This window comes from Talpa occidentalis, unplaced genomic scaffold, assembly GCF_014898055.3.
Source record: "Talpa occidentalis isolate TD23 unplaced genomic scaffold, MPIMG_talOcc4v2.1 talOcc4.11, whole genome shotgun sequence".
Lineage (NCBI taxonomy): Eukaryota > Metazoa > Chordata > Mammalia > Eulipotyphla > Talpidae > Talpa > Talpa occidentalis.
This window is the reverse complement of record NW_023601104.1, coordinates 98,772,919-98,880,686: the sequence shown is the minus strand read 5'-3', so window position 1 is coordinate 98,880,686 and position 107,768 is coordinate 98,772,919. Positions and strand designations below refer to the sequence as shown.

Below are 107,768 nucleotides of genomic sequence, written 5' to 3'. Positions count from 1 at the left end.
TGGGAGACCCGCGTTGTTAGCAAGGGGCCGGAACCTAAAAAGTTGGCTGTTTGGTTAGAAAATAACATTTCGTCCTTTCACGCCGCGCACTGCTGTGAGAGAGGCGGGGTGCTGTGGGAGAGGCGGGGTGCTGTGGGAGAGGCGGGGTGCTGTGGGAGAGGCGGGGTGCTGTGGGAGAGGCGGGGTGCTGTGGGAGAGGCGCGGGCGAGTGTCGCCAGGAGGCCCTCGGGGCCCTGCCCAAACTCTTGGGCCCCGCTGGCCTTCACCGCGTGGCCTCCGCGAGCAGGAGGCCAAGGGAGGCGCGTGCGCCGGCATGTGCATGTGCGTGTGCGCGAGCGTCGGCGTGTGCAGACACGCAAGGGACACGCGGCCGGGCACGTTCGTGCACACGTGGAGGTCTGCGCGTCGTGGTCTAGTCACGGTAAGCGGGGAGAGGACCGCGGCCCCGGGAGGGGGGCTGAGGGTGGCGAGGTGGCAGGATGTGGATGTGTGTCCATGGGGTTCGCTGACGGGGAGGCGGGATGCGGGGGGCTCAAGTTTTCTTCTCGTGGCGAGGGCAGGGTAGCCCATCATTCTAAAAAATTTCAAAAAGGTGATGTAAGACCTTTGTACACCTTGAATTTTACCTCCAAGCTTCCTTAGGATGGGGCGGGGGAGGGGCTCCCCTTGGTTACTCCCTCACCTCCGTGGTCACCTCCAAAGTCAGGGGACAGTGAGCGCAGGCCCCGGTCCTCAGGCCTGAGGGGAGCTGAACGTCTTTGCACACTGACGTTTCATCTGCAAGTTTCATGTAAGCGAATTCTCGGTGCATTTCACAAAACCACTTTGTTCTTGCACAAAGAAATCACGTCTCCCCACTGTGCACTTCTCTGAGTGAGCCTGAGGATCCAGGGGCAGCTCAGCTGGGTGGCCCCGGGCCTGGGGGGACCGGCGCTCACCCCACTCAGCCTCCCTCATCTGTAAACACTGGCTCGAGTTGCAAGCAGCTTTCAGCAGCCCCTCCAGGGCCAGCAAGTTGCCAGGAATCCCAGAGCTTCTCGTGTCCCGGGAGAGGGCGCTGGGGGTTCATGCGGCCCCCTCCCTCCTGCAGCCCCACCTCCTCCGCCTCCCATACCCACATCCCGCCCTCCGCAGGTCCTGTCCGCAGGACCCTGGGCCCAGGGTGCTGCCCACTTGTCCCGTCTCCCGCCCCTGGGTGCGCGCATCTCCCCACAACTCAGTCCCCTCTTCTGGACTGCTCCTCCCACGCGCCTCCCAGGCCCACGCTCCTCACAGCCGCCGCAGCAAGCGCTGAAGAGGCACGTCTGGCCACGTCCACCCTCCCTCCTGCTTCTCCCAAGGCTCCCCACTGCCCCCAAGACAAGCCCCGTCCTGGGCTCCAGGCCTGCGGGACCTGCACCCCACACACACTGGGTGCCTCTCCAGCCTCTCCCCAACTTTATTGCTCCAGCCAGACTGGCCCACGCAGCTCTGGGAACTCACCAGCAACTCCCCCAGATTGATCCTGCGCTCCCCCTTCTCTACCGTTTGTCCCCCCGGCGTTTGCACCTGCTCATCCCCTCAGTGCACGGCTCTCCAGCGAGCTCAGGGCCGCCCGCCCGGGGCAGACACTCGGCAGAGCCAGAACCGTGACAAATGCCAGGGAGGGACGTGGCCACGCCTCCTGCACTTACCGAAGTTGGCGACTAGTTGGTTGATCTGTGCGATGGAAGCGGGGACTCTGCGGGACACCCCGTCTGTCCCAGTGGGGGCTTGAGGACGTCACCCCCAGGGCTGGCTTCAGCCACACAATTACCCGGAGGGCGTCATTTGCCCCGCTTCACAGAGGGACAGACAGGCTGTGCCAGTCACCCCATGCTGCTCTACCCACCCCCCACCCCCCTTACCCCTCCCCCATGCAGCTGTCTAAACAGTGAGCTCCCAGGACCAGCCTCGCCCCAGGTCAGCAGCCTGGGCATGGCTTAGTGGGGCCCCTGGCCCCGGGTCTCTCCACAAAGCTTCTGTCCAGCCACCAGGCGGGCTGAGGCTTCCGCTTAGGCCTCCCCCAGCGGAGAGTCACAGGTGAGCTTCACACTCCCAGCTGTTGGCAGATGAAGCTGGTCACAGCCTGTTGGACTTTGGGGCTTGACCTTGACCCATGGGCCTCTCCACAGGGCGGATGACAATGTGGCCCAGGTGAGAGAGGAGAGAGCAAGGCAGAGCCCTGGTCTGTGGGTCCCCCAGATCGAACCTGCCCCTCACCCAAGCTCAGACATGACACCCCGTCGTCCCCGTGCTGTTCAGCCACAAGCAAGTCACTAGGTAGAAACCAAGCCTAGGAAGGGGCCCCCTAAGTGTGTGGCCACGGGGGGGTTCCTTGGAGGCTGCTTATTACAGAGGCGAGGTCACCAGCCCCCCAGGGTTGCGGCCTCTGCTCGTCCCCATTTGGAGAGCCGTCCCCATTTGGAGAGCCCCCCCCTGGCTTTACCCCTGTTGGGACCCTGTGGCCTGGGGGGACAGACTGGTGCAGAGAAGGGGGTTCCTTCCCCAGGGGGAGCAGAGAGAGCAGCAAGTTGGGTCCTTTCGTGCCCAGATGTGCGGAGCGAGCGCCTCAGATGTGGCGGAGACCTGCGTGGAATGTGGAGTGGACGGGCCCTGGCCTGGTTGCCCAAGCGCACACAGTACCTGGAGGGGACAGACTTGAGGGTCCCGGCCACCAGGCTGGGTGCCGCGCGCCCTTGGGCCGACGGCCTTTCCTCTCGGCGACCGGCAGGGGGCAGTGCCGGTTCTGGGACACCTGCTTGGATTTCCGAGAAAGTTCTCCCTGGTTAGCCAGATCCACCACCTTGATCTCCAACTCCCAGCACCCATTGTTCTTTCCGGAAAGATCTTTTCTCAAACATAAAGCCTCTTCAACTCTGCCCCGGGGACGGGGGCCGGGCAGCCCAGTGACTCCAGGCCCACAGACTGGTTCCTGGGGAAGATCAAGGTGTGCCTGCAGCTCTTAGTCTTTCCCGAACCTTCCCAGTCGTGAAACAACACGGGATTGGTATCTCGACAAGGCTGCGGCTCAAGTTGTGGGCTCTCAACTTGGGCTCTCAACATGGCCAGAGGTGAGCAGCCGTCAGGGGGCTGCTGACAACCGCATGGAGGTGACCTCTTTGCAACCGGGGCCCTGGTCCTGACGCAGAGCACCCCGCCTGCAGTCCGCCAGGCGGAGAAAGCTAAGTGTAGGAAGCAGCACAGCGGAAAGGGCCCCTGGAAATGGCTCCGGCCAGCGTGAGTGTGGCTGCCTGAGGTCCCGCAGCCACGGCAGGTTCAGTGATCAAGGGAGAGGGCGGACCACCCCCTTCAGGCATCCACGCACCAGCCTCCTTGCCGCATGCACAGCCCTGTCTGTTCCCCCTAGGCTTAGTCACGCGTGCATGAGCCAGGCGTGGGCCCCAACGACCACCAGGTGGAGCCTACACATCTCCGACACTTACAGCCTGCAAGGGCACGCTCGGTGCTCTTCACCACCATCTCACCCTGGAGATCGGTCATGAAGATGCTTCCTTTCCAGATGAGGAAATAAAACACGGAGAGGCACGGCTTGCATGGGAATCAGGACACAGGCTCCATACCAGTGCCCACACTTGTTATGACCACATCTGACCACCCCCCACATCACAGTCCCAAGGGACCAGCACCCAGGAAGGACAGGTATAGTGCGGTGGACCTCCACAGGCATTCACGACCAGCCTGGCGATCTGCGAAGGCTTCCTGGAGAAGGAGTCAGAAGTCGAAGGATAGGTGGAATTTGACAAGTGGAGTCTATGAAATGGGGATTCCAAGAGGAACAAGGACTTAGAAGTGGGAAAGCCTGGAGAAGGTTCTGGGCACTTGAAGTTATTCTCTTCTGTATGTGTTAAGAACATGGGATGAAATGAGGAAGGTGGGTGGGGTCACATGGTAGAGAGTGGGTCAACCAGGGTCTAACCAGTCTAAGAAAGGCAGATCATGAGCACATGGGTCACAGAGCTCAGAGCCCAGGGCTGGGGGTGTCCGCACCCAGGTGTCCACGTCCTGTGCTGGCAGACAAGACACTCTTCTCTGATCCTGTGAGGGCACATCAGTCCCTCCCTCAGACGCCTGGACACCAGGTAGACGCTGCAGGAAGAGAACGCACTGCTTCCCGAGGGAGCACGCTTACCAGGCCTGGGGCTGCCCTGAACGGACTGTGCTTATTCTTTTAAAACTTGGACCAGCTGGAAAACCAGCTGGAGTCCTTGTAAACTTTTTTCATTTTCTTTTCTGATCAGGCTTTAGAGAACTCGGAAAGCCTGATTAGTTACAGGCAAAGGAGATTACACTGCTTATGCTAGTGGAGGAAAGATTCTAGTACACATAGACTAAGATTCTGGGTAAGAATGTGTTTTGGGGGGCCTCCCTGGCCGTGCAAGGGGTTAAGACGCAACCTATGAAGCTGTCCGCAGCCATTGCAGCACGAGTTCGAGCCCCGGCCAGGGAGCTACCCACATGGCGCAGCAGACCTGTCCTATCTCCCCGCTGCTCCCCTCAGCAGTGTATTTCGTCAGTCTGCCTGTTCTGTTCCCCGCTCTGTCTCTGGTGAATCCTCTCACTCCCCATACCTTGGCCTGTGCCCCAGTTCTGTATACATAAATAAATCTTAAAAAAAAAAAAAAAAGATTGTGTTTTTGTTTAAAAGCTTCACTACTGAAAATATTTTTAAAATATCCTTTTCAAAAAATTCCCACACTATCAACCCTTTATTTTATCGTGAGAAGTCAGAGCCCAGAGAGGGCCTGGAGGTTACTGAGGCCACAGAGCACAGAGTGACAGGGTCCAGATTCAACCCAGGCCCCAGGGTTCCTTGCCAGTTCCAGTTAGAGCTTCTTCCACATGCCTCTGCCGGCTGGGTTTGGAGCTGCTGTGCCCCGGGAGGGGTGGGGAGCAGGCCAAGGGTTCCAGGTTTAGTGCAACCCTGCACTGAGACTTCTAGAAGCCTTAGCTCCCTCATAGTCCTAGGCCCTTCCCTCCTGTCCTCACTGCATGGAGCACACCTAACTCAGTCCACAGAGCAAAGCTTCATGCTGCCTAGAGCGAGCAATAAATGGAGAGTCAGGGGTCCAGGGGTCCAGCCCAGACAGGCCACCCCTACCGGAGCAGCACTAGGTGGTGGCTCCTGTCACCTCCCCGGCATCCGACTGTAAAAAACAAAGAGCAGAAACTTAATTAAGCTTAATTCTCTCTGCCTCATTTTCCTGATCTGTAAAATACAGGTAATAGGTCTACTCCCATAAACTGGTGGGGAGAAAATGAAGTAAGATCATAGTGTCTGATACACAGCAAGCGTGTAATCAAAATGAGCTGCATTTGGTGTTGCTCCTCTGTTGACCCCGAATGACACCCCCGTCCCCCAATTTGTCTGCCCCAAAGTCCGCCTGCTGCCAGGGTGGGAGAGTGCCAGCGGGGCGGGAAGGGGTCATGGCCTGGGGCTCTCCTCCCTACTCACCCACCCGCCCCAGCACCTCCTCGAGGGCTCAGCGCTGGGCCCTGCGCCCCAATCTTCAAAGGATGCACCCCTCCTGTTTGATGTCCAGGGGTAACGAGCGTGGATGCAGGTGAGTCACCCACGGAGCCATCCACTGCCAGAGCCCCAGCGTCAACAACCCGGCAGGCGGCTTCTTCCATTGCACAAACATTCACTGGGCGCCCAGCACCTCCCGGGGTGCCGGAGCTGGGGTGGGACCGCGAAGCCCCCTGGGGGTGGGGGGTGCAGGGGAGGCGAGTGGGGAGCTCAGCGCTGGGGACACGTGTGTGCTCAGGGCCTGTCCGCTGGTCTGCAGCAGACCAGCCTCACGTGACTCTGGGTGTGAGGGAGTGACGGCCGGGTCACCCCGCAGGAGACCTTCACCTGCACTTTGGGTCCGAAGCCCTCGGCCGTCAGGAACCAGGACCCGCCCCCGGGCTGGGCGAACTCCTCGCGAGTTACGCGGTTTCTGTGTCTTTAAAAGGGGGCGTGGCCCTGTCAAAGAGGCCCGACCGCATAGGCGAAAGGCGCGTGAAGTCCCGCCCACTTTCTGTGACGTCCCGGGCGCCGGCTGCTGATTGCCCGCTGCGGACGTCAATCGCGGGGCGCGCGTCTCGCCGGGACCGGAGGCTGCCCCGGAGCGAGCGGTCGGGTCTGGTCTCCGCCTCGCCCGCGCCCGCCCGCAGCCCGCCGGCCCGTCCCGCGCCCGCGCCGATCGCCCTCGCCGGGCGCAGCTGCCCGCCAGCGCCGGTCACGATGGTCAGTGGTCCCGGGGCGCGGGGCGGGGCGGGGGCGTGGCGGGCGGGCCCCCGCGGCACCCCCAGCCCGTGCGCCCCCCGGCTGAGCTGGGCGGGGGCGGGAGACCCTGGTCCCTCCCGAGGGGCCCGGCCGCCTGCGGTGCACCCCGCGGGCCCCGAGGGCGCCGCCCCGCAGAGCCAGGCCCCGGGGCTGCGGGTCCCCCCGCTTTGCCGAGCCGCCCCCCGCCCCTCCAGCGGGCAGCCGCGACCCCAGCCTCCGCGGGGTCAGCCGGCGGGGACCCCCAAGCCCACCGCGGACTAGAGGTGCCCGTTGGGGGTGGCGACGCGCAGGGGTGCCCGCGCAGGGCGTCGGGTGAGCACCCCCCGGAGAGCCGCGCAAGTTGGGGGGCCCCTGGAGCAAAGCCGGGAGCAGCTCGGGCCCGGCCTTGCCCGAGGAGACGGGCCCAGAGACGCTCCCTCCCAGGCGGGCCAAGCCTGGGCTGGGGCTGGTGGGGAAACTGAGGCAGACGTGGGAGGGGCTGAAACTGTGATGGTCCCGGGACGTGGCTCCCAGCGCCCCCGGCCGGGGCTGTGCGGGGCATCAACCTCCGGGGCGGGGGAGGGTGTCACAATCTGGGGGGCGGGGGAGGCTGAAACCCTGCGCCCGTGAACATCTTCTCTGGTGGGCCGTAAAGGGGACATAAGGACTCGCACCCGCCCTGAGTTCGAATCTTGCCTCCACCCCTGGAGAGCCCAGAGGGTTTGGTCCGTTCCCCTCCCCTGACCTCTTCTGCACATCTCTAGGGGGTGGTGCGGGGTGGGGTGGGGACCTTGGAGCATCTGCTCCTCGCCAGGAGGTGGGGGTGTGCAGGGGCTGCTGCTTCCCCCTCAGCCTCCTGCCGCCCATGTCTGGCAGGGATAAATGGGTCACCGTGGCAGGACGCTGCCGGCCTGGGGCAGAGGTCAAATCCTGGTCATGGCCTGGCACAGACCGAGGGTGGCGTGGGCAACCAGTCAGCTGAGCCAGGCTGTCCTGGAAGAACCAGCCTGCTGCTGGGGTGTGGCTGAGGTTCTGGGGGCATCGGAAGCCTCAGCTTCCTGGGCCCAAGGGTTCCCCTGGCTCTGCTGTTTCTGGAAGAAGGCCCAGGTATTTCTGCATCACCCACTAGGGAGTGGCAGGAGCTGGGGTAATAATGGACTTAATTACCCTGGAGCTGGAGGCTGGCATGCCTTCTGGCTGAGGGGATGCAGAAGGGGTGGCGGGGTGGGGGGGATGTGGTGTACCTCAGCCTCTGTCTTTGGCTGCACAGTGAGGGGGTGAGGGGTGAGGATTCTGACTCCACCCTCCCGTCTGACCTGAACTCAAGACCTGAAGTTAGAGGGCAGAGGGGCTGAAAATCCCAGGCCCGCACTCCTCAGGGGAGTCTGGGTGCCTTGGAGTGGGGAGAAGTGGTCGGCCTGTGACTAGGACAGCGGCCGCCAGGGGTTGTGGGGAAGAGGAGGAGAGTCTGTGCAGGGTCTGCTCTCTCTTCGCCCAGCGCTCACCGAGCACCCTCTGTTGTCAGGACCGCGCTGGGCCCCGGATCCTGGTGCTTTTTATGCTTTTTATGCGCCTACACGGTGCAGGTGGTGACGTGAGGTGGTGACAGAGGAGACTGGCCTTGGAAAATACCTCTCTTGTCTCCGAGTCACTGGGCTGGGCTTGAGGAAGGCTCCAGGGTAGACGTCGTAACCCCTTGGGGGGGCGGCCAGGATGAGGCGGCCTGGGGCAGCCGGGGAGGGGGCTCCTGCGTTTGACAGCAGCTGACCAAGTGAGCACCAGAGTGAGCAGTAAAACCGTAGGATCCTTCTGTGCTTTGTTCTGTTGCTTGTCAGACACCCCAGTGGCCCCTGCTTGGGCCGGATGAGATGGGCACAGCCGCCCTTGCGAGGGAGCTCATGCGTGCGTCAGTCTAGACGGAGCTCACACAAGCCATTCCTGAGCTATGGGTCATGGCCTCAGAGGCCTGACCTACGGCTTGGGGTGCAGCTAGGGAGCAGGAGTGTCAGGGGAGGCTTTGCGGAGGTCCTGTGAGCGGGGCGCTGAGGTGGCCAGGAGTGTTCAGGAGAGATTTGGGGAATAGTCCACCCCAGGCAGGGGAGGACAGTGTGCTGAAAGGCCTGGAAATGTGCATAAGGCTGCGGATTCTGGCAAAGATGAGCAGTCTGGGGTGGGGTTGGGGGGTGCAGTGGGGTGCAGGCAGTTAGAGGGAGGGAGAAGAGCTAAGTGTAGAAAGGTCGGTGGGGTCAGAGGGTGCTGTGAAGGGCTGCACCTGCTGGGCTGTGGGGCTTGGGTCTGTTCTGCGGAGAGGAGAAAAAGAACATATTTTTGACGATTTGTGCTTGACCTGCGCGGCCTCTTTGGCAGTGGAGCGGGCACAGGGTTGGAAGTGGCAGGCTCGCCGTTAGCCCGCTCACCCACTCCGTCTGCGCGGCTGCGCATTACTGAATGCCAGGCGCTGGATCTGGTAGTGACAGATGTGGAGCTGGCACTCGTGGAGGGAGACGGTGGGCAAGGAAGCCAGAGAACCTGCATCGATGATGCTCAGAAGAAATAAAACAAGTAAAGACCCTGGGGGGAGGGGAGGGGCAGCTGCAGACTAGTAATCAGGGAAGGCTTCTCTGAGGAGGTGATGTCACCTGAGTCAGGTAAACAGGCAGGGGAACATTCCAGGCAGCGTGAACAGCATGTGCAAAGGCCCTGAGGTGGACATGGGTATGTCTGGGGGAACACAAAGAGGGCTATTGTGACTCGAGTTTAGCAAGTGAGGTAGGCCAGGGCTGGGACGGGAGGGTGTCATCAAAGAGTCACCTGAGGGGAGCCCCTGGAGGGAATGAGGAAGCCACGTCTGGTCTGGTTTACTTGTTAAGCCGCTTGCACTGGCTGCTCGGAGGTGGTTCCTGATGGGGGCAGGCCTGGAAGCCAGGAGCTCAGTTGGACTGTTGTAGTCTGGGAGGGGATGGCGGCGCCTCACACAGGGCCCAGGAGCAGAGCCCACAGTGAGGAGAGCGGGGGGAGAGGAGCCCTGGGTCTTTGGGGTCACTCTGGCTGGGTGGAGAGCTGGGAGGCAGGGTGGAGCGAGAGAGCAGTTAGAGGCGCAGTGACGTGGAGGTGCTGGTCAGACATCGGGGCAGGGACACATCCGACCCCAGGGTGAAGGTCACCAGGTTTCACGTTCTCGGCTGTGTGGGGCTGAGCTCCAGGGCAGGCCAGGTCGCGGGTGGAGATCTGAGGGTCGCTGCGGAGGGCATCTAATGAGGGGGCCAGCACCTGAGGCACCCGTCTCTGCAAGGCGAGCCGGTGACTGGGACCCAAAGGGGGGACAGCAGGAAGCAGCACGTGCCAGGCTGAGCGTAGCCTGGAAGAAGTCCATGCCCTGATGCCCGGAACCCGTCTGTGGGGTGCCTCACGTGGCCCCAGGGCTGAGCAGGTGTGACGAAGTTACGCGTGATGACCGGCGTTACCCAGGTGGGCCCTGTGGAGGCCCTCGCGTGGCGGGGCGGAAGCAGGAGGGGCGGCCGAGGAGCGAGACGGGAAGGGAGGGCTGGCTGGCGGGGATTGTAGACGCCTCTGCAGACCCATCCAGGTGAGGCGGCGGGTTTTCCTCTAGAACCTCCCGAAATGCAGGCGAATCAGCCTGTTGTTCTACGGGCTGTGCTGGCCTGTTGTGGCAGCCGCAGGAAGCGAATTCAGGCCTCTCGGTCTCCCCTCACGCTTTGGTCTCCATTTTGCTCACTCGCCTCAGCAATAACCAAGTTTTTATTGGCCCCCGTACCTGTGTATTACACATGCTGCCCTGAAGTAGACTCCGAGAAGGCAATTCCTTTCCATCCCTCTGGGACGGGCTGGGGAGGCCTCAGCCCCAGGCAGGTGAGGCCAGGCAGGGCTGGAGCCCCGCAGGTGTCGGGGACCTTCTGGGAGGGGAGGTGGGCCGGGATCTGAAGGACTTGGCAGCTTGAGCTCAGGCCTGGTGGCGGCTGGGCCTGCGGGTGAGGCTGACTTGGAGCCAGGGTCTGCCCTGTACCAAAGCAGCCTTGAGGGAGGTCCAGCTGGCCAAGGGCCAGCACAGCCACCGGGGCCCAGGTGGGCATGTCGTGTCCCCTGGCTCCACTTGGGGCATCCTTACGGGAGGCTTTCCAGCACCAGAGCCGACGGGGCTGCGTCCACGGCGTGGGCTGTGTGGAGGGCAGGTGACCTGACTTGCCACTGTCAGACTGGTGGAGGGATTCTTGGCTTCTCTGCACTTGGGGGTGGGTGTGCGGGAGGACGGGACCCGGCAGGCTCACAGCCTTAGTGGTCGCTGCCGGCTCTTTGATCTCAGCCCTGGCTCCGAGACTGCGGGCGGAATGGAGCCCACGGAGCCCGGAGTCCCGACGAGGGCGCAGCTTGGTCTGCATGTTGTAGTCCAGTGGGCGAGTTCCCGGGAAGAAATGTCCTTTGCTCACTTTGCAATGTCTTCCTTGACTCGACTGCTGACAGCTGTTTGCAGCAGGAGCGCCGTCCCCCTGGCTCGCCGCGCGGGCGTCCGTCTGCAGGCCGGCAGTTAGGGGCTGCGCTCCTCGCGGGCAGCTTGGCTAGGCTTGCCAGGACTTTGTCAGATGTGGGTCTGTTCTTTCTCCATCACATCCTGGAGGTTGGCAGCCAAGATTTAAACAACAAACCACCAATTAGAGGCAGCGGGTGCGAACCCAGAGCCTTACGCCCGAGTGTGGCCAGGAAATTGAGGCTGGGCCTGAGTTTTCCTTGGCGCTTGAGACTCGTGTTTCCCGGGGTGTGACCAGGGCTGTGCTGGTGGGGCAGGGTCACTCTGGAGGCGTGCCAGGCAGGCCCTCAGGGCACCGGGACCCAAACCCACTGGGATGCCCAGTAAACACACGAGGGACCACGAGGGGGCGCTGGCGCGAACCCAAGGCCCCGTCACCTGGGGATGCGCGCAGCCGACCTGGGGGCTGTTGCCAGGAGCCGTGATCTTACCCTGCGGTCAGCACAGGGTGAAGGCGCCACGGTACCTACAGAGTAACGTGCACACGTGCTTCAAACACAGGCGTGCTTCAGACGACTGTATTTAAAAAGACCGATACGTCCCACGGGCACGTAGTGTCCAGGACAGGCCAGTTCATGGGGGCAGAGAGAATGGTGGTTGTGGGGGGCCGTAGCAGGAGGGAGAAGGGGGGCTAGCTTTTAACGGGTGGAGTTTCATTTGGGACAAAGAAAAGGTTCTGGGGATGGATGTGTGGATGGGTTCGCTTCACGCCTCTCGGCTCACGCAGTGGTAAAGGCAGTAAATTTTGTCATGAATATTTTAGTTCCAATGGAAAAAAACAGGGCAAGACACCCCACAGGGAGCGCCTGCAGGAGGTGGGGGCTGGGGGGGCGGGAGGGGTCGGGCACAAGGGGAAGGTGCCTGCACCTTGCAGAGACACTGGGTCCTGCCAGCCGCTCTCAGCACCCAGGCCCCGAATGTGAGTGAGTCTTTTGCCTGTAAATTGACTGTTTAGATAAACAGCCGGGTAGGAATTCTGGAGGAACCCGGGGCTAGGCCCTGGCAGCCCTGGCTCCTGGCGCCTCCCGTTCCTGATCCACCCCGGACAGCCCCGTGACTGTTGACTTTCTCTGCGTCCAAGCACTTATGGCTGCGGATTTCAGACCCATTCCCTCATCTCCTTCCACTGCTGACATCTTCCCAGAAGCTGCTCATGAAACCCAGGAGACGGCGGGCCTTTCTCTTGCCCGCTCCACCCGCCCTGTTCTTGTTTTGTGCTACTTTTTGATCCATTGTTTTTCAAGCTGGGGCTCTATAAAGCAGGCTGGGGTGGGGGTGTGGGGGCAGCAGGGCAAGCACCTGCTGCTTCTGGGTTACCTGCTTGTCCCGCCTGCCCCCTGGGCAGCAAGGAGGGTTTAAATTCCGAAACTTACAGGGTCCCATGGGTGTTGACTGTCAGTCACCGCGTAAGTGCAGAACTAACTCGACACAGCGGTTGTTATTAATCACGCCAACAACCTGAACCTCCCATGACCCGGATCAGCGCACGTTAGCTGTGTGTGACGACGCCAGAGGCCAGTGACGTTCATCAATCAGCTTGTTTTAAGCTAAATTATATTGCAAATGAAAGTGGAGCCCTTTGAGGCTCCCACAGAGGCGTGCTCAGTCTTCAAAAGAGAGACTAGCAACATGGAAGACTTCGGGGCCCCCTTCTCCTTGGGGCCTCCACACATTTGAAGCTGTTGAAGAGAGGCCAGCTCCCAGCTCCCCTCTGGATGCTGCCAGTCTCTCCTTGCTGTAGTGTCTTGTGTTCCCGGGGAGAGCAGCTCGGGCTGTGGGGTGCCCTGAGGGTTCTGACTCAGAGCTGGGGGTCGTGCTGGGACGTCTGCCCCCTGGGGGGACACTGCAGGGGTGGGAGGTTGGAACCCAGCCTGCTGGGGAGAAGCTCCGAGCTGCCCCTCACAGAATGTTCCATTGTGGTCTAGAGGCTGGGGCCCCTCAAGAGCTCCTGGACTCGGCGCTCTGTCCGCCCCGCAGTAACTTGGTAGAATTTCCAGGGACCTCAGAGTCAAATGTGCCTCAGGGCACTTCCTGGCACACGGGCCTGGTGTCGTCGGTAGCACAGGTGTGATCATTGGCAGCAGGTGCTGAACCAGGGAGTGGGGCCGTGCCAGCCTGACCAGGAGCTGCACGTTACAGCAGCTGTTTTTGTTTCACTCGTCTTGGGCTCAGGCTGCTGCATTGGAGGCAGGATGAAGGTTTTACCCCAAGCCAGCACCTCCCCAGGGCCCCCAGCAGGCTCTTCATAGGTCGGGTTGGCCCTGCCTGCCGGGGGGAGGAAGAGCACTGAGGAGGGGAGGGCACCCCTGGCCAGGTGCCTCTCATCGGGGTGCAGGAGTAGGAGAGGGGTCTCTTCCAGCGCGGGAGAGACGGGAAGTGGCTGGTGGGGAAGCAGCTCACAGCATCGCCGCAGAGCGGGGGTCTGGTTTTGCCTGGCGGTTCCTGCTGCTCCGCCAGCTGCCGCTGGAATAGAGCAGAAGCGAGGAAGGGGCTTGCCTGTGAAAAAGGGTGAGTGCAGAATGGAAGTCACCAGAAGCAGAACCCAGGACGCCCTCCCCCGCCCCCGAGTGTGTGTGGCGGGCATGCTCTGTGCCCTCTTTCTCCTGCTCTTCTTCTTTTTATCCTTCTCAGTTCTCTCAGGCCTTCCTCGTGGAAGGTGCCCTGTTCCTCACACGCAGGGAGGACGTGCTTGGGGCTACTGGAGATGGAGAAAAGGAATAAGGTGTGACAGGAGGGGACAGCCCAGGCCTGACTCTGGTGGGGTGGGGAAAGCAGGGAGGCTTCTTGGAGGACATGGATTTAGTCACTCATTTATTCGTTCAACAAACATCTCAGCCCCAGCCCTGCTCTGCCCTGTGAAGGGCCCTGGGGAACTGGACAGGAGAACAGAATGTTTCCGTTGGGCTGACAAGCCGTCCAGGGCCAAGGAGGGTCCATGTGGCTTTGGAGACTTTGGCGAGTGGGGCATCCAGGTCCCCCAGAAGTGACCCTTTGCGGTCACGGTGCCGCTCATCTGCCCAGGATGCCGGAGAGGGGCGCCGGGTCAGAGCGCTCCTCAGCAGACGGAAGTTAGAGTCTGAGTGGTGTGGAGACGGGGACCCTCGATGTCACCCACACCTCACCGTAGGGCCTCACGGCCTGGCTCTGCCTCCAGGGCTGCGCTTCGGAGCCATCGTGTCAGAGACCGGACGCCTGTCCCCGCGGCGAGGGCCTGGGGCATCAGCGATGCTGGGAGCAGGCGGCCCGGGGTTCAGATGTCGGTGAGGCCCTGAGAGGCCACGGCCAGGCGAGGGGCGCGCGGGGGCTCGGCGCTGTCGGGGTGACGCCGTGACTGGCGGGGACCCCAGGGCGCGCACTCACGGGAACCTCGCTCGTGCGCGTTTGCCTGAGTGTGCACGCGGGCTCCGGGGGCTCCGGGGGCCCTGAGCTCGCTGTAAACGGCGAAGGGTCTTAAGACACCATTTCCTCTCAGCCCCATCCCGGGCGAGCTGAAGGTTGGGGCGCAGCTCCCCTGTTCTGAATCCTGAATCCGGCAGGAAGGGCAGGGGGAGGCCGTGGGGAGCCGGCTGTCAGGACAGCGTGTTCCCTGCCGGGAGCTGCGGGTGCCGCCGTCTCCCCGTGCTGCCCGAGCGTCTCTTCCAGCCCGAGACACGGGCGCGCCCAGGGCCTCTGCACCGGCCTCCTCGGCACAGGGCGCGCTGCAGTGGGGGCCCGGCCGGGAGGGGGGCGCCACTGCAGCCCCGCCGCCGTCCAGGGCCCCCCACCTGCTCCCGCGTGCAGTGCGGCCTCTTCCCACGCCCCTTAGTCTGTGAGCCCTGCTGGGGGCCGGACGCGCCCCCCTGTCTGCAGCGCGTAGAGGGGCTCAGGGCTCGGTGCAGGCTGGGCTGGGGGCTGGACTCAGGGCCTGGGCTGGGGGCCGGGCTGGGGGCCGGGCTCGGTGCAGGCTGGGCTCCGGGGCCTGCGGGCAGGAGGAGCAGCAGTGAGGCCGGGAGGCGACCCGGGGACGAGTCCTACCCGGGCAGGGTCCGGGCTCACGTCCTCTGTCGTCAGGCCGCCCGGACGCCGCGCGCTGCAGCACCCACCCGGGTCCGGGAGCGGGTCCGGGCCCACCCGCGGGGGCTCTGCCTGGGCTGGGCACCCCCCCACCACCACCGTGCTGTCCCCGCGGGGCCGCCGCGCGAGCCTGATGCAGCGCCGCTGCTGTCCGTGTCTTTCAGACGGAAACATCCTTCAACCTCATATCAGAAAAGTGTGACATTCTGTCCATTCTCCGGGACCATCCTGAGAACAGGATTTACCAGAGGAAGATCCAGGTGAGGAGGGGGACCCCGCACTGGATTTCATTTTCCGAAAATAATTTTTTCCCCAAAGCACCGCGCTGTCTGCTGGGGTGGCTGCAGGGTCGCAGCGCGGGCGCCTTTAGGAAGCTCCCCCTGTCGCAGCCCAGGAGGCTGAGCACGGCGGTGAAAGGAGGGGCAGGCGCACCTCGCGGGCTGGTGTGTGCGGGGAGGGGGCCGGGAGCCCCATCTCCTGAGTGGCCCCTGGCACCCCCTACCAGGGCGGGGGGGGGGGGCAGAGAGGCGCCCCGGGCTCTGAAGAAGGGCGTCTGTGCCGGAGGGCGCAGCTTGCAGCGCAGGGCGGCAGGCGGGGCCCGGGGTCCCGGGGTGGCGCCTCTGCGTCCCTGCCGGGCCGGCTGCCCTCCCTGCAGGGGGGGCTTTCTCTGGCCGCCCGCAGGACCGTCCGGCTGTTCCCCACGCAGCGCAGCGGTCGCTGGGCCGTTGGTTACCCGGTGACCGCTGTGGGCCCCGCATCCGCCAGGGGCTAAGGCTGGCGGATCCCGTGACCCGCACGCCTCTGGGAGCACCTCCGGGGGCAGGAGCAAGGTCGGGCCACACCCCAGCAGTTGCACACCCTTCCCTGCCGGCCTCGCGAGCCCCATCCGCTCTGCGCCCTGGCAAACCACATCTGCTGTCAACGTCCTGGCTGGCCCCGGGGTGGGGCAGCGAAGGGGACCCCAGGCCATTCCCGAGGGGAAGCAGGAGCTGGGCCAGAGCCGGAGGGAGCTGACACACTGGCAGAAGGGGCCAGATTGCCTGTGTGTCTGAGGGCGGCGCCTCCTCCCGCCCAGCAGGCAGCCCCTCACCAGGCACTGGCTTCTGCTCAGCACCCTCCCTGCCCGGAGCCCCGCGCGACCCTGAGGGGGGTGCAGACTCCGGCCCCCAGCGTCCCCTGCCGCCCTGTTCCATCACCCCGTGGCCCATCTTTCCTCAGACTGTGGGTGGCTCAGGGCAGGGACCGTGGGGGCCTGAGCCCCTCTAATCTCAGCACCTGACCCAAGGACACGGCGTTTACATTTGTATCACTGAGGGGCTGGGGGCTGGGAGGGGGCTGTGGCTCTGAGAGGAAAGACAGGAATTGGGGGTCGGTGGGTGCTGGCCGGACACCACACGAGGGCCCTTCTGTCCAGAATCCCACAATTCCTTCTCTCCCCACAGGAACTCAGCAAAAGATTCACTGCAATCCGCAAGACCAAGGGGGATGGGAACTGCTTCTACCGGGCCTTGGGCTATTCCTACCTGGAATCTCTGCTAGGGAAGAGCAGAGAGATCCTCAAGTGAGTAGGGGCGAGGGGCCAGGGGCAGGGGGAGACGCTGAGGCTTTGTTCTCTGCGCTACAGGTAGCCCTGGCTCTCTGGAGGGTTCCCCCTCTGTGCTGCTGGAGAGCTGCCAGGCCCCAGTGTTGATGTTGGGGGACACTAACTGGCACTGTGGTGGAGGTGGGGACAACCAAGAGGCTGGGGATGGAGCCAGGGACCTTCCAGACACTTCCCAGCCCTCTGGTCTGAGTTGGCCTAGGTGGGCCTTAGTGGGTGCATTCTTGAAGGCTCACCTCAAAAAGAAAACCGAGAAAGCAGCTCTGCCCAATTGCCCTGAATAATTTCAGAGGACCTTGGTTTTGAGCGTGAGCAACCCAGGTCCCAACCTGGTGGCCTGAGTCTCGGGTAAAGCCGTCAAGGGCCTCTAGCAGCTGCTCCCCATGGTGACCCCGTTAGGCCCTTGGGCTTGGGCTTAGTACCAGGACTTCTCAGACTTCTTCTGTGCAGAGCACCTGGGGGCTGGGTAAGGGGCGCATTCCCTTCAGCAGATCCAGGTGCGGCCTGAGAGTCTGTATTTCTCACAACTTCCTGGGAGAGGCTCTGCTGCTGGGCCTCAAGACCACGGCTTGAGTAGCAGGGAGCTACAGGAATGTCTCCAGACATTGCTGAGTGCAGACATAGTGCATGACTGCACTTCACAGACATTGCATGTTTTACAAAAGGAAGATTTGAGGCCACCCTTGTCCTGCAAATCTGTTGCACCATTTTCCCAACAGTGTGTGCTCACTTCCCGCCGCCGTGTCCTGTTTGGTAATCCTTGCTTATTTCACTCTTTGTCAAAATTATTCTATCAGTTGTGATGATCTTTGATGTTGCTGTCGTAATTGTTTCGGGGAACCTCAAACTGCACCCACATAGGACAGCGAACGGAAACAGTAAAGGTGGTGTCTGCTCTGACCAAGCAGCCATTCCTGGTCTCTCTCGCTCTCCGTGGGTCTCCCTCTTCCCTCAGACACAGCAACACTGAAATTAGGCCAGTCCGTAACCCCACCATGGCCTCGAAGTGTTTCAAATGAAAGTTCCAGTTTCTCACTTTCAATCAGAAGTTAGAAATGGCTGAGCTTAGTGAGGAAGGAATGTCAGAAGCAGAGAGAGACTGAAAGTTAGGCCGCTTATACCAGAGTTAGCCATCCTGTGACTGCAAAGGAAAAGTTCTTGAAACAACTGAAAACAACTTTCTTGCTGACATGGCGCTTTAGCGGTCTGGACAGAGGCTCCACCAGCCATAACCTTCTCTTAAGCCACAGCCTAATCCAGAGCAAGGCCCTAACTCTCTTCAGTACTATGAAGGCTGAGAGAGGTGAGGAACTTGCAGGAGAGACGTCTGAAGCTAGCAGAGCTGGATGATGAGGTTGATGAAAGGCGCCATCTTGGCATCTATTTTGACCTGCCTTTTTTTTTTTTTTTGTGGGCCCCTCGCCGGCAGCCGGGGAACGAACCGGTGCTGCAGAGGCTGTGAGCAGCCTCGCAGCCCACTGCTCAACTGCTGCGCCACCAGGGGAGGCCCTGACCTGCCTTTAATAAGTGGAATCACTAGGGCTTATCTTTTTGTGGCTGATTTATTCCATAGAGCATTGTCTTCAGGATTCATCTATAAGTACATTGTGTAAAGAATTCCTTTCTTTTTTAAGATGGAGTAATATTCCATTGTGTTCATACCACATTTTATTTGTCCATCGATCTGCCCATAAAATGGACATTCTATTGGGAGATGTTGTTATCCAGAACATTCACAGCTAGTGAGAAGTCAGTGCCTGGCTTCAAAGCTTCAGAGGACAAGCTGGTTCTTTTGGGAGAGGCTAATGGAGACTTCAAGGTGAAGCCCATAATCCTTTACTATTCTAAAAACTCTGGGGCCCGAAGAATTATGCTAAATAGAAATCTAGGCTGCTTGTGCTCCGTACATGGGACATCTGTTTTGCTACACGGTTTATGGAATATTTTAAGCACACTGTTGAAAGCTACTGCTCAAAAAACAAGATTCCCTATAAGATATTAGGGCTCGCTGACAAGCACCCGGTCCCCCTGTTCTGCTGCGCGAGGAGTGGCTGCATCTTCATGCTGCCGACACAGGCCCGTCTGCAGCCCGCGGGCCCGCCGTCATTGCCACTGCCAAGTCTTCTTATTTAAGAAGGACATCTCCCTAAACCACAGCTGCCTGCCACAGACCGTGATTCCTCTGATGAATCAGGGCAGCCCATGGAAAACTTCCTGGAAAGGATCCCCCATTTGACTTTATGATTCATGGGAGCAGGTCAAAAAATAGCACTGAGGCATTTGGAAGTCACCCTCCTGGATGATGTTGAGGGGTTCAAGACGTCAGTGGAGGAAGTCACCGTGGATGAGGTGGAACCAGCAAGAGAACGGGCACTAGAAGGGGAGCTGGAAGCTGTGACTGAATCTCCTGACACAACTTTAATGGGCGAGAAGCAGCTGTTGCTTATGGATGAGCAAAGACAGCGGTTTCTGAGCCGGATGTTGTCCTGGCGAAGAGGCTGTGAACACCGTGGAAGTGACAACGGAGGATTTGGAATGTTCTGTATACTCTGTTGATAAAGCAGGGGCGCAGCCCCAGGGCTGGAGAAGGCTGACTCACTGTGAAAGAAGTTCTGGGAATGAAATGCTACCAAGCAGCTCGTGCGGCGGAGAAAACTTTCATGAGAGAAGAGTGAATCAAGGCCGCAAACTTCTGCTGAATTAGTTGAGTTTATACATACGTGACCCTGCACGGCCACCCCGCCCTTCAGCCGCCACCTCCCTCGTCACTCAGCAGCCAACGACATGGGCCAAGACCCTCTACCAGCAAAGAGATGAGGACTCCCTTTAGGCTCACATTTTTAGTAAAAGTGAAATTAAGGTCGGTACCTAGTTTGCTAGACATTGCTGTTGTTGCACACTCAGCAGGCTACACTGTGGTGTAAACCTAACTTTTATATACACTCTGAACCAAAACATTTGTGCAACTCACTTTATTGATACTGGCTTTTTTATTTATAAATAAATTTATGAGTAAATAAATTTATTTATAAAATAAAATTGATAACAACATTGTGGCGGTTTGGAACCGAACCTACAGTCTCTCTGAAGCGTGCCAGTCTCTCCTTGAGGAAAACAGCCAACCCTAGTGAGAACCACCAGGAGAACCATCATCTCTGGCTCCAAACACACTCACGCAAGGGTATAGAAGTCACGCCCTCCTTTCCTTATTGTGAGTGGGTCAGTCACATCCTCTCCTGAGACAACCTGGCCGAGCCCCTCAGGTGTGTCTGTCAGGCGTGCAGCAGTACAGTGCAGGGGTCTTCCCGCACCCTGTGCTCCCCGAGCTGTGCCGTGGGTGCTGGCTGAGGTCTCTCACTGGACGTGTGGCCTTGGCAAGTGACCCGAGCTGCAGTTACTGTGTCTGCGGAGGGCGGATGGTATGGTTTAGGGGGCTGTCCCGAGGGTGCGGCAGTGTTGCTTGCAAAGCCTGTCCCCATGTGTCTCTGGGCCGGACCTGCACCCTCTGGGGACACCTCCCCGCCTGCCAGGGCACCTTTCCTCCCTGAGGTCACCAACAGCAGGGCGCCCCATGCAGATGCCCACGCTGGTCTTGGTGACGCAGTATTGGACAGTATTCGTATGGTAATGAGTGTTGTGGGGGACAAAACAGGCCAGGAGGGAGGTAGGGTTGCCTGGGGGGCAGGGGCCATAGTTTTAATAGGGTTGGAGGAGGCAGGGAGGGCAGGTCACATAGGACGACGTGGTCCTTTATAAAGTCACTGAATTTCAGCCTGAATGAGATGGAGCACGAAGGCCTTGAGCAGAGCGTGGGGCCTGACCTGCTGTGTGGAGGGTAGACTGGCGGTGCAGCCAGGGCGCTGCAGAGGACATGGTCAGGGAGTGACCTGTGGAGAGGTGGTAATCGGGTTCCAGATACCTTGAAGATGGTGACAGGGCTCGCTTCCGGCTGGGGTGTAGGGTACAGGGTGTGGTATGTGGTGGGCGGAGAGAAGAATCAAGGGGCCCTGCCAGGTGCTTGGGGTGAGTTACCAGGATGGAGACGCCACTTGCTACAAAGGGAGGATGGGCAGATGGAGAGCTCCGTTTTGGCCTTGCTAAGTCAACTGGCCACCCCAGCAGGGACGTGCATGGGCAGTGGACGTATAAGGCTAGTGCTACCCCCATTTTACAGATGTAAAATGCATCACCACCTCTCCACAGGTCACTCCCTGACCATGTCCTCTGCAGCGCCCTGGCTGCACCCCCAGTCTACCCTCCACACAGCAGGTCAGGCCCTCCGCTCTGCTCAAGGCCTCTGTGGCTCCATCTCGTTCAGAGAGGTTAAATGACCTTGGAGAGGTTGAATGACCTGCCCAAGGTCACACTCAGGCTGATGTGCAGCTGAAACACTGCAAGCTTGAGCTGAGTCCGCACTCTCGGCCCAACGCCAGCCTCCTTCCTCCTGTCACCTCCTACACGTGCCTTAGGCATGAGCTGAGGCCTGGGTGCTCGCCAGGCCCACACTCAACAGTTTATCTGTGTGCCCAGTGCCTGCAACAGCAGGGTCAGCAGCCCTGGTGAGGAGTGAATGCGGGAATGTGGCGGAGTTCAGGGCTGAGGGATGAGGAGGGGCCAGGGGCCCCAGAGCAGAGCACAGCAGGGGCACAGGGACCAGAGCGGCCCTCGGGGCACCCCCAGTGGAGGCAGGCCGCCGTCACCCACACTGCGCTGAAGGGGCCCAGAGCCGGAGAGCCGCTTCACTGTGGAGCTGTGACTCCCAGTCCTCCTGCACCTGCTCTGGACTTAGGTATGGCGGGGCCCAGCGAGGGGGCAGTTTCCCTTTAGGGAACAGCAGCCCCTTCTGTTGCAGGAGCTCAGGTCCTGCTCATGCACACCACCCCCCTCCAGCAGCTCGGTGCCTCAGCCTCCCAAGGCCTTTCGCATGTGGCTCTACTCCCCTGCGAGTGCCCTGCTGAACCCTCTGCAGCCTGGTCTCCCTCCCAGGGCTTGGTATCTGCACATGCCAGCTGGTCCCCAACCCCTCCACTTGGCCTTTCTGGTGCTGGCTGCAGCCTTTCCTCCGTGGGCCAGTCACTTGGTCTGGATCTTTGTGCCACTGGACTCTGGGCCAGAGACCAGGGGCCCGGTGGGGCTCCTTGTGCCCCCAAGGGTACCAGGACAGGTCCCAGGAGGGGCTCACTAGCGGCCTGCAGTGGGAGCAGAAAGGGACAATTTAGCAATTACAAAGCAAGGCCCACTGGGCCGGGTCCTGACGTCGGTGCTGGTGAAAGGCCATGGTGCAGAGGGCCTGGCGTGGGGGCGTGGTGCTCGCCGAGGGCTGCGGGGAACACCGTGAAGCGACCAGACAGGGCCAGTGAGTGGGGAGCTGGGGAGAGGCGCGCAGCAACCCACGCCAGGCCCAGCTGTATTTCCACCATCCGCAGCGGACAGTGAGAACCCCAAGAGCATAGGTATTAGGAAGTGATGAATGTTATCATTTTTAGTTAATTTAAATGTAAATTTACATAACTTGATTTTTAATGTCTGCTTAACACCTGGCTGGCAGAATTCTTGGGCATTTAACAATGAGTTCTTGAGCAGCACTTGGCTGAGGGAGCAGGAGCTGGCCCACGGGAATGGCCTGGGTGGGCTGGAGGCGGTGGGGCTGTGCTGGAGATGAGGTTGGTGAGGTAGGCGGGGCGCTCCCTGCTGAGCTGCATGTGTCCTGAGGGAGAGGGCTGGGCAGGTCGCCTCACAGGTGGCTCTGGAGGTCCCTGTAGAGGGAGGCAGGGGCCATGGCCTGGAACCAAGGAGCAGGAAAGAGGGAGAGCTGAGATCCGTGAAGAGGAGCATCAGCAGGCCTGGGAGGGGGTGTGATGACCTGTTTCCGCATCTGGCACTGGCCGTACCACTTGCCAGGGCTACACACGACAGGGAGGGCAGCAGAAGTCTGCGTGTGGTCCGCGTGGAAGTGCTTTTGCGAGGCAGACAAGCCCTCCACCTGCCAGTCATACCCTCCTCTTTCAGGTGTGCGTGGGGGGGGGGGCCTGCAGGCGAGGGTGGGGTCCAGAGCTGACAGTCAAGCACCAGTCTACTCCCTTTAGGTTCAAAGAGCGTGTACTGCAGACCCCAAACGACCTTCTGGCTGCTGGCTTTGAGGAGCACAAGTTCCGAAACTTCTTTAATGCTGTGAGTTAACCTGGGCGCTGCCAGAGTCCCTGTCCACAGCCCTGTGGTTGTGCCCCTTGCTCCTCCAGTTGGGGAAGGACGAGGCTTGTTCCTGCGCTCCTGCTTGTGAGGATGCAGGGACACCAGGAGCCCAGGGCCCTGCCTCCTCTGGGAGGAGGCACCTCCTTGAGCGCAGTTCTCAGGCTAGAAACTCCCCCAAGCCTCTTTTACCCCAGACCCCTCGATCCCCGCTTCCTGGATTGCTCCTGAGGAGGTGGGGCTGGACCCTTTTGGGTCTGAATGAGTCCCAACCACGGGAGGCCCCAAGTGAGTTCCCCAGACATGACTCAGGTGAAGATACCTGCTACCAAGTAGCCTCTTGCTTAGCTTTGGTGGGATCTGAGTGACTTCAGTTATCTAAGACTGAAACGCTTGAGGGAGTCCGTGAAGGGAAGGCGGACCTAGCCTGGGAGGCTCCTGGTGACGCCCACGGGGTGCAGTTCTACAGCGTGGTGGAGCTGGTGGAGAAGGACGGCTCGGTGTCCAGCCTGCTGAAGGTGTTCAACGACCAGAGCTGCTCGGACCGGATCGTGCAGTTCTTGCGCCTGCTCACCTCGGCCTTCATCAGGAACCGCGCAGATTTCTTCCGACACTTCATCGACGAAGAGATGGACATCAAAGACTTCTGCACTCACGTAGGTCTTCAGTGTCTCAAGCTCGGGGGCTCAGCACCAGCCCTGGGCTCTCCTCCTGCCCCTCTCCTGTGGACTTCAGCACCAGCATCTCTAGCAAAGGGTCATGGGTGTCACCTCTGCGTTTGTAACTCAGGGTGCTAGAAACAGCTTCTACTTGAGCTGCCTAAACTGTGGCTTGGGCAAGTCACCTTCCCTCTCTGGGCCTCAGATTTCCAACCTGAGAAATAAGGTTTGTCTTATTTGACCGGACTGTTTACACAATTGCTGAGGCGCAGTCCTGGAGCCACATTTGCCCTAAGACATGTTTCATTTATGATGTATGGCTTTTATCTGAGAGCTGCCAACATGTAAGCACTGGGCAATTTTCCTGAGTATCTTGATTTTTCGAAAGAATCAGAAGATCCAGCTCCCCAGGCCTTATTTTTGCATGGCCACAATCAGCAGGAGCTAAGGGGCAGCTGCCCTAGTAATGAGGGCCACACCGCCAGCTTCACCACCTCTGCCTCTGCCCTCTTCAGCACCCTGACTCACTCCCCTGCCTGGCCTGTTAACTGGAAATCCCTTCACCAGCTGAGATTGTGATTCTGTGCCCCACCTGAAAACTTCCTGTCTCTCTGTCCAGACGCCTCACGGTACCTTCCTCTGGTCAGTCAAAACAGACCTTGCAATTTTAGTGATTTCTAGTTGTTGTCCTCACTGACAGGTTGTGTGAAGATTATTTCCCAGCACAGAGGCTTTGGCCCACGACCATGAAAGCCAGGCCTCCCTCCTGAACTGGGTTTTCCCATTTTGGTCTTTGCAGGAAGTGGAGCCCATGGCCATGGAGTGTGACCACATCCAGATCACGGCCCTGTCTCAGGCGCTGAACATCGCCCTGCAGGTGGAGTATGTGGACGAGATGGACACGGCCCTGAACCACCACGTGTTCCCTGAGGCGGCCATCCCTTCCGTTTACCTGCTCTATAAAACATCCCACTACAACATCCTCTATGCAGCCGATAAACGTTGATTAATTTTAGGCCATGCAGTGGAGCCTGTCACCTAATGGGACTGCATTCTGAATGGAACATTTTGACTTTTCAATTTTTTAAGCGATTAAGACTGTAGTTAGAAAACGTACAGCTTTTTGGACAAAGTCACTGGGAATGAGGTCAGCCCACTATGGACTGTGGTAACTTGGGTGATACGTGTAGTATTTATTTTCATGGAGGATCGTAATTTCTAGCTCTGGGCTAGGCCGCCAGGACCTCTGGCTCTGCTCCCAGTTCTCCGAGGCCTTGGGCAGGCCACCTCCGCTCTCTGACCTGTTCGTCTGGAGGAGGTTCCTGTCGGTGTTAACATTCTATGTAAAAATGGGTTTTCTGGGTTCCTTTCACCAGAGGCACTGCCTCTCTGCAGGGGAGGAAAGGATGGACGTCACTGTCTTGAGTGACTTACCAGCTGTATAAAAAGCAAGTCCAACGAGCTATTGGACAGGCTTCGGTGGATGGCTGGTAAGTTGAGGCAGACTTGAAAATGAGGGTTCAGTGTGGTTCCAAACACTCACAACGGCAGTGATTTCTTACCCCTAACTCAGGAGGAAAAACATCTTTATGACAAAGTCTCAAAAAGGCCTTCAGTCTTCAGCATGAAGCTTAAGCTGTGGGGTCCCCTCTACCTCTCTCAGGGCCAGGCCTACCTGCCTTTGAGGTGCTGCTGTCAGCCACATCTGGACAGAGGGCTTGAAAAAGACTAGGTTCTGGGCCCGAATCTGTGTGTGTGTGTCCGGGACCAGGAAGCCGCAGCTGTGCCACCATCCCCACCAAATCCTGGCAGGAGAGTCGAGATCCTCGGCTGGGGAGGAAACCAACATAGACAGCTGGAGACCACGTGAGCAGAGTGGCGGCTCTGCAAGGCTGTCTTTGGCTCCTTCCCCCTTCTAACTAGCTGATGGGCTGATGAGAGGTCAGGTGGGGAAAGACGGGGACAAGCTAAGGAAACTGGCAGTTGGGGAGAGTTCTGTTGTAGAAAACTGCCCGCTAGCCAGAAGTCCTAGCCAGCAGCCTCCTCATTCATCCTCCTGGATGTGCTTCTTGATAATGACCTCTTCACGAATTAACCTCCGTGCTGCCCGGGCCCTCCCGGAGCCTCGGCTGGAGCAAGCTCTCTTCCTCTTCAGGAAGCAATGAAGAAAGCAAGAGTGGACTCGTCCGTTGAGGTACTTCTGCAGGCTTCATTCTGCAGGCGCTATGAGCCGACAGCCAGACCGCGCATGAAGACTGGGTGGCTGACTCTGCATCGCTGTCCGCTCTCACGAAGGCGGATGTCAGCGTGCTTGCACTCCAGCCAGGGGCCCTTTCTCATTCTGCCCTTGGCTGGAATTTGGACCCAAGGGGTCAAGCCAAGTAATTAGGTATTTTTTGCACAGGAAGGTAAACTTGACGCTGATCTCTGAATCAGTGTCTGATCATTGTCCCACCCAGCTCTGGGTAGGAGTGCTGGGGTCTGTGAAAAGCACACCAGAAGAGCGGGAGGAACATGTGACCTGAGAGTATCAGTACCATTCTCCCAACTCTAGGGCCTGAGCACTACGCCAGGCTGAAAGCCCCTGGCACTCTGAGGGGTTACATGGGTCCTGGGCCCTTGAGAGCTGAAGGCCTCAAGCACAGCACTGCTGCCACTTCTCTGCAAGTGTGGCTTGTGTGGCACTCATAAACGAGTTTTCTTTCTGGCAGGTCTGCTGGAGGGAAATCCCTCCCTGGAGACTTGCCTATACTATGCCAGTGCTCGCAGGGTCCTTCCCTACCCTTTTGTTATCAGCAGGCCCAAGAGAAGTAAGCCAAGTAATTTTCATGGTCTTACCCTTTGCTTTCCTCTTTTCACAAAATTACTGCCCTCTTCCCTTCACCTCTGCCCTCAGATCTTGCCTGTGAGGGAAAGCACCATGGGGGAAAGGAGGGCAGAAGTTAGTGAAGCTTTACATCATCCATGAAGTTACCCCGCGAGCTCACAGCAGCCAACCTTGCTGGGGATCACACCTGCTGCATAATTCTGCCCCCCACCCCAAGAAGCCATCTGATGTTTTCCAGACCAGCAGTGAGAAGGAAAGTGGTTCTTGGTTTTTACTGCCACGTATTTATTCCTTTCTTTCTAAAGGAAACTTTATAATCAACGGGAATATTTAACAACAAAAAGCGCGAACTGTCCTTGCTTCTGACCAGGTTCCCACTCTAAGCAGAAAAGGACTCTCGAGCCAGACTGTCCAGGTTGAAACCTCAACCTCGTCACTTACTGGCCACGTCACCTCGGGCAAGTGATTTCACCTGGACCCAAGTCCCGTGTTTGTAAAATAAAAGCGGAACCCACACACGACAGTATTACTGGCTAAAGCAGAATGAGACTGTGTGAAAAGAAACGTAAGACCCGACACACAACTAAGAGTGCCACAGGTGGGATGTTCCCAATGGGCACGACACTGCAAGCGGGGAACACGCCATCTTGGCGGTGCTGTGGTGTCCCAATCAGGAAATCTGGGCACCGTCAGACAGATCTAGGAACCACACACGTTCCCACAGAGAGCAGAAATGGGGGCGGGGGCTGTGACCCAGTAAGCGGCTGCCTTGGGATCTGAGACCCTGTGGCAAACGGGCCAGGTCCTTCAGCTTCCCTGGGCTGCTGGAAAAGCTTCCTAAGCATTAAATTGGTTTCCATGACAACTTCTGTCTTGCTGCTTTGGCACCTGGCGGTGAGGCTACCACCACCCTCCCCTGAGGCTTGTGTGTGAATGAGCGCCCCGGGTTGTGGGGAAGGAGCCTTCTTATAAGGCATGGTCCCCCGATTAGTGGAAGACCCAGACACAGGATAGTCTGTCCTTGGGCTGGAGGCACCAGAGGCACCACCAGTTTCACCAAGGCTTTGCCCCATCAAGTCAGAGCAGAACTGCCTGTGTGACTGGCCTCATCTTTTAAAGCCTATCCCCAGTTATCAAAAGATTTGCTGTCAGAGAACAAGGGCAGACGGCTAAGGCCAGATCCCACGCGGTGCTAGGCCAGCATAGTGTTACTGACTTCCCCCAACTAACTCCACCATGTTAGGGAAGCCTATTCTCGTAGAACCTGAGGATAGCAATCGCTTCCCTGCCCAATTCCCAAGAGACTCAGACAAGCTAACAGCTGTGAGCACTAGAAAATGAACAGGTTCTGCAGTAGGAATAAGCAGGAACTCATGCTGAGGACCCAAAATGTTACATGATGACTGGTGAACCTCCCCAGCTTTTTGCTCCACCCGTGCTGTCCAGCAGGGGGAGATGTCCCCACATGCATCCTGCAGCCAGGGGACTATGATACTGTCCTGCCTTATCTAGAGGGCCCACTGCTGGCCCAGGGAAACCACTCAGTGAGTTAATGTTGAAATAAATTATACCACCACCCTCATATTCTGGCTAAAAACGCAGGATGACAGCTGGTTCTGACAACTAGTTTTAATTTAGGAAACCAAGTTGAAGGTACAGGAAGCCTATAAACACTGGAATACAGAAATACTTACGCTCCTCAAAGAATTCTTACTCCAAAACAACACAGAACTGCACAAGATCTCCCCCTATGGGTAGTGGAAGAGGAGATTGGGGCTGACAGTGGAGTGAGAACAAGAGGGGAGGGAGGGAAGGAGGCTTTCCACGTAACCAGGAAACAGACACTGTGTGGTCACCAACAGACTCTGACCTGGGGGCAGTTAATCTGCACTTGTACTTGACTGTGACTGCTGCTGTTTCGGCTTCTTCTTCTTCTTCTTCTTCTGTTTGGAAAGGCAGCTCAAAGCAGACTCACTTCTTGGGGCAGACATGAGCACAGGCAGTTTGCCAGACTGAGTTGGATACTTGGTTTTTAGGTCATCTTTAAAGAGTGGTTGGGAGAGTAAATGGCGCAGCTCCTTCTTAAGGAGCTTCATTTGCTTTTGTCTCCGTCGCTCTTCGTGCTGCTCAGCTTTTCCTCCTTGAAACACAATACACAACTGATCAGGTTACTATGTGATTTCTAAGACATACCTTTGTTTCTTGTGACAGATGATATTTATGATGAAAAATGTCTTGGAACTCTGAGAGGCAGGAATCAAAAATTCTCTGCAGAAGCCAGCGTATCAGGCTTAAACAGTCTAAGAGGGACTGTTTAGGAATCTTTGGACCACTCTGTCCTTCATTCACAAAACCCCATGAGGACGGGAATCATCTTCATTTCAGACAAGGAAACTTAGGCGTGGAGAGGTCACTGGTAGGAGCTCACAGAGCTAAATGTCAAACCCAGTCTTTTGATTTAAAGATCAGTTTTCTTCCTCCAATGTACCCACTTTCTGACTGGGGTTTAGAGACTGAACAGCTGCAGACTCCTGGGAGAAGTACCATTTATGCAGCCCAGGACTCCAGCACCTCAACCTCAGCACTCAGACTGCACCCGCGGAGGTGGGAGATGGGCACACCCAAAAGGTCCATGCTCGTCATGATCTAGGGAATGGAAGCCATGGCCTCTCGAATACAGCACAAGCCTGGCTCCCAGAAGGACCAGCTCCCCATTATTAAGCCCACAGGTTTGGCTCCTGGCTTCTCTGTGAGCAGATGGTAATAAATCTCTGCATTTGGTAGCCTTGTCACCAACTTGCCAACACCTCCACTGAGCTGCCCACTTGTAGGATGGAAAGAGCACAGGGCCTAACTCTGGTGTGTCAGTTCTAGATGCAGTTCTACCACTTCCGAGATGTGGGCGCTTTCCTACAGCAGGTTCACCCCTGAGTCCTTAGCCTCAGAGTAGGAGCTCAGGCAACCCCGGTGATAGAGCTGTCTCCCAACAAAATCACTTCTCAGAGTCTTCAGTTCCCATGTGAAAAGGGGTAATTCCTGCTCTGTCACAAGGCCACAGGGAAGATCAAATGAGATGACTGAAGTGCTTTGCCAGCTTGGAAGACATTGAGTAGTAACAATAATAAATAGTAACTTCAAAGATACCAAATGCTTTCTATTGACCAGGCATTGTTTCAAGTACTTTATATGCTTTAACTCAAGCTGTCTTCATAAGAACCTCATAAAGTAGGTACTTTGACTTACATTTTACAAATGAGGACAATCTAGGTACAAAGGTTAAGAACTTTGACCTGATCCTCATAACCAGTTAAGGGACTGGGCCAGCACTTAAACACAGGCCGTCTGTCTGCCACGACCATTCTGACATTATAATACCTCGCTACCTCTTTGTAAGAGGGAGGCAGCTGAGGGTTCCAGAAAAGACAGAGGAAACCAAGATGGAGGGTCCTCGGCTCAGCTGGAATAAAGGCCTATTACAAAGGAGGAAAAGGCTCTTGTTGATTTTGAAAGAACCCACTGTGACAGAGAGTCCCAAAGAAAAGGCGACTGCATCCTTCCCCAAGTCCCAGCCAGTCCACTCACCCTTGTACATGTCTTCCTCCAGCTCAATCTCCAGGGCGGCTGCTGCCTGCTCAATCCAAGAGTTGTGAAGACAAGCCTGGAAGTTCCGATACTCGGCTTTCTCAATCTGTCTCGCTAAACGGATTCGCTCCTAGGGAAAGGAAGAGAAAGTGTTCATCTGACAGAGGGTTCAGTCTCTGAGAAAGTCTTTTTTTGTGTTTTTAAGAAGGCTCTTGAGATCAGTGCTCAGTGAGATGCAACTCAGCTCCCATCGAAGTGCATTTCTGCTTCCCGATAAAAAGCAGTCATCGCTCGGGTGTACACAATTACAAGAACCAGCTTTGCAAACAATGAAGCCAAACAGCCCCACCCCTTGGAAGCCCACCAGGCTCTACCCAACTACAGGTGTCCAAAAGGAACCCCATCCCCCAGAAGGCTTCCACGACCGAGACACTGAATCACTTCAACAGCCCTGAGTTAGGGCCCAGCTCTCAACCACAGAAACAAATAATTCAGAGGCCTTTGCCTAAAAAATTTAATTATTCTTATCATAGGTGTGGGGGTGGGAATGCAGTGACAGGATACACTGACAAAATGGGAGATCTTCTGATGGATGGGGGACAAGATCCACAGGAAGTTAGGGTGGCTCCTAATCCTCCTTACTAAGGAAAATTCTCTGTAACCCCCTATTTTCATCCTCATCTCCCACCGTATTTCCCCACGAGGCTAATGGTCCTTTTGAGTCCCAGAAGTCAATAATCTTTGAGTTGTTCTGTTTTTGTTCCCTCAATTCCTGGAATTCCATCTCCTCTTCACATCTCTACCCGACAGGCTCAGAGGAAACCTTATCTCCTACCAACATTAACTATATGCCCACTTATCCCATTTGTACCTTAACTTTAGTGTGGGCTTGGCCTGCCTTGTGAGGCTGTGAACCTTCGAGAATCCACTCTGCTTTGGTACCAAATACAGTGGGGCCCACAATAAGCAGCACTCGGTGAATGCCTACTGGATTAAATTAAAAGCCCAATTTTATTACTGGTGTCGGGCAGTGACTGGCATGTGCTTCAGGAAGTTGACCAACCTTTAGTATCTGCTTTAACAAAACATGCTGACCCCACTTTCCTACAATCACCTGCAGGGCTGTCCTGGCAGCATGCTCACTGCCCTTGTCCATCTGGTAGTAGTTCAGATTTCAGGAGCAGATAGTGAACACTCTTTGCACTTTTTGGTCATTCACCCTCTCTCCCTTCTGCAGGTACAGTGAACCCAATTCTTTTTTTATTTCTTTTTTAGGATCTCCATGTAAGCTGTTGGCAGAACCATCACTCAGTCTGCAAGGGTTACACTGCCCCAGTCTCACAGCAAGGGGAGGGAGCAGGCCGTCCCCTCCCTCTACAAGCACTGGGCTTTCAGCTTCTCTTTTTACCTTGACTGCATCCATGTACTTTGTCTGCACGGGGAACAATGGGATATCCTCATCTTTCTTGAGGGTTTTATAAATCTTCTTAAAGTTGATCATGTCCTCAGGCCCAATCAACATCAGGCTGAGGCCTTCATTGGTGGCACGAGCAGTTCTACCACTTCGGTGGACATAAATCTCTGAGGTTCGAGGGACCTGCCAAAGGAGGAACAAGTAGTCAATATGTGGTTATCACCAAACACTGCTCTTCTGCCTCGGGGCCAGAAAGCCAATACTAGCCCCCCCACCCCACCCCCCCAGCCCAGCCCGCAGCTAGAAACCTCACCAGCATCACGGACAGATTTGGCCCTTCTCCATTAGTCCCACATTCAAATGATGCCCAGGGTTAGTCAGCTCCTCAGGTAGGCTCTACCCTCCCATAATCCCTACCCTGGTTCAAGCCCCCACATCACTCAACTGGATAATGACAGTCAATTGTCAGGTGGTCTCTAGTACTCCCCATCCCCCAGACCAGCCCAAAGTGCCAGCGTCAAAGCTCAGACCATAAGGCCCTTTTAACTAAAGAAACGCTGATTCATCATAAACTCTGAATGGATGACTGAGGATGGTAATCACAACCAATGTTTACTGAGTGACTACAATGTGCCAGGCAATTTTAAACATTCTGCAGGTATTACCCCTTTTATTTCTTCTAATAATAACAGGAAACAGATGCTTTTGGGATCATCCACACAGAACAGGACTCTGAAGCAGATGTTAAACTGGTCCTTCTAGGTTACCCTATTAAATGGTGAAACCAGAATTCAAATCGAAACAGTCCAGCTCCAAACACCATGCTAGGCCCCTGGGCTATGCTGCCTCTACTGCTGCCTGACATCAACCACAGGGGTTGTGGCATGGTGGTGACAGGCCACCCCTTCCCCAATTCCCGTGGCACACATAGCAATAACCAAGCCTAACAGCCTTTAAGCCACTGAGCCCAACCACACTCAGTATCTTTTTCAAAGCAGTGCTCTAAGCAAAGCCTTGACCTGTTCATAATGGTACCGGCAATGAGATCTATGTGACACTCAAGGCCTTTAGTGACTTTTTCCCTCATTTCCCTCTCGGCCAGCTTCCCACCCCCGCACGCTCTTTTCGCCTTACTTTCCTGGCTCCACACCCAAATCCTCTCAAATTTTTTGAAAAGCGCTCCCCAACCTCTCAGACTAGAAGCTACCTATCTCGTCCCTATTTCGCAACTTCCTAATACCGTCTACCTTAAGTTATTGTTGTGGTCATCGCCATCTCCTTTACTGGGCTTAACACTTAAGGGCCGGGGCTTTATTTCATTCATCCAGATATTGCCAACAAAGACTGACCCAGTCTCTTTCCCAAAAAAGATGAATAAAATTAGCTAAAAATGAACTGGCACCCTATAAGATTTTGAAAAGCAAGAGGAAAGATTCAAGAAGAAAAACAATCTTGTCATAGTAACTACCATTTATCGAGCACTTACACGTGCTAGGTGCTTCATCAGCATGAGCACCTTTCATTCTCATAAATGGATTCCCGCTCCCGGCTTCACGGACGACGGCACAGGCACTGACGTGCTCAAAGCTGACCAACCATGAAGCGGCAGAGCAGCATTCACATGCCAGCAGTTCGGCTCCGAAGCCCACACTCTATAGTAGTGTTTGTCAGGCACATGCACTAAAATTCATGTTACTAGCAACAGCAGCCAACATTAAATACTTACCGTGCATATGCATTAACTTACCGTACCTAACAAGAACCTAAGAAGCAGGTGCAGTGATAGTTGGGATTTAAGTCTAAGTAGGTCCTGATTCCCATACCCTTCTGTGTCTCTACATCAGGGTAACACTTTACCAGATTATTACGTCTACTTCATGGAAGACACTAATACTCTTAACTTGCCAACACCAAGTAGACTGCCCAAGCAAAAAAGAAAGAAGTTATGTGACATCAGACAAAGCTGAGAGGTTTTCCCTGACAATCTTACCAGTGTTCCAAAGCAGCAGGAGCTAGTTACGAGATGCCCGCAGTACTCTCTATGGCATGAGCCCTTGGGACCAATAATTTCTCCCCCTCACTGCCAACACCTGTGCTTTAAAAATTCCCTCATTCAGTGCAAGGAGAGGCTTACAAATGCCCAGATGCCCCTACCTGGTAATGGATGACATGCTGGACCTTAGGAATATCCAGGCCCCGAGCTGCCACATCTGTTGCCAGGAGAACACAGCTGTGGTGGAGAAAAAGTTCATTAATAACAACTAATTGCTATCATTAATCAAATTCTGACCACTTGCTAAGTGCTTTAAACACTATAATTCTTACAAACACCCTTGAGGTTAATACTGTAATCTACTTTCACAGATGACGAAACCGAGGTTCCGGAAGAGTAACTACCCCCAGGTACATGCACAGCTCTTTAGCTGTGGAACCAGGATCCAAACCCAGGTCTCACTGACCACAATGAACAAGCCAAACCCTGCAACACCAAACGACCACCTCGAGTGAATTGAGGGCACACATTCTAATTCCTGTCACCCTGTCACTTCTCTCCAACTGCACAGATGGCCTTGCTCTCCTTGCTGTCCCGTACACATGCCAAACATGTTCTCGCCTCCAAGACTTTGTATTTGCTGTACCAAGGGCTCTAAAAGTCTTTCTCAGATATTCACATTTTGCTGTTTTTATCATTCACTCTTCAAATCTCCCCTAGCAGAGCAGCCTCCCTGACCACACCCACCTCCCCTCCTGCTCCATGCACACTGCATGCTCGCGTTGGAACATATTCCCTCCCACCGCTGGAAAGCAAGCTGCACGAGAGCAAACACTCTGCATTACACACTGTTCTACTGCCAGCCTCTAAAAAGGTGTCTGGTTCATAAAACACAGTCATTTGTGTTGGGTTAAGTTTCTTAATATGCACTTGTTACAGAACGCACCTCAGTAAAGGGGGACAAGCATACCACAGTGAAGAGATGTCATTTGCCCTGCTCCCGCTTACATGCAGCTTCCAGGGCCTACAATTCCCAGCTGGTCACTAACGGCACCTCCTGAATGCGGGGGCGGGGGGCAACTGGTAAGAAGCAAAGTGGAAGCAAGGAGGGAGAGGAGTCACTTGGAGAAGAGCAATGTGGGTGAGACTCTTGGGGGGGGGGGTGCTCCTGGTTCTTGGCAGAGACCACGGTAGTTGCTGTCATGCTCTTGTGGTGGATTAGATGGTGCATTTTCAAAGGTCTCTCCTGTCCCAACTTCCTGGGACCTGCCTAACCCCCTTTTTCTTGTGGCTCCTCACCCGAAGATGCCTTAAACTTTTGGTAAGCTTGATTCATATCTCAGCTACCTCACTCTGGGCCAAGGCTATTGGGCTGGGTATTTAACAAGCAGATGGGTAATTTTCAGTTTGCTATTATTTGAATCCCTTCTCTTCTCTTCTCTCTCTATGAACCAATTAACGATAGCACATACTAAAACCTGCAGCGGGACAGCAAGGGTTCTGAGGTCTGACAGGCTCGCCTGAGACCCAGTTTTGTCACTTTTAGGCTTGGGCAAGCTGACCAACTTTTTTAGATCCTACTTTTTTCATATATAACATGAAAATAAAAAGTGATTAGTAAGCATTAAAGATAACATTTAGCAGGCACATAGTATATTGCCAGGTTTGTTCCAAATATGTTATGTAACTAGGTCTATTTAATCCTCTTTTAACTACACCGCAATAGCTTCTATTACCATGCTAACCGAGAGAAAGTTGAAACACAGAGTAGTAGTATCTGATCAGCCAGGGAGTGCCACAGTCAGGATTTGACCTCAGGTAGTCTGGCTCCAGTCCATGATTTTAATCATGATCTACTCTGCCTCATCTCAACCATGTTAGAAGTGACTGCGACAATCCAGCTAAAATGCCAGCATAATATTTACTATTAAATATCAATAACACAAGTACTACTGTTACCATCACTCATTATTATGGAATGATACTGGACATTACCAACATGCACTCGATTACCAAATGCACTAAATGTGGGTGAGTCTGTCTCCTGCTGTGCAAAATAAAAATCTACCTTCTATTGATAAGGCCCCCATGACAAAAGATAAGTTTCCCACTCCCCACCATCCTGGCGATCTTGGTCCAGTGACTAGAGGCTGGGCTCTTGGGATACGCTTAACTTACTCTTCCAGACGGGCAAACTGCTCCAAGTTTCTGAGTCTTTGCTTCTGGTGCATGCAGGCATGCAGGGTCAGTGGCATGATATCCAGAACTTTGAGCAGCCCAGAGAGGCGTTTGATGCAGGAGATACTATTGGCAAACACTAAGGTGCGGCCTGGGTGCTGCATTAAGAAGTAGTACAGGTATAAGTCTTTCTCATCAGTCTCGCAATGGATTTTGGTCTCTGTCAGTGTCTCCACAGTGGCCTCATTCCTTGTGAGGTCAATGATCTTAGGCTTGCCTCTCATGCCAATCTTTTGCATGAGAAGGTCAAGTTTGGCAGTTTTGTCGATTTTCTTAGTATGCTTCTTGTGAAGGATTCGAGCAGGAGCTTGATGTATCAGGGTCAGTGTGGCAGAAAAAACAAGAGTCTGTCTCTTTGGGTTGTACTGGGAGTCACTGAGCATCTCTAGCAGCTGTGAGAGCTCAGCAAAGTGACCTTTCTCAACCATCCGATCAGCCTCATCAATGACCAGGCACCTGCAGACCCATATAACCTGGTTAGTGACAGGTAAGAGAAGTCATGTATAGCACACGTTATCAACTCTACCACCCCTCCCCTTCCCCCATACCACCAGGACCAATTACTTCTACCAGGGCTTCAATGTTCTTTGTGCATGTTTGGCTTTTTTTTTTTTTTTTTTTTAAGATTTTTATTTATTTATGCATACAAAACTGGGGTACAGGTCAGAGGTGCGGCAGGGGGTGAGAGGATTCACCAGAGACAGAGTGGGGAGCAGAACAGGTGGATTGACTGAAATACACTGCTGAGGGGAGCAGCGGGCAAGACAGGAGAGGTCTGCTGCTCCACGTGGGTCAGGTCCCTGGCCGGGATCAAACTCATGCTGCAGTAGCTGTGGATATATTGATAGCATTGAGACTTCAACCCCTGCACCACCAGGGAGGCCCTGTGTTTGGCTTTTCAAAGGCCAATGTCTGCCAGTACTAACAGTTAACACTTCTGATGAGAAGGCACACACACTCATGTCACCTCAGAATGGGAGGTGAGGAGGAAGGGGGATGCACTGTCTCACCTGAGCTGCCGAAGGTTGCTCAAATGAGGGTGCTTTTCTTTAACTAGTTCCCATAGTCGGCCTGGTGTGGCAACTACAATCTCAGGCTGGCGGTTCAGCATCCTTTGCTGTTTCTGTGCGGACATTCCACCAACCAAAATAGCAGTTTTAATTCCTATAGTACACAAAACATAAGGGACACTGTTACTCAGTTTGTCTATTTTCTTCCATGGCTGACGAAGGCACCCCGGATTAGCAGAGATAGTCACCTCCCCTTCTACAGGGAGGTGCTAAAAGACTGGCTGGCCTAACTTTTGATGGCACTCCTACAAGGTCTGTCATGTCTTCTAGGATCTGGGCCCCTCCTAGTTTCCCAACCTCGTTTCTTTCAATATCCTCTCCTTTATCAACAACGGGAGGGCTGGATTTGAGTCAAACACGCTTACATCCAAGGCTCAAAAAAACACTGAGCAGTGGAACAGCACAGTGTTGCTGACAGTGACACCTGCAGGGCCAACACATCTTCCCTGGGAAGCTCCGCCCAGTCCCCAAAATTACTACGATTGAATCACCTCCAAAGCCGCTTGCTCTGTTCTCTCATGGAGGGCTCCTCAGGTAGCCAGGTGGAAGGAACACACAGGACCACACTGGGAAAGCAGTGAGCCATGTGCCTCACACACAGTAAAGCTATTGTGGTAAATAACTTGGTTTTATTATAAAATTCCAAAAGGAATTATCTGAGGGAACTGCATTCTAATGTCCTAAGGCAAATATAAGTAAACGTTTTTGGCCTTGGGGGCTAGCTAAATGGTCTCTGTCAAAAACACTAACTTAACTTCACTTGGCCTTAGTAGTGCAAAACACAGAAGATACATGATCCCTAGAGGGAAACACCATACACAATATAGTGCATTCCAGAAAAACTTTATTTATAAAAATAGGTAACCAACCCCTAAAAACAGCTGCCAACCCCCACCCTAAGCATCCACAGTAGCCATTAATTTCCTGTGCATCTAGAATGCATTAACTATGTATCATCTTTGGGAAATTTGGAAGGTGTCACTCAGTTTTCTTTAGGACTTAATTCTCTGGGAGACAAAAGGTATCCCATCCCTGAGAGGAGACACCCCTCATTCACCAACTCAGCATCAAGGATCCTCTCAGGAAGTATTGAATTCTTGAAAAATTAAGAAAATTTTCATTTATTCTCTTCTTTTTAACCAAAGAACCTCACCTGTAAACTTTGCCACAGCATCAATGTGTTGTTTGACCTGAACAGCCAGCTCTCGAGTGGGAGTCAGAACCAGGCCAAGCAGAGGATGTTGTGAATGTGCTTTACAGGAGGCAATTTTGCCACTCAACCCTTGTCTTAACTCTCCATTACTCTCTTCTTCAAGCTCTTCCTCGCCGCCTTCATCCTGACAGGGCGCCGGCCTCTCCTGGATTAGGGAAGAAGGTCCTTCACCAGCGTCGTCATCACAGAAGGGCAGCATCTGGTCAGAGACCGGAGCTCTGGTCTTGATTGCCTTCGTTCCAGCCTCCCTAGGCAGTGCTTCGTTTGCCATCCCAGGGGCATCAGGCAAAGCTCCAGAATCAGTTTCAATTTTGTCTGGCGGTCCAGACTTGGTTCCTGTCTCCATTTTGGTTTCTTCAGGTGATTCTTCAGTGTTACTTGGAGGTAGGGTAGGTTTCTTCTTCACCTGCCACTGCAGCACTGCATGAATCATTGGAATGGCAAAAGCCAGCGTTTTCCCGCTTCCTTAGAAGTAAACAAAAAACAAGACAAGGCAGTGTGCAAGAACTATTAGCAAAAAAGAACACAAAACAGACCTGTAAAACTTCAGACAAAACAAACTTTTCAATGAAAAACAATGAAAGCTAGTAGACAGCCTAACATCTTTATTTGAAGACCTGGGGGGAAAAAAAAAAAAAAAACAACTAGCAATCTATAACTACCCTCAGCAAAAATGTTTCAAAACAAATGCAGATTCAAGACTTTAAGAATTAAAAAAACTGACACAATTCAGCAGCAGCAAATCTGGAACACAAGAAAAGAAATATTAAAGAAAGTCTTACATGCAGAAGATCAGATAAAATTACACGCAGAAGATCAGATAAAAAATCTGGCTTTTCACGAAGGAAGTGAGAGCACCAGAAAAGATAACAAGAGCAAATGTAAAAGAATTCTTTTCATAATTAAACTTTAAAAAACTAATTGACTCCTTAAGCAATGGGATTTCTAACACATAAAAGGTATAAAACAAAAAGCACAACTAAAAGGAGAAACAGACCCTAACAAGGTTCTTGCACTGTATGTGTAGCAGTAAATTATCACTTGATGGTAACATGATATAGTAAAGCTCTTATTGTCAACCCACAAGCGACCACTAAAAGGACATTACAAAGAATTATAACTAATAGCTATAAGGAAAATGTTATCACAAAAAAAATTCACCCTAAAAAAAGGTACACGAAGAGGAAAAAGGGAACAAGGACTAACTGGGAGAGAAAACAAATAGTGAAATAACAGATTTAAACACAATGTGATTATCAGTAATCACATTAAATGTAAATGACCTTGACATCCTAATTAAAAGTCAGCTTATACAGCAAATCCTACTCACATGTTGCCTGCAAGAAACCAAGTTCAAATATAAAGACACAAATAGGTCCTAAGTAAAAGTAAGGAAAAAGACACACTGTTAATGTTAATCAAAATAAAGCTGGAATAGCTACATTAACAACAGACAAGGAGATTTTAGAACAAAGACTACTGACAGGGAACAAGGGCCACTTGATAATGAAAGGAGCTAATTCGTTTAGAGGTTACAGTAGCTCCAAACATTTATGCACTTAGTAACAAGCGTTTCAAAATACAGGGGGGGAAAACTAAACTGCAAGTGAAAACTATCACTCGAAAAAATATAAGATAAATATTTCTTATATTAAATTTGTCATTAAAAATCATCCCACAAAGAAAAGTACAGGTCCAAGTACATGTCTATCAAATGTTTAAGATTAAAAAAAAAAAAATACTAACTCTACACAAACTCTTTCAGAAAACAGAACAGAGTACTCCAAACCATTGGGAGGTCTGCATTGTTTTTATTCCAAAAACTGAAGACATTACAAGAAAACTCCAGATCAAAATCCCATGAACAGAAATTTTAAAATTCTCCACAAAATATGAGCAAATCAAATTCAGTAATGTATAAACAGAATAATGTATTGTGACCAAGTCTGATTTATCCCTGGAATGAAAGTTTACTTTAATAATGAAATAAATTAATTCCTATTATAAACAATCTAAAATGGAAAAATCACATAAATTTAGAGTAAGCATTTGAAAAATACCCAACAACTATCCTTAACAAAAATGTCCAGCAAACTAGAAACAGGAAATTTTATCAACTTTATCAAGGGCATCTACAAAAAGCCTACAGCTAAAGTCACACTGAACAATCCAAGGCTAAATGTTTTCCCTCAAATGATGCCCCAAATGGTGCCCACTGTACCACTCCAATTAAAAATTGTACTGGAGGTTTTAGCCAGTGCAATAGGACCAAAAAAGAAAGGGGGGGGGGGCATGATATAATCATCTTTGTAGAAAATCCTCTGGAATCTTTAAGAAACTACTTGTAGGCACTAAACTGCAGGATACAATAAACATACACATCAATCTTATTTCCATTCATCAGCAATAATCAGAGATACAAAACACATTACGTAAAACATCAAAACATTGCTGAGAAAAATGAAAAATGAAACGCCTAACAAAAATGAGTAAATACATTAAATTTGTGGATTGGAAATTTATAGTGGAATTTAGTGTTCTACAATCAACAGAATCCCAATGCAAATACCAGCTGTTCTGCAGAAATTGACAAACTGATTTTAAAATTTGTATGGGAATACAAAGGGCCTGTAGTAGTCAGAATAACGTAACAAGAGCAAAGCTGGAGGACTCACACTACCTCATTTTAAGACTTACTCTAAAGCGACTGTATATATATCCAAGGTTAAGTACTGGGGTAAAGACAGACCCAAGCAGATCAATGGAAAGACAAGACTCCAGATAGTACCACATGGTTATTGATTTTTCAAAAGAAATACAAAGACAATTCAGCAGAGAAAGAATTGTTTTTCAACAAAATGATTCATTTTCAACAAACGGTGCAGGGATAGCCATATGCCAAAAATGAAAGAACAAGTTTGATCCTATTTCTCACCATAAGCAAAATCTAACGCAACAGGAATCAAAGGCCCAGCGCTAACATTTTCAGTTTAAAATAAAGACATGAGGGCCTCCCCGGTGGCGCAGTGGTGGAGCGCTGGGTTGCGAAGCTGCCCGCAGCCTCTGCGGCACCGGTTGGATACCCGGCTGCTCCCCGGCCACCGGAGGAGGGTCCCGCATGGCGCGCAGACCTCTCCTGCCGCCCGCTGCTCCCCTCAGCAGTGTACTTCGTCAGTCTGCCTGCTCTGCTCCCCGCTCTGGCTCTGTTGTGTTCTCTCACCCTCCCGCGCTTTCTGACTGTACCCAGTGCTTGTATAAATAAACAAATCTTTAAAAAAATAAATAAATAAATTAAAATAAAGACATGATACTAAGAATCCAGAAGCAACCTACTCTGGGCAGACAAGGGATGCTATTACCTGTCTCGGCAGCCCCAAGGATGTCCAATTTATCACGGATGGCAGGTGCCAACGTGAGAGCTTGGACTGGTGTGGGTGCAGAGAAGCCCAGAAAGCTGAGCGCTCGGAGAACCGGCTTGGGGACAAACAGGTCCTTCCACGCTGATACGTCTGCCTTCTGGTCACACATTTCAGGCATCCATGTCTTTGCTTTTTTAGGCACCTTTGTAGGAGTGCCCTGGGAAGGTTCCATTTTTTTTTTCCCTTTCTTTTTCTTCTTTTTTGGAAGAGACTGGACAGCGGCCCCTGACACCATCTCCCCAACCATGGGACCAGGACAAGCGGCGCCATCTCCCTGGGGCTCTGGCTCAGCATCTTTGGTCTTAACCTCCTTTGGGGCTCTGCTTCCTTCAGTTTCCTCATCTTTACTCTTCTTTAACTTCATCTTTTTCTTTGAGGAGCCAGACTCTCCTTCCTCCTCTCCTTCTGAAACAGCCTGTGCCTTTCTCTTCTTGGGTTTCTCCTTAGAGAAGAGACTGGAGGAAGTCTTGGCAGAGGAGACCAACTGGTAATCTGTCAGTTCCTCAAAACACACCAGGTCATCCATCTGTCCGTTTGCAAACATATTTGGGTCAATCTTCACCTGCTTCCATTTTCCCACAACTTTGATTCCCTTTGTCTTAAATTTGCCAAAGTTTGGTGGGTTTGGCCTTGAGTTTGTCTCCTTTAGCTTCATGGTTGCTGGCTGAAGAGAGAAATGTTCCATTAGGCTGGCAAACAAGAAACACCGTGTCTGAGGCAACTAACATGTTCTAAGCTGCCTATACACTGTTAGGCCCTGCACAGATGAAGGCAGAGGGCTTTAGCGCTGACGCTCCCAGCTACAGAAGGCAGCAAGGGAAAGTGATGACCCGGAGAGGAGAGCGGGCAGTCTGGCTCAGAGCAGACAGGCTACAGGAGACCCCGGAGGTCAAATGAGCCAGATGTGGTTTGGATGCCAAACCCAACACCGACAGTCCTGTTTAATCCTCTGACCCTGTGTTCTCACCATTTTCAAAAGTGGAAGGGGCCTGGTAATATCTAAATTGAAAAATGTTTTATGTAAAGCACCGAGGATGGAGCCACCACACCGAAGTCCTTTTTTTTTACTTTGTGAGATATTTAAAAAATTTTGTTAGTATTTATATAATTTTTACATCATTTTTCATTTTTGCACAATGTATGCCTTTTCATTTTGGTTATAGTCCCCTTACAACTGCACCCTCCTTATTTTGACCCTAATCCTTCCTCTCCCCGTCCCCCACCCTGCTGTAATGTGTCTCTGGTTTATAGCGGCTTGTTGATTTTGATGTTTACTTTGTGTTAATTACTTTTTTCCTGGTCCCTTACTTAGGTTTTCTATATTCCTGCTACGAGTGAGACCATCCACACCGAAGTCATTCTGAAGGTAAGGTAAGAAGCCGAGCCTTCTCTAAGGCCCGAGGCGCCGGGGGAGAGCGAAGCCTAGGGCAGAGGCATTTCTCAGAAAAACCCCAGCGACAGCTGGGGACCGGAAAACCTAGCCACACAAGGACAGGGGGCAGGAAGCCCCCGATATTCAGCGACGGCTGCGCAAACAACTCCTGCAGCGGGACTCCCCCCTAAAAAAAAACTTCCCACTCCCGCGAACAGGCATAAAACCCCACGCGCCCTACTTTGGGGCGCCACTTCTTGGCCTCCCCTCCCTGAGTCCCCGAACATCGCCCGAGCGCTTAAAATAAACCTCCTTCCCTTTCCTCTCCCGCCCCTCGCCTCGCCCCTCACTGGCTTTCCGCGCGCCGCCAGCCTCTCAGCTTTTTCCCCCCGCGGGGGTCGGGGAGCCCCGGGCGGGCCAGCCGGCAGGAAGCGCCGCTTTCTCCCCTCGCGGGCCCCGCTGGAGAGGACCGCGTCGGTCGGTCTGCGGCTCCGCGCTCCGCCTCACCCTCGCCCCGGCTTCTACTCCCAGGGCTCGCGGACCCGGCCCCCGCGGGCGCGCGCTCACCCAGCCGCCCCTCGAGAGGCCGGGAGCCGCGGCGGGGGCTGCGCAAGGTAAGCCTGGGGGGGACGCGCCGGCCCCGGGGCCTCCCCGCGTCGCAGGGGCGCCGACGCGCCGTGACGCGGTTCCGAGCCGCCCGGCCGGCGTCGCGCGACACGCACGTCAGCGCCCGGCCGCGGCTCTCCCACCGGCCCGACTCACCCGAGAGCGGGGGTGGCCCCGCGCGGCCGCGGCGCGCCGCCGGCTGAGCGAGCGAGGGTCCGGCCTCCCGGCCCCCCGGCCCCGCCAGCGCTCGCGCCGCAGCTTCCAAGCCGCCCGCGGTGGGAGCCCGAGGCCCGAGCCTGGAGCCCGCAGGAGGGGCCTGGCGCGCGGTCGGGCGCGCGATTTGGCGGGTGGCCCCGGCCGGTGGTCGCCCTCCCTGAGCCCGAGACCCCACAGGCCCGGAGGGGCCCAGTCCCGCGCGGGTACGCACCGTGGGGCGACGCCGCCGCTCCCCTCAGCCGCCTCAGAAACCGCAGCCCGTGGCCCCAGCTGCGGCTCCCACCGCAGTTCCGGGGCGGGGCCGGCACGCGTGCGCGGGGCGGCAGGAAGTCCCGCCCCCTTCTGGACGCCGCAAACTGATTGGCTGCCGCGAGATCTCGCGGATTGCCGCGAGATCGTGGGCGTGAGGGCGGGCGGCTGTGGAGGACGCGTGTGGGTGGCGCCACAGGTTCCGCGCGGCCGCGCCCCCTGCGGGGTTGGGGCGCGGGGGTGGGGGCGCGAGCGGTCGGCTCGGCGGCCTCCGGCGGGATCCAGCGCAGGAGCAGGATTCCCTGATTTGGTGTTAGGGCAAGTGAAAGGGGGCAGAGAAAGACGGGGCGACAGGATACGTGTAAAGGGGCGCCACTGCGTCCCCGCGCGAGCTCGCGGGCCCGGGGCGGGGGGCGGGCCGGGGTGTCCAGGTGGGGGGACGCCCGCTTTGGGGGGGCTGGTTTGACGAGGAGCAGAGTCGTTCTCTGGCGGGATCCGCAGGCCGCGCTCCCGCCCCGGGGGGCTCCCCTCGTGCTGCCGGGACGGCCGGGGGCCCCAGCAGGCGCCGCAGGGAGCGGCCCGGGGCCGGGGAGCCCGACGCCAGGTGCCTTCGCCTGGAGACTCTGGCTCCCGCCTCACCCTGCAGCAGCGGCGACCCGGCCCGGAACTGCGCGCCTCTGCGCAGCCAACTCAGCCCCAGGGGGTCTGTGCCGGGATCCCCCCCAGCCCTTCCGTGACTCGCCCCTACACACTGATGGTTAGAGCAGGTCGGCCGACCCCGAAGCCCGGGGTTTACTCACCAGCTGAATTGCCTCCTGTGTTCAGTGCAGAGAAAGCTGCCTCGCAGTAGTTAAAGCACCTTCTCAGCGTGGGTGGCACAGACTGTTGTGGGGAGCATGTCCTGAGCACGCGCCTCACAGGCTTTGTGGACGCCACCCCCAGGCCCTCAAGACACTGGGAGCTACAAATCCCGGATCATCACTTCACAATATATTCGTGTATTAAATCATAGTAAACTTACACATTACGCAGTAAGTTCTCACCATTGTCTTTAGATTCTTGGAAGAAACGGTCTTTAAGGGAGGTGACATATAATGAAACACATTTGACCATGAACTATTTGATAGCAACAAGAGTTCCGACAGCATGTTTCCGGTCACAAAAGCATCACCAAACTTATAAATAAAGATCCAAAACACTTGTAATATTCGGTGATCATTTGTATTCATTCATTCATTTTTCCAACCCATTTATTCCATTTCTGGGTCAGCAGGTGGCCAGAGTCTGTGCCTGCAACTCAGGGCCCAAGACAGGACACCACCCTGGACTAGATGCTCTTCCCTTGCAAGTTGCACTCACACCCCCCCCCACACTCATTCTGACTGGGACCGCTGAGACATGCCAATGAATCTCCTGTGCAGACCTGTGGAATCTGGGAGGAAACTGAAATCCCTGGGGAAAACCCAGGCAGCAGCCATGAGGAGAACGGGCATATTGCACAGACAGTGTTCCTGGCCAGGTGTCAATTTGCTTTCATCATCAATGTTACAGTAAAAGGAAGTGAACAAAATGATGTTATTTGAGGACCTTCTTTATTTTAATTATGTCTCAGTATATAATTGCGATATAGGGTGCATCTATACTGTGGAATACTACTCAACAATAGAAGGGAACAAACTGTTGATATACACAACTTGGATGGATCTAATGAGCACTGTTTGAGTTGAAAAAAGCCTACTTCCAAGGCCAAGTAACATTCTAAAAATGACAAAAGAAAGAGAAGAGATTAGTGGTTTCCAGGCTCAGGAGGCAGGAGTGGGGAGTTGGGTTCGAGGGTGGGAGTGACTATAGAGGAGTAGCATCAGGAGATCCTGGTGGTGATGGAAGAATTCTGTATCTTGATTATAATAGTGGTTATTGTGGAATAAGATAATAGAGACACACACTTTGCTTACTGTCAATTTCCTGTTTTTTTTTTTTTAATTCTATCATTACGTAAGAGGTAGTCTGTGGGTGAAAGGCACACAGAACCTCTGTGTATATAACCTCTTTGCAACTTCCTATAAAGCTATAATTACTTCAAAATGTTGAAGGGAAAAATGACATCACCCCTGTTGTGTTCTTATCAAAAAATATTTAACCTGAATCTGCTGGCAAGAAACCATCAGGTACCTTCAGACTCTGGAATATTCTACAAGATGAATAACCTGGACTCCTCAACAACGTCAAAGACCTGACATGAAACCTAGTTCTGAAAATCCCTCCCCTGCCTGTCCAAGAAAAATGGTTTCATAGCATCCCAGTGAGAGTTGGAGCCATTTTTTACTGAACGGTTTGGGGTGTGATTCCAAAGCTAAACTGGGCATGAGGTTGGGCAAAGCCTCATTTACCAACGTGTTCAAGGACACCTCAAGCCCAGGTCTCACCAGCTCCTGAAGCAACCACTTCTTTCCTTCCTGGTCCCACTGCCTCCCCTAACTTCACCTTCAGATCCTCACTTTCCCTTTATTCTTTATTCTTTTGCTGAAAAACATTCCCTGAGTATTGAACAGGAGGGAAAAAATGGACAAATCTCTCTTTTATGAGACATTTCTTTGGGGAAAAAGGGCAGAAAGGAATGAATGAAACAATTGGTGTATATTTTCTGAGCGTCTACGTGTGACCAAACTAAGGCATATCAGTGAACCTGCTCACTGTCACAACTCGTGCAGGTTCCCACCAAGACCGCTGGCCAGAGATCACGGTGCCGCCCACCCGCCCAGGCTTCCCACCAGGTCACTACAGGTGTGGGTTAGGGCTCTAGGTCATTTGTCAGGGATGTAAACTCTTATGCAGTATTAATTTGTCGGTGAGGCGGGGCCAGGAGAGAGGATCTCTGATGAAACAAAGTTCATAAGAAATATAATGTTATATAAAAGGAGGATTGTGCTTTCTCCTTTATCCGCAAAGGGGCTTTTGAGAGCGAGTTAATGCTCTTGTATTGGGATGTGATGGGATTAGAACCTCCTGAAACACCAGCTCACCTCCTCTCTCCCCTCCGCCCTCCCACAGCAAAGGTGAAACCTCACTGGCAGCACACCTGCATCCAGAGTGACTCACCTGCTCTGTGTGACGTTGGGGGTTAAACGTCACCCAGACTGACTATTTAGCCATCTGGACTTTGGCATAGCCTCATCACACATAGGATGTTAACCGCTCTGTGTTCTCCCCAGGTATGTAGGGGCCTGGGAGATGGGGACTTGGGGGGAGCAAAGGGTGCTCTGCTCGCAGCAGCCCCTGTGCCTATATCCAGGGCCGTTGTCACTGTGATGCGAGGTGAGTGTCCTGGGAAGGCCTGAGCCTGCCTTTACCTAAGACTTTGGGAACAGCCGGTCTTTTCCCAACCCCCATGACTCTGAAGACCTCAGACTGAGGCTTTGGGGAGGGACAGTCTGGAGGGGACAGAGAGGAACATTTGAGAAGAACAGAATCCCGGGATCAGGTTGCCAAGGAGAGTCACCAGCTTCCTAAGCCGTGGTCTGTGCAGATGTGGGGGCATGATGGCCTGCAGAGAACAGAAAGCAGGACTCTGGGGAGAGGTGTCCGTCCCTGCCCTTGTCCCTCACAGCCCCACAGAGCACTGCTGGTTATCATGCGTTGTTTCTGGGGAGACAGAGGTGGTTCTGGGCTCTATAGCCACGTTCCTACTCTGCCACCAAGATGTCATACTAGCCATAAAAAATGGGGCAGGCATTGCCACTGATGCCCACCTGGAGGAGTTTCAGTGCCTTCAGTCCCCAGGGAAGCCTCAGAGGGTAAGGTGGCCCAGGATTTGGGGTGCTTGTCTCAGGACAGAGGGGTTCCGGCCTGGAGTTGACACCAGGGTGCAGTGTCCAGCAGGTCTCTTCCCTCCTGGACTTTAGCCTCTCCCCCTCTGGGAGGGTAGGGCCCTGCCAGCTCTCAGCGGGTGAGCGGGTCTCGCTATGCCTTCTCCTTGGGCTCATCCCCACGCTCTCCTGCCATCTCTCAGCCCAGATACCCCTGAGGTCCTCTGCCCACATCAGAGTCCTTGCAGCTTTAGGAAATGAAGGACACTGTGGGGTCCCTGGGGCTCATGTCCTCCTCAGGGCCCTGGGCTCTCTGGGCACACAGCTGACCATCCTTGTGCTCCCCCTCTGCTTCTTTTCCAGTTACCCTCCGCAGGCAAGCCCCCTGATGATCCTACTTCCGGGGAGCCACCACAGACCCACCCAAAGAAAAATAGACTAGGTAACTGGCTCCTGGGTGCTAAGCCACAAGCCTCACCCACCCCTACTGCCTTCTCAACCCTCTGAGTTGTTGGTATTGAGGACTCATCCTTGATGGAATCTCTAGGCACCCACCTGCAGAAAAGGGGTATGGTGCACCCAGAAGATGAATGAACGGTGCTCTAGGACAGGGCAGGTCCCAGCTCTGCCCCGGATGGGCTGCCCTTTCTGAGTCTTGGTTGCTTTGTTTCTAAGGGCAGCAGCGGGCGGCCCAGGACCAGGGCACATCTGAGTATGTTCTCAGGCCCTTCACCCCTCCTGGCCTCTTCCCTAAGCCCTGCAGGCTCAGCTCCCGGTCAGGTAGTAGCACAGGCTGGGCTGCCTGGTTGCCAGTGAAAGTCCAGTGCCCACACCCTGAGCTGCAGCACTCAGGCCTAGGTAAGTTTCGATTCTTGGCTTGTGCCCCTCCCCTGGCATCCAGAAGCCTCCTGGCCAGGGTCCTCCTCGCAGGACTCAGGTTGCACAGTGTTTGCTCTGAGGCGGGGCTACCTGGGGTCAGGCAGCAGGGTGAGCTCATTTCTTTTCAATGTAGACCACATTTTGCTTAAAATCCATGCATTGATGGCCTCGGGGGCTGCTTCCTCCTCCTGGCTCTTGTGCCTCATGCTACTACGGACATGGGCCTGAAAAATCTCTTCAGGGCCCTGCTTTCAATCCCTTTGGGTCTCTACCTTGGAGTGGGCTGCTGGGTCCGTGGCCTTCCCTTCTGATTTTCCTAAGGAGCCGCCATCGTGTTTCCCAGAGTGGCCCCTGGGAAGCTCCTCGGTTTATATTCCCAGCAAGAGTGCACAGGATCCTAACTGCCCATGTCCTCGCCGACGCTGCTTCTGTTGGTTTCTTTTATACGGTGTCTTAATGGTTGTGCCTGGATGTATCCATGCATTTTTCTTTTTTTTATTGAGACAACATTGGTTTCCGGCACTTTATATTCGAGATGGCATTTTCTCACCACACCTCCCCGATAAGCGGTCACCCCCCACCCAACAATGACTCCCTGTACCCACTCCTCACCCTCCTGCCCCGGGGTCACCGCCATTCTGGTGTCAGAGCCTAAGGGTTTGTTTTGTTTTTGTTTTTTGTTTTGTTTTCTTTATATTCTACAAATGAGTGAAATCACATACTTTTATCAAATCTTGCATGTCGAGTACAGCAGATTACACCATTGATACCTTTATAGCGGCTTTTTATTTTGATTTTTCAATAAGTACCAGTAAGTCAACTTTTTTATTGAGAGCTCCCCCAAAATGTCCAATCTTGAAATGTTTCCGGTTCAAACAACAACTCAACCAATAAGCCTCTTTACAGTTTAGCCGTGATGTAAGAGGTGCCCCAAGAGATCACAGGCACAGCCATCACGAAGTGGGGGGTCTAGGAGAGAAAAGACCAAGGCTAGCAATAACTAGTCACTGACCCGGGAAGCTGCTCCCGGGAAGGTTTTCTGCTGCTGACCCAAATTTAGCGGAAGAAAAAGAAGACTTCTCACCACTTGGCTTCCTTGTGACTCTGTGGAGAGAAAGCAGGGCGGCTGGCTCCTGTCCTCTTGGCCATCCTGGGAACAGGCAGCGTCCACCTTTGATGGACCCTCCTGGCTGCTTCCCCAAAACAGCTGGGAGAAAACCAATCTTCTCGTGCCCTGGTAGGCCCTTCTCAATGGAAAATAATTAATTCGACATAAGACCCAAGAAGAAAAAGAGGCCCTTATGGACAAGGGACTCAACACCTAGTTGATATAGTTCTAGATGCGGAGCCGTTCCTCTGGGAAGAACAGATGTGACCAAGAAATTGTTGAATTATTTACTTTGGCAACTTATTTAATGAGAGAAACAAGCCCCAGAGGTCTTGTGGCTACATGACGTTTCCTTCCCTCCTGGGAGAGGAGGTGGGAGCTTGTCACAGAGATTTATTTCCTGATTTCAGAGGAAACAGGAGGCTCAGAGGAAATCTTTGCCTTTTGGAGAAAGGAAGGTTTGGAGCATCCTTCATTCATCAGTTGTTTCCTTCCTTCAAAAAAATCAATATGCCACTTGGGCACACTTTGGGGCAGCCTGGTCCATGGGCAATTGACTTGTATTTCCAGCCCCCCGAACTGTGGGGAACAGACTCCCAGCCGTGGTGGTGGTGACAGCAGCCCCGGGAACTAACACGGAGACGGAGGACACAGCGGATGGGGCGCGTCAGGCTGAGTTAGAGGCAGAATCTGCAACGGGAGGCAGCGGGGGCTCTAGAGGCCTGGATGTCATCATAAGGGGAGCAGGTCTTGTTAACAACAAGGTCTAGGGCAGCTCTGTCCAAAGAACTTTCTGGATGATGAGCCTGTTCTCTGTGCTGTCCAGTGTGGGAGCCACATGTGACTATTGAACACGAAGCAGGGTCCAGACCGACCAAGGACGGAGCTCTAGTTTTTTTGTTTTTTTTTTTTTAACATTTTAATTAGTTAACATTTAAATAGTCACGCATGGTTAGTGGTTGCCCTACTGGACAGCAGGTGCCTCAGGTGTGGCCACGAAGGGAATAGAGTCCAAGAGTGTTGGAAAGAGGTGGCAAGACCAGCTGGTTGACAGTATCCTCTCTGCAGAAATGGAATCATCAGGACGGGTCAGGAGGGGTGACGGAGGGAGGAGACGATGCCATGGGCATGGGATGCTGGGGAGTGAGCAGGGGCCTGCGCTGACCTTGCACCTTCTCCTCCCCTGACAGGGCTGAGGCCCCTCTTCTTGGAGAGGGGGCGGGGAGGCTGAGAAGGACCGGCCGGGCCTTTCACTGGGATCTGTGTCCTGGGATGGGGCCACCGGTTCTGGAAGGGGGAGAGAACAGAAAAGTTTAATTTTCTGCCTTGCAAATAGAACAGCATGCTTGTCTTGCTTCTTGTTTTTGGTGTTTGAAGAGAATGAAACCACATGTATTTGGATGAGCGTGTGGAGCCCATCGGGGCTGGCGCCCTTGTGGGAGTCACACAGCTCTGGATCATTCACCACCCACTCTGCATTCTTAACATATTAGGCTGCATTGGAGGAGGTCAGGCTGGCACCTTCGCTCCTCTGATTCCATCCACGGTGGCGGGAGCAGGGGCCCAAGGGGAGCCACTCGAGTGCTCATGTATGTTTTTTGTCTCCAGGCGTGGCCATAGCAGCTGTGGCCGGAGGAGGTAAGTCTCTTGAGAAGGAACTCAGGTTCCATCTGCCCTTGACCCTGGGTCTCTGGGTAAAATGGTCTTGACCAAGAGTCTCCAGCCCCAAGACACAGCTGGGTCAGCTGGGCAGGGTACAAAGGAGCAAGACCTGGGGTGAGCAGAGCCTTGGCACACAGGATCCAAAGCACAGCCGGGGGCAGTCAGGTGCAGGTGCAAAGCCTGCCCTCCTGGACGGGACATTGAGCTCTCTCAGGCCAGGAGCCAACCCTGGGAGGGAGGCCAGGATTTCCTCTGGAGGTTGGAGAAAATGAGCTGCCCGTTCTCAGAACTGCTTTGCAAACCCTGGAAACTCATCCACTGAGCTCGGAGGTTCCCAGCTGGAGTGTAGACGAGGGTCCCCAATTCAGCGCCCAGAATTCCAGGGAAGAACTCACTGCTGTCACCTGGCCACATGCCAAGTGCTCACAGCCCACGTGGCCGCCACGCTGGACCGTGCAAGGACGGAACCTTCCATGGCGCCATGGAGCGAGACTGCCCTGCTCCAGAGAGGGAGGGCGCCCTGGGGACCCCACCTGCTGCAGCAGGGCCTTGGGGGAAGAGGGTGGCTCCACCCACCACCTGCATGGGGAGGTGCTCTGGGGTTCTCTGCTGTCCCCCTGGTGTTTGGGGCAGGACGCTTCTGCCATGTAAAGGGTGCTTGGGGGGCCTCTGCTTCCTCAACTGCATTTATTTGTCACTGGAGGGCCTGAGGCCCAGGGAGGAGAGGGGAGCTCTCTGGTGTCCCAGGAAAATAGGGGCAGGGAAGAAGGATTGGGGTCTAGCTTCTCGTGGTGCCCACCTAGTGGAGGTTCCCAGGTCCACAGGCATCCTGTGCCCGGGCTCTGCCCTCCCCTTGATCTCACAGAGCCCGCAGAACCCCACCCTGTTCCCTCAGAAGGGGTATTGGTGAGTGTCTCCCATGGAGCTAATCCAAAGTTCCTCTCTTGGACAGCTGTGGCAGTGGTGGGTGCACCCATGGTGCTGGGCGCCGCGGGCTTCACGGGGGCAGGAATTGCCGCCGGCTCTGTGGCGGCCAAGATGATGTCAGCCGCGGCCATCATGAACGGGGGCGGCGTGGCGGCCGGCAGCCTGGTGGCCACTCTGCAGTCCGCAGGTCAGTGTCCTGGCAGGAGAGGAGAGGGGAGAGGCCAGGATGGGTGGATTCAACCCAGAAGCTCCGCCTGAGGGATGACCTGTCCTCCCTCCAGTTCTGGGACCTCAGCATCCCTGGTCCTCTGTCTCTCCCTCACTGTCCCCTCTTCAGGTTAGGGTGGCAGCGGTGGGGCTGGGGTACATCTTAAGTCTGCATTCTTGGTCAACCTGAAAACTCGTGGGCAGGTCCTGCCCGCTCCGAACCCAGCCTCTCCAGGGCAGGTGAGGCACCTGCCATACCCCAGAGGCGTGTCTGTCCCAGGGGGATTCCCCGCCAGGTGGATGCCTCCTCTCAGGACAGCTGCCTATCCCCTCAGTAGATCCTGGGGTGCAGGGAACAGAGGAGAGAAAGGGGGTGGGCACATGTCTAGGCCTTGGGGGCCTGAAGGGCATAGTGATAGGGGCACCTGTGATAGGAGGTGCCAGGATTTCCTTTCTCCTTGGTCTCACCCTGTCCTCTCTCTCAGGGGCAGCTGGACTGTCCATGTCATCCAATGTCATCCTGGGCTCTGTTGGGTCAGCTCTTGGGGGCTGGCTGTGGAGGGAAAAAAAGCCATCCCATGAGCCAACGACTGAAGAGGATGATGGAGATGACCGTGATGGAGCTGGATCCCCTCAGGATCCCGGGGCGGTGGTCCCTAGATGACAGCTGCAGGGCTTGTCAACATTGTTCAGTTAAAGAACTGGTTCATTCTGTAAGTTAAACTACATGAGAATAAAAGGAGACACTGACCCGCCGCTAGTGTCTGTGCTGTGTCTGTGGGTGCCTAAGGTGGGGGCGCCTTGCAGTGGTGCTGGGACAGGAACTCCAGAGGAAGGAGCACTGGGCAGAAGCCTGGACTGTTCCCAGACCTGCCACTCACCCGCTGACCCGTGTCCTCTTTCGGCTTCAGTGTGCCCTCTTCCCACGGGCACTTGGACCAAGTGTCTTCAGAGTTCACAAGAGAGCTGGACGTGTGGCTGACAGGCCAGCTCACCCGGAGCCCTCTGCTGCAGCTTTCTGGGCTCTAGACAATAAGCGAGTTCACCCAACCTGCTCTAGCTGCTCTATTTGTAAATGGGTTATATCCTAACATTAGTGGATTTATAAGAAGGTGGTAAATTGGATGGAAATCCACCAGCTTGACCGGTGTGGTACCGTAGCTGAACCCTATGAAAGTACGTTGGAACAGGATCGTAAAGTCGCCGGGCGGTGATGCTCACAGCCATGCCAGCTCTGAGGCTAGGCACCTAAAATCACAGCCAGGCCTCCCATGTGGCCTCCTCCCTGGGCTCCATCATGGAGAGGTGGCACAGGGACACGAATGGCGATGTCCTCAAGCGCAGCACCGAAAGGCAGGCTGGCCTCAAAGGTCCTGTGCAAACTCCTCGCCACCCGCTCAGATGCCCCATCAGGGCCCCAGAGGAGGGCCCCATAGAGCTCCCTCCCCAAGCCCATGGGGCTCCAAGAGGCTCTGATGAACAGTTACCAGTAATCACCTTGAACAGGCAGGAGAACATGGAAATGGAAATGGATGGAAAACCTTGCCAAATTAGGGTAGATGGCACCACACCCACTATAAATTCCAACCTCATAGGACACATGGTGTGTAGAAGAAAGAAGTCTCCATGGGGACATCTAATATATTCCACAGGGAGGTTCTAGCTCAGCCAGCACACTTGACCATGGGAGCTGTACTAAGCACCTGCCTTCTGCCTGTTTCCTGTGTCTGCAGCCCCTGCCAACCCCTTCAGTAGAGCGCTCTCTCCAAGTTCACAGGGTTACTACAGTTTTTGCCTTCAGGGGAAATTTCCTGACCGCTTATGTTTCTTACACTCAACCTGTCCTTGATGGAAGAGGAAGAACTCCAGCAGAGATCCCTAATTTGACCAAAGCCCCTGAAAATCTGTGGGCTATTTCTAATAAGACACAGAATAAAATGCGCAGAACCTATAAAGGTTCAGATAGCTATAACCAAAACTCTTCCTAAATTTCCTTAACCACTAAAGTTGGAGCCCCTTACCAGGCCTCCCACCAACAGCCGAAAATCTAGTCGCCTGGGGCTAACAATTCCCTGGCCCAGTTCTGGACCCCTGGCCTAGAAACCTCATGAGCAGGATGGTGCTGTGTCCAGGACTTGAAAGTTACTAGCAGTTTCCCTGTGGTTCTAAATCTGAGCACCCTTTTCAGAAGTTCGACCAGACACAAAATGGTTTCTGTTGCTGATCTTTCTTGAGTGGATCTCGATCAGCAGCCCCGCAGATCCCCACAGCCAGTATCTGCCTGTACATGGAATTTCGGCCAAGGAGCAGAAGATGGCGGGGCGCCAACAACCCCTGATGGTCCCACGTGACAGTGGCATCTATTCTGAGCCTCAGAACAGCAGCCTGGAAGACGCAGGTGCAAGAAGCAGGTGAGCTGTGTGTTCAAGTTGCCAGGGTTTCATCCAAATCTCTTTGACAGACACAAAAGGTGGGACGGGCCGCACTCAGGTCCCCTTTATGCAAATGGTGGAAATTTCCTCAGGCAGTGATTGGTGGAATTTCAGTCCCAGGAGGTCTGGCTAGAAGCATTTCATGTTGTCCACTATATGCTTTTTTATCCACAAGTTGTTGCTTTATCTCGTGTTATTCTACAAAAGTCCTATTCTTGCTCTATAGGTCTTTTTCTCTCATTTGAATTACTGCCAGTATTCCATGGTAATGATACACCACATTTTATTTACTATTTTACTAACAATTGTTCAGCTGGATGGCAAAGGAGTGTTTCCTATTTTGTGAAAATTTCAACTTAAACTCCAAAACTGAGAACAGTGGGGACAAGGAACCCTACTTCCCAAGAGAGCTGGTGGACATGGGCCTTTGGGATTTGTGGCTGTGACTCTCAGCCCCTAAACCCGGTGTCAGGAAGGGCTTGGGACTCGTGGGACAAAGCCCATGAAGGAATTCACACCTCACTGTTGGTTGATGTCCACTCTTGCTCTGATGCTGTGACACAAGTTAATAAGAAACCCCTGTCCTAAGGGGTCCTGTCATGGGGTGCTATTGAGGGGGTCTGAAGGGTGGTTTGGGTCTAAGCCTCAGGAAGGGGGTTCCATCTGCTGCTGGTCTGGGGACTCCATCTTGGGCTGCTGGTCCACAGAGAGCGGGTGGTGGAGAAGCCGGGACTGCGGGTGCTTGGCCCGGTGAGGAGACTGCATTCTGAGGGTTGCATGAGGGCTTTGAAAGGCAGCTCTTTAAAGGACTCAGGCAAGAGGAGTGTCCTTGGAGAGCCCAGAAGAAAGGGGCAATAGATGCAGCAGGGTCAAATGCAGGGAAAAAACAGGGGACAGAGAACTCAGGTGAAAAAAAGAATGGTGCAGTGGGAGGGTCCCGGGCAGAGATGGCGCAGAAGCCCGTGCACGACTCATCAGCTCCTAAGAATATGGATGAAAGGACCTTTTTGTGGTATTATTGCCAGGACTTAAATAATACAGACAAAGTCCTTTGCAGTTTGACTAGAAGAATCCGTCACCAGGAAGACACCGCTCATGCTGCCGTGATGTCTCTGGCGCCCCCTCGCGGGGAAGGTTCAAGCTGCTTCCTCGGTGGGCTCGCCCGTGGGCCGCTGCTTCCCCTCTCCTGCAGGGCCAGGGCAAGGGGACGGTTCCTGGCTGAACAGAACAGCTCCACTGTGTCCTGGCCACTGCTGTCCAACAACCCCACCCCGCCCCGGGGTGTCCCAGAACCCCAGGCTTGGCCACGTTCTCAAGTCTTCGGCTCACTGGTCTGGTGCCACATCTGGGCCACAGAAAACACAATGTCAGACTCTTTGGGGGCAACTCACCCCCAGAAGGACCCCTTGCCCTTCCCCCCAGGGAGGCTTGCCCATCAAGTGCCTCCTGTCTTGAGAATTTGTAGGTCCAACTCAGACAGCTGTCCTTGCTCCCTCAAATTTTAAGAGATTGAAGGTGGTCAAGCTTTGGAGAGGGTCCCACTGGGTCCGGGAGAGCAGGGCGCCTCCATTCACCCCTGGGCCAGGAGGCAGTGTCCACCAGTGCTCTCTGTCCCTTCTCTGTCCTCCCTCTGCAATCAACGCGCTGTTAATGTCGCTACTTCTTTTAAAACTACTCCACAGTTTCTTAGCATAGGGCTCTGGCAAAGGGTAGGTAATAAAGGTTCTTGGCTCCTCACCATGCTGTTCCCTGTCTTTGGACAGCAGGTGAAGTCCAGTGAGCATTCCGTGAATGTCTTCGAAGTCCAGCATGTGCCATTCACACATGCTAAAAGCATGAAACCGGGCCTCCCCTGGTGGCACAGCGGTTGAGCGCTGGATTGCAAGGCTGCCCGCAGCCTCTGCAGTGCCTGTTCGATCCCTGGCCACCGGTGAGGGTCCCACAAAAAAATTAAATAAATAAATAAATAAATAAATAAATAAATAAATAAATAAATAAATAAATAAAAGCATGAAACCATGTATGGGGAGAATCAATTAAATTCTGGAGAGTGCTCACCCGTGGGGAGAGAGGCAGACAGAGGAGGTGAGGAAGGATTCTGAAGCTGTGCTCATTGCATGTGTAATGCTGGAGCTCTCGAGCTGAGTGGTGAACAAATACAGTGCTTGTTTTATTATTTCTAGCTTTTTGGGCACTTGAAAATACATCACAGGGTGTAGACAGAGGCTGTGAGCGAGGGAGAGGAGGGCAGGTGTGTACAGTAGGTCTTTACTTAATGTTCGTTCTTGTAAACTGCGGCTTTAAGTGAAATGACATAAAATGAACGCAATTTTAACACAGGCCAAGTGATAGAAATGAGAATTTCACAGGGCATAGTTATGGTCACAAAAAATCACCAAACTTCTTAATAAGGACCCCAAACTTCTAATATTAAACAATTATTTGAATTCATTCATTCATTGATTTTCCAACCCACTTATCCCCAGTTTGGGGTCACGGGTGGTCGGTGTCTCTCCCAGCAGCCCAGGCACAAGGCAGGGACCACCTCTGGACAGGATGCCCTTCCACTGAATGGAATCTCTCTCTCTCTCTCTCTCTCTCTCTCTCTCTCTCTCTCTCTCTCTCTGCAACTGGCACCATTAGACCCTCCTGTGAAACCCTCGTGTGCACCTTTGGGAGGTGGCCAGAAAAGAGTCTTCAGAGAAAACCCCACAGGCACGTGAGGATGTGCCAAGTCCACCAGAACGTGACCCTGACCGGGTGCTGATGTTCTCAGCAATGTTATCATGAAATAGTGTTGAATGAAGCTGGCTAAACAAAACGGCATTATTCCAAGACCTGCTGTGCGAGCACATGCCATATGGGGAATAATTTTAACTGTGGTGCTCAGTGACAAGGGAATGATAGGTACTGATTTAAAAAAATGAAAACAACATCAGGTGACAAAGACAGCTGCTGAACAACGTGTGAGGTGAAGCCATGCCAGTAAATAAGCTTACAGTGCACTACATGGAACGTTCTCTAAGGAGATATCTATCAGCCTGCCTATTTACCTCTCTATCTGACTCTGTCTCTCTGTTATCCATCCATCCATCCATCCATCCATCCACCCATCCATCCATCTTTCATGTGCCACTAGAAATCACTTTTTTTAAAAAAAGCAGTGAAAAGTGTCTATTAAGTTGCAGGAGCTCTTACTTTTGGGAAGTGGTTTTGAGGGGCTGATAGTGGGGGAGGACACTTATCAGATCCAAAAGGACTTTGGCCTTATTTGTACTGTTGAAAAACATAACTCATCAGGGTGAGTTTAAAGATTGAAGTGGTCTCATCAAGTATTTATGAATCAGGCGGCTTCCTGTAGAAGAAAAATAAAGTCCTAAAAACCTGTACATAATGGAAGATTTAATACCCGGAAAGGGAGCAGGATAAGACAAGATGGAGCGTACTCGGGCAAGGTCACCTCCTCTGACCCTGGGCTTGTGGGCAGCTGACTCTCCTGCCAGGCTCTAGGTGAGTCCAGATGACTGACCCAGCATCCCCTCCCAACCCTTGTCCAAAGTCAAGGCTTAGGACTGAATAGGTGACTCCAGTTCAGACACAGCCAGGACTGGTCACCAGGGGGATGATGGTTTGGGGAAGCACTGCCCTGCTCTGGAGACTTCTGGTGGAGTGCCCCCACCCTGCGGACACCTAGAGTCCCAGTGCCTCCTCCACCATCCGCTCACTGTGGACCAGCAGCCGTAGACCAAACCCTTCCCTCTCCCCGGCCCGTGCCTGCCTCCTTGCGTGCCAGCCTCCTTGCCTGGTGTGCCTGTCTACCTGGTACCCTGAGAGCATTAAAACCTGGAAAATACACCGGGGGCTCCAGGACTCTCCTTTATCTGCCTGTCTGAATCCATAGTGACCTGCCTGGTGGGGGCTTGCACAACCACCACCCACGGCTGAGATGAAGTGAGAGGCCTGCCTTGGAGAAATACCCCAAACATGGGAGAGGGTGGGAACTTTCAGGCGGGTCCCCTGGTTACTTGGGAGAGAACAGGGCTCCGAGGTTGAGTCAGTCACCACCAGTTAATGAATTCATCCATCATTCCCATGCAGTGGAGCCTCCTAGAATCCCAAAATGAAATGTGGAGGGTTTCTGGGACAACGACCCAAATGCGTCCACGCGCCATCTTCAGGGCCCCAAACCCCGAGAGAGACGCGCCTTTGTCTGGAACCTCATCCTCTGTGTGTCTTCACCCCTTCAGCTGGGGGCAGATTTGTATCCTCGATCATCCTTTGTGATAAATTGATAATCTGGAGAATAAACGGAGTCTCTGTGAGCCGCTCTAGCAAATTAATTGGCCAAGGAGGGTCTCAGAGCCTTGACTCCCAGCCCGTGGGGCAGCAGCCCCGGGGAGAAGCTGGCCACGGGGCGGGCAGGGATGGGGCTGTGGGCTGAGCACTGGGCAGGGATCTCATGCTGCCTCGGGCAGACGGTCCGGAGGGAGCTGAGCTGCTACAGGCACCCATGGGTGACCCACAACTACTTAGGTGGCTGGGGAGAAACCCCTCACGTTGTATTTTGTACCAGAATTTGCCACTTCACAAAATCATGGCGCCAGTAGCAAGTCACTCATGATCTCCAGTCAGCGTTTGTGACTCTCATTCGGTAGAGACAGATCTTTGTCTCCTCAAGCGTTTGCTCCAGAAGGACCCAATGGGTAACAGTGTTGATGATTTTTTTTTTTTTTTTAAATATTAAATTTTATTTTTATATTCCCCCATACAATTGCAAACGCCCCATTCTGACCCCAATCCTTCCCCTCCCGCCCCCCCCCCCCCAAAAAGTGTCTCTGGTTCATAGTTTTTTGTTGATTTTGATTTTCACTTTCTTATATTGATTTTCCTGGTCCCTTATTTAAGTTTTCTAGATTCCTGCTATGAGTGAGACCATCCGGTATTTTTCTTTTTCTTTTTGGCTTATTTCGCTGAGCATGATCCCTTCCAGTGCCATCCATGTTGCTGCAAATTGCATGTGTTTATCTTTTTTGAATGCTGAGTAATATTCCATGGTATATATGTACCACATCTTCTTGATCCAGTCATCTATTTTTGGGCATTTGGGCTGTTTCCAAAGCTTAGCTATTGTAAACAGTGCTGCTATAAACATAGGAGTGCAGGTGCTTTTTGGAATTGATGTTTCTGTGTCCTTTGGGTAAATACCTAGGAGTGGAATTGCTGGATCATATGGAAGCTCTATGTTTAGTAGGTCCAGAAATCTCCACACAGCTCTCCATAGTGGTTGGACCAGTTTGCACTCCCACCAACAGTGCACAAGAGTTCCTGTTTCTCCACATCCTCGCCAACATTTGTTGTTGCTAGTTTTTTTAATATGTGCCATTCTCACTGGTGTGAGATGGTATCTCATGGTAGTTTTGATTTGCATTTCCCTGATGACAAGTGATGTTGAACATTTTTTCATATGTCTGTTGGCCATTTGCATTTCCTCTTCAGAGAAGTTTCTTTTTAGCTCTTCTGCCCATTTTTTGACTGGATTATTTTCTTTGTTGTTGCTGAGTCTCATCAGCTCTTTGCAGATTTTTGTGATCAGTCCTTTATCATTAGTGTTGGGTGCAAAAATGTTCTCCCAGTTGGTGGGGTTTCTCTTTGTTTTTGTTATTGTCTCTTTTGCTGTGCAGAAGCTCTTTAATTTGATGTAGTCCCAGCTGTTTATCTTTCTCTTCACTATCACTGCTTTGGGTGATGTGTCTGTAAAGATGTCTTTGATATGCAAATCCCGTAGTGTTTCGCCTATATTTCCTTCTATGTATTTTATGGTTTCAGGTCTTATGTCTAGTTCTTTAATCCATTTTGAGTTGATTTTTGTGTATGGTGTGAGGTAGTGGTCAAGCTTCATTCTTTTGCATGTAGCGACCCAGTTTTCCCAGCACCATTTATTGAACAAACTTTCTTTGCTCCAATGCATAGTCTTTGCTCCTTTGTCAAAGATTAGTTGACCATAAATCTGTGGGTTTATTTCTGGATTTTCTATTCGATTCCATTGGTCTGTATGTCTGTTCTTGTTCCAATACCATGCAGTTTTGATGATTATGGCTTTGTAGTATAGTTTGAAGTCTGGGAGTGTGATGCCTCCATTTCCTTCTTTTTTTTTCAGTAGAGCTTTGGCTATTCGGGGTTTTTGGTGATTCCATATGAATTTCATCAATAATTGTTCTATTTCTTTGAAGAATGCCATTGAGATTTTGATTGGAATAGCATTGAATCTGTATATTGCTTTTGGTAGGATGGCCATTTTAATAATGTTTATTCTTCCAATCCATGAGCAGGGGATGTCTTTCCATTTCTTTGTGTCTTCTTCTATTTCTTTTAACAGTGTTTTATAGTTTTCTTTGTATAGGTCCTTTACCTCTTTTGTTAGATTTATTCCCAAATATTTGATTTTTTTTGTTTCGATAATAAAAGGGGTGGTTTTTTTGATTTCTTCTTCTTCAGATTTATTGTTTGTGTATAGGAAGGCTACTGACTTTTGCGTGTTGATTTTGTATCCTGCCACTTTACTGAATTGATTGATGAGTTGAATTAGTTTTTCTGTGGAGATTTTGGGGTTCTCTATGTATATTATCATATCATCTGCAAATAGTGATAGTTTGACTTCTTCTTTTCCTATTTGGATTCCTTGGATGTCTTTCTCTTGTCTTATTGCTCTGGCTAGGACTTCCAGTATTATATTGAAAAGCAGTGGTGAGAGTGGACATCCTTGTCTTGTTCCAGATCTTAATGGAATTGCTTTCAGCTTTTCACCATTGAGAATGATACTGGCTGTTGGCTTGTCATAGATGGCCTTTATGATGTTGAGGTATGTTCCTTGTATCCCAAGAATTTCAAGGGCTTTTATCATGAATGGGTGTTGCACTTTGTCGAAAGCTTTCTCAGCATCTATTGATATTATCATATGGTTTTTATATTTCTTTTTGTTGATGTGTTGGATAACGTTGATTGATTTTCGGATGTTAAACCATCCTTGTGCCCCTGGAATGAATCCAACTTGGTCGTGGTGAATTATCTTATGGATACATTGTTGGATTCTGATAGCTAAAATTTTATTGAGGATTTTTGCATCAGTGTTCATTAGGGAGATTGGCCTATAGTTTTCCTTTTTTGTGTTGTCCTTATTCGGTTTTGGTATTAGTGTAATATTGGCTTCATAGAACGTGTTTGGTATTGTCCCTTCCTTCTCAATTTTTTGGAAGAGTTTGTAAAGGATAGGCACTAATTCGTCTCTGAATGTTTGGTAGAATTCATTTGTAAATCCATCAGGTCCTGGGCTTTTGTTTTTGGGGAGGTTTTTAATTACCATTTCAATTTCGCTGCTTGTAATTGGTCTGTTTAGGTGTTCTATTTCTTCTTTATCTAGCTTTGGGTGATTGTAGAGTTGTAGGAATTTGTCCATCTCCTCTAGATTGTTGAACTTGTTTCCATATAACTGTTCATAGTAGTTACTGATTATTCTTTTGATTTCTGCTGTGTCCGTTGTGATTTCTCCTCTTTCATTTATGATTCTGTGTATTTGTGCTTTCTCCCTTTTTTCCTTTGTGAGCCTGGCTAGGGGTTTGTCTATTTTATTTATTTTTTCAAAGAACCAGCTCTTGGTTTCATTGATCTTTTGGATTGTTTTTTTAGTTTCAATTTCATTTATTTCTGCTTTGGTTTTTATTATTTCTTTTCTTCTACTGGTTCTGGGGTTTTTTTGTTGTTCTTTTTCTAGATCTTTGAGCTTCGAGATTAGGTTGTTTCTTTGATGTTGATGATTTTCAATGACTATTGCCTCAAAGAGAAAAGCAAACGGGCACAGGGTTTTCTGGTAGAATCTGGTATAACCATCGGGGGCACATCCTTAGCAAAATACACACTATTCTATGTTCAAGTAACTTCCTGTACCTCTGTTTTGTACTGCAGTTTGGGCAGTATCTTGTGTTAACTGGGTGACATGATCTGCCAGTTTCATTCTGGGAGAGTAGAGGTCACTGCCAAGGTCACGCCACAGAGAACACGCGGCCTGGAGGCGGCTCTGCTGCTCCCGAGTGTGTCCTGCGAGGGGAGGACACAGACCTGCTTCCTTGCTCTCTACCCGAGAGGGGCCAGAGGTGAGGAGACCCCAGTAACAACAACACCCCTCCCTGGCGGGGTCTAATCCCAAGCTGCCATAGAAGGACCCCGGGCCCCACCCCAAGACTGGAACATGAAACACACAAAATGCCTGGGCGGCAGCTTACGGCGCCAGAAAGGAGTGTTAAACACACACTCCCACGGCGTCCGAGACACTGCAGGGTCTAAGGAACTTTCCCTGCTGGCCTTGAGGACAAACAGCCAGGGCGGGCAGTGAACTTCACCTTGCGGTGGGGCAGTGATGGCTCAGGCCTGGGCTTTCTTAGCCTGAGCCAGGCCACTGAGGGACCACGCTGGGCGCTGGTGTGGGGTGAGCGTGGGGCCAGGTAAAGGAGCACCTGTGTCCTTGAGGCAAGTGGTGCCTAAGCCCGCAGCCAGTCCCTCAGCAGGATCGGAGCCACCCAGCCTGGCTGGGTCCCTGATCAAACGCAGGCCCAGAGGGAGGCGATCTGCCAGGTTAACCGGACAGCCAGAAGCTGGGGAGGGGCAGCTTCCTGGCTTCCTGGCTTCCCGTTGGGCACCAGGTGTTCCTCACCCCCCAACTCACTGATGCGTGTGACACGTGGTTGGTAAAGAAAAGTCAGCTGAACTGTGAGCAAGAAAGGAAAGGTCCAGGAGGGTAGCAGAGCCATTTTTATTGCTGGTCTTCCTAGGGCCAGCGAGGACACATGGTGAGCAGGATGGGCCCCTACTTGTGGCTGGGGCCTTGCTGTGCAAGGTTGGCCTCAGGTCTCCTCCAGCATCTTGTCTGCAGGGGGTGCCAGGGAGCTGTTACAAGGCCATCACAGCGCCACCAACAAGGGCAGAGCCAGTGGAGCCCAGCAGCAGTTTGGACGACAGGGAGAGTCCAGCTGCCCCTGAGGACAAGCACAGGGAGAACAGCATCGGGTGGTCAGTGCAGCGATGAGGACAGAGCTAGCTCACATGCCCCCACCCAGCACCTTCCTCTGAGGCCCAAAACCCACAAATGTCCCTGTGAAAGCAACACCTGGAGCTGCATCAGCCTCCAGGGGGGGAAGACAGAACTCCAGGTGGGGGGAGAGACCCCCAGCCTCTCTGCTCTGGGCCGGGTGGGCCGGAACCTGCACACACCCAGGCCAGAGCGCCGCCACCTGCTCTGATGTCCCTCAGAAAAACCCAGAGAGGGAAGCAGGGGGAGAGACAGGGTGAGAGACTGCATCAGGGCCGCCGAAGGGGCCTGGACCCTCTGAGGTTTGTACCCCTCGCTTTCCACAGCCAGGCCCGAGGACACTGACCTGCAGACTGCAGAATGGCCACCAGGCTGCCGGCCGGCACTCCACCCCCGTTGGCGATGGCCGCCACAGACATCATGTTGGCCGCCAGGGAGGACGCAGCGATTCCGGAGCTGGTGAAGCCCACGGCGCTCAGGACCGCAGGTGCAGCCGCCACAGACACAACTGGGGAGACAGGAGCTGTGTCCATGGGAGGCTCAGGGGAAGCAACACTCACACCACGCCTGCCAAACACACACGTGGAGTCCAGCCTGAGGACCCAGGAGGACTGGAAAGGGGCACACTGGACTTCAGGCCACAGGCATGGCCACGGGGAGGGGGGAAGCAGAGGGGTGACTGGGGATCCCTGGGCCCTGGGCGGGCTCCCGTCTGCAGATCGACCATCCTAGGGAAAGTCGCCAGCCCTCGTGGCCTCGTGTCTGCTGGAACCTGCATGTGTGCAAGCTTCGAGCTTCACAGACAGAACCTTTACCACCAGCAAGTCTTCCCAGGGGCCTAGTGTCAGGGAGGACCAGGTTCTGAGCTGGAGCCAACCCGGGGTCCGCGGCGTCACGACAGACCTTCGGGAGGCCCTGGACCCAGGTCTCCGGGCTATGGCGTCTCTCTGACGCCCACCACCTTCATGCTCAGTGCCCAGTTTGGCCGTGGAGCCTCACCATGACCCTGATTGGGCAATAGGGGTGGTGTTTCAGGGGAGGAAGCAGGACTCAGAGGAGCTCAAGGGCACAGCCAAGGTCACACAGGCTATGTCAGAGCAGTTGGGCCCTGCAGTACCGCCTCCACGGCAGATTCCATGGCACTCCGGGCTTCGCCTCCCTGCCCTTGGGTCCACTCCTGGCCACCTGCTGGTCTCCATCATCTCCTTCCCCCCTGACCACCTCCATGAGGCCTGGAGCAAAGATGGGCATGGACAAGGCCCGTGGCTCCCCCAAACGGGGCTCAGAGCCCCATCCCTCAGATACTCACCTCCTCCAAGCGCAGCTGCAGCAGCCTTGGCTGGAAAACAAAGGAAGCTTCTGTGAATGGATCACACTGGCTTCCCCTCCACTCCGATTCTATCACCTACTATGATTTGGGAGTGAACACAGGAGGGCAGGATCCCTAGCCCCTCCTCCAGGAAGCCTTCCCAGAGTTTCCCAATCAGACTCGTGCTTATCCCTCTGACTGAAGCCACACACAGCCCTGGAGCACGCTAAGGTGCTTATGAGCCTGAGACCCACACACTGGGGGAGGGGAGAGCTGGGGCGGGATGGTGGGGAGGGACAATCTGGTCATCTTAAAACGACCTGTAGATGGGCCCGTGGGTCAGGATTCCCCACCATGCACAGAAGGAGGCGCTCAGCCACTCCCCGGGGTGGTGGTGGGGGAAGGAGAGATGGGTGTGAGCATCAACCACCCAGAGCACAGAGGGTCCCCGGCCTGCTGGAGCCAGGACTCAGAAGGCAGGTAGAAGAGTTTGCTGCTCCGCTTTGTGGACGGGGCGTGGGGGTGGCTGGGCTGGCCGGCTCAAGGCCTACCTGGGTGAGCAGGCAGAAGGCCGGGAAGGGGGGTGTCATCTGGCGGCCTGACTGCGGGACCCCACCATCCTGTCAGGGGCCTGGCCCTTCTGGACTCTTCAGGACAGGCTTGGCCCTAAAGCCTCTTCCAGGCAGAGCCTTGGGCTGTGTGTTCTACCTCCTGTCCCAGCAGGGGGCCTCAGTGCTCCCAGCTCACTCCTGGGGGGAGGGGGGTGTCCAGGAGCCCAGGTGATGGGTCCCTCATGTCAATAGCTGTGCAAGCTGAGGAATCCTATCTTGGCAGACTCGAAGGACTGGGCTTGGCACAGCGCTGACCTCCCCGGCGCCCTTCCTTGGCTGAGCTAAGCCCAGGGGTGAGTGACCCAGGACCATTACCTGCCAGAGGGGACACTGTCAGGGCCGAGGCAGAGGATCCCAGCACAGGGGAGGCTTTCAGGGAGCCCAGCAAGGGTCCGAGGGTGGACAAGGCCTGAGTCAGGGCGGCCTGGGATGGCAGGGCGCTCCCTAGAGGAGGGAGGAGGGAGGGTGAGGCTGAGCTCGGGGCAGGGGGGGGTCCCTGCCCACAGGCACCAGCTGTTGGTGCTGCGGGGGCTGGAGGAGCCCCAGGCCCCCGGCCCAGAGAAGAAGGGAGAGGGCGATGCCCTCCCAGCACCGAGCAGCTCCCTGTCCCGGACACGACTCGGAGACCGGCCTCGGCTCCGCTGAGGGCGCCCCGCGCGCCCGCCCAGAGCACCCACACGGCTCCCCGCCCGGCAGAGACGTCGGTGAGCAGGATCCCCGGGGAACAGGAAAGGAGCTGACTGTGGGGTGAGCGGCCCGCGGGAGGCAGACACCCACAGTAGGGCAGGAACCCGGAGGGGCTTCCCAGGAGCTCATGACGACAACGGGCCTGAACCCGGGAGTCAGGCCACAGCAGCTGCGGCTCTGGGCTCCGGCGGGACACGCGGGCTGAGCGCTGCTGGGCGGGTGGGCAGCACCCAGCTCAGAGCTGCCGGTGAAGCTGGGCGCGCGAGCCAGAGCGCCGGCCCCAGCTCAGACCCCCTCGGAGGGGACCAGGTCCACAGGGAAGGGGGCCACCTCCCGGGACCCCCCAGTCTTGCCTCCTTCTGACCAGGCAGACCCCCGGGGAGGACAGGATGGAGCAGGGAGGCTGTAGGAGAGGCCACCCTCGGTCTCCCTGGGGCTCCCTCCCATACCGGACCCTGGGCTCCCCCCACCTCCTGCCACCTCCTCACCCCAGCAAGCCCCTCCGGGGATCACTCACCCACTGAGGAAAGTCCGACCAGGACGCTGCCAGAGGCTGCCCCACCCACTTTAATCAGACTTGCTGCCTACATCACTTTGGAGGCCAGGGAGGAGGCCAGGACGCCTGCCTGGAGGAAGGCCATGACGCAGCAGGTGACCGGCACTCACCGGAGCCCACCTGTGGGCAGGAGAGGGACGTCAGAGCCAGCCCCAACACCGCCTTGGAAAAGGGGGTTCAGAGGGACAGACAGGCTGTGTGGGTTCCGTGGGCAGCGGCCTGGAGAGGAGCACGTGTGGGCTTTGGGGTGACAGATGGACCCGTGTTAGGGGAGGGTTGGTGGCTCTGGGGGGCCGCATGTTAGTCCACGTGGGGGCTGCATCCTTCCTTGGAAAGCACCAGCGCCCGCTGTGGGGAAGCGCTGGACGCCCTCCACCACCAAGAGCCACTCAGGAAGCACAGGATTCAGGGAATTCAAACCAACTCATCCTGAGGGCGCAAATCATGAGGAGGATGCTCTGGTTCCCCCTCACTCCATCTGCACACAGGCACTCACACACACACTAACACACCCTCACACACCCTCATACGCGCGCGCGCACACACACACACATCAGGAAGATGCCATCACACAGCATCTCACAGACAGGAGACGCCCTCTGGACTCTGATTCTTCCCCCAATGCTTGTCTTATCTTCTGCCTCTCTCACCCCACCCGCCCCCAGGCCTGAGGGCACCTGCAGGAGCCTGCAGCAAGGACAGACTCTTAGTCCCGGAGCCCCAGGACACAGGGCCTAGGGTGCTGCTCTGAGGCAGAGCCTGAGGGAAAGCCAGGACCAGATGCCCCTGGGGGGCTTGCACTGGCTGAGCTTCCCACCCCTCCCCACCAGGGGCCACAGGATGAAGCCGCCCATGCCCACCCTCCGGGCACTGCCACCCGCATCTTACCAGGAGAAGCAGAATATGAAAGTGAGGAAGAGAGGGCTGCCTTGACCTGGCTGGTATCCTGGAACAGTGCATCCGCAGAGAAAGGGGAGGTTCCAGTTTCCCTGCCCCCCTCCCCCCCTGGAAGGAAGGGTGGAGCTGAGGGTGGAGGGAAGGAGAGGGGACTTGGGGGAGGGGGCAGAGCAGCCGTGGGAGAAGCAGCCTCAGGGCTGGCTTCTGGGCCTGGGGCTAGCACCAGGGTGCAGTGCAGCAGGACCCGAGACAGGTTTGGGGATCCCAGGATGCCCCTCATTTATACCCACAAACAGTTCTATTGTCTGCTCAGCTCGTTTAAAGCAGCTGCTCTGTGGTGAGGCCCTGCCCCCAGCGCTGCAGGCTGCCAGTGCACAAGTTCGTTTTCTCTGGAAACTGAACTGCTTTTCTCTTCCATCAGCGGAAAGTGCAGTGGAAAAATCCACATGAAGTAGAGCCCATTTTCCAATCAATTCCTGGACCCAAGATCTCGCCAAGTGCCAGCTTTTCTCAGCTGCCATTACAGCAAACAGTTGAACAAGCCAGGCGCACGGCTGCTTCCTCCTCACGTACAGCCGCTAGTCTACACACTGTGCACAACAGGAATATTTTCAGGTACCCAAAGGGCCATAAATGATGCCACAACAAGCACTGCTCGCCATTCAGCTCAAGATGGCCCCCGTCACAGAGGCAGTGAGCACAGCCTGAGACTCCCACCTAATCCCCTTTCTCTGCCTCCCTTCCCCACGGGTAACCCCTTCCAGAATTTAAGGTTGATTCTCCCTAAGCACAATTTTACACATTTAGTATAATTGAATGGTAAGTGCAGACATTTCTTGATATCAGTTGAAATTCATTTTATATCAGCTGACATGCGCAGGCAGGGAGCAAGGCACTGTTGTGCCCAACCTCCATTTCCTAGCCTTGGCGGGGCGGTATGTTAAGAAAGCTAGTTGTAGAAGAGGCAGAAAAATGGATTAGGGAGTTGATAGAGAGCAGGAGTAAAGAGGAGGGAGAGAGGGCAGAGGGAGGACCAGAGAAAATTGCTGGGCTGCTGTTGTGGGCAGATCTTAGCTGCTTCAGAGCAGCCTTGCGTTCTGCCTCTGGTTGCTATATTCCCCCCCACAGTCACCTTCGCTGAAATGCGCAATGGATAAAATTGAAAGGACAGTTATAAAAATGAGGGAACTATGAAAAAAGGTTTTTTTTCCTTTTAGGATGTGAAAATTACATGTCTCGTACATGTCCCAGCAAGCAGAGAGAGAGAGAGAGAGAGAGAGAGAGAGAGAGAGAGAGAGAGATTACTGACATAACTGGGTGGCCTTACTTGTGCTCAGATATAGACCGAGCCACCTGTTTCACATCGGAAGTTCCTTATTAACATGTGGCTTTGCCACAAGAGAATGGCAACTAGTATTTTAAAGAAACCGTCTCCTCAATGGTGAAGGAAGGAATATTATATAGCAAAGAAAGAATGTGAGGGGCATGGAAGGGCTTCCTCATTCTCAGGTCCGGGAAGGCATTAGCAAACCAGGGGTATCAGTCACAGGAATATTGGGACCTTCCTGGAATAGTTGCTTTCTTCTGTGTTACCAGTGACACGTGGCCCCCAGGTTATTATCTTAGGTTATTATCGTAGCTCAGGCCTGACCACATCTGCAGGTGGACAGTTATTGAAGGCTAGGGTAAAGATTCATTAGGGTTCCTGCCATTGTCATGCCAGTCCACACACCCACAAGGTACATTCTGCTTATTAGGGTTGAGGGTGGAGGCCTAATACTTTGTGAACTCATTACTGATGTAGCAAAACATAAGAGCAGGAATTTAAAGCATAAGAAGAGAAAAATCAAGTGATGTAAATGGTCAGTAGGGGAAGCAAACAAGAGTCTAAAACAAAAGGGTCTGGGGGTCATGGAGGGACTGTGATAATGGAGGAGGAGATTATCTGATCCAAAAGCACTCGAGCTTTATTCGTACTATTGAAAACAACACCACCTAGGATGGATTCCTAAATAATAAATACAATTTAAATATAAAATAATTATGGTATTATATTTTAATAATAAATATAATGTATATTAAAAATAAGAATAAGGGAATGTGGATTTCATTAGGGACTAACATAATTCCATTTTATAAAATTAAAAAGACGAGACATCTGTTGCACTTCTTTCATACCCATCGTGCTTTTCCCTCACTGCTGAAGCAGTCGGAGGGCTGTAAAATGATGGAAGGGCAGTGTGCCTGGCCAGGCATGGCTCTGGTTACACCCATAAGACCAAGGAGGCCCGGGCAACCTGCCCTTAGAGGACATCCCTGAGCTGTGTGAAGAGCCCTGTCATTGGCTTGGCCAGTGAGTGTTGGCCAGTCAGTATCACTGTCTTTGAAATAAGAACCTTCTCTTTCAGGATCTGGACACTCACCTGGGTTTGTCAGCGACCTGGCTCTCTTGCCAGGCTCCAGATGAGCCAAGATGACTGACCCAGCATCCTCTCCCATCCCTTGTCCAAGTCAAGGCTTAAGATGATGAATAGATGACTCCAGTTCAGACACGCCAGGAACAGTCACCAGAGGTACTTGTTCTTTATCAGAAGGTTCATGGAAAAATACTATTGGAGGGGGGGTGCATAGTGAAGAAGCAGATAGGCTCCAGAACCTTTACAGCCATGTCGTATCCCAGAAAGTCTCAGCCAGGGAATGAAGCTGAAACCTCAGAAAGCAGAGGGGAGCGGGTGAAACAGGCCCATGGCTGAGCCCATGTGTGTAGCTGCTGAGTCAACCTTGCCTGGAGCTCACTGCTTTGGCTCATTTCAGTTCAGTAGGGAAAGACAACCCTTGCTTCTGAGCCAGTGATTATCAAGTTTCCAGGACTAGGAAATGCATAATCCTTAAGTAAAAGACACCTCCTCCAGGATGTCTTCCAGAGTGTTGGCTTAAATAAATTGAAGCCAACACAGTGAGTTTATTCAAGAATCAAGGCAGAAACAGCCTCCAGAGAGCTGTGGGAAAGCAGCCTGAGAGCCCAGCTTCTTGAGAGGATTATGCAGTTTGCAAGGAGAAATAGTTCCAGGAGCTTTGCAAAGAAAGTGGGCAGGGGTCGAGTTAACGTGCTAACCTGATGTTGTCTACGTGTTGAGGGGCAAAGAAGCCTGTTCCAAGGACCCTGATTATTTACAACAGCGTCTGGGGCCTGGGGGTCCTGCCATGTCACCTCTGGGCGTCAACATTCAGAAGTGACTGCTCTGTCCCAGGCAGCGGGTTCCACACGCTCACTTGGTCACAAGCACACGTTTCCCTGGGCCCATTTCCTTCAGGGCCAGACCCACTGAGTCGAGACTCGGGCGCACTCCTTATAGGGACGGGGCCAGGGGTACCTGCTTCCTGTTCAGCTGGGGTTAAAGCAGCAGCAACTAGACTGATCTCTTCCTTCCTGTCCTGCAGGTGGTGCAGCCGACCCTGTGAAAGTGCCGCACTCAGGGTGTGACCGTATCACTTGGGGAGAAGGGGGTGACATCTTCAAAACGAGGGACTTAAAATGCACTAAGGCCAGCAGTTCAGGAGGAGGTTTGGGCCCAGCAGGCGCCCTGTCACGTCCACAGGCAGCCCTGGGCCAGCTCTCCAGATGTGAGCTCACCCAGAGCCTGTCCGGGCCCCCCAGGAACAGGTGGGTGACACGGTGCCCGTTGCACGACTCTCATCCAGCAGCCCAGCCAGATGCCAGGGGAGGAAACCAGCTGCACTCTTGGGGGGAGGAGCTGTGGGGCACAGGGTGGGGAATGAGGGACCGGAAGGGTGAGCATGTGCTCCCTACTCTCATTGAGCAAGATCCTAACACTGTCACCTGTGAGCTTCCTAGGCCCCAACAATGCCCACCCAGCAGAGAGGACCTGTCGGGTCCACGGGGGCCACTGGCCCTGGGTAGAGCCCTGAGGGCAGCTGGGAGTCGGGGGACACTGAGGCAGGGTCCCAGGGAGAGAGGCTGTTGGGGGAGGGACAGGAAGGAAGCACAGACACGAAGCACACACAGGCCAGAGTGGGGACCTGGCCCGAGGGCCTGCAACCCATAGGCCGTGGTCCTGTTATAGGACAGGGAGAGGGGCAGCCCAAACCCCGCAAACCTGCCTATTCTAAATGGGTTCTGCCATCCGCCGCATCAACACAAAACATATGAGACTTTAATGGGAAGGAACTTTAATAAAACTAGGAAACAATACAGGTAAGGCAAAGAGTCTAGTTTCTAAATCAAGAACCCAAAGTTACCCGTCCCCTCGTGGGTAAAAGTCCATCCAAATGGGATCGGCCCAGAACAAGGCCCCAAGGCCTGCCACAAGTCTAAAGCATCTTCCAGTGGGGACCCACAGAAAAGGGTCACAAACAACCGGACAAGCCCGGAAGGAAAAGAGCAGAATCAACATCAAGATAAAAGCTGCCATTGTCACCTCCCCACGGGTCTCACCCACATCTGTGTCACCTAGTCCACGACCAAAAGACAAGTGCAGTTTCTTCACGTGTCTCTAGGCTCCATGCGCCTCTTCCAGGTCTCCTGGCTCCATCCTGCTTCCTTCCTTCCTCAGTCTCTTCTGCAGCTTCTTCTCTTGCTGCTCAGCTCCACCCTCCCTTGGGTGGGGCAGGGAACCTCCCCCTTTCCTGGGGACCACCCTGTTGCAGTCCCAGCCCCGGTCTGAAGGGGGAAGGCGTCCCGGAGCTGGGGTGGCTGACACGCCTTTCCAGGCAGGTGGCACATGGGCAGGACACCTGGCAGCTGGCCCAGGGAAGGGCACACTGGGGCCTCTGGAAGTGAGGGGCCCGCATTGGTCACCTCTGGGAGCCCCGTGACCAGGAGGTGACCTGTCCCTCCCGCAGGGCCTGTCCAGTTCCGGGTGGGGGTTGGGGGGCTGATGTCCTGCTCTGAGCCAAGGAGGGCAGAGGCCCTGGATAGAGGCAGCCTGATCCCAGGGGGAAGGGCCCCCCGGCAGCAGACGCAGCGCTGTGACTTCCAGGTCCTGAAGCAGACCCCGAATCCTGGGTGCGGAGGATGGGGCCTTCCCAGGCCAGACGGGAGTGGGAGGCTGCGAACAGAGCCGGCTGCTGTCACAGCTCCCACGCTCCTTCCCGGCGAGGCCCTGCCCGGCACCGCCCGCGAGCACCCCCCACCGCCAGCCCACGCGCCGACACAGCACCACGCTCGTGGAGGGTCTCGGCCGCTCGTCTTTATTTCTCATTCTTCTTGGAACAACTTTGGATATGCCACAGCTGTGTTTTGGGGTGGCCCCTGTGAGACGCTGGCGTGTCAGCTGCACTGTGGAGCCCGCGTGGCTCATGTGGGCTCCATGGCCAAGGGAGGAAGGGCCTCAGTCGTCAGACCCGCACAGCCAGCCCCCCATGGCTGAGCCGGCAGCACCCAGCAAAGCGTTAGATGAGGCAGAGAGCCCCGCAGCCCCTGGGGAGAGGAGCGGTGTGAGCAGAAGGGAACAGGAGACCTCAAGTTACGGTCTCAGGAGTGGAGTTAAGTTACCTGGCCCCCAGGAAGCCCAAGAACCCACAAATGCCCCCAGGTGACTCCCTGCTCTGCTCCCTGCACCCCTGCATCTGCTGAGGGGACAGGCTGCTGCAGGAGCTCCCCAAAGAGCGGCATCCACTCTGCGGGGAGCCCCCTGGGACAGGCGCACCTGCGGGAGATGGCCGCTGCCTCGCCTTCCCCGGAGAGGCTGAGCCCCCAGAGGGCGGGACCTGCCCAGAAGTTCTGGGTTTTGTCCAGAAGGCGACCTCCCGGCTCACCCGGGGCCCAGACACCCACACCTCCACGCCAGGCCGGGGAGGGGTGGGGCGGGGACGCTGAAGACAGGGCGGGGGGGCACAGGTGGGCCTCCCTCTCCTTCTGCTGCCAGGACACTGACCTGCGGACTGCAGAGTGGCCACCAGGCTGCCGGCCGCCACGCCGCCCCCGTTGGCGATGGCCGCGGCTGACATCATCTTGGCCGCCACAGAGCCGGCGGCGATTCCTGCCCCCGTGAAGCCCACGGCGCCCAGCACCACGGGTGCAGCCACCACCGCCGCAACTGTGGAGAAAAGAACCTGTAGGTTGACCCAGTGGAACAGACAGCCCCTCATGTGCCTGACACCGATGGGGTCGGGGTGGGGTTCTTCCAGGTTCTGTGAGGACAGAGCCCGGGCACAGGACGGCTGTGGACCTGGAAACCTCCACTAGGTGGGCACCACGAGAAGCTAGACCCCAATGCCCCTTCCCTGCCCCTATTTTCCTGGGACACCGGAGAGCTCCCCTCTCCTTCCTGGGCCTCAGGGCCCCTGGTGACAAATACATGCAGCTGAAGAAGCAGAGGCCTCCCAAACCCCCTGTAAGCACAGAAGCGTCCTGCCCCAAACATAGGGGGACAGCAGAGAACCCCAGAGCGCCTCCCTGTGCAGGTGGTGGGTGGGGCCGCCCTCTGCCCCCAGGCCCTGCTGCAGCAGGTGGGGTCCCCAGGGCGCCCTCCCTCTCCAGAGCAGGGCAGTCTTGCTCCATGGGGGCGCCATGGAAGGTTCCGTCTCTGCATGGTCCAGCATGGCGGCCACATGGGCTGTGAGCACTTGGCATGTGGCCAGGTGACAGCAGTGAGTTCTTTCCTGGAACTCTGCTGAATTGGCGCTGAATTGGGGACCCTGGTCTATACTCCAGCTGGGAACTCCGAGTTTAGTGGATGAGTTTCCAGGGTTTGCAAAGCAGTTCTGAGAAGCAGCAGCTCAGGGCCCAAGCAGATGGGATTTGAGCTCCTTCCCAAAGAGACTCACCTCCTCCAATCACGTATCCAAAGATATCTGTGGAAAAAAGAACACCCGTGAACACTGCACATCACACCCTCTGCATCCCAGATCCTGCCCACCGTGGGGAGGGTTCTCTCCATGGAATCAGAAGGGAGAATCTCCCTGCCTGAGCTCATCCTGTTTTCCAGAGAAGTCTGACACACTAAGAATGTAGAGTGGATGAAGAACAGTTAAAGACCATGTGGTTTTCCACAGACTCATATGCATTGATAGTGTTAGTGTTCTTTCAAAATTTTATTTTTACTGCAAGAAAAGCATGTTCCTATTTTTTTTTTTTTTAAGATTTATTTATACAAGCACTGGGTACAGTCAGAAGCGCTGGAGGGTGAGAGGATTCACCAGAGCCAGAGCAGGGAGCAGAACAGGCAGACAACGGAAATACACTGCTGAGGGGAGCAGCGGGCGGCAGGAGAGGTCATCATGTTCCTATTTCTGATGAAATAAGCGAAACTTTGTGTTCTCTCCCTTTTTTCTATCCCCATCCCAGAACACAGGCTGCAGTGACAGCCCCGGCGCTCCAGGCTCACCTACTGTAGGGTCAGGTAAAAGCATCAGGCTTTTCTGCCCTCCCACCATTAGTCTAGATGACGGACACTTGCGGTCCCGAATGCATGCCTGAGGGCGGTAGCTGGAGTAGGGTGTGGGCATAGGTAGACGGGATTCACCTGGGCTACAACTGGGCTTTTAAGGGCAGCGTCACGGGGACGCCAGCAGAAGGGAAGCAGAGAACCAAGGAAGGAGAGAAGCAGAGAGAACGCGAGAGAAGGCCGGAGAGCCCAGACAGAGTGAAGACTTGCTGAGGGCTGGGAGGCTGGCAGGTCCCCCCAGCACCCCTGCCTGCTGTGTGCCTGGGAAATCCCAATAAAAGCCTGCAAAAGCCAGTGAGGGCTCCAGGACTATGACTCCTCCCTTACCCTAGTCTGCTGGATCAGAAAACCCGCCCTGTGCCCCATCCTGCCTTTACACCTACATATCACCCTCTGTGCGAGGCACCCCTAGTTGCCCCCAGACCTCACCCTGCCTCATCTTAGTGTCCTGCGTGAGGCCAGAGCCCTGGCAGCACCAGGCAGAGACACCTGGACGATGTGAAAAGTCTGGCGGGAACCAGAGTTACTAGGGCGAAAAGGCATCTGGTAGGAAGCCCACCCAGGGGCGAGAATGAGGACCTGCTGATCCCACCAGAAAACAACTGTTCCTCGTTACCTGCTAGCCGGTTTCCCGCTCCCCATCCGATAAAAACCTGCCTTCCCCTGACAGTAGGCTCCGCTCACCGACTCCCTCCTTGGGTCCGTGAAGTTCGCCCGGTGTAGGGTCAGGAATGGACACGGAGCAGGTTTTCTGTGACCCAGCAGACCGGGTAAAGGAGGAGTCAGAGTCCTCGGTGGGTTTTGCAGGCTTTTCATTGGGATTTACCTAGTACAAAGCAGACAGGGGGGCTGGGGGGCCGGGAGGCTGGCAGGCCTCCCGGCCCCCAGCAAGTCTTCACTCTGTCTGGGCTTTCTGGCCTTCTCCGGTGGTCTCTGCTTCTCTGCTCTTCCGTTCGTTCTGCTTCTTCTCGGCTTCTGCTGGCGTCCCCGTGACGCCGCCCTTAAAAGCCCAGTCTCAGCCCAGGTGAATCCCATCTACCTGGGCCCACACCCCGCTCCAGGTGCCGCCAGCAGGCATGCATTTGGGACCACTAGGTTCCGTCATCTAGCCTAACGGCGGGAGGGCAGGAAAGCCTGATGCTTTACCTTACCCTACACCCGGGGACGCAATAAAGCCCCCTTATAAAGGTATTCAGTCGTCCTCGTCTTTCCCTGCCGAACCTTTCACACGCAGAATGGCTCCGGCCCAGGTTTGGGCTGAAGGCTGGTTGCGTCTTTCCAGGAGGTCACGTTATAACCCGCCACACGGCCCTCCCTCATCTACGGCCCTCCCTCATCCACGTGCTCCCCACCCTACTCACCATCAGCTTCCACACCCACTGAGCACAAGTGCCCTCCCAGCCCTGCCCCTCCTGCTCCGCCCTGGGGCTCCTCCATCCCCTCCCATCTCTGTTCTCACCACACCCTCTCCAAGGGCCCCCTGACCTCACACCTTCCTCTGCCCTTCAGCCTCCTCCCACCAGCCCTCACTTCCCATTTCTCTAAGGAAATGAAGGCAACCTGGGGAGACCTTCCGGGGAGCCCACCCCAGGCTTATCCTCCCCTGCCCCTGCCCCTCGCTCCCCGGCCCTCCTGCTTCTGCACTGACAGGCGCCTGCTCTGCCCACGCGGCTCAGCCCCGCTGCTCCCTGCTCACACCGTGGCTCCTGCCCGCTCCCCCTGGCTTCTGCCCACCACCGTCTCCCTGTCCTTGGAGACCACTCTGCCTCCCACCTGACCCACCACCCGCCTCCAGAGTGAAGGCGCCTCCCCCCACACCCCGTCCCCCTCCGCCCGCTGCCCGGCTCTCTGCTCCTCGGGGCCAAGCTCCTGGCGCTAGTTCAGGCAGGGGCAGTAGCAGGGTGGTTGGGCACCCACACCCCAGAGCTGTGGGACCCCGAGCAACAATCCACCTGCCCTGGTCCCCCTCAATGTGCAAGGCGACGTCAGTGTGCCCCTCACAGGTGAGGGGACTTGTTGGAAGAACAGGATGTGAGTAAGAACTCAGGACACGTGCACAGTCCCCATCACCGCCTCTTCTCCCTGCAGACCACGACCGCCCTCCCTGTCCTTGTCCTCATGAAAGGGGCTCACCAAGACGCCCCAACCCTGCGAAGCCCTTCGGAGCACCCCGCTCAGTCTTCCCCTTACTCGCTCTCAGCTGACCTGACACGGGGTGACTCCTCTTCCTCAAGGCCGCTCTGTCGTGGGTGACCTTGTGTCTCCCAAAGACACGCTCAGTCCTCAGCCTGCTTCAATGAATGCGACCTCATTGGCTAATAGCGTCTTTCCAGAGGCAATTAGCATTAAGTGGGGATGACAATGCTGACATGGGGGGCCCGAGTCCCCCCATAGGACCGCTGTCCTATTCCCAAGAGGGAAAGGGATTGGAGGCCCAGAGACACCCGGGAGACAAGGAAGACAGAGGGCAGTGATGGCGCCACCAGCCAGGGAACAGCCAGGACGCCGGCAGCCCCTGGGAACTAGAAAGAGCACAGCACTGGCTCTCCCCTGGGGCCTCCTGGGGAGCAGCCCCTCTGTGCCCACAGTCCAGAGCCCAAGTGCTTTAACAAAGGGCCAGTGGTCTGGCTTGTGAGTCCCTCCCCAAGCTCCCTGCTGTGCTTGGCCCCTGGGCACTGAGTGGAAGCCATTTCCTGTGCCCTGATGCTGACCACTTAGCAGCCAGCGGAAACCAGCCAAGGGAACCACAAGTGACCTAGAGCAGGAAGGCCTGGGCAGGGCGCTCTCATGCAGGCAGGTGCATGCAGCACTTGCCTTGCCTGCAGGCCCAGCGGGAGGGCGTGTCCTCCACCCAGAGCAGGAAGCTGTCTGCTCTGAGCCTGCCCAGCAACAAGCAACAAGGCCGCCAATAAGGAGCAGGAGCGCTGGGGAGCAGCCAGGAGATGTGGTCAGCTCCCTGCACTCTGGCCTCCTCTGGCGCCTCTGGCTTCCTACAGCCCCTCCCAATCCTCTTCCCACCCTGAAGAGCAAGAGTCCCTGCTCTGGGTCTCTGTAGTTCCTTGTATTTGGCCACATTAAAATGAGCATGTCCCTGTTGCCTGAGCCCGGGCAGCCCCGCTTCAGAGTGGACACTGCACGGCCCGCCCAGAGCCTGGGACGAGACCTGGCCTGGAGGCTCCCAGGTGCAGGGGGTGGAGCCCAACCTGAGAATCGAAACTTGCCCAGGCCTGCGGACTGCAGCCAGCAGCTCAGGGTGTGGCCACTGGACTCTCACTGGCAACCAGCCCGCCGAGCCTGTGCCCCTGCCTGACCGGGAGCTGAGCCTGCAGGGCTTGGGGAAGAGGCCAGGAGGGGTGAAGGGTCTGCGCACTTATTCTGATGTGCCCTGGTGCTGGGCCCCCAGAGTGGGCCAATCCTCCCTCTGCTGCCCTTAGATAAACAAGGCAAGGGAGACCCAGAGAGGGCAGCTGGTGGGTCTGGGTCACCAGCCCGTTGGGGGGCAGACCTGGGACCCGCAGCACGGTTCCTCCTGTCCTAAAGCATCATTTGCTCACTCTTCTCCAGGGTACACGCACCCCTTTTCTGACAGGAAGGTACCTACTGATTCCATCAGGGATGTGTCCTCAATACCAACAACCCAGACGGTTGAGCAGCACTGGGGGTGGGTGAGGTCTGTGGATTTGCAAGCCCAGGAACCAGTTACCTGCCATTGTCTTCAAGTGGGTTGTAGGATGACCGGGAAGGGCGTCCTCACCTGGAAAACAAGCAGAGGGGATCACATGGATGGTCAGTTGCAGGACCATGGAGCGCAGGAGGGGCCATGCCAGCCTGCAGATTTTCTCCAATGCCTGGGTAATCCCAAGAAATTGGAGTCCAGGCATGAACTCAGAGAAAACTTCCCTCACTGAAGCAAGACTGGAGCTGGGAACAGAGGCCCAAGCTTCCTTCTCCCCTGGGAACAAAACCTCACTCTGTGGTGAAGGGCAGGAAACCCTGGACCCCTAGAACACAGGGGAATTCACGGTAACTGGCAAGAAAATGAAAGAAACTGACTCCAAAGGCGAGGCCAAACTTCCTGGACCCCTAGAGAGACCCGGGGAAGGCTATGGTGAAAAACCCACTTCCCAGGTCCAAGCACAAAGGGCACACCAAGACCGAGATTGGGGAAGCCCCAGAGAACCCCATGGCCCCCCGCCCCTCCCCACTGCAGGGGAGGTGAGCAGGTGAGAGCAGCACAGGTGTACACCATGGGTGGAGCAGCTGTGCAGGTAACCCGCCGGCATGCACCTGGGAAACAGAAGTGTGATGGAGGAGGGACCAGCAGGTTTGAAAATGGCTCTGCAGGGAAGGTAACCATAGCAACCACAGCTCAAACCCAGCTCCGCCCCATGAGACTGAACCTCGAGTGCAGGCGACTCCCCAGGATAAACATGGCTGTATCTTATAGGGAGCAAAGACCTGAAACCCCAAAAGGGGTCTGGTCTGCTTTGTCACAGGTTCATTTCAAGGGTGGCTGTCTCTGAAGGTGGGGTGCCGGTTCCTTTGCTAAGGACAGGCAGTTAAGTGTCTGTAAGGGCAGGTATTGGGAACTTACCATTCTCCTGATCTGCCCTGCATGCTGGGTCTCCATGCCAACTGCACTCTCACCTGCTGTGAGCGCTCAGCACAAGCGTGGAGCTGGCCCCTCTCCTGGGGCATACCTGCCTACTGCCCTAAGCCAGCCCCCATACCCCCCAACCACCAGACAACTGCAAAGCAGGCTGGAGGTGTCAGTGTGGGTACCCCACCCAGTAGTAGATGGGCATTGGGGGATAAATCCCCCTCAGGTGGGCAGCCCTGAGGCCTGTCCACAGTCCCCTGGAGGTCCCCCGGGGGCTGGAGCCTCAGTTTCTAGGGACAAACCCCCTCTTGAGTTTGGGTCCTTCTCAGTTCCTGCCTTTCCTTCTCTCCCCTTCCCTTGTTGAGGCTCCTGAGGACACCTCCCCAGTGAGTCACTTGCTCATTGCTTACAATCCTTGTGTTGGGGCCTTTGCCTAAGAAATATCCCTCTCCCTATCCTGTTCTCGGGAGCCCACAGGGCTGAGCCTGAGAAAGCACAGAATCAGCCTATCAGATAGTTCTGGGCACCTGCTCTTTAGGCCTGAGCCATGTACTTCCTTAAGATGAGGCTCAACAGGGGCTCCAGTCTGTGCCAGGAAGACCCACCTGTCAGGCCCTAGACAGGCCCAGACCTGTGGGAATCCCAGCAGAGAACACAGCTCAGCTTTGGGGTGACCCATCCAGCTGCCCAGGCCTGGCTGAGTGCCAAGGGCATTGGAGGGTAAATCAGTGCTGGACAGTCTCTAAGTCAGTGCAACGTGTCAGGAAAGCCAGCAGCCTCTTCAGCTGGAAAACTGTTCCTTCTTAGTTGCCTTTTCCTCTAGAAAATGCCTGTTTACCAAAGACACACAAAGTCTGGGTGGAGGAGGAGGGAACTGTTCCCCTCCCCACTCCTGGCCCTGCATCAATTTGAAATTGTTTGATTTATCAGGGAAGTCATTTTAATCCTTGAGCTCTGGCCAGTAGCTGGAGGAGGCAGGCGGAGAAAGCAGTGGCAGGGAGCTGACTAGGGCTGAAATTCTCTGGGAAGCACCCACAAAGTGGGCCAGTGTCCTCTGCCGGCAGGAAGCCCATTCTTTACAGCAGCAGGCCCCGCCTCCGGACTCTGTGGGTTTCATGGGACGGCGGCGGCCATGTTGTGACCACAGAAATCGGAGCGGGACGCCTCTGTGTTTTGAGCCTCCTGGCCCAGTGCTTTGAGAAGTGCCCTGTGGGTGTTTAGGCTGACACGGGGGTGTCAGGAAGCTGCTTGAGAGCTCAGGAGGAAGGAGGGAGGGCACTGGGAGACAGACATTCTTCTCTCCTCCCCAGCCCAGGTGCTGCCAGAGTCATGGCACCTGTGAGCACCTGGCCAGGTCCCCAATACCCCTCACCGCCCGGCCGCCTCCACCCTCCGTGCTTCCCACCATCTCAGAGTGGCATAAAGTCTTTCATGTGTCCTACCTGATCCGCTGACCTGGAAACCCAAAGGCACTCTCAGAGCTGGCCGGACGCTGCGAGATGGCGGAGAGCCAAAATGGGGGATCCCCCCCAAAGCCCACGTGTCTGCCTTCATACCAACCTGGCTGCTGAACCCCACCCTCAGGTCCCAGCCACCTTCCCTTGGGTGTGGATGGGATTTGGAGTTCCCAGTGTCTTTGGCTTTGTTTGGCCTGGGGTGGGGGTGGCGTCCACAAAGCCTGTATGGAATTAGCTTTAGGACAGCCTTTCCCCTAACAGCTTCAAGTCAGGGGTGCAAGCCGAAGAATTCAGGCAGAAATGGACTGGCCAGGTCAAGCGGGGTCCTGGCCAACCAGACTCCCAGGAAGATAAACAGATGGGGGAACTGTGACAGCTCTCTTCTCCTCCAGGCACAGAGGAAATCAGAGAGATGCTTTAACCCCTCACCTGCTGGACTCTAGAAAAGCTTTTCCTGGCACATTCAACTAAAATGCTCTTAGGGAGCCTCAGCATCCTCACCGTTTTCCCAGGCTGTAGGGGGCTAGCGTCCTGGGGCCTGATTTTCTAGTAAACTCACTAGGTTTTGCTTGCCTCCGTGTAGTAAAGGCAATGCCAGGGTCCCGGTGCCAGGGATAAAGCCAGAGCTGGAGCTAGAGCCGGAGCTATACCCGGAGCCTGAAGGCTGCTTTTGTTATAGGACAGGGAGAGGGGCAGCCCAAACCCCGCAAACCTGCCTATTCTAAATGGGTTCTGCCAAATCTGTTATAGGACAGGGAGAGGGGCACCCCAGACCCCCACAAACCTGCCTATTCTAAATGGGTTCTGCCATCCGCCGCATCAACACAAAACATATGACGCTTTAATGGGAAGGAACTTTAATAAAAACTAGGAAACAATACAGGTAAGGCAAAGAGTCTAGTTTCTAAATGAAGCACCCAAAGTTACCCATCCCCTCGTGGGTAAAACTCCATCCATATGGGGTCGGCCCAGAGCAAGGCCCCAAAGCCTGCCACAAGTCTAAAGCATCTTCCAGTGGGGACCCACAGAAAAGGGTCACAAACAACCGGACAAGCCCGGAAGGAAAAGAGCAAAATCAACATCCAGATAAAAGCTGCCATTGTCACCTCCCCACGGGTCTCACCCACATCTGTGTCACCCAGTCCACGACCAAAAGACAAGCGCAGTTTCTTCACATGTCTCTAGGCTCCATGTGCCTCCTCCAGGTCTCCTTGCCCCATCCTGCTTCCTTCCTCAGTCTCTTCTGCAGCTTCTTCTCTTGCTGCTCAGCTCCACCCTCCCTTGGGTGGGGCAGGGAACCTCCCCCTTTCCTGGGGACCACCCTGTTACACTTTCTGTTTGCAAAGCATGTGCTTCATTTATTGCTGACTCACCCACCTCAGAGAGGCTTCATGGAAGCAGCCCTTGTCAGCCCCACAACTGAAGTCACTGCACCCCAACACTGAGTCAGGATGCCCTGAGTTCCTGCTCTCATGGACTTGCCTCATTAATACAGGAAGAGATCAGGGAAGCATTTTACAGCTGATCAATAAATGGGAAGTGACTCACGGAGGTCAACGTTTCCCTGCCAGGGCTGGAGGGCAGGCTGTGAGGGCTCTCACTGGGCTCCTCCTCCGTTTGCTGCTTCCCTCAGCCTCTCCCGACCGTACCTGCCTGTAGGACTAAAGGAAAGTGCAGCAAGGACAGGTTCCTAGTTCCAGAGTCCCTGAGCTGGGGCCGTTGGGAGCCAGAGTCCCTTCCTTCGGGAAGCCCCTGTCCTCTTATCACAGTGCCCCCAGGAGAAACAAAAGAACAGTCTGTGGCTTCCCAGAGCTCACTGAGCACAGCTCCCTACCCGCCTCCCAGCTGGGGCTGCAGGAAGAAGCAGCCCCAGCCCACCCCGCACCGCCATCTTACCAGGAGAAGCAGAGTCTGAATGTGGAAGCGACCCCGCTGTCTCGCCTGTGGTCTGATCCTGTTGTCTGCGGAGCCAGGCTAAAGCAGCTGCAGCAGAGCGACACACCGCCCCCCAGCGCTGCAGGCAGACCGAGGGATAAGTTTCATTTCCTTAAGAAACGAAACTGTTCTCTTTTGGGGCATAAATAGAAAACTCCGTTGCAAATAGAAAACTCCTTTGCAAAGATTGTTTCTCAGTTACTTCCTGGACTCCAAGAGCTCAGCCAGGTGCCAGCCTTTCTCTGCTGCCATTACAGCCAACAGGGGAACAAACCAGGCGCACACCTGCGTCCCCCTCCTCACTCACAGCCTCTCATCTACGCACTGTGCACAGCCTCAGCTATTTTCAGGTACCCCCAAATCTAGATGAAAGGTCCATGTGTTATAGGACAGGGAGAGGGGCAGCCCAAACCCCGCAAACCTGCCTATACTAAGTGGGTTCTGCCATCCGCCGCATCAACACGAAACATGAGACTTTTTAATGGGAAGGAACTTTAATAAAACTAGGAAACAATACAGGTAAGGCAAAGAGTCTAGTTTCTAAATGAAGCACCCACAGTTACCCGTCCCCTCGTGGGTAAAAGTCCATCCATATGGGATCGGCCCAGAGCAAGGCCCCAAAGCCTGCCACAAGTCTAAAGCATCTTCCAGTGGGGAACCACAGAAAAGGGTCAGAAACAACCAGACAAGCCCGGAAGGAAAAGAGCAAAATCAACATCAAGATAAAAGCTGCCATGGTCACCTCCCCACGGGTCTCACCCACATCTGTGTCACCCAGTCCACGACCAAAAGACAAGCGCAGTTTCTTCACGTGTCTCTAGGCTCTATGCGCCTCCTCCAGGTCTCCTGGCTCCATCCTGCTTCCTTCCTCAGTCTCTTCTGCAGCTTCTCCTCTCCCTGCTCAGCTCCACCCTCCCTTGGGTGGGGTAGGGAACCTCCCCCTTTCCTGGGGACCACCCTGTTACACATGCAGGAGGCCGGAATGCAAAAGCCTACCAGGAAGCCCACCTGGGGGGCAGGAATGCAGATACCTGCCTGGAGGACTCAGACAATGAGCCTCCCCCCTGCCCCACGAACCTTTTCGCGCCCTACAAACTTTTCCCGCCATACGAACCCAACTTCCCACCTGATCCCTCCTCACCCTATAAAACCCTGCGTCCCCCTGACAACGTGCGCGCGCGGCTTCACTGACCCCCACCTTGGGTGCGTGAGGTTCGCCCAGGGCACAATGAACTTTCCCTCCCTCTGAGAAACTTCCTTTCCTTTACCGCGCCCAACCTTTCACTAGACGTGATAGTAAAACAGACATTTATTTGCTCACCACTCAGCTCAAGCATTTAAACATTGTAGATAAAATGAACATAGTCTGAGAATCCTTCTGTTAGGGGGAAAAGGCTGTCCCAAAGCAAATTCCATATAGGCTTTGTGGACTCCACCCCCACCCCAGGCCAAAGCCAAAGACACTGGGAACTCCACATCCCATCACCACCATAGGGAAGGTGGCTGGGACCTGAGGGTGGGGTTCAGCAGCCAGGTGGATACAAAAGGCAGACACTTGGGCTTTGGGGGTCCCCCATTTTTGGCTCTCGGCCAGCTCGCAGCGTCCGGCCAGCTCTGAGAGTGACTTTGGGTTTCCAGGTCGTCGGATCGGGTAGGACGCATGAAAGACTTTATTTCCCTATTTTCTCCCTGAGTTGTCCATTTTCCTTATTTCTTTTTCTCTTGTAAATAAACCTTTTATTAACCCTTTTGCGTGTGTCTGTAGTGGAGTATTCATAAGTCCCTTTAAAGCGCGCGGGTGAGGACCCACAGCCAGGAACCCGTTTAATATCGGGGTTGCTCTATAACAGACTCTTTGCCTTACCTGTATTGTTTCCTAGTTTTATTAAAGTTCCTTCCCATTAAAGTGTCCTATGTTTTGTGTTGATGCGGCGGATGGCAGAACCCATTTAGAATAGGCAGGTTTGCGGGGGTTTGGGCTGCCCCTCTCCCTGTCCTATAACACTTCCTATTCTCCTGTCTCAGCTGCCTGCCTTTAGGGGACCAGGAATCTGCCACCCCAAAATGTGTCTTAGGCAAAAGGCTAATTTATGGGAGGGGCTCTGAGCCCTGGATGGACGTTGCTTTCGAAAGATATTTACCTACAAATTACCTTCTGGAAGGGCCTACAGTAGGAAAACCTAATTTCTTTTTCTAGAGAAGGCAGAACTTAAATCTGCAGCCTTTGTCTACTCTGCCTTCCTTGGTAAACTCCCTAAGGGACCACCCCTCCCTCTGTTAGGGGGAAAAGGCTGTCCCAAAGCAAATTCCATATAGGCTTTGTGGACTCCACCCCCACCCCAGGTCAAAGCCAAAGACACTGGGAACTCCACATCCCATCACCACCCAAGGGAAGGTGGCTGGGACCTGAGGGTGGGGTTAAGCAGCCAGGTTGGTATAAGGCCAGACACGTGGGCTTTGGGGGGGTCCCCATTTTGGCTCTCCGCCAGCTCGCAGCGTCCGGCCAGCTCTGAGAGTGACTTTGGGTTTCCAGGTCGTCGGATCGGGTAGGACGCATTAAAGACTTTATTTCCCTATTTTCTCCCTGAGTTGTCCATTTTCCTTATTTCTTTTTCTCTTGTAAATAAACCTTTTATTAACCCTTTTGCGTGTGTCTGGAGTGGAGTATTCATAAGTCCCTTGTAAGCGCGCGGGTGAGGACCCACAGCCAGGAACCCCATTCAATATCGGGGTTGCTCTATAACACCTCCCCCCACAATCATCTGACTCAGCTGAGCTGTTTGAGACCCTGTCTGAAGGCACGTGGGTCAGTTACCCAGTCGTGCTGGCTCTCTCCCAGGTACACAGGAGGTCGGCACATTGTTCTTCTTTTGTCTTTTTACCTAATCCATCTGCCTGATGCGCGTTTGAGTATTTGTCAACCAGAGAGAGGGGTATAGGATGATTTCCTTGGCACCCCAGCCCTCCCCACAGGCAAACAAGACCTTGTGCAGTTAACATTCACATGTGGTAAAAGTATAAAAGCCGCATGTGGTTTATGGACTGTGAACTGTGCTGGGCTGCTGGTGTGCAAAGGTCCCAGGCTCTCAGCAGCTGATGCTGTGACCCGCCCAGCCTTCTGGTTCTTGTTAAGGTTGTGGGATGCCCTTCAGCAAATCCTTTGCTGACATGTGCAAAGGAAATATCTGAGAGTAAACTTATGAAAAATCAGGAACCTTGGAAAAATAAAAGGTGTATTATCTATAGGACCTGAAAATTACATGGGCCACGCAGCAAGGGGGAGCCAGCAGAGGCAGAGATCCCACGAGGGTGGTGTAGGGTAAATGTTTTTTCAGGCTGACCTCCCACCATTAAGATTGCCCTGCCTGATGGGGCATCTGCACATGCTGCAAACTGTCTTGTGTACTTCTGTGGGCCAGGGCAGGAGTATTGAGATCGTCACCAAGAGAAGCAGAAGCAAGAAAGAAGCCCAGAGTGAAGACTTGCCGGGGGCTTGGGGACCTACCAGCCTCCCGGCCCCCCGGCACCCCTGCCTGCCGTGGACCTGGTTGCTGCTCTATATGTCACAGCTCAATAAAAGCCTGAGAAAGCCACGAGGGCTCCAGGACTCTCCCCGTCTGCCGGATCAGAAAACCTGCTCAGTGGCCCATCTTGCCCCCTACAGGTGGGCTCTGCTTTTCTTAGTGGAGCGTGGGGTCCTGGCATTTTCTGGCTCACTCGGGTGAATTTAGACAGAAGAGTGGGGATTTCAAACACAAGAGGGGGAAAAACAAGTGGTCCAGGGCCTCCCTGGTGGTGCAAGGGGTTAAGTCTCAGCACTACGAAGCTATCGGCAGCTGCTGCGAGTTCCATCCCGGCCAGGGAGCTGACCGACAGCGCAGCAGACCTCTCCTGTCTCCCCGCTGCTCCCCTCAGCAGTGTGTTTCAGTCAGTCTGCCTGTTCTGCTCCGCACTCTGTCACTGGTGAATCCTCTCACCCCTGGAACTCTGGCCTACACCCTGTTCTTCTATGCATAAATAAAAATAAATCCTAAAAAACCCCACAAAAAACAAGTGGTCCAATTAGTCAGTGTGGAATCAAGCAGGATCTCTAAAACAAATGGTTTCCTATCGAGTCTTGGGAGATGTGTCTGATTACGGGGCCATCACAGAAGTGGAGGGCTGGGTAACCCAACGCAAGGTCAGGCACTTGCACAACAAAAAGGGAAGAACCACTCCTCGGGGCTACCCCAGCGCCTTCCCGCGTTCAAGGGTGAGGTCCTGCCTGCGTGGACCTCGTGGGATCCCCTGCAGAGCTTGTTTGACAGGAAACCCTTTGGATTTGAGGGAAACAAGGACAGATATCTGATTTGGGGCCTATAAAGTCTGAAGACAGGAGACTGTGGCTGGCAGGCCTCCCTGGAGTGGGAGGGCAGTGTCCACACTGGGGCGTGAGGGGTCCTTTTAGAATTTTTCACTGTGTTTCCTGTGGCACAAGGCCAGTGGAGCTGGAAACTGAGAACTGACCTCAAGTGTAGCGTAGAGGGCCTAGGGGAGGTCAGGAGGGATGGATAGTTGCACAGCAGTGACGGAGGACAGAATTGGAGGCATCCAGCCAGGAGGCTTCCCTCTGTCTAGGACTCTGCAGGGGAGTGAAAGCTGCTGGGCCGCAGGGTACAGATTTGAACCCTTTCCACCAGAGGCCGCCAGAGATCAGGGGTCCTTCTGGAAAGGTTCTTGCACTTTGGTATTTTAATCCTGTAACAACCCCAGCAGGCCCTCAGCAAGAGGGGACAGGATCCTGCCTGACCATCCTCTCAGAAGCAGATGAGACCCAGTGCCCTTCTCATGGGGAGCTTTGACTTCTAATTTAAACAGGAACTTTTGCTTTTGATTCAAGGAGGATCTGGGGCTGGGCTGCTAATGAAACCTGGAAGATGGGGGTGCTGCTCTTTTTTGGGAGGTTGTGGGGAGGAGAAGCTTCCAAGCTTTTCTCATATTCTCAGGCATCGAAGAAGTGAACCTCAGCACACTAGGGCCTGATCTTGGACTTCCAGCCTCCAGAACCATGAGAATAAATTTCCCTTGTGTTTTAAGCCCTCCAGAGCATGACCTTTTGTTACAGCAGCCACAGGAGACTAACAACATCCTGCTGTTCCTTGCCTTTCTGGGCTGACGTAAGGACTGGTCCTTAGAGAGGGCAGTGGTGGTGGTCTGCCTGTCGTCCCCCACCACTACGCCCAGCCAACCCCGAGCCCTTCCTGGGAAAGGGCCTGTCCTATCCCCAGCTCCAGTGCCTGACTCACCAGCCCTGCACCAAGAGTTTGTGGAAAGAAGTGGAACAGCATCCAAGAGAATTTTCTGATGATCTGCGATGGAGCCCGTCCAAGTGGTGAGAATTGTCTACAGGACCTTGTTCCGGGAGGAGAAGGACACTAGGGCATGGGGCCATGAATAGAACAGAGCTCTGGACAGATGAAATTTTCCTTCTGGGGCCTCCCCTGGTGGTGCAGCGGTTGAGCTCTGGGCTGTGAAGCTGCCCGCAGCCTCTGCAGCACAGGTTCAATCCCCAGCTACCAGAGGAGGCTCCCTAAATTCACTCTCCTGCCGCCCGCTGCTCCCCTCAGCAGTGTACTTAGGTCCTTCTGCCTGCTCTGCTCCCCGCTCTGGCTCTGGTGAATTCTCTCACCCTCCTGCGCTTCTGACTGTACCCAGTGCTTGTATAAATAAATAAATAAATCTTTAAAAAAAAAAAATTTCCTTCTGGCTGTTGCGGGAAAATGGCAGTGGGTGGAGCATTAGACTGACTTTGGGATGGGACAGTGACAGCTGGGGGCCTGGGTTTTCTGATCCTCAACACGCCACTTAGGAAAGTCGTTGGATATTGAGAGAGGGGGCAGAGTAAGTGTGCAAATGAGGGTCTGTCTTTGACATGAGTGGCTCCAAACAGGATATGCTCTGTCCCCCCCTTTCAGACTCTGCACAGAAGCCACATCTGTTGGAGCCCAAGGAAAACCGTCCTGTATCCTCTTGGTTCTTTTAGACTGGCAAATAAACAAGCATCAGAGAGACTGATAGGAAAAAACACATTCAAAATGCACTTTAATAGCAGCATGTGTGCTTCCTGCCTTCAGGGTCGTTAAACAGCTTAGGAAAAACAAGGGGGAAGAGGAAGGAAGGCCAGTTGGGTAACTCATCTACAAGATGGGAACAATAAACAAAGGCATGCAAAGGGTAAGTTCCCTGACTGCTGGGAGGATGGGAAATAAAAAAAATAAAATTAAAATAAAAAGGATGCAGTTTTCAGTTCCATCTTCTCCAGGAAATTAGGTAAAATTAGGCTTTCCAATGACATGCCCTAACAGAGACATATTTGTGTATAAATATCTTTTTCAAAAGCAATTTTCAGAGTTTGCCTTCTACCTTGAAAAGACCTAAGTTTAGATCTTTAGATCTTCCTGGTACAGTGAGAGAGACATCCTTCAGGGAGAGAATTCTTTCTTTCCAGCTATAAATATCTACTTCGAGAATGGCAGCCTCCACCCAGCCCCAGAGCCCCTCCTGTGAAATAAATCTCTTGCCAAAATGGCGTGTTTTACGTGGCGTATTTGTGCTTCCCTACAAGCCGAACACCTGCCCTGGTGTGGATCATCAATCAAACACAGGTCCACAGAGGTGACCTGCCTGGGGCCACAGGGGTCAGACAATGGGCAGGGACAGGTTCCTGTCTTCACATGTGGGCCCCACTGTCACTCACTATGCTCCATGCAATGCTGTAGAGGCAGGACTGGACACGGGGCAGGTTTTCTGATCCCATGCAGACCGGGTAAAGGAGGAGTCAGAGTCCTCAGTGGTTTTGCAGGTTTTTATTGGGGTTCAATGGGTACATGGCAGGCAAGGGTGCTGGGGGGCTGGGAGGCTGGCAGTCCTCCCAGCCCCCAGCAAATCCTCACTCTATCTGGGCTCTCCGGCCTTCTCTGCTTCTGCTTCTCCTCTGCTTCTTTCTCAGCTTCTCTTTCGGCTTTTCTACTGGTGTCCCCGTGACGCCGCCCTTAAAAGCACAGTCTTGGCCCAGGTGTACCCACTTCAGGTGCCCGCCATCAGGCATGCATTCAGGATCACAGGGTTCCCTCATCTATCCTGATGGTAGGAGGGCAGAAAAGCCTGATTTTTTACCTTACCCTACAAATGCCCATGTGACACCTGTTTGACCAAGGAAGGTCAGCCTTCCTGCAGGGTGGATGGGGGGCCCCCATCTCTGCCACAACTGCTGCCCCACTGGTGGCATGTAACAGAGGGGACGCTCCATAAAACAGGTAGTTCTGATACCGGAATGGTCAGGCCTAGTCTCCCAGCCAGGAACGGATTCCAGGCTGCAGGGCAGCGCTGAGCCCCAGCTGCTAGACCCCCCACGGGTTGGTGTCTCACGAAGCCGCAGCAGGAACTTCGCAGACGCTCAGGCAAGCAAGCGAGAAGAGGCAGGTTTGTTTAGAAGAAGAAAAAGTTTATTGAGGAGAAAAAGAGCAGAAATAAAGTGGGACTCCCAGGCCAGGGAACCAGGCCTGGGAGGGGCAAGGCAGCCAAAGTGGAGTCGTGTCTCAGGGAATATAGACCTTTTTCCCCTCATTATTCTAAAGCTCCACCCGTCTCTCTGTGATTGGTCAGTTCTCGGCTGTCTCAATTTGCTTCTGAGTGGGGATCTTCACATTCCTTATCTAACAGCTTTCTCTTTCCCCATTTGTTGCATCTTTAAATTTATGGCCCAGTCTTCTGGATGGGCTTCCCTGCATTGAAGCTAAACAGCTGCCCTTCTAATGTGACCATAAATGAAACCACTCTCCATTTCTCCAATCTCCGCCTCCCTTTACCACCTGAAGGAAACCAGGACCAGCATTAACAATGTTGTCCTTGGTCCTGGCATGTTTGTTTTTCCTAATGGAATTGGTTATATTTCTTTGGTTGTCCTTATCTCTGAAGCCTCCTTAAATTCTTCAGAGGTCCCCTCCTGCACTGTCCCTAAAACTGCCTAATAACCCTAGCTTGCCCTGTCTCAGTTCCATGTTCCCTGCCCACCCAGAGAAGCTGGAGCTAAGCAAAACGGGGAAGCGAGAGAAGACTTGAGAGGAGACTTGGAGGAGGCAAGTGGAGCAGAGAGACGTGTGAGGAAGAAGGGCCTGCTTGCTCCCAACTTTGGACGTGCACCAGGGACTTGGGGGTCATGGAACTGTAACCTGGAGACCGGAGTTCGGGCCACCTGTCGCCACCAAATGCCAAGAAGGTAGAGACAGAAATTGAATCTTTAGAGTGTGCTTTAATCAGACAGCTGGCAATCTAGAAGACAGGGGGGTGAATACCCTAAAGAAACTGCCTTCACATATCATGTCCAGCTGGCTTTTTATAGCAATCAGAAGTAAGCAGGCCTCAGTGCTTCCAGGAGATTGTGATTCCGGCCGCCGCAGCTCCTAATTGCCCCTGGACACCTGGCCTCCGGCTCGTCCCAGTGTGCTGAGGCCGGTCTGCAGATAGCACTGCTCACCGCACTCCTCCAGACATGACCTTGGGCTGGAAAATTAACTCAGAACAGACGGGCCATGAGCAACGTGTGTGCGCAGATTCCTGCTATACCAGCTTAGCGTCTCGCCCCGTCTCTGCCCCCTCCCCAGCCCTACCAGAAGGAGACTCTGGAATGGAGACATGTGGGGACACTTGGAGGAGACGTGGGTGAGACATGGGGAAGGCTAACAATAACAGCCTTATCTTGATTTGTAGTTTAATTTTGCTCTTTTCCCAGACTTGCCTGGTCCCTTCTGCCCCTTTGCCAGGCCTCAGCGTCCCTGCTTTGGGCCAACCCTATTTGGCTGGGCATTTACCCACGAGGGGATGGGTCGCCTAGGGTGTTTTATTGCAACATGTAGGGCAAAGAAAATGTCAGACTTTTCTGCCCTTCCGCCATCAGGATAGATGATGGATCCTTGTCCTGAATGCATGCCTGATGGCGGGCACCTGGAATAGGGTGTGGGCATAGGTAGATGGGATTCAGCTGAGCTAAGACTGTGCTTTTTTAAGGGCGGCGTCATGGGGACGCCAGAAGCAGCAGCAGCGGTAGAAGCCGAAGCCGAAGCCGAAGCCGAAAGAGAAGCCGAGAAGCAGCAGAACCAATGCCAGAGAGCCCAGATAGAGTAAAGACTTGCTGGGGGCTGGGAGGCCTGCCAGCCTCCCAGCCCCCCAGCCAGCACCCCTGCCTTGCACGTACCCGCTGAACCCCAATAAAAGACCTGCAAAAAACCACTGAGGACTCTGACTCCTCCTTTACCCGGTCTGCATGGGATCAGAAAACCTGCACTCTGTCCTGTCCTGCCTTTACACAACACTAGTATCCTTTTCTCTCTCCTCTATGCACACTATTCCTACTGCGGTTCTGGCACACAGAGTATGCTTTGTCTTTATATGGCGGATCGCAGAATCCCTGCAGAGCATGCCTTTGGGCCTGGGGACAAAGGCACCTTCCCTTCATAGAGTACAGTGGTATGAACAGGACAGGAGGCTCTTTAGGATAGAACTATGGGATCGGAGACCCCATAGGCTCTCAGGAGGCCCTGACGTTGAAACCGTATCCAGCGCTTCCTCTGTTTCCTCAAACTCCCAAGTCTCTGCTTTAGGGAGCAGCTGCTGCTGACCGCTGCCCAGTGGCATGAAGTCCACTGGTGGAACCATGATCTAGTAGCTGCTTCAGTCTCCACAGGCAGAACCTCAGCTTGGTTGGAGATGCTGTAAGAGTTACTTAAGTAACTCTGTTTGGGGCAGAGCCTGCCTAAATTGCACACCCCAAGCCACACTCCTGCCGCGGACCAGCGCAGCGGTAGACTGGCAAGGCCGTCCCAGGGATGTGAAACTCGTGCAGGATGGTCAAGGATTCGGCGCATAAATGACAGACAGACACACTTCAAGAGTGAAGATCTGAATGTAATTTGCTCAAATCATTACGCATATTTATACATTTTCAAAAGACATTAGGTCACACAAAATCTATTTTCCCAGCATAACAATGTTTCTTGTTACCTAGGCATAGAATACAATTTTCTAGCTAATGGTTTACAAGTTGCTAAGCATATGTGGTTACAATACATTTCCTGAAACTGATTTTTACATATATAGAAAAAGTCAGGTAGGTAAGAAAATAGTATAATTATAGACAAGTTGCTAAGTTACTACTTATTCAGAAACAATGACTAACTGGTTAATGGTTAAACTGCTTTGTAGGTAATTCCATCAGGCTTGTTTGTAGGCGACGCTCTTAGCAGCCTTGTTTTCAAGCAAAGGAGGGGTTTTTTACTGCGGGCTTATTGCCTAGATTGGGCTTACAGCCGTTTAGACATTTGCCTGAATTTAACGCCAAAGATTTTCATGATGAAGCCCGTCGGGGACTGCGCCTGTCCTAGGTCGTCAGGAGTCACAGACATGAGGCTGGCCAGTGCCTTCTGTAGTCTGCCCCCGATCTTACCCGTCATTGACTGTCCAGTCCAGCGCACAGGGGAAGGGGGTCTTACTCACTCGGATGTGTCTGAGTGAAAGCCTCCCTCTTTCCAGTATGTTCACTGGTGTTCAGCGGCAGGGGCTGCCGCACACTCCCCTCCCCCTTTTGCTTACTCTCCTCTCTCTGGTGCATACAATGTCATCCCCAGGTCATATAAATAACAATCTCTTTCCCAATGTTTTCTGATTTTTCATAAAATTTTAAAATTTAAATAAATTTTAAAAATTCAATTTTTTGGCGTGTTTCAGGAAAGGTTATTGCTGAAGGGCGTCTAGCAATCATAATAAGAACCCAAGGCTGGCCGCAATATTGGTTCATAAAACGCTGAGAACTTCACACAACAGCAGTCCAGCAATTGTCTCTGGTTCTCCTTCTTCTCCCTTTCTTCTCTCCACTCTCTACTCTTCTTTGTCTTCGAAACTCGAAATACCATGAACATTTAACAGGTGGCAAGGATGTTCTGAAATTTTTTTTAAAGATTTATTTATTTATTATTTATACAAGCACTGGGTACAGTCAGAAGCACGGGAGGGTGAGAGAATTCACCAGAGCCAGAGCGGGGAGCAGAGCAGGCAGAAGGACCGAAGTACACTGCTGAGGGGAGCAGCGGGCAGCAGGAGAGGTCTGCGCGCCATGCGGGACCCTCCTGCAGTGGCCGGGGAGCAGCCGGGGATCGAACCGGCACTGCAGAGGCTGCGGGCAGCTTCGCAACCCAGCGCTCAACCGCTGCGCCACCGAGGAGGCCCGGATGTTCTGAATTTAACATAAGTATCCTCTCAAAGCACAAACCTGTGCATGGGCAAAATCAAGAATGAATTCTAGAGAGTGGTTACTAGTGGGGGTGGGCAGGCAGAGAGAGGTGATGAGGCGGAAATCTCAGGCTGTGTTCACTGCCTCTGTCACGCTGGAGTCCTTGAGGAAGCAGGTGTTGGCTGTCGTATAACTTCTAGAGCACCTGGAAACACTCCAGGTGGTGCACAGGGCATAGCTGAGGGGCTGTGAGCGAGAAGGAGGGAGCAGGTGTGTGTCTGGCTCTTTCAACTGTTGGCCGTCATGCAGCAGAGAAAGTTGGCATTTGGTGGGATCTTGGGGTCCAGGAAGTGATTGGAAAATGATCTCTCCCACACCTGGATTTTTCTTTGACAGAAGAAGGGTAAAGTCTGTGTTTCAGTTTCCTGAGCAAACAAAACCTATATCATTGGCTGTGGATGTCCCCGGGGGCGTGTTCTGCTCTGATGCAGGAGCTGTAAAGGAGCTCAGCAGGGGCAGGCCGGCTGGGCTCATCTTGCACTCAGCCCTTCCTCTTCAGTTCTACTTCTTCTTTGGTAAGATGGAGAGGGGCGGGCTGGGGCTGCTTCTACCACTGTCCCCAACTTGTGTGGGTGGCGGGCTGTGCTCAGCCAGTGCCGGGGACAGGAGGGACGTGGGGGACAGGAGGGGCCTGCCTGCAGACTGTTACTGGAGTGGTCATCAGGACACTATGTTCAGAGAAGAGGGTTTCTGGAAGGAAGGATTCAAGCCCCTGCCTGCCCCTGGGTTCTGGGATGCTGGAAATGAGGATTCTGTGCTTGTCCTGGTTTCCCTCAGGCTTGGGGGCTGGGACAGTGAGAGAGAGGCTGAGGGAAGAGCCGACCCTCAGGAGGAGCCCAGTCAGAACCCAGACTGTTCTGGAACAGTCCCTGTTCTAGAAGCCGCTGCACCGGGTCCTGCCTCACTTTGCCTGTGACCTCCGATGAGTCACTTTCCATCATGAAGAGGGTGTTACATCATGGCACCCTCACCCCTCCGAGGGGCCCCTGGGGAGACCCCTTGTGGTCTCCTCCCCACTCCTCACCCCTGGCTAGTCCCTCCCAGGAAAGGACAGCCAGGTTCCTGGCCAGCGCCTCCCACTCAGGAGCCCAGAGTGCCTTGACCTTAGTAAAACAATTGGTTTTAAAACAATGGTCTTAAAAACAATTGGTTCTGATTTCCTGAGTTTGGTAGCTTTTAACTTGTTCTGTGGAAATTTCCGGGCATTCCAGCATATCAACTAGTCTGGCCCTGGCGTCTTCCGTTGGTAGCCTGGGCCCATCTGATAAAATGAATTCCTGCCCTCGACACCCCCCTGCTCTCCCCTAACAAGGTCCATTGTGACCCCAACATTTATACCAGCATCCTCTCCAGGCCCACTGCCCACAGAATTACAGAAGCTTCTAGATCCCCCTGTATCTTTGGAGTTTTTCAACACAGGGGGCCTCTAACCCAGTTCTGTAGCCTCCCCTCCCACCCCGGAAAAAGTCTTCCATTTGGGCAGTTTCAGCTCCAGCAGGTTTTTGTTACTCCTCCATCATGGTTTTAGCCGAGACAGGCAACTTAGCATCCCCACTGGCCTGCAAGGTCATGCCCAGAGGGATGAGGGGGGCCGGGGCAGGCGGACGCTGGGTCGGGGGGCCCTGGGGGTGGGGGGCGCTGGCCGGGAACCTGGCTGTCCTTTCCTGGGAGGGACTAGTCAGGGGTGAGGAGGGGGAGGGGACCACTGGGGGTCTCGCCGGGGTCCCCTCGGAAGGGTGAGGGTGGCATCCCCTGCAACCTCTCCTCCCCCTCCCGTCCTGCCCTGGGTGTCGGCCTGGCTTTTTCTCAGAAGGACCAGAGGGAGCGAGGACCATGGCTGGGCCCAGGCCCTGGCCTCCTTCCTTCGGGGCTTGGGTCCCCTCTGGCCTGGCCTGAGAGGCGCTGTGTGGGGTCCTGCGCTCTGGCTCTTGGCTCTCCCGGCCCCACCCCTGGCGTCCACCTCCTTGGCCTCTTCACAGACACGCTCGCACAGGCGTCCGCTGCGCTCTGCAGGAGCTCAGGGCTGGAGCTCGGGCGTGAGCCGAGTTCTTCACTCCAGGCTGACTCCACTCATTCCAGGGAGGCCCGGTCCCGAGTCTATTCGCTTATTGTCACTGTTTCTCTTCCCTTTCCGCCAAAATTCTCCCCTCCCTGAAAGCCAAAGTTCTCTTGCATCTGTGTGTCTTTATCATAAATACTGCTGTGAAATGCCTGTTGCTTTTTGGGGGTTCTTTGGAGCTCCCTAGCCTCAGTCTGGGCAGGCGCTGAGTGCGCTGACCTGTGGCAAAAGGCTGGGATCTTCATAAGGCTGCCCCTCCCCATGTGGGCCCTGGGCCCAAGGGGCTCCCTCTTCCCCTTGGGGTAGACTGTCTTTCTCTTTGTCTTGCCCTACCCTCAGGTGGGGACCAGGTCTCTTTCCCTCCCTTCTCCTTGAATTTACCTCTAAGTTTTCCTGCCACCTCTCAGCCCAGCTGCTCCAGAGGTCCCCGTCCCACATCAGAGTCTATGGAGCGTCAGGAAACGGCAAAGGACGCTGTGTGTCGGTGCCTGGAACTCCTAAACCCCGGGGGTGCTGGGCTCTCTGGCCCTGCAGCTGACCACCCGCTTGTTCCCCTCTGTTTCTTTTCCAGATGAGGACGGCCTTCCAGGGCGCCCTACGACTCACTCGAAGGCAATGGCAGGTAACTGGTTCCTAGGCATTAATCCACAGACTTTACCCACCCCCACTGCCTGCTCAACCACCTAGGCTGATGGTATTGAAGACCCGTCCCTGTCAGAAAAGGGGTGCGTGCACCCTGGAGATGAGTGAGCAAATGAAGCTTTAGGACAGGAGGAACCGTGCTGCGGGTCCCAGGTCTGCCCCCCAACGGGCTGGTGACCCAGACCCACCAGCTGCCCTCTCTGGGTCTCCCTTGCCTTGTTTATCTAAGGGCAGCAGAGGGAGGATTGGCCCACTCTGGGGGCCCAGCACCAGGGCACATCAGAATAAGTGTGCAGGCCCTTCACCACCCCGGCCTCTTCCCCAAGCCCTGCAGGCTCAGCTCCCGGTCAGGCAGGGGCACAGGCTCGGCGGGCTTGTTGCCAGTGAGAGTCCAGTGGCCACACCCTGAGCTGCTGGCTGCAGCCCGCAGGCCTGGGCAAGTTTCGATTCCCGGGTTGGGCTCCTCCCGCTGCCCCTGGGAGCCTCCAGGCCAGGTCTCATCCCAGGCTCTGGGCGGGCCGTGCAGTGTCCACTCTGAAGCGGGGCTGCCCGGGCTCAGGCAACAGGGACATGCTCATTTTAATGTGGCCAAATACAAGGAACTACAGAGACCCAGAGCAGGGACTCTTGCTCTTCAGGGTGGGAAGAGGATTGGGAGGGGCTGTAGGAAGCCAGAGGCGCCAGAGGAGGCCAGAGTGCAGGGAGCTGACCACATCTCCTGGCTGCTCCCCAGCGCTCCTGCTCCTTATTGGCGGCCTTGTTGCTTGTTGCTGGGCAGGCTCAGAGCAGACAGCTTCCTGCTCTGGGTGGAGGACACGCCCTCCCGCTGGGCCTGCAGGCAAGGCAAGTGCTGCAGGGCTGGCCAGTGCGCCTGCCTGCATGAGAGCGCCCTGCCCAGGCCTTCCTGCTCCAGGTCACTTGTGGTTCCCTTGGCTGGTTTCCACTGGCTGCTAAGTGGTCAGCATCAGGGCACAGGAAATGGCTTCCACTCAGTGCCCAGGGGCCAAGCACAGCAGGGAGCTTGGGGAGGGACTCACAAGCCAGACCACTGGCCCTTTGTTAAAGCGCTTGGGCTCTGGACTGTGGGCACAGAGGGGCTGCTCCCCAGGAGGCCCCAGGGGAGAGCCAGTGCTGTGCTCTTTCTAGTTCCCAGGGGCTGCCGGCGTCCTGGCTGTTCCCTGGCTGGTGGCGCCATCACTGCCCTCTGTCTTCCTTGTCTCCCGGGTGTCTCTGGGCCTCCAATCCCTTTCCCTCTTGGGAATAGGACAGCGGTCCTGTCCGGGGACTCGGGCCCCCCATGTCAGCATTGTCATCCCCACTTAATGCTAATTGCCTCTGGAAAGACGCTATTAGCCAATGAGGTCGCATTCATTGAAGCAGGCTGAGGACTGAGCGTGTCTTTGGGAGACACAAGGTCACCCACGACAAAGCGGCCTTGAGGAAGAGGAGTCACCCCGTGTCAGGTCAGCCGAGAGCGAGTAAGGGGAAGACTGAGCGGGGTGCTCTGAAGGGCTTCGCAGGGTTGGGGGGTCTTGGTGAGCCCCTTTCATGAGGACAAGGACAGGGAGGGCAGTCGTGGTCTGCAGGGAGAAGAGGCGGTGATGGGGCCTGTGCACGTGTCCTGAGTTCTTACTCACATCCTGTTCTTCCAACAAGTCCCCTCACCTGTGAGGGGCACACTGACGTTGCCTTGCACATTGAGGGGGACCAGGGCAGGTGGATTGTTGCTCGGGGTCCCACAGCTCTGGGGTGTGGGTGCCCAACCACCCTGCTACTGCCCCTGCCTGAACTAGCGCCAGGAGCTTGGCCCCGAGGAGCAGAGAGCCGGGCGGCGGGCGGAGGGGGACGGGGTGTGGGGGAGGCGCCTTCACGGTGGGTTAGGTGGGAGGCAGGTGGGAGGCGGGTGGTAGGTCAGGTAGGAGGCAGAGTGGTCTCCAAGGACAGGGAGACGGTGGTGGGCAGAAGCCAGGGGGAGCGGGCAGGAGCCACGGTGTGAGCAGGGAGCAGCGGGGCCGAGCCGCGTGGGCAGAGCAGGCGCCTGTCAGTGCAGAAGCAGGAGGGCCGGGGAGCGAGGGGCAGGGGCAGGGGAGGATAAACCTGGGGTGGGCTCCCCGGAAGGTCTCCCCAGGTTGCCTTCATTTCCTTAGAGAAATGGGAAGTGAGGGTAGGTGGGAGGAGGCTGAAGGGCAGAGGAAGGTGTGAGGTCCGGGTGCCCTTGGAGAGAGGGTGTGATGAGAACAGAGACTGGAGGGGATGGAGGAGCCCCAGGGCGGAGCAGGAGGGGCAGGGCTGGGAGGGCACTTGTGCTCAGTGGGTGTGGAAGCTGATGGTGAGTAGGGTGGGGAGCATGTGGATGAGGGAGTGCTGTGTGGCGGGTTATAATGTGACCTCCTGGAAAGACACAACCAGCCTAAAACTCAGAACCTCTTTCTGAGTCTGCAGGTGCAGGTAAACTAAAAACTGAGTTGAGTTCTCCCTGGAATAGGCTGGGCCCTTAATGCAATCTGACCAGTGTCCAAGGGAAGAAGAGACACAGACAAGTGGGGAGCACATAGGGGAGATGCCAGGGCCTGGAAGAGGCAGGAGGATCCTCCCCTCCAGCCTTCAGGGAGCACATGGCCCTGCCGACACCTAGATTCCAACTTCTAATCCCCGATCTGTGGGGAACAGACTCCTACCCGTGGTGGTGGTGGTGACAGCAACCCCAGGAACTAACATGGAGACGGAGGACCCAGCGGACGGGGTACGTGAGGCAGAGTTAGAGGCAGAATCTGTAACAGGAGGCAGCAGCGGGGGCTCTAGAGGCCTGGATGTCATCATAAGGGGAGCAGGTCTTGTTAACAACAAGATCTAGGGCAGCTCTGTCCATAGAACTTTCTGGATGATGAGCCTGTTCTCTGTGCTGTCCAATGTGGGAGCCACATGTGACTACTGAGCACTGGAGCTGGGTCCAGTCTGACTGAGAACTGAGATTAATTTTATTTCATTTTAATTAGTGTATTTCCATAGTCACATGTGGCTTATGGCTCTCGGGGGCTGAGGGCATGAGTTCGAGAGTTTCAGAAGTGAGAAGTGACAACAGAAAGACCAGATGGTTGACAATGTCATTTCTGCAGAGCTGAAATGAATAAGATAGGTCAGAAGGAGTGATGGGGGACAGGAATGGTGAGTCATGAACATGAATTAAAGAGATGCTGGGGAGTGAGCAGGGGGCCTGAGGCTGACATTGAACCTTTGCCCACCCTGACTACACCAAGGCCCTTTTCCTGGGGAGCTGCTGAGCTCTCTCCCAAGGATCCTGAAATCCCAGGGGGCCTGCTGTCCACTACCCAAGCATGTTGTTCCTCCCTTTCAAATGACCCTCTCCCCTCGTAAGTAAATCTGCACTGCCCAGGCATCTGTGCCCGGTGCTGCCCGTGGTGCCAGTCACAGATAGGACGCTGAGAAAAGACACGGTGATGTCAGGGGGCAGGTGGGGATGCCTCGTGCAGAAGGTGACAAGGAGGTTGAGCCTGGAGCTTGGGGGCTTTCACTACAGCCTGTGTCCTGGGATATGGATTGGAAGAACACAAATGTTTAGGAGACACTGACTTGCAGAGGAAAACAGCATGCTTTTTTTGCTTTCTCCCTTTGTTTTTGGTGTTTTGAGGGAATAAAACCCAATGTTTTGGTCAAAGGGCAGCGTGGAACCTGTTCAAGGTGGGTGCCCTTCACCATCGAGAGCATCACAGAGCTCTGGTATTCTCCATCCACTCTGCATTTCCAGTAGACTTCTCTGGAAAGGGTGGAATAGGTCAGGCAAGCCCCTCTTGCAGCCACATTGGAACTCTTCTGAGATTCCATTCAGAGACCCTCCTGTAGGAGGACCTGGGATAAAGGGCTGGTGTGCTCACAGACTGTCTTTTCTCGCTAGCTGTGATGATTGGTGCAGCGGTTGGAGGAGGTGAGTCTCCTGGGAAGGAACTCAAACAGCATCTGCCCCTGGGCCTGGGCTACCGGGGGAAGTGACCATGGGCCACCAGCCAGAAGAGTTTGTTGGATCTGGAAGCAGTGGGCAAGGGATAAAGGTAGAAGATTCCAGAAGACAAGCCTTGGCACACAGGATCCAAAGCACAGCCGAGGGCAGTCGGGTGCAGGTGCAAAGCCTGCCCTCCTGGACGGGACATTGAGCTCTCTCAGGCCAGGAGCCAACCCTGGGAGGGAGGCCAGGATTTCCTCTGGAGGTTGGAGAGAATGAGCTGCCCGTTCTCAGAACTGCTTTGCAAACCCTGGAAACTCATCCACTGAGCTCGGAGGTTCCCAGCTGGAGTGTAGACGAGGGTCCCCAATTCAGCACCCAGAATTCCAGGGAAGAACTCACTGCTGTCACCTGGCCACATGCCAAGTGCTCACAGCCCACGTGGCCGCCACGCTGGACCGTGCAGGGACGGAACCTTCCATGGCGCCCCCATGGAGCAAGACTGCCTGCTCCAGAGAGGGAGGGCGCCCTGGGGACCCCACCTGCTGCAGCAGGGTCTGGGGGCAGAGGGCGGCCCCACCCACCACCTGCACAGGGAGGCAGTCTGGGGTTCTCTGCTGTCCCCCTATGTTTGGGGCAGGATGCTTCTGTGCTTACAGGGGGCTTGGGGGGGCCTCTGCTTCCTCAGCTGCATGTATTTGTCACTGGGGGCCCTGAGGCCCAGGGAGGAGAGGGGAGCTCTCCGGTGTCCCAGGAAAATAGGGGCAGGGAAGGGGCATTGGGGTCTAGCTTCTCGTGGTGCCCACCTAGTGGAGGTTCCCAGGTCCACAGCCGTCCTGTGCCCGGGCTCCGTCCTCACAGAGCCTGGAAGAACCCCACCCCGACCCCATCGGTGTCAGGCACATGAGGGGCTGTCTGTTCCACTGGGTCAACCTACAGGTTCTTTTCTCCACAGTTGCAGCGGTGGTGGCTGCACCCGTGCTGCTGGGCGCCGTAGGCTTCACGGGGGCAGGAATCGCCGCCGGCTCTGTGGCGGCCAAGATGATGTCAGCCGCGGCCATCGCCAACGGGGGCGGCGTGGCGGCCGGCAGCCTGGTGGCCATTGGGCAGTCCGCAGGTCAGTGTCCTGGCAGCAGGAGGAGAGGGAGGCCCACCTGTGCCCTCCCGCCCTGTCTTCGGCGTCCCCGCCCCCACCCTCCCTGGCCCGGCGTGGAGGTGTGGGTGTCTGGGCCCGGGTGAGGCGGGAGGTCGCCTTCCGGACAAAACCCAGAACTGCTGGGCAGGTCCCGCCCTCTGGGGGCTCAGCCTCTCCGGGGAAGGCGAGGCACCGGCCGTCTCCCGCAGGTGCACCTGTCCCAGGGGGCTCCCCGCAGAGTGGATGCCGCTCTTTGGGGAGCTACTGCAGCAGCCTGTCCCCTCAGCAGATGCAGGGGTGCAGGGAGCAGAGCAGGGAGTCGCCTGGGGGCATTTGTGGGTTCTCGGGCTTCCCAAGGCCCCGGTGTCTTGACTCCTCTCCTTGGCCAGTCACCCAGGGCCCCTGTTGCCTGTGCTCACACCTTCTCTTCCCTTCCAGGCATGGCTGGATTGTCTACAATATCCAACGTCATCCTGGGGACTGTTGGGTCCGCTGTTGGGGCGCTGTTGTTTATTTAGGAAGAATGAACACTCCTTTCTAAGCAGCGAGGCGCACGAAGCAGCAGCGGGCTCCAACATGGAGGTGTTCCCCAGGGTTCCAGGCGCAGGTCTAACGTACAGCCATGGCGACTCAAATTATTCAAAGAAGCACAAAAAATAAAGACGAGCGGCCGAGACCCTCCACGAGCGTGGTGCTGTGTCGGCGCGTGGGCTGGCGGTGGGGGGTGCTCTGCGGGCGGTGCCGGGCAGGGCCTCGCCGGGAAGGAGCGTGGGAGCTGTGACAGCAGCCGGCTCTGTTCACAGCCTCCCACTCCCGTCTGGCCTGGGAAGGCCCCGTCCTCCGCGCCCAGGATTCGGGGTCTGCTTCAGGACCTGGAAGTCACAGCGCTGCGTCTGCTGCCGGGGGGCCCTTCCCCCTGGGATCAGGCTGCCTCTATCCAGGGCCTCTGCCCTCCTTGGCCCAGAGCAGGACATCAGCCCCCCAACCCCCACCCGGGACTGGACAGGCCCTGCGGGAGGGACGGGCCACCTCCTGGTCACGGGGCTCCCAGAGGTGACCAATGCGGGCCCCTCACTTCCAGAGGCCCCAGTGTGCCCTTCCCGGGGCCAGCTGCCAGGTGTCCTGCCCATGTGCCACCTGCCTGGAAAGGCGTGTCAGCCACCCCAGCTTCGGGACGCCTGTTCCCCCTTCAGACCGGGGCTGGGACCACGGCCTATGGGTTGCAGGCCCTCGGGCCAGGTCCCCACTCTGGCCTGTGTGTGCTTCGTGTCTGTGCTTCCTTCCTGTCCCTCCCCCAACAGCCTCTCTCCCTGGGACCCTGCCTCAGTGTCCCCCGACTCCCAGCTGCCCTCAGGGCTCTACCCAGGGCCAGTGGCCCCCGTGGACCCGACGGGTCCTCTCTGCTGGGTGGGCATTGTTGGGGCCTAGGAAGCTCACAGGTGACAGTGTTAGGATCTTGCTCAATGAGAGTAGGGAGCACATGCTCACCCTTCCGGTCCCTCATTCCCCACCCTGTGCCCCACAGCTCCTCCCCCCAAGAGTGCAGCTGGTTTCCTCCCCTGGCATCTGGCTGGGCTGCTGGATGAGAGTCGTGCAACGGGCACCGTGTCACCCACCTGTTCCTGGGGGGCCTGGACAGGCTCCAGGTGAGCTCACATCTGGGGAGCCGGCCCAGGGCTGCCTGTGGATGTGACAGGGCGCCCGCTGGGCCCAAACCTCCTCCTAAACTGCTGGCCCGTGGAACCGCGAGCTACCTCAGTGCATTTTAAGTCCCTCGTTTTGAAGATGTCACCCACTTCCCCCCAAGTGATACGGTCACACCCTGAGTGCGGCACTTTCACAGGGTCGGCTGCACCGCCTGCAGGACAGGAAGGAAGAGATCAGTCTAGTTGCTGCTGCTTTAACTGCCGCGGACCTGCACAGCAGTAGACGATGAGGCCGCCTCAGGGTTGAGAGAAGCGTGCAGGGTGGTCAGGGCGTTGGCGAAAGAAATGACAAACAGACACACTTCAAGAGAGTGAAAATCTGAGTGTAATTTTCTTTGAGTTGGTGACCAGTATATATATGTTTTCTAAAGGCTTAGGAATGGCAAACATCAGTGAAGAAATCAGCTTGCTTATAGGTTTAGCTTATCATTAACAAAAAAAAAAAAATTTTTTTTTTTGTTTTATGTGATTACTTTTTTGTTTAAACTACTCACTACCACTAAATTACTATTAATTAGCACGGTTGAGTTTTACTTTTCACAATGTAATATTTTTATCATTAAGATTAATACTAACAAGGCTAAGCATATAACAGAGAAATTATTAAGCTAACAGTTTTATTAATACACAGTGTTTAGCAACGTTTCATTTGAATTAGCCTAGTTATTAGATTTTGTATGTTCTTTTTTAATCAGCAAACCAATGACCTTTTTAGACAGAGAAAGAGAAAAGATTTTAGAAAGAGAAAAGATTTTAGAGAGACAGTTGTATTAGAATAAAGTTTGTGGGCCTTGAGAAGGTGAGATAAGGTTCCCTGCGGTCAGCATTCCTGTAGTGGCTCCTTGGGGTCGTTATCTTTCAACAGGCTTCCGTCTTATCTATGTCTTCGGGGGGCGGTTTGCTGTTCTCCCCCTGCGAGCTGGTTCCTTGCCCAGCCTGACCTAGGGATCGTGGCAAAAGCCATTAGCCCTAAAGGTCACTGCAGGGGGAGGTGCAGCATTTAACCCCAGCTGAACAGGGAGCAGGTACCCCTGGCCCCGTCCCTATAAGGACTGCGCCCGAGTCTCGACTCAGTGGGTCTGGCCCTGAAGGAAATGGGCCCAGGGAAACGTGTGCTTGTGACCAAGTGAGCGTGTGGAACCCGCTGCCTGGGACAGAGCAGTCACTTCTGAATGTTGACGCCCAGAGGTGACATGGCAGGACCCCCAGGCCCCAGACGCTGTTGTAAATAATCAGGGTCCTTGGAACAGGCTTCTTTGCCCCTCAACACGTAGACAACATCAGGTTAGCACGTTAACTCGACCCCTGCCCACTTTCTTTGCAAAACTGGAACTATTTCTCCTTGCAAACTGCATAATCCTCTCAAGACGCTGGGCTCTCAGGCTGCTTTCCCACAGCTCTCTGGAGGCTGTTTCTGCCTTGATTCTTGAATAAACTCACTGTGTTGGCTTCAATTTATTCAAGCCAACACTCTGAAGACATCCTGGAGGAGGTGTCTTTTACTTAAGGATTATGCATTTCTGAGTCCTGGAAACTTGATTATCAGTGGCTCAGAAGCAAGGGTTGTCTTGGCCTACTGAACTGAAATGAGCCAAAGCAGTGAGCTCCAGGCAAGGTTGACTCAGCAGCTACACGTGGTTGGCATGGGGTTCTTTCATCTGCTGCCTCTGGACATCTTGGTCACCCCACAGAATGTTGATGCTCAGAGATGGCATTGTGCAAACCCCAGGCCTGAGGATCCATTGTTAATAGGGAAACAATCTCTACCACACCTGGAGTTTTTTCTGATGAAATTGGAAAGAACAGTTTCGGTTTCCCGAGGAAATGAAACTTATCCCACTGGCTGCCTGCAGCGCTGGGGGGCGGTGCGTCACTCTGCTGCAGCTACTTTAGCCTGGCTCAGCAGACAAAAGGATCAGACCACAGGCAAGACTGCGTGGTCACTTCCACACTTTCGGATTCTGCTATTCCTGGTCAGATAGGGGCAGGAGGGTGGGCATGGGCTGCTTTTTCCTGTGGCCCCAGCTGGGGAGGGGTGGGAAGCTCAGCCAGTGCAAGCCCCAAGGGGGCATCTGGTCCAGGCTTTCTCCTCAGGCTCTGCCCCAGAGCAGAGGTCTCCCTGCCCCTCTTGGCCCTGTGTCCTGGGGCTCCGGGACTAGGAGTCTGTCCTTGCTGCAGGCTCCTGACGGTGCCCTCAGGCCTGGGGGCAGGTGGGGTGAGAGAACAGAGGGTAAGATAAGCTTTCAAGGAAGAATCAGAGTCCAGAGGGCATCTCCTGTCTGTGAGATGCTGTGTGATCGCATCTTCCTGATGTGTGTGTGTGTGCGTGTATGAGGGTGTGTGAGGGTGTGTTAGTGTGTGTGTGAGTGCCTGTGTGCAGATGGAATGAGGGGGAACCAGAGCATCCTCCTCATGATTTGCGCCCTCAGGATGAGTTGGTTTGAATTCCCTGAATCCTGTGCTTCCTGAGTGGCTCTTGGTGGTGGAGGGCGTCCAGCGCTTCCCCACAGCGGACGCTGGTGCTTTCCAAGGAAGGATGCAGCCCCCGCGTGGACTAACATGAGGCCCCACAGAGCCACCCAGCCCTCCCCTAACACGGGTCCATCTGTCACCCCAAAGCCCACACGTGCTCCTCTCCAGGCCGCTGCCCACGGAACCCACACAGCCTGTCTGTCCCTCTGAACCCCCTTTTCCAAGGCGGTGTTGGGGCTGGCTCTGACGTCCCTCTCCTGCCCACAGGTGGGCTCCAGTGAGTGCCGGTCACCTGCTGCGTCATGGCCTTCCTCCAGGCAGGCGTCCTGGCCTCCTCCCTGGCCTCCAAAGTGATGTCGGCAGCAAGTCTGATTAAAGTGAGTGGGGCAGCCTCTGGCAGCGTCCTGGTCGGACTTTCCTCAGTGGGTGAGTGATCCCCGGAGGGCTTGCTGGGGTGAGGAGGTGGCAGGAGGTGGGGGGAGCCCAGGGTCCGGTATGGGAGGGAGCCCCAGGGAGGCCGAGGGTGGCCTCTCCTACAGCCTCCCTGCTCCATCCTGTCCTCCCCGGGGGTCTGCCTGGCCAGAAGGGGACAGGACTGGGGGGGCCCGGGAGGTGGCCCCCTTCCCTGTGGACCTGGTCCCCTCCGAGGGGGTCTGAGCTGGGGCCGGCGCTCTGGCTCGCGCGCCCAGCTTCACCGGCAGCTCTGAGCTGGGTGCTGCCCACCCGCCCAGCAGCGCTCAGCCCGCGTGTCCCGCCGGAGCCCAGAGCCGCAGCTGCTGTGGCCTGACTCCCGGGTTCAGGCCCGTTGTCGTCATGAGCTCCTGGGAAGCCCCTCCGGGTTCCTGCCCTACTGTGGGTGTCTGCCTCCCGCGGGCCGCTCACCCCACAGTCAGCTCCTTTCCTGTTCCCCGGGGATCCTGCTCACCGACGTCTCTGCCGGGCGGGGAGCCGTGTGGGTGCTCTGGGCGGGCGCGCGGGGCGCCCTCAGCGGAGCCGAGCCTGGTATCCGAGTCGTGTCCGGGATGGGGAGCTGCTCGGTGCTGGGAGGGCATCGCCCTCTCCCTTCTTCACTGGGCCGTGGGCCTGGGGCTCCTCCAGCCCCCCCAGCACCAACAGCTGGTGCCTGTGGGCAGGGACCCCCCCCCCTGCCCCCAGCTCAGCCTCACCCTCCCTCCTCCCTCCTCTAGGGAGCTCCCTGCCATCCCAGGCCGCCCTGACTCAGGCCTTGTCCACCCTCGGACCCTTGCTGGGCTCCCTGAAAGCCTCCTCTGTGCTGGGATCCTCTGCCTGTGCCCTGACAGTGTCCCCTCTGGCAGGTAATGGTCCTGGGTCACTCACCCCTGGGCTTAGCTCAGCCAAGGAAGGGCGCCGGGGAGGTCA

At 54.8% G+C, this 107,768-nt stretch overlaps 7 protein-coding genes across 19 annotated transcripts in view; 4 read left to right on the top strand and 3 right to left on the bottom strand.

Annotated features, from left to right (window-relative positions):
• Window positions 1-6,215: 6,215 nt before the first annotated feature.
• Window positions 6,216-30,773, top strand: OTUB2 (OTU deubiquitinase, ubiquitin aldehyde binding 2). Of its 4 annotated transcripts, XM_037503989.2 has the most exons (7): window positions 9,189-9,288; window positions 9,582-9,719; window positions 15,050-15,145; window positions 16,328-16,446; window positions 22,572-22,656; window positions 23,136-23,330; window positions 24,133-30,773. In XM_037503989.2, exons 2-7 carry the CDS (start codon window positions 9,669-9,671, stop codon window positions 24,337-24,339), a joined length of 753 nt encoding a protein of 250 aa, XP_037359886.1. In that variant the 5' UTR covers window positions 9,189-9,288; window positions 9,582-9,668; the 3' UTR covers window positions 24,340-30,773. The 4 variants fall into 4 exon arrangements, with proteins under 4 accessions (XP_037359889.1, XP_037359886.1, XP_037359887.1 ...); XM_037503992.2 differs by lacking the exons at window positions 9,189-9,288; window positions 9,582-9,719 and adding an exon at window positions 6,216-6,271; XM_037503990.2 differs by lacking the exon at window positions 9,189-9,288 and having other exon boundaries at window positions 9,300-9,719.
• On the bottom strand, window positions 21,895-44,412 carry DDX24 (DEAD-box helicase 24). Of its 4 annotated transcripts, none has more exons than XM_037503986.2 (9): window positions 44,333-44,412; window positions 41,030-41,753; window positions 37,611-38,135; window positions 36,398-36,551; window positions 35,328-35,843; window positions 33,311-33,386; window positions 31,151-31,339; window positions 29,743-29,872; window positions 21,895-28,300 (listed from the first exon to the last, which is right to left on the bottom strand). In XM_037503986.2, exons 2-9 carry the CDS (start codon window positions 41,742-41,744, stop codon window positions 28,041-28,043), a joined length of 2,565 nt encoding a protein of 854 aa, XP_037359883.1. In that variant the 5' UTR covers window positions 41,745-41,753; window positions 44,333-44,412; the 3' UTR covers window positions 21,895-28,040. The 4 variants fall into 4 exon arrangements, with proteins under 4 accessions (XP_037359883.1, XP_037359882.1, XP_037359884.1 ...); XM_037503985.2 differs by lacking the exon at window positions 44,333-44,412 and adding an exon at window positions 43,495-43,575; XM_037503987.2 differs by lacking the exon at window positions 44,333-44,412 and adding an exon at window positions 43,029-43,054.
• LOC119239435 (interferon alpha-inducible protein 27-like protein 2A) lies at window positions 44,250-52,869 on the top strand. The gene is made up of 6 exons (XM_037503993.2): window positions 44,250-44,563; window positions 46,584-46,744; window positions 47,702-47,780; window positions 50,934-50,963; window positions 51,940-52,101; window positions 52,607-52,869. Exons 2-6 carry the CDS (start codon window positions 46,718-46,720, stop codon window positions 52,783-52,785), a joined length of 477 nt encoding a protein of 158 aa, XP_037359890.1. The 5' UTR covers window positions 44,250-44,563; window positions 46,584-46,717; the 3' UTR covers window positions 52,786-52,869.
• Window positions 52,870-63,310: 10,441 nt separating this feature from the next.
• Window positions 63,311-67,789, bottom strand: LOC119239437 (interferon alpha-inducible protein 27, mitochondrial-like). The gene is given in 6 exon segments (XM_037503995.2): window positions 63,311-63,579; window positions 63,979-64,140; window positions 64,942-64,971; window positions 65,868-65,996; window positions 66,757-66,915; window positions 67,684-67,789. Coding segments are annotated over 5 exon segments (531 nt in total). The 5' UTR covers window positions 66,881-66,915; window positions 67,684-67,789; the 3' UTR covers window positions 63,311-63,493.
• A 4,041-nt stretch (window positions 67,790-71,830) lies between these two features.
• Window positions 71,831-83,261, bottom strand: LOC119239438 (interferon alpha-inducible protein 27-like protein 2A). Of its 6 annotated transcripts, XM_037503997.2 has the most exons (6): window positions 83,055-83,261; window positions 82,707-82,811; window positions 78,805-78,855; window positions 74,482-74,508; window positions 73,590-73,751; window positions 71,832-73,132 (listed from the first exon to the last, which is right to left on the bottom strand). In XM_037503997.2, the coding sequence occupies exons 3-6, from the start codon at window positions 78,809-78,811 to the stop codon at window positions 73,044-73,046; spliced, it is 285 nt and encodes a 94-aa protein (XP_037359894.1). In that variant the 5' UTR covers window positions 78,812-78,855; window positions 82,707-82,811; window positions 83,055-83,261; the 3' UTR covers window positions 71,832-73,043. The 6 variants fall into 6 exon arrangements, 5 of the variants coding, with proteins under 5 accessions (XP_037359897.2, XP_054548736.1, XP_037359894.1 ...); XM_037504000.2 differs by lacking the exons at window positions 82,707-82,811; window positions 83,055-83,261 and adding an exon at window positions 81,144-82,270 and having other exon boundaries at window positions 71,831-73,132; XM_054692761.1 differs by lacking the exons at window positions 78,805-78,855; window positions 82,707-82,811; window positions 83,055-83,261 and adding exons at window positions 75,786-75,927; window positions 78,703-78,798 and having other exon boundaries at window positions 71,831-73,132.
• Window positions 83,262-94,554: 11,293 nt separating this feature from the next.
• Window positions 94,555-102,926, top strand: LOC119239436 (interferon alpha-inducible protein 27-like protein 2A). The gene is made up of 5 exons (XM_037503994.2): window positions 94,555-94,931; window positions 97,047-97,097; window positions 101,031-101,060; window positions 102,031-102,192; window positions 102,649-102,926. The coding sequence occupies exons 1-5, from the start codon at window positions 94,718-94,720 to the stop codon at window positions 102,726-102,728; spliced, it is 537 nt and encodes a 178-aa protein (XP_037359891.1). The 5' UTR covers window positions 94,555-94,717; the 3' UTR covers window positions 102,729-102,926.
• A 2,867-nt stretch (window positions 102,927-105,793) lies between these two features.
• LOC119239431 (interferon alpha-inducible protein 27, mitochondrial-like) overlaps window positions 105,794-107,768 on the top strand; it is a 5,026-nt gene continuing 3,051 nt past the window's right edge. Inside the window, exons 1-3 of one of the 2 annotated variants that reach the window (XM_037503984.2) lie at window positions 105,794-105,889; window positions 106,656-106,814; window positions 107,576-107,704. In XM_037503984.2, the coding sequence (XP_037359881.1) occupies window positions 106,691-106,814; window positions 107,576-107,704 (253 nt within the window). In that variant the 5' untranslated portion in view covers window positions 105,794-105,889; window positions 106,656-106,690. Of the gene's footprint in view, window positions 105,890-105,961; window positions 106,147-106,655; window positions 106,815-107,575; window positions 107,705-107,768 lie in introns of those variants that run through there. The other variant, XM_054692738.1, reaches the window with a different exon arrangement.

Bases quoted from the DNA above. Each gene is read 5' to 3' on its own strand.
- OTUB2 (XM_037503989.2), top strand. From the start codon at position 9,669: ATGCCCGGAACCCGTCTGTGGGGTGCCTCACGTGGCCCCAGGGCTGAG. The intron at 22,657-23,135 runs GTGAGTTAACCT...CACGGGGTGCAG, and splicing joins TCCGAAACTTCTTTAATGCT to TTCTACAGCGTGGTGGAGCT. The intron at 23,331-24,132 runs GTAGGTCTTCAG...TGGTCTTTGCAG, and splicing joins TCAAAGACTTCTGCACTCAC to GAAGTGGAGCCCATGGCCAT.
- DDX24 (XM_037503986.2), bottom strand. From the start codon at position 41,744: ATGAAGCTAAAGGAGACAAACTCAAGGCCAAACCCACCAAACTTTGGC. The intron at 36,552-37,610 runs GTGAGGTTCTTT...TGTGTACTATAG, and splicing joins TGCTGTGGCAAAGTTTACAG to GAATTAAAACTGCTATTTTG. The intron at 35,844-36,397 runs GTGAGACAGTGC...ATGGGTCTGCAG, and splicing joins AGCAACCTTCGGCAGCTCAG to GTGCCTGGTCATTGATGAGG.
- LOC119239435 (XM_037503993.2), top strand. From the start codon at position 46,718: ATGTTAACCGCTCTGTGTTCTCCCCAG. The intron at 46,745-47,701 runs GTATGTAGGGGC...CTTCTTTTCCAG, and splicing joins CCGCTCTGTGTTCTCCCCAG to TTACCCTCCGCAGGCAAGCC. The intron at 50,964-51,939 runs GTAAGTCTCTTG...TCTCTTGGACAG, and splicing joins AGCAGCTGTGGCCGGAGGAG to CTGTGGCAGTGGTGGGTGCA.
- LOC119239438 (XM_037504000.2), bottom strand. From the start codon at position 81,255: ATGAAGGCAGACACGTGGGCTTTGGGGGGGATCCCCCATTTTGGCTCT. The intron at 78,856-81,143 runs GTAGGACACATG...CTTGTTTTCCAG, and splicing joins TTTCCAGGTCAGCGGATCAG to GTGAGGACGCCCTTCCCGGT. The intron at 73,752-74,481 runs GTGAGTCTCTTT...TTTTCTCCACAG, and splicing joins TGGATACGTGATTGGAGGAG to TTGCGGCGGTGGTGGCTGCA.
- LOC119239436 (XM_037503994.2), top strand. From the start codon at position 94,718: ATGATCTCTCCCACACCTGGATTTTTCTTTGACAGAAGAAGGGTAAAG. The intron at 97,098-101,030 runs GTAACTGGTTCC...TTTTCTCGCTAG, and splicing joins TCACTCGAAGGCAATGGCAG to CTGTGATGATTGGTGCAGCG. The intron at 102,193-102,648 runs GTCAGTGTCCTG...CTTCCCTTCCAG, and splicing joins GGCCATTGGGCAGTCCGCAG to GCATGGCTGGATTGTCTACA.